Genomic DNA, 127,034 nt, shown 5'->3' on the forward strand with positions numbered 1-127,034 from the left:
TATATATAGTAAAGCGTATATATAAGGCTGGCTATCGAGCCGGCTTGGCTCGGCTCGGCTCAGCTCGAGCTGGCTCGTTATGGTAACGAGCTGGCTCGGCTCGGCTCATTACCAGACCGAGCTAAAAGTCAGGCTCGGCTCTGCTCGTTTAGCAGCTCGAGCTAGCTCGTTTGGCTCATGAGCCAGCTCGAAAAAAACCAGCCAGCTAGCTGAGCCAAAGCCTAGAGTCTGGGTTCTCCTGCGCTTGGTCTCGAGGGTCTTCCTCCATGGCTGTGGGGAGAGGGGGCCAGCCCCGGTCGCCATCACGCCGAGTAGCGTAGGGGCTGGGCAGTGCAGGGGGCAGGCCGGATCGCCGGAGGCACACAGGACGGCAAGATAGAACCAGAGCCGTGGCCGGTGGCGGCAGGGGTGCAGGGCGGCGGCGCGGCGCTATGGCGGCATGGCGGGCAAGGAGCAGGCCGGTGGCGATGGGGGTGCAGTGTAGACTGTGCAGTGCGTCGCTGTGGCGGCCTGGCGGGCAGCGAGCGGGGCTACAGGAACGGTGGCAGCAGGCCGGCGGGGGTGTGGGACTGCAGTGCGGTGCTATGTGGCGGCTTGCGCAAGAAGCGCAGGGGGAAGGGAGGGGCTGGGAGGGGGCGCTGGGTGCAGCCGCCGCCGTGCAGTGCAGGGGAAGGGAGGGGCTGGGAGTTTAGGGTTTCAACGTTTCGTTGGTTGGGCCTTTGGGGGGGCGTTGGGCAGCTGGGCCGCTTGGTGCCTGGGCCGACTTAGTAACTTGGGTTGGCTCGTTTCAGCTCGCGAGCGGCTTGTGAGCCGGCTCGAGCTGGCTCGATAAAATGCCGAGCTAAAACCTTGGCTCGGCTTGTTAATTTTTTTCAACGAGCCGATCCGAGCCGAGCCACTAATGAGCCGAGCCGAGCGAGCTAGCGAGCCACGAGCTTTTCGTCCAGCCTTACGTATATATACTCAGGTTTCTATGCGTTTTGACTTTTTCTTTGCTTTCCGACTAGAATGAACTTTCATTTTCGACTTTTTCTGTGCTTTCCAACCAGAAATTAGAAAAACAACATGTGCTGACTTTGAAAAACATAACAAATTCAAAGTTGCAAATTCAAATTTTTTGCAGGGCATGTGGTTCGAAGGGGAAAGTAACGGGTGGGAACTTGAAAGAGAAGATTCAAAGTTGTGAATTCGTCTTCAAAGTATAGAGTCGCCGTTGCAAAATGTATACATAAGTATATGTTCTGGTGCCTGACAGTGGAGTGTGTTTTTGTTTACAGGGTTTGGTGGCTGGCAAAATACATTCAACAGATACTGCAAAGTATAGCTGACAACAGATACTACAAAATTGAACTTGAAAAATAAAGACTTCATCAGGCACTAGTGAAGCTTGTTGTTGAAGATTAATTGCTCTGCCCTGCCCTGTTTAGAATTTTTGAATGAATATGAGAGACTGAACAAGTTGTTTAACTACTGAAACTTGTTGACCAGTAAATGATATGGAATGATAAGATTGAAGTGGATTGACAGTGCAGAAGTAGATTGGTACTGAAAATGTTGAATGTGAGATACAGAAATGTTGAAATATGTAAATAAAATTATTGAATATAGAAAACTAAATTGTTGAACATACTAAATTTTGAGATGCAAAAGGTTACCTTCTCAAGTTATAGTAACATTTCTAAAAATTTTGCAGAGAACTTGTTGTACTTGTAAGAAAGTAATTGAAACAGCAACTTGTGGCGCAATGGTAACAGGTCAACCTGTCATAGAGCATGAAAAAATTTAAGAAAGAACAAAATAGCAAATTATTGGGAATTGGACAGTGGTTAGTTGAAAAGAATGGTACATTTGATATATTCTGCACAACATTACCATCATAAGTTTGCATAAACCTAAGAACGAAGATACCTGAATTATATCTGTGGAAAAAAGAAAGGTAGCAGTACATAATTATGGTTGTTATTACTTTAGTTTAATAAATTTTCATATAATTACTATAATTTCAGAACAAAGATACCTGGATTTTTGTTTTGGAACTAGGACATATGAAGGTTGAAAGTCTCTAATATTGAAACGAATGCAATGAGGGTATGCCAAGATGAATAAACACTTCTAATTATATATGACAGTATTAACTAGCTGCTGGTATTCTGCTGTCATATAATCTGGAATTAGTACATCAAATCTCTTCTGAATGCAATTGGCAATGATAAGAAACCATTGATGGTTGAGAACGCAAGGAATAAAAACCTACAGCAAGAGGGATAAAATCAATAGCGATATAACAGTACAAAAACTTATGAAGTACTTAGTCGATATACAGACATGGTCAACATACTCAAGTCTGACATCAAGAAACAACTGTGTAAAAGATCCTTTAAAGTCATTGTGGATAAGAGAATTGTTCATTAAGAGTTCCTGAAAAAAGAATCACATATAGAAATAACCAATTAATCTTACTGTTCCAAACATTTCTTATGAACAGAATACAAATATAGAACTGATAATTAATCAGATTTCTTACTGTTGTTTTTTTGTTCATATAGAAATAACCAATTTCTCATTCATACAGTTCCCTGAACTGTAATCTTTCTTGCTGTTCAGAGTTGAACATTTTGCGAAAAGCAAACATTGCAAAAGGATTGAACCAGCAACCAGAACGCATTGACAAAGCTAGTGTTCTTTAATCAATCCACACATCATCAACTTGGAATATATGCTGACTCAAAATGATAAGATGACTGAATAAACTAATTCATAGCTTGTAGCAAAAAAATAAATTGAAAATTTTTTAGCAAACTTTAGCAGCAGCATACCTAGGTAGATTATTGGGAATTTCAGAAGTAAATCTTTCGTAAAAGAACTTCTCAGCAGGAGTAGATGAAATGAGTGGTGTTGGAATAGGTGATTTTGAAGTCATACGGGATGCAGAGTTTGGTTCTTGATTAATCATTTCAGTACATCGGACAAAACCAGATGAAAGATGCTGCACAAGCCTTAACTGATGATCATATTCAGCTTTAACTGCACATTCTTCATACTCCTGAGCTATAGCAGAAGTTAAAGAATCATAGCCGGGGATATTGGGATCCTTAATTTCAGAAGGAGATGGCAAGATCTTTTCATGCTCAGGAGATTTGCAATCAGCTGTGATAAGATCGAATGATGCAGAAGGATCTATAATTTGACCACAATGAGAAGGATAAATATTTGAGTTCCTTTGCATAACATGCTGCAAACGCTGATTCAGTGAAAGACCTTCTGAACTCTTCAAATGCAAACATTTGTGATCAGTTGAAGTGGAAGAAGTGGTATTCACAGAATCAAAAAAAGACATGCTCTCATGCTTCACTAGTACAGATGATTGTTTTTCAGAATGGATTGATGCCAACTGATAGAGAGATAATTCTGGAAATAAAGAAACAATTAATAGCAATAGGTCAGAATGGATTGAATATAGACAATAAGTATTGAATATAGACAATAAGCATCTAATTGAGTATCTGACAAAGCAGACATTTAAATATATACCTGTTGCAGTATCTGAAATAATTGTGGTGGTATGTTCTCCAACAATTACATTGTACAGATTTTCAATTTGTTCAGAAGGATATGGAGAATTAAAATCAGATGAGCATTCTGGAAGAGAGAGGCTTTGTAACTTTGAAACAATATCAGGAAACGTATGATCAATGTCAAAACTAGAGACATCACATAAGGATGGAGGTTTGAACACAAGTTCAGTCCAACATTTTTCATTACAAAATTTGCAGATTGGATAAGCTCTACAATCTTCATCTTCATCAGATTCTGATATAGTACCACTTTCAACAATGAAATCATCTGTGTCTGATATAGATTGATTTGCAAAGTCAACTACATCATCAGGGTTGTAAGGAACATGGCACCATTTATGCCATTTCAAGTGATTTTGGTGATCAAATGACAACACAACACTTGGACTAATATGATTGTTAAGATGACCATTCTCAGGCTTTTAGGTTCAAGTGATGACAAAGAGAAAGAGAAGATAGGCATAGCAAGGCCCGAAGGGCTGCCCCTACGGTGCATCGGTAGCATCCGGTGGTAATCGGAAGAACCGACGCCGTGACACTTTGGTGCAGAAGGGAATCGAAGCCAAGTCAGCCTTTAGGCACCGGTTGAACCGACGGTCCAAGAAAAGGGCATCGGTGCATTGGCAGTCCTTTGTACCAGAGACGATGTCAAGTGCCCAGGAGAAGTTTCTTCAGCACCGGTTCAACCGACGGTGCATCGGTGCATACCACCGGTGTAATGACGTCAGCGTCCAGGAGAAGATTCCTTCAGCACCGGTTGAACCGGTGAAGCATCGGTGCAAAGCATCGGTTCAACCGGTGGTCACTGCGTCAGCCGTCAGGAGTCCAACGGCTACTTCGTGTTATGAGTGACCGGATGAACCGACGCTACCCCGCCAAGAGGCATCGGTTCTTCCGATGGTACGCAGATTTTCAGCTAACCGTTGGAGCAACGGCTACAAGACTTGGTGGCCTATATATACGCCTCACCCCGGCCATTTGAAGTGTGCTGGAGTTGCTGGACATCCCACACACACCCAAGAACATCTCCAACCACCATAGAGCTTCATTGTACATCATATAGGCTTAAGCACACTTGTGAGAGTGCTTAGTGCTCGTAATAGGGATTAGTTCTTGCGAGAGCTCCCTTGAGAGAAGTCTTGCTGCGGCAAGCAACTTGTAATCTGTCGTGTGACCCTCCGTCTTGGTGTGGAGTGGCAACGACACTTTGTGCGGGGGAAGAGGAGGCCCCCCTCCTTGGTGGAGAAGCTCCGTAGTGGATTACGGCCGGGTGACCGAGAAAGACGGTGGTGGTGCACGAGACTTGGTGTCTTAGGGGCACTTGCCTTTGCTTGCCGGCATCGCCTTGGCGGCGTAGTGCAAGACGGTAATCGGAAGAGCCTCGGTGTCCCGTGGACGTAGGCGTTTGTGCCGAACCACGTTACATGACCGTGTCTACTCGGGAGTTTGCATCCCTCTTGCACTTACCTCTTTACTTACCGCTTTACGTTTCCGCATTTACTCTATCTTGCGTACCTTTACTTTCCTAGTTAGTTTGATTAGGATTGGCTAGGTTGCAAGTCCTTTAGGGGTAAGTAGAGAGTAGCATAGATAAACCTTAGTCATAACTAGCATGTATAGGACGTGTTAGGTTTATCTTATGCAAGTAGTTTGAGCCCTAGGTTAAAAAGCGATTAGCGACCCTATTCACCCCCTCCCCCTCTAGGGTCGGACACCCCGGTGATCCTTACAAGGGTTGCTATGTGAAGAAGAATCACATTGAAGAATGCTGGCATATTCAGAAGCATATGAAAATATGACTTGTTGAATAGCTTGAGATATTGCAATATTCATCTTGGTTGATATTTCACAAAGCCTCCTTTTGGTCTATTAGAAAAGCAACAATTATAACTAACAGTTTGAAAATTAAGACACCAAATAAACTAGAAGAAAAAGAAGGTGAAATGGCTTACTGAATCTTGCAGTTTGATGTACTGTTTTTGTGCACCAAGATAAGGTACATCATCAAGTAATGTGTTGGATTTGCAAAAAGATGATTCCATATCATGAAATGGTGTTGAACATATATCTTTGACCTGCATACATTTTAAATTGCATAAAGGTCAAATAAAAGTTAAATGAAATGATTAAAATGAAGGAAACATAGCCAAATACATACAGGCAATCTACCAAAATAAGTTGGGAAACCGCCATAACAATCAACATTTACTAGATATGATACTGCAGTAGATGACCACAAATTCAATCTAGGACAAGTAGTACCAAATTCATTTTTGAGATGACTTCAAAAATTCAAGATAACATATCTGACACAAAAAAAAAGAACCAACGTTAGTCAATATTAGTACTATCAGATAAGCAATGATGATCAGAACAAAAAAGTTAAAAACTAGGCATTTGGGGATGAATCAGATACACACCACAAGGAAAAAGGTGCAACCACCTAAGGCTGGTGATTTTCCAGAAGAAATTTTCTTCTTGTATCTCTTGACATAATCAATTAACCATTCAAAGACAAGAAGGGACCAATCATAGCTCTCAATTTCATCAACATTAAGAAGTGGAGGGAAGTATCTAGCACTGGCATGCCCATGAGTTGTAGGGCATAGAAATGTAGAAAGGGCAAACAACAAGAAAGCCCGAAGAAATGAATCAGCAGGTACATCAACAGATAGAATATCAATTAGTTCTTTGATTGTAGGAGTATCACCCAAACATTTAGTATCATTTTTGATGAAAAGAGAAGCTTGAACTGTTGGTTTGCGAAGAATCTTTTGACCTCCATAAGGAATTCCAAGAATTTTATTGACAGCTAAAGCACAAAGCTTAAATGAGCATCCATTTGAAAAAAACTATAGCATTTGATTCCAAATCAAAATGATTTACTATCCACGACACAAGAGCTTTAGGTGTATATGAGCAGTTCAGATTGAGAAGTTCACCAAAACCGATTTTCTGAACCAATTGTATCTGATCAGGATTTAACTTGCTAACAACTGACATAAATGAACTGGTAGAATGGCAAGTACTATATGTCTGCAAATACAAAAAGAGTAACAACCATGAAAATAAAAATATGAGTACATATTAGAATTAATTTTGACAAATAATCAAAATTGATTATAACAATAAATTACCTTAGATAATTTTCTCAAACCTGGCAACATTGAAAAGTCAAAGGAAGGTTCACTACTTGACCTTTTTGAACCTGATGACATACTGCAAAGAATATAAACTCTCAAATTAAAAATATTGAACACTCTGAGTTGGAATGTATGTCAAACTAACATGCTAAGTTGCATAACTATAAAACAAAATCATAATTGAAGTATAACTTTTAATTAATTTGGCACTGAACGTGTGTGTCAAACTAATAGGATAAGTTGGAATTTTCTGTTAAAACAAAATGAAGTTTATAATTGCAACTAACACTTGGAGGCCAAATTATAAAACAAACAGTACTGTAGATATGAGTTGTTACTACAGCTAAGGTAAACTACACTAGATCCATGGAGTTCACAATTTGAGTTCACAGCAACAACACACGAAACAACTTAATTGACAGCAGGAACACACAGAGCCATTGATTTGATCGCAGGATCACACAAACCAGGGGCATTTCTATACTTGCGGATCACAGTAAACGGAGAGGGATTTCAACGAAACAAACATGGAGCAGATAAAATGAAATAAGAGTCAAATCGAGAGAAAAATGGAGGAGGATAGTTGCGGATCTAGCATGATTGAAGATGGAAACAATAATTTCATTGATTTGATAGCAGAATGAAGATTGAGGCAGCGATAGATCAAACCTAGCCATGTCGCCTCTGCTGTACTACGCGCTCCACCACGGAAAAAAAGAAATGGGGAAAGTGAACTTGACATGGCTGTAGAAGTCGGCATCTTGTATTATGTGTCTGTCTTGTGGACCCAACTTAAAAAGAAAAGAAAAGCTTTCTTCTACTACAAGTAAAAAAGGGGGCACGTGAATCCTAACAGAACCCAGCCTCGCGCTGGCGGGGAAAAATCCCCCAAGAAATTGCGATTCCACTACTACTCCACGCGATTCAATAATCCAGTGTATAGGCAAGGGAGAAAAGTAAATCTACATCCCCATGGCATCATCTATTAGAGCATGGGGGAGGGATGGAGCGCCAACAACCAGGAAAGCCCCAACAAAGGTAAAGAGATTCTGCTGCACAAATAGCAACTTGATTTTCATTGATTTGTAAGAAGTTTAGATGAGATTGTTAACAAAAATTCATTGAGGTTGAGTAGAATTGGAGTAGAAACTGATCATCAGTGTAGTTTGTAAATACTGAAGGAACTGATTGATTTTAATGGAATACTGTAGGAACTGATTGAATATCATGTAAACTGTAACACCTCCTTTGATAATGATTAATTTGCGGGAATGGGAGAAGCCTGTTTCACTATTCCCATCTTTTGCTTCTGTTAATATACAAGAAATATAGAGAAGGTTGAAGGACAAAGCAGATGAACTAAAGAAAAAAGTGACAGAGGTAATAAAAGTATTAGGATTTCTTTTGCAACATGTATGCAAACAATACACAAAGATGAACTAATCTTTTATAAATGCAGGTTGCTGAAAATGCGGAGCAAAATACTTTGGAAGCAGAGAGAATACTACCAGTTACACAAAATTTTGCACAGGATGTTCAGGTGCCATTAAGATAATACAGTACTCATAATTTCCATTAGAGTACAACATAGTACCAGTTATACAAAATTCTGCACAGGAAGTTCAGGTGCCATTAAAATAATACAGTACTCATAATTTCCATTAGAGTAGAACATATATTTTGCCAACACTGTTAATTAAAGTAATGTTGGCGAAAAAAATGCAGACCGATACTTCACAAACAATAGAGAGGATGACAGTCCCAAGATCTGCAATGGGATCTTTTGCTTCAGTTAATATAGAAGATTAGGATTTCTTTTCTAATATATATACAAACACTGCAGAAAAATGAACTAAACTTTTATATTTGCAGGTTGCTGAAAGTGCAAAGCAAAAGCATACTTCAAAGACAGATAGAATGGTATCAGTTTTACAAGATTTTGCAGAAGAACTTCAGGTGCCTTTAAGATAGTATAGAAATCATAATGTTCATTGGAGTAGAACATATATTTTGTCAGCACTATTAATTAAACTAATGTTGACAAAAAAATACAGGCTGATACTTCTCGAATAAGAGGGGAGATCACAGTTACAAGATCTGCAATGGGAGAGCAAAATGAAATGGATGTAGATATCATGCAAAATTTTGGGGAGAATACATTATTCGATTCCACTACAAGAAAGGTAAAAAAAAACTTGTTTAAAAATGCATGGTTGTAATGTGTTTGGTACATCTGCGTGTGTTCATGATGATATAAATCTTTTGTGAATAAGATTTGATTGTTTTACCATATTTTTGCAAAATCAATATAAATATGTAGGAACTCATAATCAATCAGAGGACTGAAATGCAAGCAAGCAGTGTGAAGGAAACAATTGTTCTAGAAGAGTGTAACCAAGATGCAGCATCACATGACTTGGAAATGGATATAAATGTTGAGGAAGAGGACAGATCAAAAAGTATTGAAGAAGTAGAAATTGAAGATGATGTTGGCTCAGATGATGAAGCAACAATATCTAAAAATCAAGACTATATATTCCCAACTCCTGAAGAAGTGGAAAAATGTGTTGAACCTTGTGTTGGAATGAGATTCCAAAGTCTTACTGAAGCACAAAGATATCTCAGTGTACATGGTCTTCTAAATGGATATGCAATCAGGAAGGGTACAAACTATTTGAAGAAGACATACCATCTAGAATGCAATAGAAGTGGGAAGGCAAGAGTTATGGAAAGCCCACAAAGGATTAGAAGGAGGAATTATATTGTGAAAACAAATTGCAAGATGAAGGTTATAGTAAAACTGATAAATGGACAGTGGGTCTTTACAAAAGTAGACACAATGCATAATCACAATGTGGTATCTAGTCCATCTCTGACAAATTTTTTCTTAAATCATAAAAGAATGACTGATGATGAAAAGGCCTTCTCCAAGATTTTGCAAGATGCAAGAATTAAACCAATGAAGATAATGGCAATATTCAGAGAGTTGAAGGGCAGTTTCAAGAATGTTTTTTTCAAAGCAAGGAACTTGGACAACTTGAAGCAGAAAGAAATGATCAAAACAAGAAATTCAGACATTGAAGCAACAGTAAACTATTTGAAGAAAGTACAGATTGAAAGTCCTGGTTTCTATTATACCATGAGAGTAGATGAGGAAAACAGAGTGAAAAGTATATTCTGGACTGATGCTAGAGGCAAAATGGACTATGAGTTATATGGAGACTTTATATCGTTTGATACAACTTTTAGTACAAACAAATACAACATGCCTTTTGCACTAATAGTGGGGATAAATGGGCATGCAAAGAATGTTATATTTGGCTGTGCACTACTTGAAGATCAAACTGCTGAAACTTTCGAGTGGGTGTTCAAAACTTTTGTGGAAACCATGAATGGAAAGAAACCCAAGATAATCATGACTGACCAAGATGCAGCGATGAAAAAAGCAATTGCAGATTTCATGCCAGATGTGATTCATAGGTTATGCATATGGCACATAATGAAGAATATTCTTGAAAAGTGTGGATCCTTCATGAGCCAAAAGCATAGAGAAGGCATGGAAAAGAAACTGAACGAATTAGTTTATGATTCACTAAGTGTTTTAGAATTTGAGAGTGGATGGCAACAAATGCTAAATGATTATGATGCAGAAAAAAATGAACACCTACAAACAATGAACATGTTGAGAAAAATGTGGATCCCAGTATATTTCAAGGAAGTGCTGTGTCCATTCATTCATTCTACTTCAAGGAGTGAGAGCACAAATTCATACTTCAAGGATTATGTGATTCCTAAAGATACAATAGAGAATTTCATGAGGCAGTTTCAAATAATACAAGAAGCTAGTATGAACAAAGAGGATGAGAACAGATTTACAAGTTTAGTGAAAGAACCCATCTATTGCACACATCAGCGGATTGAAAGGCAAGCAGCAAAACTTTACAACAGGGACATTTTTGTGAAGTTTCAAACAGAGCTATTCAACGCAACTGCATTTTCAGTTATGGAGCTCATAAAAGATCGCCAATATGCAGTCATAAAGAACTCTTACTATCACAACCCAGAGTTTTGGAAGGACAAGTTCATTATAGAAGTTGACAAAGCAAAACAAGAGTTTAATTGTGAATGTAACAAGCTAAAAAGGGATGGTATGGTTTGCTGCCATATTCTGAGATTATTCACCCAATTAGGAATCCATAAGCTACCAGATCAATGTATCAACCGGAGATGGACAAAAAAGTACAGAGAAGAAGAGCTTGAGAAGCAGAAAAAAGAATGCACTAAAGAAATAGGGTGAAGCAAAGCTCAAAAGGCAATTAGATATGCTATGGTAAACAACAAAATAACAGCTATATGGACAGATATTTGTAACAATGGAGCTGAAAGCAAAGAACTTCTTGAGGAATTAGATAAATTCCATGAAAGAATTTTGAAAAAGAAAGCTGAATACTGACCAAGAAGTAGCTGAGGAAGAAGCAATGGAGCAGAGGTAATTGAAAGATCCAGCAGTTGGAGATGGCAAATCTGTACAGAAAGGGAACCGACTGAAACATCCTGCAGAACCTATCATAGAAGAGAAGAAAAAAATGCAAGCAAGAAAAAGAAGAAGCTGTAGATGAACGAGAAAGAGAAGAGTTACACAGTTCATTTGATATTGAATTGAAAACTAAGTATTTTATTGTAACATCACTGTTACTAAAAATACTGTAGAATCATATTATGTAATTATGTTGAAGTGAAATATTATTAAATGTTGATCTACAATTTTGAGAATGGTAATCACTGTTATTACTAGTTGATTTTGAATGGTATTACATTTGATCTGCAATTATTACTACTTGATGGTTTTGAATGGTATTCCATGTACAGTTGAACAGAGTAGTAAAGAAATGTGAACAGTGCAACAATGTATTTGTTGGTATTACAATATGTATATGTTGAAACAAATGACCAATAAAGTTGATACAATAAAATATAAATGTTGACTTGCAAGTATAAAAATGTTGATAACTTAAATATTGAAGAATTGGAGTTGAAAATCTTGTTGCGAAGTAGTTTTAAGATGATTTTCATAGACATAAACTTTTTAAAAAATGAATCCAGTTTATTTAAAAAAATGTTGTCGCACATGAACTGAATAGTTGAATGTCATGTATGCAGATGTTGAATTGGCTGCATTTAAATGTTGAAGTAAAAATACGAATTTGTGGACATAGACAAGGCATATAAGTAGGAGGTCTTGAAGCATAAGATTTATCCCAGAGCAAACATAGTCAAAGCATCTGGTAAAAAGGAAATGTTGTACGTCTTACATCACCAGCAGCAGTCACAAGGAACATAACAAGTAGTGGAAAATATTTACAAAACATAACACCGAGTTACAGTGTTGAAAATTACCACTACTGAAACTTAGAAGGGCGACAAACTATTCTTTAGAAAGAATATAAGACTTGGCAGGACATGGCTTCATGATATCTTCAGCAGCTTTGTTCAGTGAAGAGTGGAATATCTTGTATGCAACAATTTTCCAATACTGCAATACAGTAGCCTGAAACTAGAAATATAAATTTGTATGAAACATCAAATCCATGAAATTTTAGCAGTCGTGTAAACATTTGAAGTAGTGACAAACCTGCTCAAAATCTCTAACAGTGGAACCATCAAAAGTGTCCATGTAAAGAATGTAGTAGAATCCACAATTAAGACTAACAGTTCGGCGAGTTTCATTACTGTAATGAAAAAAAATCAAATGTATAAGTAACATTAGAAGTTATTGAAAAGATGACAAATTAAAGAAATTCAATTATTTAATACATACACCATAGCTTCGTAAGGATAGTTGGCAGGTGAGTATGATTTGAAATGATTGAATACTTCACTGAAAACATTTGCTTCCAAACAAAGAGTTGAAAATTTGGTTGCCTGAAATAAAAAATTGTTTTAGCAAAATAGATTGGATAGATATGAAAGGGAAAAGTTTCTAACAAATGGTAGTAATGGAAAACATACCAAGTTTTTGAGGATACGCTCAATGTCTTGTTTTGAAGTCATTTTGACAGAGTCAAAAAAGTTCAGTGTTTTGTAAAGGAGATTAACACAAATTAAAACCCAATGACGCTGGATGATCACTGGAAAGAAAATCTGAAAAATGATAATAAAATAAATTATAGACCAATACATGTAGATCCAAAAAAGGTAGATCAAATTATGTTTTAATACAATTATATAATTAGAACAATACTAACCATGTCTGCAGAGTTTATACTAAGAAGTTGATGCTCTTTCTTTAATTCGTCAATGCAGACTCTGGTTTCAAAAGTAGCAGGACTAACGAGCAAATTTTTCTATTAAAATAAAAAGAGAAAATTATGTTAAGAACACATAAAAGAAATATGTAGAATGGATAAAGAAAGAAAACAGTATACCCCAAGGAAAGGAGATAGTGCAATTTTCTTTCGATCAGACTTATCAAACAGATACTTCCTTAGAGTACCATTGAACACAGCACAATAAGCTGACACTACTCTATCACTGATGTCTCTATAGGGCTTAAGAGATTCTTGAAACTCATTATAACTCAACTAAACATCACCAACAGCTACAAAAGGACCACTGCACAAACACATATAATTTTAAGTTTGCAGTGGAAATGAAAAGTGAAAATTACATAACAAGAATAGACAATAAAATAAATGAAGAACAGAGTTTGAATAGAGCACTAACATTTTCTTGGACTTTGCATTTTTGAATGCATTGTTAGACACAAATTTCTGATAAAAACTTTCAGTTTCATCATCAACAGTAACAACTAGTGGGGGTGCTTCTTGTAGAGCAACATCTGCAGCTTTTCTCTTTTTTCAGTTTTTCAAATCTATAGTACTGGGACCAAGACTTGATTCAGCATGAAGAGTAGGAGGTGCTGAATACAATAATGAAAAAGAAATTTTTAGCAAAACACTATGAAACACTAGAATGAAATGTAAAAATATGTTGAATATATATTACCAAATGCAGAAATAGTCTCCGGAGAAGCAAAACTCATAGCATTATTGATGCCAGTTGAACAATCAGTAGGAATGACTTCTAAAATAGGAGGAGAGGTATCACCAGAAATTCCAGGAGAAATATCACCAGAATGAGAAGTATTGATGTGCATGTCATTAAACATTTCGTTTGCAGAATCAAAAGATGGGGAGCCATCTAAAAGACCAATTGAACATTCATCTCCAGATTGGCCTAATTTTCCTTGATCTTTCTCAGCAAGAGTAGCTGGTACATCAAGAAATAAAGCATGATCTTTTGCAGTTGAAGAGCATGAAATGTTTGTTGCATCTTTATTTTCAGAAGTAATAACATTATCTTCATGTTCATGATGAAAAAATAGATCTTCAATATTTTGTGAAGAGCATGGAGATTCATCATTAGCCCAGAAACAAGATGAAAAATGACGATTGCCATCTGAATTAACAAAATTAACACTGTCAACATAATGTACTTGATAATGTTTGGAGAAGAGATAGAAAAAACTTACATTGATGAGGAGAAAGTTGTTGTCCTTCATTTGTATTATCAAAGTGTTCGTTCAAATTTGGTAAGTCATCATGTCCAACATCATCTAATGGAAACGAAAAGATTCACCAAGATTCAGAATATGTATTTATGAAATTGCAAATATAATTTGAATAGAGAATATAGCAAATTTACAATACTAACCTGTTGCAAAGTTGCCATCATGACCAGCAGCATCTAATTTGAAAAAATAACAAAATAGCTTCAGAAATTATACTTGACAATTTAAAAATAAAACAGCTACTGTTATATCGATGAAGAATGCTTACCTTGATCATGGGAAAGTCTGTCAGCATCATTTGAATTGTGTAAGTCAGGGTTCATATAAGGTAAGTCACCATGTCCAATATCATCTAGTGCAAAAACAAAAAGAACTACCTTCAGAATATATAGTTTGATATTTCAAAACATGATGTAACAGAAATTTGAATTCTAACCTGTTGGAGTATCATCATAACGACCAGCAGCATCTAATTCAAAAAAGGAAACAAATAGCTTCAGAATATTATAGTTCAGAAACTGCATACAAAATTTTTACATTAACCTATTAAACATTATACTTTAAGAAATAACAAAATAAGAATATTAACCTGTAGTAGGTTGAACATTGAATCGAAAACCAGTTGAAGTTCCAACATGATCGAATGGAACACCATTTGAGCCAGAACGTTTCTGAGCTGCAATTTCTTCTAATCTGGCCTTATACACATTATTGAAATCACTTGCAAATCCATGAACATGAGTATCAAGAGCTTGGTTAAAACTTTTCTGCAAAAATTTCAAATCATCCTTCCACAAAAGCTTTTGGTTGTCAACTAAGCGTTGGACATCAGCATGAAGAGACTAAAACAGAACTAGTAAGATGAAAAAAATCAATGAATATAAGATGTAAGAACTACAATTAAAAAATAAGAAGGAAAAATATAAGCGAGAAATATAAGGAAAAGAAACTTACAACAGCAGGCATTCCATCTTCAACAGTCTGCGCTAAGCGATAGGGTGTCTGAGATATATCTCGAAACTGAAAAGGAAAATGAAAATTATTGAACATTTTAGCAGATATATCTCTAAAAGTAGATTGAAATTTTCAATAAATTAATTGTGAAACGAGGAAACCATACCGGACGCATTCCATATACATGTGGGCGAGCTTTGTTGTTTCTATCTATTTCCATAACAAAGTCAAAATCAGTTGATGATAAATGACAGATCCTTGGCTCTGCATAGCTCAAGCTATGGATATGTCTACTGTCTTGTGGCAAATCCAAGAAATCAGTATAAACAATCTGGAATTTGATAACAGAATATGATCATATAATATTGTAATGCAAGAAAGAAGTAGAAAGCATCAAAAGAAAAGATACTTACAGCCAACAGTGGTAAACATCCCTCCATATAAAAGTGTTTCTTTGCTACAGGATGTCCAAAATAGTCCCTCAAAGTATGGAAACGATGAACTTCATGCATAACAACATGCAAAATTTCATCAGCCCAGTCTAACTTTGGTATCAACTCAACTTTCAGCAGACAAGGCAAATATTCCACACATAAGGTATTAGACTTTCCAGGAATGAGAATGGCTGAAATAAGAAAAAGCATAAAGTGCCTCATGAAAGCTTGTTCACCCTGTTCTGCAGTCATCAATTCAACACACTTTCTTATAGGATATGATTTCCCTTCCTTGTATTCTGCTTTGAACTTTTCAACAAGTGCCTCATCCTCAAAATCTGAGCAGTCAACATCAACTTGAATACTTCCAGATGGGACACCAAGTACTATGACGACCATTTCCTTAGTGAAAGTAATGCTCTTTTCATTGAACAAGAATTCATATGAAGTGGCAAAAGTATTGGACATCACCCACTCGATGAATTCAACACGGACTCTGAAACTCTTGATATCAAAGACAAACCCAAAATCATGTTTATCTATAAATCCCTTCTGAACAGGCAACAGATCTTTCACAACTCTTGCAACACGTGCAGTAGACCATCTTAGCTTAATATGCTTTCCATCACCATCCTCTTCAGACTACAAAACATCAATAACATGTATTTAATAATGGAGAAAACAATATGTAATAATAAATCAGACCACAGGTCGAAAAAGCACACCATGCTTAGACAATTTGCTAATACAGAAGCTAATCATCACTCATGGCTTTGAAAAAAAAAGGCACTAGAAGTAACCAGTTAACTACAAGATTAAGCCCCAGCAGAACACTGTAGTTAATTATCATTTACATAAATGTTGATTGTCATGTACTTAAATGTTGAATTGCAGGTATTAAAATGTTGACGCATAAGAATGTATTTGTTGACTTTGTATTTGTTGAATTAAAAGTACATAAACATTGAAAACAAATGACCAACTAAGTTGATACAGTAAAATTTAAATGTAGAACTAGAAGTAGAAAATTGTTGATAACCTATATGTTATTACACATGAACTTATTAGTTGACTGTCATATACATAAATGTTGAATTGCAAGTATTCAAATGTTGATGCATAAGAATATATTTGTTGACCTTGGAAAAAGGAGAAATAAACTAAGCATATAAAACAAGTTAAACCATAACAGTTGAAGCAGAAACAAACAAAGTAACATAAAGCACCATATGTAAACAAACTAATATAAACAGTGCAACATACTCAAACATCTGGTAAAAGAAAATCGGTATTTATCTGAAGCTGTAAATGAAACTAAGAAGGCTTGGCAGGATATTCATTTGTACTGGATTTGAAACTAAAGCAATAGAATTAACCGTTTTACTAAAAAAAAATTAGACCCCTCCATAAAGTACTCATGGACAAAGTTGTACAAAAATAACTTCAAAATAAAACATCACATAGTATATTTAGTAACTAGATAAGTAGACATCATTAATTGTACTAGCATTAAGTAAAAAGTAAGAAGAAGAAGAAAACAAACCTCATCAGTAAGAACAACATTCGCAGATGGTCAAGAAATGCAAGCCCTCTTCACTCTAAAACCAGGTGTAGCTAAATCTGGACCACGATGAGAACTAGACTCCCCCAAAGCAGCATCAGATTGAAGTTTAACTCGCCGAGCCCTCTTCACCCTAAAACTAGGCGTAGCTGAATCTGGACCACGATGAGAACTAGACTCCCCCAAAGCAGTATCAGATTGAAGTTTAACTCGCCGAGCCCTCTTCACCCTAAAACCAGGCGTAGCTGAATCTGGACCACGATGAGAACTAGACTCCCCCAAAGCAGCATCAGATTGAAGTTTAACTCGCCGTTTACGAGCCATCGAGAAAAACCACAAGAGGATCCAAAAAGAACCTAACGAAAATGAGTCAAGTCAGCGCACGATGGGGGATGAACCGAATAAGAACAATAATCGAAGGAGAACCTAACGAAATCAGCAAAAGCGCCGCAACTACAACAAAATCAAAGATCCGCCAACGAGAATCCCTAACCAACGAAACCCTAACAACACACTTCGGTCGATCCAAAAATAACCTAACGAAAACGAGTCTAAAATCAACCAAAATCACGATGCGGGGGGATGAAACGAAGAAGACGAACAATCGAAGGAGCACAGACGATTTACTTACTGCAGCAAAACCGTCGCAACTACGACAAATTCATAGATCCGCCGAGGAGAATCCCCAACGAACGAAACCCTAACAGCACGCCTCGATCGCCTCCTCGACGAACACGAATCGGAGTTCGGAACGGGAACGGAGAAAACGGCGAAAGGATAAAGAGTCTGGGCACCAGACCTGGTAACAAAATCGAACGGTCGAAGTAGGCTGCACGAATCTCAAACACCGGAAGATGATTAGAAAAAAAACTTCCGGAAGATATATAGGTTCCACGGGCGGCCGCATGCCAGGCTAGGCCAGGCCCAGATACATATAGGCCGGGTGGACGCGGCCCACCAATCGTTAAGTGTCGCGTTGGCTGGGGCCCGGCCCAGCCCAACGTGACGCCTCGGCCCCTCAAATCACCCGGCAGCCGTGCTCGGCGTGTTCCTACTGCGACGACACCTCCACCGAAAACAGCAGCCGAGCACGAGCGACGGGGGCAGCATCAGCAGCAGGCGGCGGCCACCCCCGCCGGGGCAACCCAATGGGAGACGACGCCGACGCCGCCGCGGGGGTGGCGCGCGAGACGGAGGCGGAGATCGAGAAGGCCATGCGCGCCCGGGTCCCCGACTTCAAGAAGCAGGCCGAGTGAGCACACCTCCCTCCCCTTCCCCCGCCTCCTCGGGCTGGTGCGGCCGCCCGTCCTCTCCCCCCCTAGGGTTTTGCGGGGCCTCGGGTTCTGGTCCATGGACGCGGCTGCCGCTGGCGTCTGGAATTGCTGCGCTTCTCGGTTGGTCGGCCTGTGCTTGCATCGGAGGTTCCTGGACTGGGGGAGGGTTTTGAGCTTTTGGAGTAGTGGGGGCGGCGCGGGGATCCTTATTATGCCGTCGTGGTGACCGGATGGGTAGGTGGAGAAGTCGAGCAGCAAGCGCTGGTGATGAATCCTGAACCAGGATTTTCTCAGTGGGTGGTGCTGGTCTCAGCAGCAGCCGGCAACTCCTAGGGTTTTAGAGGTTTGGGAAAAATGGAAATTTGGGGGGTTTCACCTGTCAAGACAGGAGGCAACTGAATATGAACATGTTGAAACACTTAGGCGGCAGAGATCTCTTCGTGCTGATTCGTTTATAAGAATCCGATGGCGGGAGTTTGCCGGCCGTTGTGTTGTGGCGCGAAGTGGTTTTCTGTTTTTATTGTTGCGTCCAGCTCATTCTTTCCTTCTATTTTGTCGTTTCGGCTGTTAAACTTGATTACTTTGTATTTATATACAATGGCCTGCCTGTTGTAATCCCAGATAATTGCCATGATTGAGAAGTTATCCTGTTTTCCAGTAGAACCCAAGTTGGGATCTTTACCCTTTGTCTTCAATTTATGCTGATTGCTTTCATATTGCCCTGAATCCACGTTTCAGTTCTTCACGGGAGCCAATGATTTCACTGTTGAGTGTTGTCAGTGTTTCAAAAAGTGCTAGGCTCTCAGGCTCTGCCTAGGTTACGGCATTGCCTAGGCACTTGTAGTTTTGCAGATGGCTATAATTATAGTTAAGTAGCTAAAAAATGGAATATTGAAATAAAAAAATCTGACGTTCTCATGCTTTCATAACTGTTCCATGGCCATATTTATATCCATGTCCAATTAGTCAAACTTTCATAAATAGATGAAATCTTAAACTGCTCTAAGTGAAAAAAAAGCCTAGGTGCTACGCGACGCAGTGCTGCTCCGCCTGGTGCCTTGGCGCTGACTTTTGAAACAGAGGGCGTTGTTGTTTTGTTTGGGGTGATCAATTCTTGTCTTGTGCCTTTTCTTGAGGGCTTGGCTGTGATGGCTTCTGCGTGAATTGGAGCAAGAGTAAGAGGAGGCGGATATGATATTCTTCTTTCATTACTACTAACGCTCACTGATGTTTTTCTGTGGGGGAATTAATAGAATTTTTTTCTACCATCTTTGAACAATTCTTATGTATTTATATATTTTTTCTAAGAGTGTCGTATATAGAAACATGCTGTCCTTTCAAGGTATATTTAGTCTTGTGAAGTTCAATCACTAACTGAAGTAAATTATTAAATGTACCATATAAACATGCCTTTTCATAAAAGGCTGAAAGGAGCCTTTTCATGTTTTCATCACAGGATGCATGGTTTTAAAAACTTCTACCGTTTGGGTGTCTAATAGATCAGATCTGATGGTTAATATTTTTTTCAGTATGACCTGCTGGCTATAGTTTTAGTGGTTATATGGCTTAATGTTGATTTTGTAATAAGAGTCAATTTCAGAGTAGAGAGGGTTATTGGATTTGAACTTTTTCAGCTTTAACAAAGAGGAGTGTAACACTTACACAAGAGGTTTTCTTTTTCAGCTCCTTGACCCTTGAAGGCGTCAGGAGAGCACTGGAGAAGGACCTAGGTTTGGAGACATATTCACTTGATGCACACAAAAAGTTCATAAAGCAATGTGTAGACAAGGTATGTTCAGCTGTTTACAGAGGTATTCCTTTTAAAGTGTTGTGATGGTTTTTCTATACATCCAAATTTCCATACTCTTAGATGGTCTTTCTTTTTTCTAAAAAAGTGGGAAAAATATAACTGAGCATTGTGCATACTTCTTAATTCTACAGATTTACCAAATGGTTTTGTTAACAAGATGAAAATATCCTGATAAAAATTGTTGGGGCCTGTACTTAAGTATTCAATATATTCAGTTTTTGAGTCCTCAGATGGAACCAGATGAATTTGAAAGTATATAATATAGTTTACTACCCCATCTATTTGATTATTTGTCCAAACCCACTGTGTTCGTGTTCCAAGTGATTTGGTTATTTATGCCAACTGCTCACACAAAAAATGCGAAATTTATTAATCCATCCTTTTTCCTTTAAGAAATATGCATTTCAGACCATTATCTACTAACGTGCGTAGGATCGTGCTCAGCATATTATGTTCTGCACAGTAAATTCAAAATTAAGGGAAAACTGATGGATAGTGGTAGTTTTTATAAGGATGTCACTACACTTATACAGCTAATGTTATGTAATCTTAAATTCCAGGCTCTGATTTTGCATTTAAAGTTAGCACTTACGAGCTTTGAAAATTCATGTTGTCGTTTTCTCTAAAAAACTGGGACCAAGGTTCTCCGGATATATGATATATCTATATTTGATATAGTGGCAGTTCTATTTCCAGATGGAGCCTGTTACCTTTTGTTTCGGAAGATCCTGTCAATCTTTTTTTTTAATCGCTTTCTGTATCACTCACTCTCTCTTGCCCTTTTTGTTTTTGGCCAAATATTGTAACAGGTTTTTGCTGAATCTGATGATGAAAACACAAATGATAATGCATCAGAGGATGCTGATGCGAAAGATGACAATTTATCCAAAGAAGGGCCAGATGATGCTAAACCAACACCTGTTTCAAAAAAAACGTCCTCCAGTGCTGACGATCAAGTATTAAGATCCAATGAGACAGGAAATGATCACGAGGGAGAAAAGAATAAAACTTCCAGCAGTGATATTAGTGAAGACATGATAAAAGAAGCCATTGAGAAAAGGGCTACTTATTTTAGAAAGAATTCTGAGTATGTTTTCTCCACTACTTGTTGCTAATGTACGATTATCATAAGTTGATACATATCTCCATTGTTACCATGTTTTATTTATTAAACTTTTCAACTTTGCATGCTAATGCATATGAAGCATTGGGACAAGAAAATGATATTAACAGACACACCATCAACTGTACTTTCATCATGCTATATTTTTCTAATACTATTGGAAAATTATTGATCAATGTTGCACCCTCGAGTCCATGATAAGTAGAGAACTGTCAATGCTTTGTGGTCGGAGTGAGTATTTTGGTTGGAATGGTTGCTGCATATCCTGCTCAATATTTGTAGAATTAGCAAGGAGTATTGTGAGAATATACTTTGGGTATTCTGTTCTAAGAAGTTTTCCTAGACTGCGCTTACTTATTTAGTGTTGTATTTTACTCATTGGGGTTTGAAGTTTGGACACTAGATTTTGGACCATAAAAATACGGCTGCTGAAACAGAAAAGAGAATGCAATGATGTTTTTGGGTATACCCAATGCCCCTTTTTTACTACTCAATGTCCATATTACCTGCCTTTTGTGCATTTCGCTATCCAGTATGTATTCACAAAATGAAATAAATGCAGAACTCTTACTCTGCAAGGAGTTCGCCGTACTTTGGAAGAAGATCTCAAGCTTCGGAAGAAAGCTTTAGATGCCTACAAGAACTTCATTACTACAGAATTAGACAAGGTCAGTTTAATATATGCATGAGTAACATTTATTTCTTTAATTGAATGTGGTTTGAACTTTTTTATATATTTTTTAATTCGAGGATATGAAATTTGGTTCTGTTTCTTTTCTTTTCTGTGTGGCAGGTTTTGCAAGAACCTGCAAATGGGACAAAGAAAAAAAGTAAAAAGGGACCTCCCATGGATACTGACCAAAAAACAAGTAAAGGTTCAAAAAGAACCCGTGAAGACTCAGATAACTCTGAATTAAATAATAGCCAGAGTGAGATGGAAGACAGCGATGAGGATATAAGACCAAGAAAGAAAAGGGCAGAAAAGGGTAAAGTCATCAAAAAGCAGAAAAAAGTTGCAGATGAGAAGAAACTGTCAACCCTGAAGGCTAAAAAGGTTGCAAAACGAGATTCAGATAGAAATGCTGATGAACAGGGTGGCAACTCAGCAGAAGAGGATAATTCTCATTCATCTGCTGAGGAAGATAACAAGGTTTTCAGCTTGAACTTTTGTCACACTTAATTTCTTTTCATGTGAACAGGTGTGTCTTACTCATATATCTTCATGTTTTGGTGTGCAGAGAAAACGGCAACAGGCTCCAGCTTACGGGAAACATGTAGAGCATCTGAAGTCGATAATCAAGTCTTGTGGAATGACGTACTACCTCGTACTTGATTTACCATATCAAATTATGGATTTTTAGAATGATAAATTTATTAATATGTTTCCTTTAATTTAGTATTCCACCTACTGTGTATCGGAAAGCCAAACAAGCTCCTGAGCACAAACGTGAGGCATGTTTGATAAAGGAGTTAGAGGATATGCTTCAAAAGGAAGGATTGTCAAAAAATCCTTCTGAAAAAGGTGCGTTTTCTTGTTTAATAGGTTATTTAGGGAAACTTTTGTTTTATGTTTCCTTTTGTTTTTTTACTTAATTGTGTGATGTATCGGTACCAGTAACCTTTGCCTTGCTCTCAAACTTCGAATATAACAGAAGTTGTTGGTTCTGTAAGGTATTAAAATGAACCACATTAGGCTCATCCCTCTTTCTCTAACATGCCTTTTAATGTTAAATGGGCAGAAATCAAAGCAGTGAAGAAAAGAAAAGAAAGAGCAAAGGAACTTGAGGGCATAGACATGAGTAATATTATCACTAGTTCTCGTCGGAGAAGTACATCAAGTTTCATACCCCTGCCACCACCACCTAAAATAGAAGCTGATAGTGATGATGATGAAGATGATGATGCGCAAGACGATGATGAAGATGATGAGGAGAATGTAGAGGGTGCAGACAAAGGCATTAATGATGATGCGGAAGCTGGCGATGGTTCTGCTGATGGTATGATTCAATCATTTGTTTACATGATTTGCTTTCAGCGGCTTACAAGTTCTTTAATGTTGAGATAAGTGCACTTTTAAGTATGCAGTAGTTTTCTTTAAATTACTATAGTCCAGTTCTGCCCCAGCTACAATTAGGAAGGAGTTTCCCTTAGAATCGCCCTGTTGAACGCACCAAACTTGCCCAAAAAGAGTTTCAACATTTTTGCTATCTTGGAGATGATCTTACTGCTGCAATCATATTTATTTTGTGAAAGCGCATCATATCTCTGTACAAGTTTGGATCCTGAAAATGGATCGAAGAAGTAACAAACATGAAGGGCCTTCATTGCCAGCTGGGCATTTCTTTATTCTTGCCACTAGACAGATTTTTCTATGCTCCACACTAGCAGCTGGCCTGATTTTAGATGTAATCCTGTCATCTTAATCTCCTAAAAGAAAAACCTTGATGGCTGATGCTATATGCACTGCAGCACACATGTTGCCTTGCTTCAATTGGACGATATTCTTGAACCTGAGCTTTGTAGTATCTGCATACATGGTGTATGTGTGCTCTCTCTCTCAAAAAAAAAAAAAAAAAAAACTTGGTCCCTTCGGTAGACGGTATCGTGAAAAATCCTAAAAGGCTGTTTCGGTGAGGCATTTTGCGGAAACATCTAGTAGCTATTGAATCATCCTCTGTTTTGGAATGGTGGAAACTGAAAGAACTACACACTACCTTTTAGTTACTCATAATTTAGAATGCAACAGGTTGCATGCGAGCTCGCTGTGCATAGTTCCATTACACTCAAATCTGTATGTTCCGACAGTGGCCAGCGGGTTGAGAATTTCTATCATGATTGTATATGGTTATCATAGATTCATAATATATTTGATTCAGCACACACTTTTGTAGTTCATGTGCTGTTAACCTTGCTTTTTGCATCTGTTTATTGCATTTTTACATGAAAAGTTTACACTACCGCAGCAGTTAGCAGGCTAAGTGGGTGCACTTACATAGTTTAAGCATTCTACCATGTGCAATCTTTTGAATTCAACGTTATGTTTTTCCCCCACACTATTATCATATAGTTTTCTACCCATACTGGTTGCAATTCCTGCTGGTTGTCTCTTTCCTTCTCTTTCATTCAAAAGTTTCTGCTTGTTACCGCCTCTGGGCATTCAATTGTTTTTATGCCCTTGGTGTGCCAGCCATCTGAATACCAAGGAAAATAATTTCTGTATGCCTTCTTCTGAATAACACTTCTGACCACTTGCAGATGCTGCAAAGGACAGCGATTGATTCCTGCGCTAGATAAGGTGGAATCAGTTCTGACCATAGGAACATTGACTTCAGCGAGTCTGGGTTTCTTGGATGCCTGGATTTAGTCAGCTGTTCAGGAGCTGTCTTCTCATGTTTATTCATGTCTGTGTGATTGGAACATTTGCTAGCTTCACCTTCAAGGAAACATCAGGGAACAGATTGTTCTTGTAGTTGTGTACAATGTCAGATTTGCTCTCATAGCATCTTGTTCGCGGTCGTGTAGATTGCAAGCATTGCAGAACATTTTAAGTTAGTGGTAATTAAGTACTGTATTGGTTTATTAGTTCTAATATATAGATGAACTTCTGTACATGAGGGATTGAAATTTCTTTGCGGTTCATGCTTTTACTTGTTTCGAAGTTCTGATTGGCATCGCAGTGCTTCTTCAAAGCCTCTGTGAAACTGGGATGCATCGGTGAATCCCATCCCATCGGAAATTTTGGGTGGAATCTTGCTGACCTGCTGTTGGCTAATCCCTCCAGACCGTTTTCTAATATGCCAGGGAGAAGTCCATATCAAGGAGAGCCTCTGATCTGTGGGCATGCCAATTACTCCAACGCCATTAACTTTCTTTTGCATTTCCGTGAACTACAGAAATATGACTCAAACAAAGCTAAATCACCAATGCTTTAATCACGTATGCATGTAAAACCCTTTCATTTTCCTGCCCGGGAGTTAATTACCATAATTGCTTGGTAGTTGCCTCATATTTTACATGATTGACTAAGTGTTTTGTCATACTTAACCCAGTATGTGAGCAGTGCTTGACAATTAATATATTGCCATATTTTATCAAGTGATTCTCCGTTGTATCACATTGTAATCAGCTGTTGTTTTGTCATCTGCTGCAATCATATGTACTTCATTCACTTCCAAATTATAGGTTATTTTGGTCTTCCCTCTGTTCCAAATTATAGGTTGTTTTGATTTTTTTTCTAGATATATATTTTTACTAGAAAAGGACAAATGATCTACAATTTGAGATGGAGAGAACTAGATTTTTTTTTCTCATGATCAATAAGTAGAATTGTGAAGTTGATTCTCCCCCCTCACGATCAATCAGTTGTATTGTGTGAACTTGATTTCTTTCTCACGATCAATCAGGTATAATATTGTGTGACTTGCTTTCATTCTCACAATTCAAGTCATCATTCTGTTTAGCAACGTTTTGGTTCCATAAAAAAGATATTATTTGTTACAGATGAAAATTATGAACCAAGATGGAGATTGTCAATAAATACCAGTACAAAATCCATGGAAAACGTATGCAATTTTAATCTTCAGTTATACTAGCTGCTTGCTTAAGATGCAACGGGTATGCTTCCTTTTCAAATGAGCTGAGTCAAGTACAAAGATGCGTATTGTGAACTGGACTTCTACAATATCCACAAGGAAACGAAAGAGCTAATCACATTCTGAATTTAATGGAGTAGAGATAATAATTTCCAGACCCAAACAAGGGATTTCCTATCCGGCAAATAATTTTCTGGGATTTCACCCGATGTCGTGCTCGTTAATCCATGTGAGGGCAATAAGAACTAATTGGCATTTAACTTCTCTCCAAGGATTTTATTCAACAAAACAGGGTTGGCCTTGCCCTTCGATGCTTTCATCACCTGCAATCAATTGAAACAATATGATCACCGATCAGATTTTGAAGCTGCAGAGTGAAACAGATGCTAGTGTTCAAAATTGACAAACCTGGCCCGCAAAAAATCCTTGCAACTTAGTTTTCCCAGCACGGTACTGCTCAAGTTGCTTTGGATTGTCAGCAATTACTTTATCTACCATTGCCTCGATTGCTGCTGGATCTGCTATCTGCCATTTCATGTAACAAATTTTTTTGTGACATCAAACCTAACCAGAAATCAAAATAAAGAAATGGATCAAGTATATTATAGTAGAGAGCCTAGCAATGGCCCAAACTACTCTCATTAAAGTACAAGAATGTACAAACGACAAAATACAATTAGTCAAACACAAGGGCATGCCAATGTTTATCGCAGTCTTTTCGCCTGTCTATCATTAACAGGAATATGTATATATTGTTCCTGACCAAAGGAAGAGGCTGAAAGCAGCCATTGGCAATGCTGAAGGATAGTGTGTATTCACAGTATCTTTTAGATTCACAAACTACTATGTTTCCAAAATATTAACAAATGGGAGAGCAGATACCTGAACCAAATCTTTCTCCTCTATCACACCCTTAACTGTGCCACCTTTGGAAATGAGTTCAACCAGTATCTGCAAAGACAGATTTTGAGAAGCGTTGCCATCAAATATTCTACAGGCTCTAAACAAGGCATGGATCCCAAAATGAGTAGCAGGAGAAAGAAAAAACCAAAGCAGTTTAGCAAAGTTACCTCCTTGCCAATCTTCCCACTGATAGTTCCGTTCTTGATGGATGCAATAAGTTCAGAAAGCTCCAGAGGTGTTAATTTAGTTTCATCAATGGAGAGCTTTTCATTTTTTAGATAAGCAGCAATGTCACCCATGATCCAGTTGCAAGCCAGCTTTGCATCAGCACCATGCTCAAGAGTAGAATCAAAGAAATGAGCAACCTGGGAAGGTATATACTGATCAGATTACTGAAGCTAATCTGCAGAATAAAGAAAATGTCTTGTCTAGGACTAAAAACCTAGTATGTTTCTATGCATCATAAAGAAGGACCATGGACTTAGGTCCAGGAAAATATGGGACATCTACAAGCCAGATGAAATAGAATCTCTCAATTAGATAGCCAGTTAAAGAGCAGACCATAAATGGGGTCTTCTAAACTATCTTTGGACACATGCACAGGAACGGGAAAACGCAGAAGATACTTACATTGTCATCATTAGCAAGGAACAGAACATCTTGCATGCTAAGTCCCATATTCTCATACCGCCTACGTTTTGCTTCTGGAAGCTCTGGCAAGGACTTGCTGATTTCATCAATATAGTCAGTAGAGAGAACAACTTCAGGAAGATCAGGCTCAGGAAAATATCTGTAGTCGGCAAGTCCCTCCTTTTTTCGCATTGTAAAAGTTTTCTGAGGATGTAGACAAAAAATTAATTAGAAATGGTAGTAAAAGGCCAGTGAAATAAAAGGTTAAGGTTGGGCCCAGCAACCTGAGAAGATTCATCCCATAGACGGGTTTCTTGCACAATTTGATCAGCCTGACCTTCTTTATGGAGCAGAATTTGTCGGGATATCTCATAATCAATTGCCCTATTGATCTCAGAAAATGAGTTCATATTCTTTATTTCGACCTGTCAGAAGTTAAAGAGTATGATGCCATGTATAATGGTGCATAAGCAGTCAAACACAACTTAATTTATTTTTCCTTAAAATAATGTGGCATGTACTAATCTGGTGAGAACTAAGAAACCACAGAAATGCAAGTATGCATGTTCCTGGGTATAATTAGCATTACATGCCACCATGAATCATGTATATTCCTGAATATAATTAGAACACATTGTGATTTTTCTTTGCACAGTTCAAGCCATCAAGAAAAAACTAGGTAGATTTGTCAGGACAATGTAGCCACTGCTTTATTTAGCCTCCACATAACTTAGTGTTATGGCTTGTGGAGATTGGCACGAGTAGCAGATTAATAATGCCCTAGCTCGCCCTCGCTTGAGGCTCTGAGCACAAGGATTAACTTTTCTGCATAACCTTTTGGAGCCGCAGCTCTTACAATATATATAGAGTCTCTAGAGTATCCAAGACTTCCTAAATTACAGCCAAATAAAAAGGAAACTAAATCAAAACTAACTATGCCGCAGCTGGAGAGACACCTTCCTTCTTCTTGCGCTGGTACTTCTTGCCAAAGAAGGTGTCCACAACACTTCCCCCCTCCTGACCGAAAAGCTCGTCCTCGAGCTTGAAAGAACGATACTTCTCCTTGAACTCCAGCAAGGGCTCCCACGTTGCTTCTGCAGGGCCGCGTCCCTCCCACTGGACCAGCAAATCCCATGAATTGCGAGCTGGTTTGACTCGAATTACCTTGGCTGGGACTGGTAACACTCGACCATTAGCAATGGGAGGAAGAGTGGCGATTGAGGAAGGAGGATCACCATGGTACCTCTTCAAGAACACCACGTGGAAAACATCATGAATGCGCGCCTTAGGAGGAAGACGCAGTCGGTATGCCACAGAACCAATCCTCTCCAACACCTAAAATGAGCCGTAGAATCGTGGTGCCAGCTTTCCTTTAGAACCGTCCGTGATCCCTGCCGCGGAACGCTGATGTAGACGGAGCCATACCCAATCATCAACCTCAAAAATGACTTCTCGATGCGATTTGTCATGGGAAGACTTCATGTAATCCTGCGCCTGAAGGAGGCGCTCCTTGATCTCGGACAGGAAGACATCACGATGCTGAAGCTGCTTGTCCACCGCAAGCACACGGGCCAAGCCTGGCTGATACGATGCTAAGGCCGGAGGTGCACGTCCATACACAACTTGGAATGGCGTCGTGCGCAGCGCGGACTGGTAGGATGTGTTGAAGCAGAATTCCGCCCATGGTAGCCAACGAAGCCAGCTGCGCGGCCGGTCACCAGCGAGGCAGCGCAAATACACGCCGAGCACCCGATTGGCCACCTCTGATTGGCCATCAGTTTGGGGTCTGAAAGCCGAACTCAGGCGGAGTTTGACACCGGCCAACTTGAAGAGCTCCGTCCAGAGGCCACTGGTGAACACAGGGTCTCTATCACTGACAATGGACGTCGGAAAACCATGGAGCTTGACGATGTTGTCGAAGAAAGCTTGAGCCACCGTGAGGGCAGTGTAGGGATGCCCAAGAGGGACAAAGTGAACCATCTTGGAGAAACAGTCGACGACTGTCAGCACCACTGATTTGCCTCCAACTTCGGGAAACCCTTCCACAAAATCCATGGCTATATCACTCCACACCATGGACGGAACGTCGAGTGGTTGCAGCAAGCCCCCGGGATGCAGGTGCTCGGTCTTATTGCGTTGACAGACCAAACACCCACGGATGAACTCACGGACGTGCTTGGAAGCCCGAGGGTTGTAGAACGATGAGCGCAGACGGACAAGGGACTTCTGGACGCCCTCGTGTCCAACGCCATGCGCGTGTTCTAGTAACTGTGGCCAGAACGTGGATGAATCCGGAACAAAAATTTTGCCCTGATGAAGCACAAAATCGTCAACCACAGACCACACCTTGCCTGCAGTACCGGCCATGATCTCTTGGCGTTTGGACACCACCTCCGGAAGAGAAAGAGACTCCTGCCTGAAGTCGTCGAACAGCTCAAACTCCGGCCTAGAAATTGCACAAGTCGACGTGCACGGCCCTTGCTCATCACGCCGTGACAGGGCGTCGGCCGCTGCATTCAATTTGCCCGGCTTGTACTCCACCTGAAAGCTATAGCCAAACAACTTGCTTACCCATGTGTGCTGCGGGATGGTGGCAAGCCGTTGGTCCAAGAGGTGCTTGAGACTGCAGTGGTCCGTCCGGACGATGAATTCCCGCGTCCAGAGGTATGGCCTCCAATGGCGAACGGCCTGCACGAAGCCGATGAGTTCGCGCTCGTACGCAGCTAGCTTGGCGTGCTGAGGTGCGACCGAACGACTGAAGAAAGCGATCGGTCCGGTTCCCTGATGAAGCACCGCGCCAAAGCCCGTGCCGGAGGCGTCGCAGTCGACGATGAACGGCTCGTCGAAGTCCGGCAGCTGAAGGACCGGCGCCGTGGTGAGCGCATGTTTCAGCGCGTCGAAAGCCTCCGTCGCCGCCGTGGACCACAGGAACACCTCCCGTTTCAGGAGGGCTGTGAGCGGCGCCGCGATGACGCCGTAGTTGTGGATGAAGCGACGATAGTATCCCGTGAGCCCGAGGAAGCCACGTAGCGCCTTGACGGAGCGGGGGAGAGGCCATGCTTGAACTACACTGACCTTGTCAGTGTCCATCGCCACCACGCCGTCGGAGATGACATGACCCAAGTAGTGGATCCGCTGCTCCCCAAAAGAGCACTTGGAGCGCTTGAGGACGAGGCCATGCTCACGCAGAGCAAGGAAAACCGCACGAATGTGCTGCAAATGCTCCGACCATGTCCTGCTGAAGATGAGAATATCGTCAAAGAAAACAAGTACGCACCGCCGGAGAAATGGCTGCAGCACCGCGTTCATCAACGCTTGGAAGGTGGACGGCGCATTGGTGAGGCCGAACGGCATCACGACGAACTCGAAGTGCCCGTGATGCGTCCGGAACGCCGTCTTGGCGATGTCGTCGGGGTGCATGCGGACCTGATGATACCCACTGCGCAGGTCCAACTTGGTGAAAAATACTGCACCCTTGAGCTCGTCAAGCAATTCTTCAACAATGGGGATGGGAAACTTGTCACGCACTGTCTTGCAGTTCAAAGCACGATAGTCCACACAGAACCGCCACGAGCCATCTCTTTTGCGCACCAGTAGCACCGGCGATGAGAAAGCCGATGTACTCTGACGGATGATGCCTTGCGCCAACATTGCTTGGCATTGAGCTTCAATTTCATCTTTGAGCAGCTGAGCGTAACGGTATGGACGCACGGCAATCGGCGGTGTCCCCGAAAGCAGGTGAATCCTGTGGTCGAACGTGCGCTGCGGCGGAAGTCCCTTGGGTTCAGCAAACAAATCCGCAAACTCGTCCAGGAGGGCAGTCAGAAAGTCGACCGTCGCAGTTGCTGTCACCCGTGGGTTGATCTGGGTGCGGTTGCCGCTCCACTGGACACGGTGATCATGGCGCCAAAATAGCATGGTGAGATTGGTGAAATCCCAGAGAATAAGGCCAAGAGTGCGAAGCCAATCGTAGCCAAGGACGATCCCAAAGCCGCCCAGTGGAATAACAAAGAGGTCGACTGTGAACTCCTCCTTGCCGATGACGAGGAACTGGTGTTAGATCGAGGCATTGCGCCAGAGCTTCGTCGATGAACGAGTGGGTGGAACCGGAGTCGACCAGGGCCGTGGCGGGCGTGTCGCAGACGCGAGCGGTCAGGTGCAATGTCGCGCTCGTCTGAATACCGGTGATGGCCGCCAATGAAATCTTCAAGTTCTCGTCTGACTCGCTGCCGTCCTGCGAGTCCTCGTCGGCAGACATCTCCAGGAGGTAGATGCCCTTGCCGGTACAGTGTTTGAGATGGTCACGGGAGAACTTCTCAGGGCAGTTGAAACAAAGGCCATCGAGACGGCGTTGAGCCATCTCTTCTGGGGATAGACGCTTGAATCGCCCGTCGGCAGGGACCGCCGGTTTGGACGGGGCGCCGGGCAGTGCTGATGTCGAGCCCGGCGTGTTAGTCGGCGGCGGCGTCCTGGAGGACGATGTCGAGGAACGCTGAGGAAGATGTGCCGGGAGGCGACCGGTAGCAGCGGGTGCCTCCGTGGACGCGGACTGTCGGCGTTCAAACGCGCGCGCCAAGGCCATGGCCTCCTCCAGTGTCGTTGGCTTCGCGAGCTCAATGTCCGTGCTCAATGGTTGTTGGAGCCCGGCCAAGAAAATCGCGATCTGTTGCGATTCGGTGACGCCTTCGCAACGCGCCAACAGGACCAGGAACTTGTCTTGGTACTCGTCGACGGTCGTGGTGCGACGCAGGTGCGTGAGTTCGCCCAGTGGATTGCTGCGGAGCGGAGGACCGAAGCGGCGATTGATGCCGTCGACGAACTGCGTCCACGTCGGGATGCCCTGGTTTTGCTCGAGGCGGTAGTACCATTGGCTCGCAGCGTCCTGGAGGTAAAACGCCGCAGTCGAGACCTTGAGATGGTCCGGCGTGCCGTAGGCGCGGAAGAATTGCTCCCCTTTGTGGAGCCATGTAATAGGGTCGTCGGAGCCGTTGAACTTGGGGAAGCGCAGCTTGTGGGTCGGCGCCAGCGAGGGTCCAGATGCCGAGGATGCGTCGGTGTCGAAGCGGCCTTGCCGATCCAAAACCTGAGTCTGGACGTTCTTGATGGACGTCGAGAGGAGACGGAGCTCCTGACGAAAGTCCGCCATGTCGGTGTCCAGCTTCCGGCCGTTGTCGCCGACGAGCTTGACGAGCTTGTCAACCACTTCGTCGAGGATCGCCTTGGTGATGGGGGTGTCGTTGTCGTCGTCTGCAGCCATGGCGGGGTTGCGATGAGGGTTAGCGGCGCGCAGGGGAAGGTGGGGTTGTGGTGGGCGGCGGAGTGCAGATCAGGCCAAGGAGGATCCCTAGTCTGATACCAGAGTTGTTATGGCTTGTGGAGATTGGCACGAGTAGCAGATTGATAATGCCCTAGCTCGCCCTCGCTTGAGGCTCTGAGCACAAGGATTAACTTTTCTGCATAACCTTTTGGAGCCGCAGCTCTTACAATATATATAGAGTCTCTAGAGTATCCAAGACTTCCTAAATTACAGCCAAATAAAAAGGAAACTAAATCAAAACTAACTATGCCGCAGCTGGAGAGACACCTTCCTTCTTCTTGCGCTGGTACTTCTTGCCAAAGAAGGTGTCCACAACACTTAGTTTACTAATGAATCAGCAAGTCATAATACTGAACAATTGTCACGTAGCAAAACAATCAGTAAGGGAAATTCCAAAAATGTTGGCATTACCTTTGTACCAAATTCTGATTGTCCAACAGGTCGGACAGAAACATTCACATCACAACGAAGGGAACCTTCCTGCATATTACCATTACTCACTCCGAGGTACCTAACGATCCTTTGCAGTTCAGCACCATATTCAGCAGCCTCTATCCCTGTTCTCATGTCTGGCTCCGAGACAATTTCAAGCAAAGGTACACCAGCCCTGTTTAAGTCAACCTAGACAGCCAGAGTAGAAGCCACAGATTGATAACTGAAAGTAGTTGTTACCGAAGTGATGACCCAATGTGTAATTCTTTGATGACGAATTAGCTTTCTTTTCTTTTTATTATCTCTTGACATTCCTGTAAATACCAGAGCAGTGCTTAAGGTTTATTTACATGCATCAATGTATGCCCTTTCATGTATCATACTTAAAGAAATCTAATTCCTTGTTCCATTGCCAGAGGATTCAAAATTTCAAATAATTCTTCTCTGTAGGAAGAGTATAATGTCTCTATTTACTATTCAGCTTGACTACCAAGGCTGTACCCACTAGCCCATCTGAGCTACAGCCGGAAAGGCAAGGATTATTGTTTGTCTGTATTATGAATAGTGGTTGCCATCAGTTTTCTCACCATAGTGCTCGTTTGCTCTCGACAGTGAGCAATTTTGGATCTCCTCAGGTAGCAAGATTTACTCGCAAAAAGAGTTGCCCTCAAAATCAAGCAATTTTCCTGTCCTACCAAACTCCAATCCTTTTTCAGCAAGGCAATGATTCACCTTGCCTAAGATCCAAATGCTGTTCACTGATTTCAAATCTGTAACATAAATTTTATGGTTCTATGCATTAATCTAGAAGTTTAATATTTGCACTGTGGTAAATGTGAAAACTGATTTTTGCAGTTTCATAGCTGTTATGCCAGACTAATGTGATAAGCATATCAGAATATCATGAAATCTAAAAAGAGTACAGATCTCTGACAGAAAATAGAAGGCAAACCTGCGAGTAACTGCCGGATTCAGAATGAAGCAGTTTGCCAGCATCTTCTTCCATGTGAACCCTTGTGATCCCAAACTTCCTATGCCCACCACCAAATTCCACTGGAAGATCCAAATCAACATAGCCCTTCTTGGCAATGGGAATGTCAAACTGAGAAATCTGGTACCCCTTGGGGAGGTCCGGGTAGAAATACTGCTTCCGATCAAACTTGGATGTCATTGAGATCTCACAGTTGAGAGCAAGGCCCAACTTCACGGCACACTCAACGACCTTCTCATTCAGAACTGGCAGTGTCCCTGGGTGGCCCATGCAGGTGGGGCAGATAGTGGTATTGGGCTGGGAGCCATAGTTGTACGGGCAAGAACAAAATGCTTTTGTGACGGTCGAGAGTTGGACATGGGTTTCAATTCCAATGATCGCTTCAAACCCTTGTGTCTTCTGCTCTGCTGCCTCCTTGGTCACCAGTTGAATTGATTTGGCTGCTGCTTTGGCCTCAGTTGCCTGTGCACTCTCCACCCTGGTTGTGAAGCGGGCCAACCGAGGTCTTAGAACAGTAAAGAATAAGCCTGTACTTGATCTAAATGAGATCGGCGTCCTCATCCCTCGGAGGAGCGTTAGAGCCATTGTGGCCAATGCGCCTCCCGTGAATCGCAATCTATTGTGCTGGTTGCAACCTGCGTGAACAAGAACGAAAATCTCAGTGTTTCAGGATGGCAGAAGAATCATGTAAACTTCAAACATCACCGATGTTTCTACTTGTTAAACCTACCCTATCACCCCTTTCGATCAGAATAGATGGTCCGATTGCACATTTGCACTAAGCCGCTCAAGGCCAAACAAACTTCCATGGGCATTGCGTGGTACCCTTTTCGGCAGCATTGGTCATACGGGTAGAACAGTCATTTAGCTACCCACCGGAAGATATCAGCTGCACATATATGCCACTCCAGCTTTTCGCCTTTTCTCTTTCCTTCCCATTTTTGGCCCAAAGCTAAGAATTTGTGATACCCCAAAATGCCCCTCTGTGTTTTGTATGCACCCAGGTCGAACCCCTACACCTGCATCGCCGCCGCCAGGTAAGACTTTCATCTATTCAGTGCCGCCGCCAGACCGTTCCTCCATCGCCGCCCACAGGTAAGACGCACCCAGTATAGGTAACAAATAGGGACTTGGGTGTTCGATTTCGCACAGCAGGAAACGAAGGGAAGGGAATGGGCGGACGTACCCTTGTCGGCCGGCGAAGCGCCCGACGAAGAACTGGGCGGCGCCACTCGCCCTGTATGTCGGTCGCCGCTAGCTAGGAAAGGAGAGAGAGAGAGAGAGAGAGAGAAAAAAAGAGCCGCTGGATTTTTTTTCTTCATGTCGAATAGGGCCTACCCAGCTCAGCAAGCAGGAGCAGAAGGCCCAGCACGCGAGAAAGGCCTTTACTTTCTTCCTTTTTATTCCATCCCTCTTTTTGACACCTTTCTTTTAATACTTTCAGTAATTTGTTATTTATAAATATGTACTGTACCATTCAAAAAATAAGTGCATAATTTTAAAAAAAATGTTCAAGTTTCTAGGAGCAGATGTGCATGGCCAACTTGTTTTTGGGATGTTTGTCTTGTATTGTTTTAGCTCCGTGCCACCAGCCCACCACAGACATCACGCAGCATGCAAACATAGGATAACGAAGGGAGGAGCGATAAATCATCTGGAAATAAATGTTGGACATATACATATTTAACTGTACATCTACATGCATCTACAAACATATTTAACTGGAGTATCTACTCCAATTCAGATATCATTTACATTTACATAGAAGCACAGCAAACATAGACAAGCACTCATCATGTACAGTACCAGCCTGGTGAGATCTCAGGCAACAGATTCCTTATTAGCCGGGAAAAAAATACATATCCACCAAATAAATAAACACTATACACTGACCTGCTGTAACCCTGGTGCATCACAAAAGGCATCCAGTTTATCTCTTATTCTATTTAATTGACATCCGCCTCGCTCAAGAGGTGTTATCATTTGTTCAATACTCTCTTCACATAGATGCGGATCCAATAGCTTAGCTTCTTTCTGTTGTTCCTCTGTACACCTGTGCTCAGTATGATTGGATAATTAGTATGCAACATGTCGTTCCGCAGTCTGCAGATGTCACATCAGTCAGTCCTCGGAGTACTCATAAATTGCACCAGTATGATTGAAGCCACATGATACATGGATCGCTCTTGCATTCTTGCTGAACGGCACCATCATAGGTTCAAAATAGTCCACGTCGTTTCCATGTCCCTGGTCGAAAGGCAGCGTGAACATATGACTGGTGTTCAGTGGGGGATTACGTGTGTTGCGCATCATCATCATCATCATCATCATCATGAAAAGCAGTTGTAGTGACATCAAGTAACTCACCAGTTGTCCACCAGAAGAATGACCCTCTTCGAAAAAAGTACCATTAGCGCCTCCCCAACCCCAGGTGTAAATGTCACCACCTAGTTGTTTTGAGATGCTCAGAGCATTGCAACACTACGCAATGAAATATAAGTAGAAGAACCTTCTTTTAAAAGTACTCCAATTATCCAATGTATAACACGAGTACTCTTTGTATTTCATCTTAAAAAGCCAGAGCAAAAGAAAAGAAAACCAACTTCACTCCATGCTCAAGTCCCAAAAGCCTTCCATCATCCATATTGGTATCAGTTTAGGCCACTACCCAGGGTTCTGCCGGAGCCCTATTTTTTTAATTAATGCACACTCTCTTTTCGAACTAGAACTATGGATTCAGATAATACAATGCTGATCTCTTTCTTAAGATGCATAGCTAATCTGATTCAACCCGCAAATGACCTTTAGGACATGTTTGGAAAAGGTGGGATTGGGATCCAAATCTTTGGGATGTAGTTAAAATTTGATCTGAATCTGAGAGGTTCCTAGATGATTCCTCTCTTCCAAATGAGCCCCTAGTATGATCGATTCCTCTTCCAAATGAGCCCCTAGTATGTGTTAGAGGATTATGTATGCCCATATGGGCTGTGCTTGGTTTGGCCTGTCAAGGCCCATGGCGCCTGGCCGCACCATCCATCCTGGATGTGTGCGCCGGCCCTAGGTTAGGTGCATCCGGTGCTTCCTTCATGTACAAGGCAAGGATCCCTTGATTGGTGGTGTTTCCATAAACCATTAGGGTTCCTTGCCTATATATGTAACCAGCTATTGCCCCTTGGAATGCATCTACAATTCCCAGTCATATTCTCTTTCATGGTATCACGAGTCCGGGTTTTCTCCCCGATTCACCTTCCGCTGCCCTAGCGTGCCGGCCCTTGCCGCGCAGCGCCCACGCGCCGGCGTCCCGCCGTGCCGCGTCCACCCTCCCCTCCTGTGCGCCTGCGCGCCGGCTCTCTGTTGTGTCGTGCCGCGCCGCTACCCTATACCCATGGCCGGATCTCCTACCCCCTCTGCCGCCGCCGCTGAAGCAGAGGCCGCCAAGGCCGACGCCACCAAGGCTGCTGCCGCCGCTGCCGAGGCCAAGGAGCAGCGCCGGGCGGTGCGCGTGGCTGCCCTAGCCCGCGCCGCCGAGGCCGAGGCTGAAGCCGCCACGGCGGCCAAGGAGCGCGACGCCGCCGCTGCTTGCGCGCGCGACACCCTAGCGCGCGCCGAGCGCGAGCGCGACGCCGCCCTCCCCTCCGACGATGAGGACGCCGATGGGGACGCCCGCGATGTCCCCCCTCCTGATGCGCGCGATCTCCATCAAGCCCTGCTGCTCCACGAAGCCGCGGCCATCGTCAATCTTCACGCGCAGGCGGTGGCAGTCCAGAACATCAGGAGCCCGATCCCCATCGTCCTCGACGTCTCCGGCAACTACGCTCGCTGGAGGGACCAGTTCCTCCTCCTCGTCGGCAAGTTCTCTCTTCGCGACCACGTCCTCTCCGACGCTCCCCTTGCTGCTGCCCAACCCGACTGGGTGCGCATGGACTGCATCGTGAAGTCCTGGATCCTTGGCTCCGTCTCCGACGATCTCGCCGACACGATCTCCGCAGGCGCCATCTCCGCGCGCGATGCCTGGCTCGCTGTGGAAACACAGTTCCTCGGCAACCGCGAGACGCGCGCCCTCTACCTCGACGCCGAATTCCGCGGCTTCTCTCAAGGTGATCTGTCCATTACAGATTATTGCAGGCGGCTCCAGCGGATGGCCTCTGACCTTGGCGCCCTCGGCAAGGTCGTTTCGGATCGGACCCTCGTCCTCAACCTCACCCGCGGCCTCAACGAGCGCTTCGCCAACATCGGCCTCCATCTTCGGCGCAGTCAGCCCTTCCCCTCCTTCCTCGAGGCAAAGGAGGCCTTGCGCTTGGAGGAGCTCACCTTCGCGCATCAGGCTGCGATTCCGACAGCCCTCGTCGCCACGCAGACAGCCGCACCCTCTCCTGCTGGCGGCACCAGCAACTCCAAGAGCAGCGGCGGCTCTGGCTCCGGGGGCGCTCAGGCGAAGCCCTCCAAGAGCCGCCGCAGCAAGCGTGGCGGCGGCGGGAACAAGAAGGACGCCGCCACCTCCCCTGTTATTAAAACGACGTTTTCACGACGTGAAAACGACGTTTTCACGAGAAAACGTTCTTGTGAAACGGACGTTTAAACGTTAAAACGTCCGTTTAAACGTTAAAACGTCCATCGTTTCATTAAAATCTACCCTCCATTCGTTTCGTCGTTTTATCGTTTTAATAAGCTTGGCCACCTCCCAGCAGCCTGCCAGTGGCGCTAAGGGGGGGCAGCAGCCTGCGCCCTGGCCAACATACTAGAACCCGTGGTCTGGGTCCATCCAGATGTGGCCAGGCGCACGCCCTCCCCAAGCTCGTCCTCCGCAGCAGGCTCAGCAGCAACAGCAGGCCCTGCTGACCGCGCAGCAGTCGACTCCTCCACCGACCCCCACCGCGCCTGCCAGACAGTGGACTGCACCAGCACCGGGTTATTACAACCCGCTCGCCGGTCTCCCTTCCTAGGACCAGCAGTCGCTCGCCTCGACGTTCAGCACCATGACGCTCAACCCGCCACAGAACACAGTGGTATTTTGATTCAGGTGCCTCCTCTCATATGACCCCTCATGTGATAGCCCTGTCTCACTCCCTACCACCCCAGTCTTCCACTCCTTCCTCTATTGTTGTCGGTAACGGTTCTCTTCTGCCTGTCACTGCAACTGGCTCAACTGACCTACACAGATCCTTACATCTTAATAATGTTTTGGTTTCACCTCCACTTATTAAGAATCTTATTTCTATTCGTCAGTTCACTTCCGATAACAACTATTCTGTGGAGTTTGACCCTTCTGGTTGTTCTGTGAAGGATCTCCTGTCCAAGAAAGTGATCGTCAGGTGCAATAGCTCCGGGCCGCTCTACCCGCTGCACCTTCCGGCGGCTGCTTACTCCCTGGTCGCCACCTCCACCGCCTCCCTCTGGCACCGTCGCCTCGGTCATCCAGGTCGCGACGCCTTCAGCAAGCTCGCTTCCATCCTCCCGGCGTGTTCCAGCGATGGCGGGCCTTCCATTTGTCATGCGTGTCAGCTTGGGCGCCATGTTCGCCTCCCTTTTAGTGCATCGTCATCTCGTGCGGCTAATAATTTTGATCTAACACACTGTGATTTATGGACCTCTCCAGTTATCAGTGTGTCGGGTTTTAAATATTATCTTGTCATTCTCGATGATCGCTCGCACTATCTGTGGACTTTTCCTTTACGTCTCAAGTCTGACACGTATGCCACCCTCACTCACTTTTTTGCTCATGTGCAAACCCAGTTCGGCGTCACCATCAAGGCAATCCAGTGCGACAACGGCAAAGAGTTTGACAACTCCAGTGCCCGCACGTTCTTCTTGACCCACGGCGTCCACTTGCGCATGTCCTGCCCCTACACCTCCGCCCAGAATGGTAAAGCTGAACGCATTATTCACCCTACTAATAATGTTGTTCGCTCCCTTCTATTCCAGGCGTCTGCACCTCCGTCCTTCTGGGTGGAAGCTCTCTCCACAGCTACCCACCTCCTCAACCTGCTACCCACCAAAACACTCGACTCCGCAACACCGCACTTCGTCCTTTTCGGCAATACGCCTTCCTACGATCATCTGCGTGTTTTCGGATGTACGTGTTATCCCAACCTCTCCGCCACCGCCCCCCACAAGCTAGCTCCTCACTAAGCCCTGTGCGTCTTTCTGGGATATTCTGCTCATCACAAAGGCTATCGATGTCTTGATATTGCCTCGAACAAGGTCATCATCTCTCGCCATGTCATCTTCGATGAGGCCTCCTTCCCATTCGCTGAGCAGCACCCCCAGCCTGTCTCCCCGACGGCCTTTGAGTTCCTGGATAGCACTGACTCTGTGCCGGCTCCTGTTGGACTGTCACAACCCCCTGTGGTTGCAGGTACACCTCCCCGCTGTGCTGGCTCGAGCCCGTTGCTCGCCGAGCACAACCCTGCAGCTGGCTCGAGCCCGTTGCTTGCCGAGCGCAATCCTCCCCAGCCTTCTACGCCCGCCAGCGCGCCACGCGCGACATCGGCGCCCAGCGCGCCGCCACGCGCGGCCCCGACGCCCAACGCACAGCCATGCGCGGCACCTGATGCTGCGTCGCCCCGCGCGGCCTCCGGCGACTCGACTCCGTCCCATGCAGCTGGGGGCGCCTAGGTGCCCCCCTCACGGGACATTCAGCACGTCTACACCAGGCGTGCCCCCCGCGTTCCGCCCGGCTTCGCGCCCCTGCCGCGCGCCACGTCCTCGCCGCCCTTACCTAAGGGCGCTGCTCTGAGGACACCGGTGGCCAACGACCACGCCATGCGCACTCACGCGAAGAGTGGCTTCTGGATGCCACCACGGCCGCTTCTTCATGCTGCCCCACTGTCACCAGTTCCGAAGACCTACCGCAGCGCCCTTGCCGACCCAAATTGGCGGGCTGCTATGGAGGAGTTCCGTGCTTTGCAGCAGAACTCCACTTGGGAGCTGGTCCCGCGCCCGCCACAAGCCAACATCGTCACTGGTAAATGGATCTTCAAACACAAGTTTCAGGCTAATGGCTCTCTCGAGCGTTACAAGGCCAGATGGGTTCTTCGTGGTTTTTCTCAGCGCCCCGGTGTTGATTTTGATGAGACCTTCAGTCCAGTTGTGAAGCCTGCCATTGTTCGCATTGTTCTGTCGCTGGCTCTCTCTCATCACTGGCCTATCCATCAGCTCGATGTGAAGAATGCTTTTCTTCATGGGACTCTGTTTGAGACTGTGTACTGCGCTCAGCCCGCTGGTTTTGAGGATCGTGCTCACCCAGAGTTTGTCTGCCGCCTGAACAAGTCATTGTATGGACTCAAGCAGGCGCCCCGTGCCTGGTACAGCCGCTTCGCCACACACCTCCTCGGTTTGGGATTTGTTGAAGCTAAGGCCGATACTTCACTGTTCATCTACCGGCGTGGGACAGATACTGTCTACCTACTCCTTTATGCAGATGATATTGTCCTGATGGCGTCTTCTGTTGAGTTACTTTGCCGCACCATTGGAGCCCTTCAGAAAGAGTTTGCAATGAAGGACCTGGGTGAGCTTCATCACTTCTTGGGCATGAAGGTTCAGCGTTGCGGTGATGGTCTGTTTCTCTCTCAGCGCCAGTACATGATTGATATCCTCAATCGGGCAAGCATGGCTGACTGCAAGCCTGTTTCTACTCCAGTCGACTGCAACCCGAAGCTTTCTGCTGATGTTCCTGTTCAGGATGCGACTGACTTCCGGAGTCTTGCTGGAGCATTACAGTATCTGACTTTCACCAGGTCGGACATTGCATATGCTGTTCAGCAGGTCTGCTTGTACATGCATGATCCCCGAGAGCCTCATCTTGCTGCGCTCAAGCGGATCGCACTCTTCACCTTGGGCTACTTCTCCGGCCTTCTTCGTCTACTAAGCTGATTGTATACTCTGATGCTGACTGGGCTGGTTGTCCTGACACGCGCAAGTCTACCTCGGGTTTTGCTGTGTTCCTCGGTGACAATCTGGTCTCCTGGTCTTCTAAGAGGCAGCAGACTGTTTCTCGCTCCAGTGCAGAAGCCGAGTATCGCGCTGTTGCCAATGCTGTTGCAGAGGCTTCTTGGCTGCGCCAGCTTCTCCAGGAACTTCACGCTCCTCTCTGTCGAGCCGTCCTGGTCTATTGTGACAACATCATCTCCGTGTACATGTCCTCCAACCCCATCCAACATCAGCGCACCAAGCACATCGGGATCGACCTCCACTTCGTTCGCGAGCGGGTTGCCACTGGTGATGTTCGTGTTCTTCATGTGCCGACCACGTCACAGTATGCCGACATCTTCACCAAGGGCCTCCCTTCGTCGATCTTCGCTGAGTTCAGGTCCAGTCTGAACGTTTGCGGTGCTGCCGATTAGACTGCGGGGGCGTGTTAGAGGATTATGTATGCCCATATGGGTTGTGCTTGGTTTGGCCTGTCAAGGCCCATGGCGCCTGGCCGCACCATCCATCCTGGATGTGTGCGCCGGCCCTAGGTTAGGTGCATCCGGTGCTTCCTTCATGTACAAGGCAACGATCCCTTGATTGGTGGTGTTTCTATAAACCATTAGGGTTCCTTGCCTATATATGTAACCGGCTATTGCCCCTTGGAATGCATCTACAATTCCCAGCCATATTCTCTTTCAGTATGTTTGTTTAACTGAAATAGATCGAAATGTAGCACTCACCAAGAGGTAGCAAATTGCTACTCTGACTCTGTCTGAGTTATGTGTATGGGTAATTGGATATACAGAATAAATGTTTGCCCATTTCCTTGTGTAGTTTTGTGTATGAACTGATAGCTAAATCTTAGTTTCAGCGTTGCAATGACAAGCAAGGAAACTCCTGATATACCGTATCTGATACTATAGTAATGTTACAGAATTCAACTCAAAAGCATGTCACTTCAAAGTTCAAAGTATAGCTAGCCTGCCGTTCTATATTCTTGTTGCTAGAACTTTTAATACAAAGGTTTCATTGTGTCAACCTACAAGATATCAGCAAACTAAACCGTATATTGAGCCTTGATTGAGACAACAGTTGCAAAGACTCAAGAAAAAAAATTATGTTTACCAGCGTTTGCTACCAATTAAAACCAACATACTGGTGAAAAGGGGGTATAATTACGACACCTGAAATTACAGCAGTGTGCTTCCAACCACAAGAGACCTACAGGCGAATGGTCAAGGAGTCAACATGACAATATTCAACATAAGCTATCAAAAGCTTTACATGCATCAATACAAGAATTATCAAAAGCTTTACATGCATCAATACAAGAATTATCTTTAAGTGGTGTGCTATAAAGGAAAGCTTGAAATAAGTGATAAGAAGTACAAACCTTAGATACAGGAAGCTTGAATACTGAGCTTTCCAAAATTTCTGGAGCACGAACCATATCCGTACCTCTGGTGAGAGATAATTATGTAAGAATACAACTTTGACAGTGGTTATAAATTGAAATAGGTAGGATACAAATTCGAGTAGGAAAGTTCTTGAAAATGTAATAGATGAGATACCCCAGACCAAGGCAGCCATTTTCATTTGAACCCCAAGAATACAGATCACCACTTTCTGTAAAACATCACCTTAAATCTTTAAGATGGTATGAAAAGTCACAACTGGAAAATTGACAGTTTAGCATTATACAAAAAAACACTGCATCAAACCCCGATACCTGTTACAACACAAGTATGGTAACCTCCACAAGCAACTTCTTCTGAAAACGGTATCTCTTCAACAATAACTGGTCTGAATGCTTCATTTGATCTTCCAAATCCCTAATTTTTTTAGTTAAATTGTAGGAAATGAAGGGAAATAAAAAATATTTCAATAAGGGCAGTTAAAAAATGCCAATGTGGCCTGATTGGATACCACCTTCTCAGTCTTCTGCCCAAATATGAACAAAGTACCTTTTTCTGCAATTTTGACATAGGGAAATCATAAGATGGGGAAATAGTGATCTGTGCAATTGATTATTTTTTCTGTAAGCTTACCGTCAATGCAAGCAGAGTGCAACATTCCTGCAGCTACCTTTTCAATCTAACCAATGCACAGAATAAAATAGAAAGAGAAGAGAATCACTACATGACAATAAAAGAATACATTTGATTAATAGGCGCATTGAGTTTCAAAGCAAATACCTTTATACCGTCAAGGTTTTTTATCAACCTTGGAGTATATTCGCTGCACAAATGAGGATATAGATATCAATTTATCATACTTCTAACAATTTAGTGTCATACGCAAACACTGCCAGAATTGTGAGACCTTTAGCCTAAAATCCGAAAGAAGCCTTCGAGGTTTGAAACTTTCTATTGTCACCTAACGTTTTACTCAAAGTTCACACTACACCATCTAGCAACCCTGTTCAAGTCTGCCACATCAAATTCATATGCCACAAGCTTAAGATACTTAGGCCCATTCCTATTAAAAGCATAACCATGACTCTCATGTGTTCTTATGCATGCCAACTCGTAGTAGAAAATTTTCATCTCTTATGCTTATTTTTTTCAAATCTTCTAAATAGAAGACAATAAATTATTCTGTCACATAGAGTATATACATAATTAAGTGCCACAACAAAAGTTTTTACAGATTAAGTGTATGTGAGACAAATATTACCATACCTTGAGGTCAGAGAGAATCCCAGTATGCTAGATTGATAGCCATGTCCGAGCCTACCAGAACCAGCAGCTCCCCAACTTAAGACTTCACCTTCGTCTTGAGAAGCAAATGACAGACAGATTTAGACTCTTAAAGGTAGCAACATTTAAATACAATTGCTATAAAACACCGATTTCTTAGTCACCTGTAACAGCAACTGAATGCTCTGATCCCAAAGCAACCATTTTCACTCTATAGTCAGTCAAACAATCAACCTTTGTTGGGGTAGAAACTGCTTTTCCTGCCCCTACACCATGTCAAGAAAAAACAATTCCACCTCAGAAGTAAAAGCTTATGTTAATATATAACGTAATGGAACAACTGAGTACCATATTACCTAGGAAAATCTTAATAAAGCATGATTATGCTCCATGCATAATAATAATATAAAGACATGTATGAGTTGAAACCATGCTCGAGCAATATCTAAGAACTATACGAATGCCCTAACCTCATATAGAAATTTTATTAGATTTTTTGTGCGGACCAAATGACCCCACAGTCATCAATGTCAATAAGATGTTGTTTGATAGTGTCAAAGTATATACTAGAACATTCAACTATCGATAATGCATGACGAGGTGGCATTAAGAAAGTAAAGAATGGCTCGAGGGAGACGAAACAGCCGCTCGCGTCGGCCCCCGCGCGGGCGACCGAGCGGACCCTAACCCTTGCCGCCGCAGTCCCTCCGCCGCCATCTCCCGCCGCCCGAGCGGGCCGTCGGAAGCTCGCGCGGCCCGCGATGAAGGCTGTGGCGGGGCTCTCCCCCTTCTTCTCCAGCGGCGCATGGCGGGCGCGGCCGCCCGGCTCCCCCGGTGCTTCCTCGTCGGAGGCGGCCCTCCGCGGCTAGTCTGGTAGCGCCGGCGTGGTGGGTGGCCGGATCCGCGCCTGCGGCCGCCGGATCTGGACGTGGCGGGGCTTGTGGCGCTGGCGGCGGCCTTGGCTTGCCAGGTCGCGGCTCTGCCTCCTGCTCCGGCCGCGACCTTGGGCCGGCTTGGCTGCGGCCTGGGCGGGGCGGGTCGCCGTCGCGGCGATGCCTTCCGCGGCTGGCCCGCGGCGGCGGCGGCTCCCGCGGATGCCCAGGGGCGCGGTGTCGGCGGCGACCGGGCGGGCGCGGCAGGGTTGGACCCCTTATGTGCTCTCTTGTCGGTGGCGGGCGTCTTCTCGGCGGTAGAGGTTGGGGCCCTCAGATCCGGCGTGGTCCCGGCCGAATCTGGTGGCCGCACGAAAGGGACGCGCGACTGTGCGTGGGGGGACGGCCGGCACTGGGCACGGCAGCGGCTGTGGCCGACACTGGTCGGCGGCGGCGGCGGCGACTGGGGTGTGATGGCGCAGGGGGCGGCTGCGGCTGGGGCTGGCGCGGTGGGGGCGGCGGCGACTGCGGCCGGATGTCGCCGGCTCCGCCTGTTGGTGGGGCCGGGGGCGTTTTCTGCGCGCGGGCGACGGGATCTGTGATGTGGTGGCTGGTGCTCTCCCTCTCCTCCTCGACGGCGATGCTAGTCCGGCGCCGCCATGGTGGTGGGGCTGGGGATGGTTGGTGCATGCTGGTGGCGCCGAGGTGGTGCTTCGGGCTGTGCCGGGCTTTTTCCGGTGGAGGCTATGTGGAGACGTGTTGGAGCGGGCTACGGGCTTGGCCTAGAACGTGCAGCAGGCATGGTGCTGAGTCGGGTGAAAGTCTTCACTGACGCTTTTGTCGGTGGCGATGGTGGCGGCGCCCTTGTGGCGTCGTTCTCCTTGTTGGGGGCACCATTGTGTGGCACCATGTTCCTACTGCACGGGGCTTTTTTGGGTGAAAACCTTGTCCATCTTTGGACGTGCGACGGCGGCGCCATTGGCGTCGTGCCCTCGTTGGAGGCGCCGCATCTGGAGTCCCGTCTTGGCTAGGCTGTGGTGGTGGTTGGTTGGTGGTGTTGCCCGCGCGCAGCGGTAGAGGAGGTGCGCTAGGTCCGTGCTGGCAGGGAGGTGCAGAGGACCCATGGGTGCTGGAGGTCTTGGGCCGGCGCACATGGTGCAGTGGTGATCCCGGTGACGGATGGGCGGATGTTGTCGCTTTCAGAGCAGTTTCAGATATCTGAGTCCTTGGCAGATGAGTGTGAGGCGGTGGGTGAGACGAGGGCCCCACGCGGAGTGGCCAGGATCAGTGTTTTTCATCGGCGCTGCGACGGGAGTGTTCTGCTGAAGCACCTCTGGAGCAAGGGGATCGACGATCGTGTGCGCGTGCCTTGAGGGTGATAGTCCCATGGTGGAGGAGTTCGAGCTGCCGCTCAGACCTGCAGCGGGCCGCGACTTTTGGCGTGGCACAGCGTTGGTGACGATGGCGCAGTTCGCGGGTGGCTTCCTTTGGCTCCTCTCCCAGGTTGTGGCAATGTAGTGTTTTGTTGTGTGCGTTGTTTGCGTGCGTTGTTTGCGTGGTGGTGGTGTTCGCTTCGGCGCGTTATGTACGAATGCTTCTTCTTATATGATGTGGCAGTGCTCTTGCCTTTATTTCAAAAAAAAAAAGAAAGTAAAGAATGGGGATTGGGTACGGTGTAATTACCTTTTCCAAGGCCAAGCTGGCCACCTGAGTTTCTGCCCCAAATAAAGAGTTTACCATCCGCTGTTCACAAGAATCAAGCACTTGGTAATACAATTATTAAGATGCATGCTTGTGCAGCACAAAGAAATTTGGTACATTAATATAAGATGTGGTAATCACATTTCTTTAAAGTCATACTTACTCAATATCTATAAAAGGTTATTATAAAATAATGTGTTGTATGCTGCAGTGCAGCACTCAGTGACAATAACATTAAATAAATAATTCAATACCTTTTAGCAGAACATCGTACTACAACTCCATGAGCAAATGGACAATATGTATGTCATTTAAGGTGTGATTGTACAAATTTAGGCATAGGGAGTGAGCACTATTCCATATAGCCCTTGTTGTTTGAAAATGCAGCCTACTCAATATGTAATTTTGTTTTATCAAATCTACTTTCAATATCTAATACAGTAATAAGGACCATATCAACAATCTTATAATGAACGACTACAGCAACATACCCACATGTAGCTTCCCACATGATAACTGGCAATATGCTTCACATCAAGAAGTCCCCGCATTATATCAATATAATAACAACCAGAAAGGCCAAAAAGATTTATTACCTTCGTCACATACTTCTATGTTTAGGCTATTTTTTCATGTAAATGATTTTACAGTATGGATAACCTACTAATATTTATAATAGCTTCTTCTAGTTCTCCTCAATAAAAAAAGGAGCTTGTTCAGCACAAATGTAACACTCAGGACCTAGATTATTGTGTGCACCACACAAATAGGACGTAACAAAACACTCAATCATGTACCCTTAAACCCAAGAAGCTTGAACTGCCCTTTGCTCCCCTAATAGTTTATTATCATACAAGATAGCACCCTCCTTTTCTGTCTTCTATTATGACTTAAATTCACCAGATTCTGGCAAATCAAACTATGCAGATAATAGAATCTGATTATTTTGTCTTACCAGTAATTGCACAGGAATGATGGTTGCCAGCTGAAATTTCTACAACTCTCTCATGAAATCCAGAAACTTCGACAGGCTCCTACATGACAAAGAGGAGAGCTGATTTATTATTGACAAAAAAAGGAACACAGTATGTGGAATAATCGGTTAGGGTTCATAGCTTACCACGAAAACTACCTAATTCATTCAAATTATAGATAGGAAAAATAATGCTACCTGAATTTCACATAAATAAAATGTCAATAAATGTTGTGAATAAACAATTATGTCTGCTTTGTCCTTTGTTTCTTCAACCCGATGTATCTAACATCTGGTGGAAAATGTGGTTCTGACAAGGACCAGTTAGATAAATATTGCCTACTTCCAAGGATTGATGTCTGTGTCTTCGAGGTAATACCGAATTTACTTCACTGGAATACTTAGCCATATGGTAGAATGGTTTAATTACATGAATTAGGATACATAATTGCCCCCTGTCCTAGTTCATGTTTTTATGCACGCAGCTTTTAAGTTTTCTTCCCTCCAGGGCTAGAAGGATCAATGCCGAAATTCTGTTAACAGGCAATGTAAAAGAAAACGCAGGAAAATAAAAAAGGCAAGAAGCCATACCAGCGTATGTGTAACAGAGGATCCTATCCCGAGCTGCCCAAAGTCGTTCAGACCCGTGGAGAACACACGCCCGCTCTCTGCACCAAAACACAAGGGCAAATCTCTCCTGCATTACGATGCAATTCCAGCACAAATTAGAAAAGATAGTAACTTTCCAAGCATTAATGCTGATCGTTCAGTCACTAAAGCTAATTTCAGGCTGGAAGAGAGAGACATTGTTTATAACTAATTCAACTACAATGACGCCTGCTTAGAGCGAAAAGGTAAAAATCAAGCGCATAACATATCTAGTAATGTTAGTCTTGTGGGTAAATGCAATTAGTTAACTACTTGAACGAAGCCACTGAATCAGCTCAAGGATGATCTCCCGAATTACTAGACGAGTAGATGATGATGATGTTAAGAGAAGACGAGGAAGGGAGGAGATCAGGAGAGCTGGGGCGTGCCGGTGAGGAAGAGGGTGTGCGCGCCGCCGCAGGCGAGGGAGGCGGGCGGGTCGGCGGCGCGGGCGAGGAAGAAGGGGCAGGCCGTGGGGCTCCACCGCGACTCCAGCGCGCCCATCCCCAGGCGCCCGTAGTCCCCGTTCCCCCACAGCGCCGCCACCCGCTGCCGCGGCGCCTTGGAGGCGGCGGCGGCGTCCGAGGAGAGAGGCCGCAGCAGCGGCGTCCAGCGCCTCGCCGCTCGCCACATCGCGCTCGGGCTGGAATGGTGGAGCTGGCGGGGAGGGAGGGAGGGAAGGTGGAGCTCGCGGCGACGGCGAGCCCACGTGGGCGACGAGACGAGAGCGTTCTCTCTCGCTGGAAGGGCGTTTCCGGGCGAGAAGAGGCGATTTTTTCTTTTTTATATTTAAAAAAAATTAAAATTTCAAAAATATATGTCCGTTTTGGAAAATTTCAAAAATATACCTCGGTCGCCCTAGGGGGGCGACAGGGCTCAAATGTAATTTTTTTTCTTCAAATTTGCAAAGAAGTCTCTGGAGAAAAAAAAAAGAGGGGGGCATGTCGCCCACCCCAGGGGCGACAGGGGCCTGTCGCCCGTTGGGGGGGCGACAGGCTCCCTCTCCCCTATTTTAACCCCCTGGCCACCATTCGCCGCCATTCCCTTTGTCATTTGAGCCTAAAAATTCAGAAAAAAGAGAGGGATGAGGAGAAGAAAAGCGGCGAAGCTCTGCCGAATTGCGTACTCCTGATCTACAGGTAACTTCCGTATGAATCCATTGATATTGTATAACAATTTAATTTAATTAGTGGATTAGCTGTATTAGATTTGGTACTTTAGAACACTCGTTTAGTATTACAATTTCAGTGCTATTACAGACTTTTTTAAAAAATTAATTATGAATTAGAATAGAATTATGAAAGTGTCTTATTGATATTGCAGCATAAGGCAATGACTGCCTCAAATTGTGGAGGATTTTCATGGACCGAAGAAAAATCTAGTATAATACTTGATATCATGACCCATCTTGTTATCAGTAAAAAGTTGGATCCGTTAGCGGATGGTACGATAGAGATAGTGTTGTCCAAAGTAGTAGAGTTTAAAGATTTCACATTATTTCGAGGTATTACGACGCAAGATGTAAAGGGACACCTGATAGAACGTCGAAAGATATACATGAGAGTATGTGAACTAGCGAATCATCCTAATATCATTGGATTCTTACAAAGTTCTTGTAAGATATGGATGCGGCCAGAGGTGTATGAGATGCACATTAAGTTAACTCTCATTCAGTTGTAATCCCGTCCGTCATTTCGAATCCATATTTATGAAATAGTAACATTGTTTTTTAATTATATGCTAGGATTACCCCGAGGACACGGAGTTGATTAACAAAACGATACCAAATTTCCGTAAATTGGTATGTATCTTCGGTGGTGGACTTATGCCGCAAACTAGACGAAGGAGGCGGATAAGATCTTCGGGTGATAGTACTTGGCCTGCGCAAGAACAGATGCCCGAAAGTTCGTCAAGTCATGTTGCACCACCTGCAGCACAAACTTGTGTTAACTGGGATGATGACATGGATAACTTTATGCCCCCCAAACCATGGCCTCCAACACATGATGTTCCTCCCCCTGTATATGAACCTAGAATCAGAAAGGAAACAAAGGGAAAGGCAAGAGGTTCGTCAAGTCATGTTGCAGCACAAGTCATGTTGCAAGAGGTTCTGCAGCCCATCTTGCTTTTTGTTCCACAATGTCATTTGCCTGCTGCGACTGCACGGTGTCGAACCACTGCATAAAATCACAAAGAGGCGGAGGAGACTTTGTCCAACACAAGTTAGAATCATAACTCAATGTTAGGTCATATAAAAAAATAGCGTATATTGTCCTGCTACCTTGACCCGGTCTTTGCCATATCGTTTAGGTGGATCATATTCGTAGTTCTCACACATAAAGAACCTCATGCCGTACTCATCTCCTAAAACCTCAGATTGCATGAACTTGCATAACGAACCGCAGAAGCACATTGGCACATCAATTCCTTTGGGTACGGTGGCTTTACACTTGCTCCACGGAATGTAGGTTGATCTTGACGAAGACATTGGCGCTATAGTGTGGTGCGCCAAATAACAAACAATAATTTAAGCAATGCACATATCGTATACCAAATCGATGCGTGAAAATATAGGTACTGTTATAATTCTATTGTCTTATACTGCAATATTAATAAGGTACTATAATAATTCTATTCTAATATATAATTATTTTATTTGAAAAAGTCTGTAATAGTACTCAAATTGTAATACTAAACCAGTGTTCTAAAGCACCAAATCTAATTCAGCTAATCTGCTAATTAAATTAAATTGTTATACAATATCAACGAATTTATACGGAAGTTACCGGTAGATCACAAGTGCGGAATTCGGCAGAGCTTCGCCGCTTTCCTTCTTCTCACCCCTATCTTTTTTCTGTATTTTTTTGGATTTTTTGAGGTCAAATGAGAGGAGAGAATGAGGGGGAGGCCTTATATAGGCGGCCTAACCCGGTCGCCCGTGGGGGGGCGACAGGCCCCCCCTGTCGCCCGCAGGGGGGCGACCGGCCCCCCTGGCGCCTGTAGGTTAGGCCCACCGGCTGGTCGCCCCTGGGGTGGGCGACAGGCCCCTCTCTTTTTTTTTTCTCCAGGGACTTCTTTGCAAATTTGAAGAAAAAAAATTACATTTGAGCCCTATCGCCCCCATAGGGCGACCGGGGTATATTTTTGAAATTTTCCAAAACAGACATATTTTTGAAATTTTAATTTTTTTCAAATATAAAAAAGAAAAAATCCCCGAGAAGAGGAACGCGAACGGAACGAGCCCATGGTGTGTGATGGGCTTCAGTGGGCCGTAACCGGCAGTACACAAGAGTTTGAGTCCGCTCTAGTGTCGGTGCTTGTATTTTATAGTGTTTATGCTTATAGCAGTAGACAACGTGCTTGTTAATAGTAAAATGCTAGCATTGACTTCGTCAATCTCAAATCCATCGACAACGAGACGCTAACGGTGACTTTTAAAAAAATCTCACATACGACGGGTGCTCATTGGTGTAGGATTCGTATGCATGTACCTGAGTGTCCGCATCTCTAAAACTAAGCCCACTATTAAGTGGGCTCAACTAAGCAACATGCTAACATCATTCAAGTTGTTTTATTTTCATATTTTGATGGTTAATGCAATTTACACGTGAGATCCACATGTCATAGTAGCGATCTCAACACTCCAATATCACTTAAACTTACCCTTATGCCACAATTTTGGCCATCACCAATTTTTGGCTTGGCTTAGTGCTAAATGCAAATTCACTTTTAATTTCAATATCACCAGAAGTGTCGTATAACTAAAACACATAGTTTCCCCAAATGACAGCTCCTTTGTCCCCAGTGTCACATAATTAACTTACCTCTTATCACGGAAGAAAAGGAGGCCAACCAGATCATCAAGCTATTGTACTTTACTGTGCATAGAATAGAGCCTTTGACATGAATTACTAATACTCCACAGGTCTCTCCTATAATATTTCATAAGTCTTGCTCACTATTTTTTTTAATGTGAATCTTCCAGCTTTTGTTAGCAGGTGCCATGCTAAGTCATGATGCCACTGGGTAACCAGCACCCATACCCAAATCCATACCCGTGCTATTTGGGGAGGAATGGGTTACCTACCCGTTCATATATGGGTACGATAGGATAAATGGTGGGTATTACCTGTTTTATCCATACCTAGTCATAATGAAGACAATTGATTAAAATTGCATCAGCTTTGTTTATGTATGTAGGGATGCAAAATCGATGGCGCTTGACCTTAAGCAAGTACAATAAATACTCGTTGCATCTAGTGCAGTGCTGCTGGCTTCCAGGCGGAGCGCCACCCTGCTTTATTTGCTCCTAGCAATGCCGCCAATCTCCACCATTGAGGCAGTGAAACCATCGCATGCTGCCGCTGGCAACGTTATTGGCCATTAGCTTCTCCTTTAGGCCCTGTTTAGATCTTTACCCGTAAATCCCGTAAATACAAAAAAAAAACTATCACATCGAATGTTTCAACACATGCATTGAGTACTAAATGAAGTCTATTTACAAAACTTTTTGCATAGATGGGCTGTAAATCGCGAGACGAATCTAATGAGCCTACTTAATCCATATTTTGCAACAGTGATGCTACAGTAACTATCTGCTAATTATTGATTAATTATGGATTAATTAGCATCATTAGATTCGTCTCGCGATTTACAACCCATCTGTGCAAAAAGTTTTGTAAATAGACTTCATTTAATATTTCAAATTAGCAAGATTCCAACGCAAAAAAATTTTGCGCTCGAACTAAACACGGCCTTACCCACTGGTTTATCCGTACCCGTTGGGTATCATCCTTTTATTTGGATGTACTCCCTCCGTATATGATTTAAAAATCGTTTAGAATATAATTGTGCATACCAAGAAATGATTAATTAGAGGTTAGTTTTTTCTATTTGCCCATATTAAATAAGATGGCAGGTACATTATAAACATCAAATAAATCACGCAACTTCATTGGTTTGTGCACCTTCTTCCAAGGTTGGAGGGTGCTGGACAGCAAAACGACGTCCTTTGCGCAAGATGAGTCTAACACCAGAACGAATTCTAAATCGTCTACGGAGGGAGTATGAATAATTTGGGGATGGATAGTTTACGAGCATAGGGATGGGTTACCCATGAACTACCCAACGGCATCGTTGCCAAGTTGCCCATGATAGCACTACTAGAACAATCCGATGGCTCGAGGTGGCTGGTGTGAATATTTGGTACCGGGTTACAGAACAATCCGGTACCAATGGCTAAAAATCAACACCGGTTATTACCATAGCCCGAAACCAATGAAAGAGGATATTTTAGTACTGGTTGAAACAAGCATCCGGTACCAAAACCTAAGAATCAGCACCGGTACCAAAGATCGCTGGCCTCTCCCTCAGATATTTTAAGTCTGCTACCACCGGCTCCTCTCTCTCATCTCTCTTACCCTCTCATTTCTCTACCTCTCATCTCTCTTCTCTTGTCTCTGGAGCACGCCGCCGTGGGCAGCCGGACGCAGCTGAGGAAGGGGCGTAGTTCAGGAGAGAGGATTTGAGGAGTGATGTTGGCTGAGGAGGCTGCCGCTGCTGCGACCGAGGTCCCCGAGACCGAGGTCGAGTCCGAGGCCCCGGCCGCCGCCGAGGAGGCGGAGGCCAAGCCCGCCAAAGCCAAGAAAGGCGCCCGAGGAGAAGAAGCCCGCCACGGCGAGGAAGCCGGCCGCCCACCCGCCGTACGTCGAGGTGAGCAAGCGTCTCCTGGATTCGATTTCTTTTTTTTTGTTTTGTTCTATGCTCGGGGATTTGATCTGACATGTCTGGGATTTGTGATTTTTTTGGTTGTGGTGCCTGTGCAGATGATCTCGGAGGCAATCACGGCGCTCAAGGAGAGGACCGGGTCGAGCTCGGTGGCCATCAGCAAGTACGTGGAGGAGAAGCACGGCACGAAGCTGCCGCCCAACTTCCGCAAGCTGCTGGCCGGGCAGCTCAAGAAGCTCGAGGCCGCGGGGAAGCTGACCCGCGTGAAGAACTCGTTCAACCTGGCCGTCGCCGAATGGGAGCTGGCCGTGGGTGATTTTTTTTCTCTTTTTTCTTATTTTTCGAAAATAGATATGCATGTGGAATTGTATGGATTGGATCTATCTTATAAACAATTTTTTGGATGATTTGTGGAATCTATGAGTATTTGTCGATCGGTTTAATATTTTGTGAACAATTCTTTGGAGCATGTGGTTGATTGGAGTATTTTGTATCGATCGATTTAATATCTTGTGAACGATTCTTTGAAAGATACTGCTAGTGAAGGATGCGAGGGAAACGAGAGAGGATGCTAGGAATGGCCGTAGCGGTTCTGGTACCGGTTGGGTATCATGTAGGTCTTAGGCATCGGGTGATTTACTCGGTGACGATACATGTACTTTTGGTACCACTTTGGTAGCACCGGTTGAAGAACCGGGACCGAAGTCAGTTTTCAACCGGTACAGCTCCTTTTCTAGTAGTGTAGGAAGAGTTACAACATGAACAGGTGTCCATAAATGTCAGCGCAATGGAGCCAAGCTGCAGTACTTTAATGTTTTCCGAAGATACTGGTAATTTTTATTCACGTCGCATTGCACCAATCTTTTTACCGCTGTTTACTTAGCGTGCTAGTTTTATATATCAAAGTCAACAATGCAGCATGTACCTTTGTGTATCCCAACCACCCCCACGCCCCACCCCAACCCCAACCCCAACCCCAACACCACCCTAACATCATATGCAGCATGTGGCATATGCTGCGAGCCAAATGCAGAGTAAACTTCACACACCATCAAGATCAAGGCCTGTTTAGTTTTTTTAGAATTTGGTTCTCCAGCGACATCGACGAGGTGGTGGCGACGATGACGCTTTGGAATAAAATTTCTCCGGCCTTTCCATACCTCGACGACATCCGTTCCGGCGTCGACGATGGCCAAGTGAGACCTAGTTCTGCCAGATCTAAAGATTCTCTCCAGGTCTTTGCAGTTAGTGTGTCAATCAGGAGATGCAGTTGACTGGCCTTTGTTGTTGCGACTTCGACCTTTTTTCGATATTTTCTGCGACAAGATCCGATTTCTTCAACCCTCTGCTTTGGTGGTGAAGGATTGCAAGCCTGTATTGCTTGGAGTGTTTCCCCAACCGATGTTTTTTCTACGGTTGCTAGATCTCGTTGCAAGCAACGAGTGGTTTTAGCGGTCTTCAAAGCCTTGTGTGGCGATGACGTTTGCAGGTGTCCCTTTCCTTTACTGCCGCTTCAGTGTATTTTTCAAGTTTCGATGGACGACAAACAATCGGAAGAAGAAGACGATTAGAGATTTCTTCGATGTAATTTTATTTTCTTTATGTCGTCTTGTGTCAAATTATTCTCCTATTATACTGCCAGTTATTTTTTTTGATATAAATTAGATATGAGACATTTTTTTTGTCTTTCTAAAAAAATCAAGGCCTGAAAGTGCTTCCGGACGGTATCCGATAAGATGATGCACGATGCCTTCTCGAATCTGCAGTTCACTCGCTCTCAACGGCAGCACCGCCCCCGGCCTTGATGGCTTCCCGCCCGGCCTCCTCCCGGAGATAAAAAGAATTCCGGCGGCCGGCCAACCAGCTGTTTCGCCGATCCCGAGCCGCGCGTCGCGCCCGAGACCGGCGCCGACGCCGAGCACCTCACGTGACCGATCGCCTGGGATCGCGTACTTGCCTTGCACCCTCGCCTCGCGCATTCCCCGCTCGCACTCCCACTCCCCCTCCTCACTCGAGCCCACGCTCACGCACCCTCGCGGCGCGGGCACGCCGCGCTAGCTCCTCTCCTCCAATGGCCGGCGGCGGGTTGTCGGAGGCCGCCGAGCCGGGCAAGAAGGGCGCGGCCCCGCCGCGGCCGGCTCGCCGCGCGCGCGACGCGCTCGTGTTCGCGGCCGGCGTGGCGGCGGCCATGCGGGCGGTCGCGCTCCTGGACCCGGCGTCGTCCGTGCTCGCGCCCGGCCGCGGCGGCGGCCTCGTCGCGCTCCCCGTCCCGGGCCCCGCGGACGGGCCGCGCACGTTCTACGACGATCCGGAGCTGTCGTACGCCGTCGGCGGCCGCCGCGCCGCCGGGTGGGACTGGGACGCCAAGCGCGCGGCGTGGCTGCGGTCGCGCGGGCTCGGCGGCGGCCGCCGCCGGCCGGAGCGCGTGGTGATGGTGACCGGGTCGCAGCCGGAGCCGTGCCGGGCCCCCGCGGGCCGCGGGCGACCACCTCCTCCTCCGCTTCCTCAAGAACAAGGTCGACTACTGCCGCCTCCACGGCGTCGAGCTCCTCTACAACACCGCGCTGCTGGAGCCGTCCATGGTGGCGTACTGGGCCAAGCTCCCCGCCGTGCGCGCCGCCATGCTGGCGCACGCGGAGGCGGAGTGGGTCTGGTGGGTCGACGCCGACGCCGTCTTCACCGACATGGACTTCTCGCTCCCGCTGCGCAGGTACGCCGCCTACAACCTCGTCCTCTACGGCTGGCCCGTGGAGGTGTACGAGAGGCGGCGGTGGCTGGGGCTCAACGCCGGCGTGTTCCTCATCCGCAACTGCCAGTGGTCGCTCGACCTCCTCGACGCGTGGGCGCGCATGGGCCCCGCCTCGCCTGACCACGCCGCGTGGGGGAGGACGATCAAGGCCGCGCTCAGCGACCGCGACTCCGACGTGGCGTGCGACCAGTCGGCGCTCGCGTACCTGCTCCTCACGGGCCGGGAGCGGTGGGGCGGCAAGACCTACCTCGGCACCGACTTCTTCTTCCAGGGCTACTTCGCGGAGATCGTCGGCAGGCTCGGCGGCGTCGCGGCGCGGTACGAGGCGGCGGAGCGGGCGGCGGGGCCGGGGGTCCGGCGGCGGCACGCCGAGCGGGAGCACCTGGCGTACGCGGCGGCGCGGAACGCCGCCGTGAGGGCCGCCGTCCCGGGCCCCGACGGCGGCGGGCAGAGCGGGTGGCGCCGCCCGTTCGTCACGCACTTCATGGGGTGCAACCCCTGCGGCGGCAGGCGGAACCCGATGTACTCCAGGGAGCTCTGCGACGGCGGGATGCACCGCGCGCTCGGGTTCGCCGACGACCAGGTGCTCCGCGCGTACGGGTTCCGGCACGCCGCCCCGCTCAACGACACCGTGGTGCCGCTGCCCTTCGACTACCCCGCCGCGCGCAGCAGATGACCGGACCCGACGAGGACTCGCGGTGAAGGAATTGTGGGCCAATTTGGGCCTCCTGGCTCCTGCGTGTAGCTCTCCGACCTTCTTTAGTTTGCCACGTCATCTTGGTTGATCTCCATGAAAATCCAAAAATCCAACGTTGTATTCAGTGGTAAGTAACCTTGCTATCGACAGCGAAATGTTAGTGGAAACTTTGTCAATCTCGAGAATTTGCCGATTCAGTCTCCAGAAAAGCTCACAGAAATATGACTTACGTACGTATGTTTGTAGGGGTGAGTATGTGTACTTGCGTGGGTCGATACTCTGAGTGCTTTAATATAAGATTGCCAATGTTGAATCACGAAATGTAGCCAATTATACTATGTTTGGCGTCGTCGATCGCTTGAACACATCAGCAGTCCAGTTTAGTTTATCAGCAAAGCAAGCAAGCGCAAACCCCGCGCGGGTGCTGCTTCGTTTGACTCTCTGAATCGCTAATAACCCAGCCTGCAAATCTGCAGCAAATGCAAATTAAAAACGTGCGGTGACATCGGCGCGTTTTGCGTGCACCGACGACACCGGCACGCACCCAGTCCCAGGCGCAAGATGCTCCTCGTTCTGGGGGCGATGCCGAGCTACGAAATTGGGTCGGCACGTGAGCTACCGCCCGGGTGGGTGGATGCCGTGGAGCCACCGTCTTTCTCCTACACGCCACCGGATTACCGGAAAGGGGAGATCGCTCTGCTGCTCCAGGAGCGAGAGCGAGTGTATGTGTTGCTATCTCGTTGTGTGAAAGTAGCAAGCTGAGCCACAGGTACAGCTTCAGAATTTCGGTGAGTTGTGTTTCATCCCGCCAGCGAGTTTTGCTGTTGGGTGGGATGAAAACGGTCGAAAACGGTCGAAAACGATCGGCAAAGACTCCACTATTTTCACTTTCACATTTTTTTCATCGGAAACGAAAATGGTACGGTATTTTCGGAAACGAAAACAACGCCGGTATTCCGGTAATTTCGAAAACGGAAATATACGGTCAAGAACACATCGATAACTTATCGGTCGAAACCCATCAAAACGATATTTAAAAAACAATAAACATATCAACAATAGAGCATAACATTAGCTATATGACTTGACACATCTCATATATATAAGTAGTGAAGATTCGATTAAGATATAAATCCAAATATCGAATCAATCCGTAATAACTGACACATAATAGCATCCACGATAGTATGACACAAAGTTGCACACAGCATAAGTGATATAGTCATACATGATCGCTAACCAAATTCAAATAAAGACTTAAACATAGACTAGCATGCCATTAAGAATAGTGCTAGTGCAGGGCCGCAAGCTGCCTATGCCTATAGCTGAACCTCCGCGAGCTATTGGGCAGGAGAAAGCATATGTTGGACTGGGCTTCAAATACGGTAATACCGGCATTAAATTACCGGATAAATACGGTAATTTTCGAAAGCGGTCGGTAGAGGCTGGATCGTTTTCACTTTCATTTTCGGATAAAAATACTATTTTTATTTCTGTATTTTCGGTAGCTGTTTTCATTTTCGTTTACACCAGAATCTGGGTAAAATGTCCAAAACGGTTCTCGTAATCGAAAATTTTTGTTTTGGTTTTCAACCCTACTGTTGGGCTTACTAGATGCTTTAGTTTCATATTTTTTTTTTCGTGTGAGATCTCGATGGCTGACGTCGCCATACTCTGCACATTGCGCGGCACGAGCCCTGGAAAGGAAAAGACAAAAAAGAAAATACTAATGACTCGGCGGGTCTCGCCGATCTCAAGCTAGCCGCGTCACTTTCCTGAGTGAAAGGCGTCTCCTTTGTATCCAGGGGGAGAGCGCGCGCGGCCTGCCCGCAGCCGGCAGCACCGTATCAGCATCACCGCGGCCGGCGAGCCCATCGAGCTCAAGCCCCACGCGTCGCCTATAGTGACAGGCACGGAATGGCCACACCGCTCGGCGTCTCCGCGTCTCGGGCGGCGGGCAGCAAGCAGCACGGCGCCGCGGCGCCGGGGCTGGCGGGGCGCGCGCGCGACGCGGCCGTGTTCGCGTCCGGCGTGGCGGCGGCCGCGGCCGTGCTCGCGCTCCTGGGCTCCGCGTCCGTCCTCGAGCTCGCGCCCCGGATCAGCAGCCCGCGGGTGGCCGTCCCCGCCCCGGGGCCGGACGACGGGCCGCGCACGTTCTACGACGACCCGGAGCTCTCGTACGCCGCCGTGGGCGGCCGCCGCCTCGCCGGGTGGGACGCCAAGCGCGCGGCGTGGCTGCGGTCGCGCGGGCTCGCGGCGCGCGCGTCACCGGAGCGCGTGGTGATGGTGTCCGGGTCGCAGCCGGAGCCGTGCCCCGGCGAGGCGGGCGACCACTTCCTCCTGCGGTTCCTCAAGAACAAGCTCGACTACTGCCGCCTCCACGGGATCGAGCTCCTCTACAACCGGGACGCCCTGCAGCCGGCCATGACGGGCTACTGGGCCAAGATCCCCATCGTGCGCGCCGCCATGCTCGCGCACCCGGAGGCGGAGTGGGTCTGGTGGGTCGACTCCGACGCCGTCTTCACCGACATGGACTTCTCGCTCCCGCTCGCCGCCAGGTACGGCGGCCGCAACTTCGTCGCCTACGGCTGGCCGGACAAGATCGCGAGGAGGTCGTGGCTGGGCATCAACAACGGCGTGTTCCTCCTCCGCAACTGCCAGTGGTCGCTCGACCTCTTGGACGAGTGGGCGCGCATGGGGCCCGCTCACCCGGAGCACGCGCGGTGGTGCAAGGTGTTCCGGGCCGCGCTCGCCGACAAGGGCGACGACGCGTGGTGCGACGACCAGTCGGCGCTCGTCTACCTGCTGTACACCAACTGGGAGAGGCTGGGGAAGAAGGCGTTCATCGAGACCGAGTACTTCTTCCAGGCCTACTGGGTGGACGTCGTGGACCGGCTCGACGGCATCGCGGCGCGGTACGAGGCCGTGGAGCGGCGCGCGCCGCCGGGACTCCGGCGGCGGCACGCGGAGCGGGAGCACCTGCGGTACGCGGCGCCGCGGAACGCGGCCGTGAGCGGCGCCGTCCCGGGCCCGGCGGGTGGCGGGGTGGAGGGGTGGCGGCGCCCGCTCATCACGCACTTCATGGGCTGCCAGCCCTGCAGCGGCGGGCGGAACCCGATGTACTCGAGGGAGAGCTGCGACGACGGGATGCGCCGCGCGCTTGGGTTCGCCGACGACCAGGTGCTCCGCGCGTACGGGTTCCGACACGCCGCGCCGCTCAACGACACCGTGCGGCCGCTGCCGTTCGACTACCCCGGCGCCGCGCCCGCGCGCAACGGTTGACGGCGGGCTGCGAAATGGGACTGTGGGAGCTCGGCAATAAGAAATTGGGCCTCTTTGTATTTGGGTTTTGGCACTTAATTGCATCCTATTTTTGTTTTGTTTTGTTGGAGATGTTCCGATCAACTCTTTCTATCCGATCTCAATTCATTGTACAGTGTCAACGAGCAACTCCAGCATACTAACATCCTATCTCAAATTTAAATACTAGCCCTCTATTTTAAGGATATCTTCAAATCCCCTCCTCTACCGTCCAATCCGTCTCTAGGAAGCCCTCTATTATAAGTGAGAATTCATAGTTATTGCTATAGTTGAAAAAAGTGGAGATCCCAAAAAATACAAGCAACTCCATTTATCATTTCAAGGCTCTAATTTAGGGGAATATTGCTGGAGTTGCTCTTACATACCCATTTTGACCTCAAAGGACCAGCTCACAAACCTACCTTGGGACACTGTTTTTTATATTCTAATGACAAAAATTAATCTAGTAACCATGGCATGCAGAAAAGTCATACAATTTCCACGGTAATGATTATACAATATTTGTTATCATCTCCAATATTCTAGTGCTCTAAGGTCAACTACTCTATATATCGGTGATAGGTGGCAATGGATCATGGTCCATAGAGGGGTTTTCAAAAGACCTCTGTTAATGCTTTTTTTGTAGTAGTGTAGGGTTCAGATTATCCTTCTCGCCCCTCGAATTGCCACTCCCTACCACCGCCATAAGAACAGAGCAGGGTGGAAAAGAAATGGTGATCTGTGAGTGGAGACAACACAAACACCAAATCAATCCCAATCTAGAGAAAATCTAAGGGGCGCCTGGTCCCTAGGGAAAAAAAACTTTGTGGTCTATGGCGCCGGAATGGCTAACCGTCAATATATGGTGGCCGCCGCTGACTAGGAGTCGGTGGGCTGGGCGTGAATGCCGAGACCACGTGTTCGTTGGCGGCAGCAGACCTGGGAACGCCGGTGTGGCGTCCTAGATCGGGTCGGGAGAACAATGCCTTCAGAATCGCCTTAGAGGAGATGCGAAAGTCACGAACGTCTATCATGATCAATGAGTTGGGCAGTTTGTGGTTACCTAAACTATTTACCGGCCATTTGCTGCGCGACCTCTTTGTGCATTTGGGTTTTGCATCATGTTTTCTTTTGTTGGAGATGATCCGATCAACTCTATCTGATCTCAACTCATGATACATATTTTTGCCTAACATGACCAGCTCACAGACTTACCTGCCGACGTGGGACACTGTTTTTTGTATTCTAATGACAAGCTTAATCCTGGTATTAGTAACCATGGTATGCAAGAAGTATAATTATTATTGGGAATCCTGTGACTTTCCTGCAGAAATTTTGTGACTTCCCTAGGTGTTTTTCATGGTACGCAGGAAAGTCACAGAATCATAGGAAAGTCACATAATTCCTACAGTAATATCCGAAGTCACATAATTCTTGAAGGAGGTAAAATATACTGGAAAAGGACGCTATAACTTTTTTCTTACAAAAAAAAACTACTCGATATGGTAATTAAATGAAGCATAAGGAGCTAAAGATTCCCATAAATAAGAAAATTTAAAACAAAGATGAGGAATGGGTTGTTTCATTGTTTGCATGCTCATGCCGGGGGGAATCATGATTCAAGGGTAAAATTAGACTTCTCTTCTGAGCCCTCCCAAGGAAGAACTTTTTCCTTTTTTTTTGCAAGGTCCCAAGGAAGAATTCTGTTCCTCTACCGAGAGAGAAAAGTATACCATAAAAAAAAAGAGAGGGAAAAGTAGGGAAAAGAGAGAGAAAAAAAGGGAAACATGAGAAGAGTATCGGACTCGGACTATCGCTCGAGTACACGAAACCGGGTCCGGTCGCACCCGGCCGGCCGGGCATGTGAACCAGGACGGGGCCCGAGCCTAGGGTTTGGTCCAATCCCCTCCGCCGCGCGCACGTGTCCGCCACACTTCCAAAGGAATACCCCCTCCCCCCTCTCTCTTTCCCACCGCCGCCGCTACGCTTTCGGCTCCACCACCCCTTCCTCCTCGGAGCCCTCCCCTCGGCGGCGGCGGAAGAAGAGATGGCGGAGCGGCTGACCCGTATCGCGATCGTCAGCGAGGACAAGTGCAAGCCCAAGAAGTGCCGCCAGGAGTGCAAGAAGAGCTGCCCCGTCGTCAAGACCGGTAGGATCCCCCTCTCCCTTCCCCCCTCTCCGTAACTTCGGCGATTTCGAGCCTAGGTTAGATCCCGAGGGCTCGCCTCTACCGCCGGGGAGTCTGTTCGAGCGTGGCGAATCCGATGCTTGGGCAGTTGGACGGGCGCTGGTCGATTCGTTGCTGCTTGCAAGATCCGGGGAATCGGAAGACGCTTGCGTGCTGGGACGTTGATTTTTTCAGCCGTAGAAATTTGGTTAGGCACTCTTGTTTAGTGAATTAATTACAATTCCCGAACATGATGCTACTAGATGTATTGTTGTTTCATACTGTAATATATGTGAAGATCCAGTGTCCAAATACAAGAACATCTACTTCAGGGCTTTTCAGTGAATTAAATAGAGTTCTTGAACATGATGCTACTAGATGTATAGTTGTTTCATACTGTATATGTGAATATCAATGTCCAAATACAAGAACATCCATTTTGAGGGGACAGATACAATCTAGTATCGTTCTCTTCCGTATATAATTCTGTACGTTAGCTAGTTTTCTGGCCTGTCAATCAATCATGGACCATGGTTATGATGGTAAACTGTTTTGGTGTACAGGGAAGCTTTGCATTGAAGTGACTCCGGCTTCGAAACTCGCTTTCATTTCCGAGGAGCTGTGCATCGGTTGTGGTATTTGTGTTAAGGTGGGCTGTTAATGTGTCAAGCTAACTGTCTATGATGGGTCTATGTAATGGAATTCATAATTCTCACTCCTGTAATCTCTGCTGTAGAAATGTCCATTTGATGCCATTGAAATCATTAACCTCCCAAAAGATTTGGAAAAGGATACCACTCACCGATATGGACCCAACACCTTCAAGTTGCACAGGTATGATGTCTGATTGTAGCGCTGGGTTTCTTTGTAAATCTTTGTTATGTTGTCTAATCTGGCTTAAAGCTCGCCCCTTCGGATTGTTACTGATCTAGTCACCTGCAGGTTACCTGTCCCGAGGCCTGGTCAGGTTTTGGGCCTTGTTGGCACGAATGGAATTGGAAAGTCAACAGCACTTAAAGTTTTGGCTGGCAAGCTGAAACCTAATTTGGGACGCTTCAAAGTATATTTCAATACATGCTCCTACCTAATTTCTTTTCCCTGTTTGCTGTTTCCATATTAGTTATTTTCTTCGAGAAAGTCTCTTTCCTCTTATGGACCTCACAAATGATGACATTTTTTCTTGTGATATTGTGCAGAACCCACCTGATTGGCAGGAAATCCTTACATACTTCCGTGGATCTGAACTTCAGAACTACTTCACACGCATATTGGAAGATAACCTCAAGGTTCTTCTTTGACACTTTCTCTGCTTTTGCTTCGTGTAGAGTATGCTAGTATGTAGCTTGTAACAGTTAGAACATGGTTCCCTAGCTACTATCACTATGCTCAGTTTATGGCTACTAGCATATGATAAACAATGCACTGTTCCTGTCCTGTGGTCTTTCCCTTACTTTCTGTCCTGTACAATATTGACTTATGTACAATTTTTTTAACAATACTTGTGCTACATCTGAAGTTGTGTAGCATTGGATGATTGTAGAACGAAAAAGATAAACATGGTTTCTGTTCCACATTTTTACATAGCCTCATAAATTTGGGTAGTCGTACGTTTTTATTTGTAGTTGTCGCTATGCCTTAGTGAGTAGCAACATGCAAAGAATGGATAGCATGACACAACTTTTTTTCAACTGTTGAATTGTTTCAATCTGATACCTTGAATTCTCTTTTTGTTTCCATAGGCAATCATTAAACCTCAGTATGTCGACCACATTCCAAAAGCTGTTCAAGGAAATGTTGGGCAAGTACTTGAACAGAAGGATGAGAGGGATATGAAAGCTGAGCTGTGTGTTGACCTTGAATTGAACCAAGTTATTGACCGAAATGTTGGAGATCTGTCTGGTGGTGAGCTCCAGAGATTTGCAATAGCAGTTGTTGCTGTACAAAATGCAGAAATTTACATGTTTGATGAGCCATCAAGTTACCTTGATGTTAAGCAGAGGCTTAAAGCTGCACAAGTCATTAGGTCCTTGCTTAGGCCCAACAGGTAACACATTTTCTATGGTGGTTATTTGTTGAAAAGTTTTGCTAGGAATTATTTATCGAGAGCTGTCTCCCTCTGTTTCAGCTATGTCATCGTTGTTGAACATGACTTGAGTGTCTTGGATTACTTGTCCGACTTCATTTGCTGCTTATATGGAAAGCCAGGTGCTTATGGTGTGGTTACCTTGCCATTCTCGGTTCGAGAAGGCATCAATATTTTCTTGGCTGGATTTGTTCCAACAGAAAATCTTCGGTTCCGAGATGAATCTCTTACGTTTAAGGTAAGATGCGCGCATGCTACATGAGATCCTTATTCTGTGATGTAGCTTTGACCTTACATTAGTGTTGTACTTCTAGATTGCAGAGACTCAAGAAAGTGCTGAGGAGATTGAGACATACCAGCGGTATAAGTACCCTACCATGAGCAAAACACAGGGAAATTTCAAGCTAACTGTTGTTGAGGGTGAATTTACTGATTCCCAGATTGTTGTGATGCTTGGAGAAAATGGTACAGGGAAAACTACGTTTATCAGAATGCTGGTAATTCTACCCCACTTTCCCCACTTGCCTGGCACCTTTTTGAGTTTAAAGTCATCGCTAGAGTCCTGTAAACACTGGATATATAGAATAACAAAAGAGAACTTCAGGTTCTTGCTTTGCCCACTATTACGGCATTCATACTCACTTATGCACTCTGTTCTTTTTCCCTTTGCTAATTTGTATTTGTTGGTTCTGCAAATCCTGATGTAATTGCAGTTCCAGTTTGGTCGATAATTTTGATCTATGTTGGTTTTAGCTTCATTTTGCTTGTACTAGAGGGCAAAAGTTTTGTTCAGTTTGTCAATGCGGCAGATTGACCTTGCTCATCATTCCTTGATTTCTTCTGATAGTTGATGGTATGAAAATAGAAAAGAAATACATTGGCGCCAAGTGTATCCATCATTTGTCATCTTATTCTTCTTGTTTGTTATGTCTGGACAGGCTGGGTTGTTGAAGCCTGACACAGTGGAAGGAACTGATATTGAAATTCCTGAATTCAACGTGTCGTACAAGCCCCAAAAGATCAGTCCAAAATTCCAGAATACCGTGAGGCATTTGCTTCACCAGAAAATACGCGATTCTTATATGCATCCTCAGTTTGTATCTGATGTCATGAAACCACTACAAATTGAGCAACTCATGGACCAGGAGGTTATTAATTTATCAGGTGGAGAACTCCAAAGAGTTGCTATATGCCTCTGCCTTGGGAAGGTAATATTATTCTTTCTTTTTAACATGAGTGTTGCTTTATTTGCCTTTTCTTTTCTCAAGTGGTCAATACAATGGGCTGGAGATAATAAATGTTTAATGTTCTGATCGTGTGAAAAGTTTGCATGTAGGATATACTATCCTCACTTCTTTTTAAGGGCTATACTATTTTCACATTTCAACTATATAAATGCCCATGAATTTCCTGCTCTTATTTATTTGGACCTCCCAGGTCTGCTGCTTGTTAATGTTCTGTTAATGCTCGCTCCCTTAGATCAGAAACATAAGAAGTTTAGGACAGTGAGGCTCCCTGCAAGTTAATCATTTGACTAGTGATTTCTATGAAAAAAATGTGCAATTAGATAAAATGGATTATACTATGGAACATTTTTTTATGATGGCTCTAGTAGCATTAGTATTTTGATTTCAATCTATTGATCATCAAAGCATAATGTTTTTTAACTGACACAATTCCAAAAGTGGCTTATATTTATGGTCAAGAGGGAGTATTTTGGATTTTATGTGAGATACAAAAGTTGGTCACATGCGATACTATTTGCCTGAGTGACATTTACAACATAACTTTGCTGGACAGTGGGTTTTATTCATGTTTGAATTTCTACAAAGCCCAATCTTGTATTGTTTTATGTGATGGAGTTCAATAGACGGTATGTTTTCAAGTTTTTATGACTGCATACCAGTACACATTTTACTTGGGTATAGAGACTTGAGAATGCATATTGTTACTTTTCCATGTGGGTAGATATGAGGATGAGTGGGATGCAATTGGTGGGGGGAGCACATTCAAGGGTTTTTTAGCATTGCAAGTTACGATGCTGCAAGCTTAAACATGGGGACAGTGTTCATATATAACAAGCTTAATATCATCTAATCTTATTAATGATAATGCATGCTGCTGTGTCTAATAGTTTAATGGGTCTAAGCATTTAATTCCATGGTCATACATTATTGACTGCCAGCTTCTTGATACTTACACTACGGTATATATTCAGCCTGCAGATATCTATTTGATCGATGAACCAAGTGCATATCTTGATTCAGAGCAGCGTATTGTTGCCTCAAAGGTTATCAAAAGATTCATTCTTCATGCCAAGAAAACTGCATTTATTGTTGAGCATGATTTCATCATGGCAACCTACTTGGCTGACAAGGTCATTGTTTATGAGGGGCGTCCTTCTATTGACTGTACTGCCAATGCGCCACAATCTTTGGTATCTGGAATGAATAAGTTCTTGTCGGTAAGTGAAGAATACTGAATATGACCTGTTACCTAAACATGGGGCCACTTTCACATCTTTGCTGGTTCAATTGTATGTGGTCCTCATCATAGGTTAATTTTCAGTAGTATAGTAATTCGTAATCAGAAATTTGCACTAAAACTTGTACGGTTCTAGAGTCTAGATACCCTTACCTTGGTTTCGTATGGCCTTACCTATAATTTTCTGCACTTATTTTCTTTTTTATCTTTTTGGTAGCATCTTGGTGTTACTTTCAAAAGAGACCCAGCCAACTATAGGCCTTGTTTTCCTACCTCTTCCATGATTAGGATCCAGTAATTTTAGATTTGCACATGCGTGTTTGGTTTAGATCCCAAATGCGTCCAAGCTTGCCATGCCAAATTTTGTTTATTTGGTTTTGGTACTTGGCAGCCTTCCTATTTGGCAACCTTAAATAATTAGCTTTTGTCCAAAGTTGGCAAAATTCAGTGCTACCAATTTGATAACAAAAAATTACTGTGGCAAATTTAGGAGCAAACCAAACAGCCCCCAGAACTCCATTGCTGTGTAGAAATGACATTACATTGGTTTCTTCATTTTTGACTGTATTTCCTTGCACTAACTCTCTCTTTTGCCTTTCTTTTGGTAGCACCTTGACATTACCTTTAGACGAGACCCAACCAACTATAGGCCCCGTATAAACAAGCTGGACTCTACGAAGGACAGGGAGCAGAAGTCGGCTGGATCCTACTACTACCTCGACGACTAATGAGCGCGTACAGGTCGCAACCCATTTTGTACATTCTTGGCTTGCACAATTAGCCACTCTCTCATTTCTGACTTTCCCTCATTTCCGTGTTCAGAATCTTCTCGGACAGCTTTCCGGGCATGGTCTTTCCATGCTGTGGAAATGCGAGGCTAGATTGAAGCTGCCACTACATCACGGCATGAGACTAGTTGAATAATTAATTAATTGGCTGCCAAGAGTCACCGGTTAACTTATAAAGCAGAGCATGCTGTGTTGATAGTTTGGTACTGAGGTTTTTTGTTGGCTTGATCTATCTATATGACAAAGGAAGATGAGATCGGTGTTAAAAGCTGTGCTTTGTCAGGGGAGAATCGATCACCGCTAGTTTCTGTTTATTTGTATCGTTGATTTGCCATCGACTCATCGAGTAACTTCAATCCTCGATTTATAGATAGATGACATTGAAATTTTTGTGCAACAATGAGTCTCCCGTTGATTTCTTGCATTCCTCTCGAGATGCCGTGTTGGATGAAGCCCGTGAATGAAGGCATGTAATCTTATTGCTGTCTGCTACATCATTTTTCCACTTTTTTTATGGACACTTTATTTTTTTTAATTTAGAGACACATTATTTATATCCCCTAAAAAACTGGCCATCCTGAACTGTTTTTTTTGAGAAGCTATCCTGCAACTGTTTGGCCTGGCCCACAAGCAGTGACTCGTGACGTTCTCGCTGCCTCGTGGTAGCGCTGCCACTCGAACTCCCGTGTCCGACTGTCCGGTGGGTGTCCCGTCCTTCATCAGCACCCCGCACCGCAGCCGACCGGTGGGCCCCATCAGCGCCCTTCCGGCCTTCCCCTCTTCGCTTCCGGTGACAAGCGAGTGACCGATCTACCCCCACCCACCGCCTCACCCTGCACTGCGCCAGCGAGATCTCCCGCGCGCCCCCGCCTCCCCTCCGCCCCGCCATGGATCTCCGCCGCCTCGCGGTGCTCGCGGCGGCGCTCGCCGCCCTCGCCGGCGGCTGGTGGGGCCGCGGCGCGGAGGCGTCGATCCACACCTACGACCGGGAGCCCTTCCGCGAGGTGGGCAACGCCTTCCTCCTCTCCGGCGGCAGCGAGGGCATCGTCGCCGACGGGGCCGACCCGGCCGCCCCCGCCTCGTCCTTCATCAAGTGAGTGCGGAATAAGTACAGAGACAAAGGCCCCCTTCCCCGCGCCCGCCCCTTCCCCCGCGCCCTCCTCGTTTGATGATTGCAGAACGCACTGTCTGGGCGTAGTTTCTAGATGCTCGATTGTTCGTTTCGAATCTCGGGGTGTGTTAGAGCCTGCCACGGGAAATGGGAATCGCTTGCTGGCTTTGCTTTCTTGTGGCAATTAGTTCTATTCATGTTTGATGGAGTGCGCTCCGCGCCTGCCGCGCGTCTTGTGGCAATTAGTTAGGTGGAAGGTTTTGCTCCTGGGTCATGATCACCGTGTGATTCGTTGTGAAATGGGCAAATGGTTTCTGGTGCTGTTGCGAATTCGGACTTAGTACTGAGAAGGCAGCTGCAGGTGGTGATTGGACTTGCTTAGATGTGCTTGGCCTTGTTGAACCTTCAGAATGCGAGTAGCACCGCCCATGTTTATCTGAGAGTGAGATTCTGCGGTTGTTTGTGTTCAATTTTTTTGTCAAACTTGTCTCTTTTTTGTTGTGTTTTACGGTTGGCTTGGTAACTTTGTGCTGAACTCGCTCTTCTTATAGTAAGGGTAGTGGCACCACATCGAAAGCAGGTTTAGCTAGCCACCAAATTGGAGAATCTCAGGCCATTTGTATCGAACCACAGATTGCTAAAATCTATGCAAGTGACTTTACTAATTGGCTACTTCAACTGTGTGGTCTGGTGCTGAATTTGTTTACATGGCTTGGCTTACTGTCTCAGGTTTGTGAATGTTACATTCTGGAGAACCCCGGAAGCTGCTGAATCACACTCAAAAATGGCACATAGTACAGGCTTGGTACAAGCTATTCTATTTGAAGCTGCAGACAGGGATAACATTGGTGGATCTGCCTATGGGGGACAGAGGTCCATATGTTGTACCCCAGACCTTGCTAAACTAGAGGGCTGCAAGCAAGGAGAAGTAATCAGGAGGCCATCCTCTGATGATCAAGATTGGCCATATGTGCTAGACACACACTTCAGTGCCAATTACCTTTCTGTGAAGTTAGAAGAGGAGCAAGTGCACATTACAAAGACAGGCATGTACAACTTGTTCTTCATATCCTGCGACCCAAAACTTAGAGGCCTTACTATGAGTGGGAAGACTATCTGGAGGAATCCTGGTGGGTATCTACCGGGAAGAATGGCGCCTCTGATGAAATTTTATGTTCTCATGTCATTGGCTTATCTGCTGGTAATGATTGTTTGGTTTAGTCAGTACATAAGGTTTTGGAGGGATATATTGCCAATCCAGAATTGGATCACATTAGTCATTGCGCTTGGCCTGTTTGAGATGACACTATGGTACTTTGAATACTTAAACTTCAACAGCAGTGGTGTGCGGCCAGTTGGAATCACAACTTGGGTGGTCACTGTTGGAGCCATCAGAAAAACAGTTTCACGCTTACTGATCCTTTCTATCTCAATGGGATATGGTGTTGTTCGCCCAACTTTGGGAGGTCTCACTTCCAAGGTGTTGCTCCTTGGACTCACATATTTCCTGGCATCTGAGATGCTGGACATTGCGGAAAATGTTGGAACAATTAATGATATATCAGGCAAAGCAAGGCTTTTTCTGGTCCTTCCTGATGCATTTTTGGATGCTTTTCTCATACTTTGGATATTTACTTCTCTTTCACGCACTCTAGAGAAGCTACAGGTAAACTAAATTTGACGTAGTTTATTTTCTTTATGTAAATTGATACGATCTGATATTTACTTCATGGGTATCTGGCTATCTGCAAATGTTGGAATTTCCACTATTTAGATGTGGTGGGTGAGGTAACACAGTAATGATTTTCAGGGAATGTGGCTAATTTAGATCTGCTGGAGGGGATTAGTATGCTAAGTTGTTAGAAATTATTATGAAGCCTATTGAATCCTGGATACAGAGATGCATATCTGTATTTTTCCCTAAACTTTCTACTTTTCTATTTCATCAGGCAAGGAGGAGTTCTGTGAAATTGGATATATACAGAAAATTTACAAATGCGTTGGCTATTTCTGTGATAGCTTCAGTTGCCTGGATTGGTTATGAGGTATATTTATTTCTCTAATACTCCCTCTGTCCAAAAATTAGGAGCGCCTAACCCTCCTGCGCGATGACCAAGGAGGAGGGTGCATGCGTGCTATGCCATTAAATCGCCGCATCCTTTTAACTCAGGCCTCGTCTGTTTATTTACTGAGTAAATACCCCCCTAACTCCGCTCCAAACGCCGTCACTGCGCGCGAAATTTCCGTCGCTTTCTTTTCACCATCGCCCGCGAAATTCCTTGATTGTTCGTCACGGCGGCTTGAATGCTAACGGGAGGAAACGGAGTGAGTATTTAAGCCAGCAGAGCCATGGTGCTGCATTTAATGCAGAGTGAGCAATGAGGAGCCTGGAACTAGCTGCGTGCGCCTGGGACTATGTGGAAACTGTGCTCCCATCCTTAGACGTCTCCGATTCTTGGAATTTTTTTTGGTTAGGCGCTCCTAATTTTTGGACGGAGGGAGTACCTCCACAGTGAACATTTTATCAATAAAAGAGCAATGTTGCCTATTTCTAAGGAAAATATCACCATCGACATCACGTCCCTGCTACATTCGCTGTTGTACCCCATGTTGACACAACACCTCCTACTCAATCTTGACAATTCTAACTTTTAGCAGACTGACTTAGGTTTCAATTCTGAATTTTTTTTCCTAAACTAGTGATTGTGCTTCAAAGAAGTCTCCATCGTCCACTATGGCAAATATGCTATGGTAGTTGTCAGATAATGTTAAATCTTATGCCACGCTGGATCAAACTATTACGAGAAAGAACAATTTTGCTAATATTGGATAGTTAAGAAATTTGTCCTTGGCTGTAACAATCATTTTGCTCATCTTTTTTTTTTTATGAAATCTGCATTAGCTGAGGATCCTGTTTTCAATTAAGATCTATATTAAGAGCTGATGATCCTATTTTTAATTGAGATCTACGTTGGTGAGCTTTCACTCAAAATCAATATACACTTGTCGCTATCACCACAAAAGGCATGAAACGGATTGATGAATGGCATGCATTTTTTGTCGAATGAACGTGTCAGTGCCATTCATATGCTAATAGATTTGGCTGAAATTATTCCGATCCATGAGCATCTGTCTGAGATTAAAATATTTTTCTGCATATGTATAATGCTCTGCAGTTTTTATGAAGAAGATGACATGAATTTCCTTGTTGATTAATAACAATTTAAGCTGTCTTGATTCATGCGAAATTTCTGTCAGAGATTTCAGTTTTGGAACCTTATAGTTTGAATAACCTGTTTTGTTACCATGACTTCATTTTCAAGGTCTATTTCAAAGCAACAGATCCCTTCAGCGAGAGGTGGCAGAGTGCCTGGATCATAACTGCCTTCTGGGATGTTCTTGCACTTGTTTTGCTTGTTGTGATCTGTTATCTGTGGGCACCCTCCCAAAGCTCGCAAAGGTAACTCTCTTCCATTTCCAATGCAATGCATAATCAAGAAGTTTGCTTGTTGCTTCTTGTACTCAGTACTTGCCAATTGGTCATCCATGAAGTGGCAAAATTTTACCATCTTCATCAATAGAAAATACTCAAATAGCAGTTCAATAATCAAGCATGCCCTTTTTCCAGATATGCATATTCTGGTGAAGCTGCTGACGACGATGATGAGGAAGCTCAATCCCTGACAAAGGGAGATGGTGAAGTTGGGATGGTGAAGATTGACAAGGACAGGAGTGTTGGTGTTAGCAATGCTTTCAGTTTGGAAGATGAGGCTGAGGAGGACAAGCGGGAATAGCATTTTCTTGTTCCTTATGGCTTATGCCCAGGCCCCAGAAGACAAGTGATTCATTGGAGCAACAATGTTCCAAGATACTTCTTTTCTTTGCTAATTTTTGGTGGTTCAATGCCCTTCTGTTACAAGATTACATAAGGCTGTTGTAGAAGTGCACGGGTTTATCCACCCCCGTGAGGGTAATGGTTCGGGTTTTATGTAGACTTCAGATAGGCTGAGATGGTGCAGATTATTTATAACAATGTACATAACTGTTTTGTTTGCTGGTTGCATATTGTCTGATGCATGATCACATCCTATATGAAACTGGTTAGCTGAGCCTTGACAGACTGGTTCCCCTGATTGAGTGGAAGGATGTGAGTTTTCGTTCAAGAATCACAAAATTGGATCCTTAACTACTTTATCAATGAGAAAGGAAAGTTTTGAATATAAGTTTATAAATTTGCACATAACAAGTTGAGTTTGTGAAAGTTGTTTTTATAGGAGTTGCCAGTCCGCAAGGTGCAAACATTACTCCCCTGTACCATTACAAAACGAGCTCTCAGGTCAAACCTCGTTGTCTAATATATACATTTGAAAATGCCGATCAGCCTGTAAACCCTAATATCAACTTGCCTCCAGCATTGTTGTCATGCCTAACACTGATGGCAAGTCCCTGACATCTTTTCATGTACTTCTCCTAAAAAAAATCTAATCTTTATGATACATTACAAGTATAGAACTCCCATGAACATGAACCCAGCAGTTTTGAGCAGACCAAAGGGGTTCAATTCATTCAACGGCGAGAGGTTGATCATTCTTCGCATTCAACTCGGTAGACTTCTGCTCGACCCATACAGCTGCGTCCATGTACCCAAGCTCGTATAACTTGTCGAGAATTTCATCTTCCGCCGGTTCCAGAGCCCAGTTAAACAGCTGCAGTTGGTTTGAGATAATAAGAGCAAAAAATATATGCAACTGAAGAATGTACATGCTGGGAAAATTTTAGTAACCTGTCTTGGGCTAGCCCTGTTCTCCGGATTGCAGTCTGGACTAATCCCAATACCTTGCAAACCCAGTCTGTTGGCTGGGAAAGCACATATTCGGACCTGCAATGACAGGTATAATGCCACCAATGAACATCACAACGTGAACATACAGCATGGTACATATCACCATGTTTTTTTTTTGAAATGAAACAATGTTCCCTAGATAGCAAGTAGTAGACAAGTGCTGTTTTATGCCTCCTTTTGTATGTAGTTTTACTTTCTAAGATTTAGCAGAAACATAACATGGATCCGTATATAAACATAATATTCAGTGGTCAAAATAGAAATATTTTTACTGTTAAAAAGAATCAAACAAATTCCGCCTATGCTGACTGAAAGACTCTCTCTCTCCGGAGTCGTCTCAACATAGCCGGTCCCAAGCCCGGGTAAAGGAGGAGGGTTGCGTTAGGTTTTGGCAAACCAGCATAAAAAATGCCACTCTAATGGATTTGAAACCCACAAGAAACTCGTTGGGGCGTAACCCTCTTAGCGACGCGCTACATCGGAACCCGGGTGTGGTGATAAATGGGCAAGGGCCGGGTCGCCATCCCCCCAAGGGCGCGTCGTATCATGACCTGGGTACGATGATAAGTGAGCAAGGGTCGGGTCGTCACCTGAATGGCGCGCTACATCTACGCCCGGGTGTAGTGAAAAATGAGTAAGGGTCTTCGCACTTCCCTCGACGGGTGCGAAGAGTAAGGAAGCTAGCCGAGCCAACTAGGATTCGTATAGGTAGCTGGAACGTAGGGTCCCTAACGGGTAAGTTGCGAGAGTTAGTTGATGTAGCAATTAGGAAGCGTGTAAATATTCTATGCGTTCAGGAGACTAAATGGAAGGGCCAGAAGGCGAAGGAGGTTGAGGATACTGGCTTCAAGCTTTGGTACACGAGAGCAACTCCGGGTAGGAATGGTGTAGGCATCTTGATTGATAGGAGCCTTAAGGATGGAGTCGTAGAGGTTAGAAGGCAAGGCGACCGGATTATCCTAATCCGGTTGGTAGTTGGAGATTCGGTTTTGAATGTGATCAGTGCCTATGCCCCTCAGGCAGGCCTTAGTGAGAGCACCAAGATGCAGTTCTGGGAAGATCTAGATAGCATGGTTAGTACCGTGCCTACCAGCGAGAAACTCTTCATAGGGGGAGATCTCAACGGCCATGTGGGTGCGACTAATGTAGGGTTCGAGCGAGTGCACGGGGGTTTTGGGTATGGTAGCAGGAGTCAAGAGGGGAGGATGTGTTGAACTTCGCGTTAGCCTACGACTTGTTGATAGCGAATACCGTGTTTAAGAAGAGGGAATCCCATCTTGTGACGTTTCGTAGTGGACAACACTCAAGCCAGATCGACTTTATCCTTACTAGGAGGGAGGATAGACGTGATTGCTTAGATTGTAAAGTGATACCTGGAGAGTGTGTTGTCCCTCAACACAAGCTTGTGGTGGCGGACTTTCGTCTTCGGGTACGTGTCCACCGGGACAAATGTGCCAAGATTGCGAGAACAAAGTGGTGGAAGCTTAGAGGGGAAGCGGCACAAGCGTTTAAGGAAATGATGCTAGGTGAGGGGCCTTGGGAAGAAGGAGAAGACGCAAATGACATGTGGCTAAAGATGGCAACATGTGTTCGGAAGGTGGCCTCAGAGGTGTTTGGCGTGAGTAGTGGAGGCAAACAGGAGGGGAAAGACACCTGGTGGTGGAACGACGAGGTGCAAAGGGCTATTAAGGAGAAGAAGGAGTGTTTCAAGCGCCTCTACCTTGACAAGAGTGCAGCCAACATCGAGGGCTATAAATTAGCGAAGAGGGTTGCAAAGCGAGCTGTGAGTGTAGCAAAGGGTAAGGCGTATGATGACCTGTATCAGCGGCTAGGCACGAAAGAAGGGGAGAATGACATTTATAGGATGGCTAGGATCCGCGAGCGGAAGACAAGGGACATCAACCAAATCAAATGCATTAAGGATGGGACAGATCGACTGCTAGTGAAGGATGAGGAGATCATGGATAGATGGAGAGAGTACTTCGACAAGTTGTTTAATGGGGAGAGTGAGAGCCCTACCCTTGACTTAGATGACTCTTTTGACGATACAAACAGACGTTTTGTGAGGAGAATTCAGGAGGTAGAGATCGGGGAGGCTTTGAAGAGAATGAAGAGAGGTAAAGCGATGGGCCCTGATGATATTCCCATTGAGGTGTGGAGATGACTAGGAGATAGAGCAATAGTATGGTTAACTAAGCTTTTTAATCTCATTTTTTGGTCAAACAAGATGCCGGAAGAATGGAGGAGAAGTATATTAGTACCTATCTTCAAAAACAAGGGCGATGTTCAAAGTTGTACTAACTACCGTGGGATTAAGCTGATGAGCCATACGATGAAGCTTTGTGAGAGGGTTATCGAGCATCGCCTAAGAAGAGTGACAAGTGTGACCCAAAATCAATTTGGGTTCATGCCTGGAAGGTCAACCATGGAGGCGATTTTCTTAATACGACAATTGATGGAGAGATATAGGGAGCAGAAGAAGGACTTGCACATGGTCTTTATTGACCTTGAGAAGGCATATGACAAAGTACCGAGAAATGTCATGTGGTGGGCTTTGAAGAAGCACAAAGTCCCAACTAAGTACATTACCTTCATTAAGGATATGTACAAGGATGCGACGACGTTTGTCCGGACATGTGATGGCAACACCACTGACTTTCCTATTAACATAGGCCTACACCAGGGGTCAGCATTGAGCCCTTATTTATTTGCTTTAGTGATGGATGAGGTCACAAGAGATATACAAGGTGAGATCCCTTGGTGTATGCTCTTTGCTGATGATGTGGTGCTAGTTGACGAGAGTAGGGCAGGGGTTAATAGGAAGTTAGAGCTGTGGAGACGCACGTTAGAGTCGAAAGAGTTCAGACTTAGTAGGACCAAGACCGAGTACATGATGTGCGATTTCAGTGCGACTAGGCATGAGGGGGGAGACGTTAGTCTAGATGGGCAAGTGGTGGTCCAGAAGGATACTTTTCAGTATTTAGGATCGGTGCTACAAAAGGATGGCGACATTGATGAAGATGTTAGTCATAGAATTTCAGCTGGCTGGTTGAAATGGCGGCAAGCTTCTGGCATCCTTTGTGACAAGAGAGTGCCACAAAAGCTAAAAGGCAAATTCTATAGGACAGCAATTCGTCCGGCGATGTTATACGGTGCTGAATGTTGGCCTACAAAAAGGCGACATGTGCAGCAACTGAGTGTAGCAGAGATGCGGATGTTGCGCTGGTTTTGCGGGCACATAAGGAGGGATAGAGTCCGGAACGAAGTTATTCGGGATAGAGTCGGGGTGGCACCAATTGAGGAAAAACTTACTCAGCATCGGCTGATATGGTTTGGACATGTCCAACGAAGGCCTCCTGAGGCGCCGGTGCGTAATGGGGTTCTTGAGCGGGTCGATAATGTAAAGAGGGGTAGAGGTAGACCTAAACTGACGTAGGATGAGTTGGTTAAGAGAGACCTTAAGGATTGGAATATCTCTAAAGAGATAGCTTTGGATAGGAGTGCTTGGAGACTAGCTATCAATGTGCCTGAGCCTTGAACTTTTTTCTTTCGGGTTTCATCTCTAGCCTACCCCAACTTGCTTGGGAAAAAAGGCTATGTTGTTGTTGTTGTTGTTGTTAAAAAGAATCAAACAAAAACTGCATACATACTGTTTCGGAAGCAGAAGTGGGTGGCATAAACAATGTAAGGCCCCCATCAATGCATAGGCGGTTACGGAAGTATGTTGCCGGCCTGGGAGCTAGGTATCTGAAATAAGAACAAAACAACCATTTAACTCCGTAAGCAACAGTGTTAGGAAAGAACAGCATAGCTAAATCTTACCCAGGAATAAAAGAGGATGTAATGACAGCATTAATGACATCTTCTTTGGAGTCAAATTGGTCAACTAGTAAGCCCCTAGGCCTCCAGGATAGCTGAGTAATAGCAACTGCATGAGAAGAATATGAATATTCTTAAAATGGCACAATCAAGTTACTCACTGAAAACAAAAATGCCAGACTAATGCATAGCCAATATGTAGAGTCAAACACTAGCATGGTGTGAAGCTTACCACGAATCCTTCCATTGCATCTGATGTGCAAATCATCTGGTAGAAACTTGTCAAGGACATCCCTGAGCACAGCCTACATAAGTGAATTAGATTACAAGGCATAAGGAAAAATCCAATCAAATTTAGTCAGCTAATAGATAACGGCTTAGGTACTGAATGCCATATGTTTGTGATGTTCAACTATTTTGCCATGGAAAGTTGAGGATATGCCAGTTTAAAATCATGAATGATTACAGTAAGTGCTGATAATACAAATATTGTAAGAAACTACAATTTCAGTTACACACTTGGTAAACATGAATGAAAAATCTGCCACACTCAGTATAATTAAAATTAGGCTTTCCTCTGGGGAAAAACAAATGGAGAGGAAACACACATACCCCAAGACGAAATGCAGTCCCCTTACTCCGGCAGTTGTCAGCTAGATCTTTAGTCACCTGCAAAGCATCTTGCATTGTGTTTCTAGATGCAATCACTGCACAGATTATGGCACCAGCTGATGAGCCAGCTAACGGAGTTCTCTCCTAATATATGTTATGGAGAAACAAACCATTGTAAGAAGTGCTGCACGATAGCCAACAGAACAAACGAAAGAGAATGATTTATTACACATAAGCTGTGAACCTCATCATAGATATATGAGCACCCATGCACAATTGTAACAAACCATACTAGCACACACAAACAGAGTGGAATGATATCAAGAGCTCCCACAAGCTGGTAAGCTGAAGAGCCAAGGCAAATTCGACAGTTATTCATTACTATCCTAAGTTTTTTTTTTGTTACAGGTTATTATAAATCTACCAATCCAGAACATGGGTACATATCGCAGTTCATTCAACCCATGAAAAGCTAGGTTGGCATCCACAATTCTACATGGAGGGTAGGAAGAATTGAGATGGGAGGCGGGAGCAGCCGGGCAGGAGAGCGTACAGTGATGTATCCTTTGTCCATGAGGCACTGCGCGACGCCGAGGTGGTAGGGGAAGAGCAGCCCAGCCGCGGAGAAGCTGAACCCGGGGCTGGTGAGCTCCCGCCGCCGCCGCTCGGCCTCCACGTCCTCGGGCCGCTGCTCCCACACCACCCCGTCCCTCGCCTCCACCTCCTCCACCGCCGCCGCCCCGCCGCCCCCGCGAACGGCCCCGGTCCCGCGCAGCAGCAGCGCCGCCAGCCCCAGGAACAGCTCCCCCGTCCTCACCGCCAGCGACCTCCGCTCCTCGACCGCGGGATCCGGAGGCGCCTCCGCCGGGAACGGCAGAGGCTCGGGGTCGCGCCGCGCGGCGGCGCGCGCGAACGGGAGGCGGAGCCGGGACGGCCGCGCCGCGGCGGGGGCGGGGGCGGGAGTTGGCCGCGGCTGGGGCTGGGGCGGGAGATGGGAGGAGGAGTAGGCGGAGGAAGGGAGGAAGTGGATGAGGGAGGCCATGAGGGCTCCTCCTCGCCGGCCGCCGCCGCCGCCGCCGACGACGACACGCGTGCCCGCGCGACGAAGCATACGGGGCGATGCGGTGCTTGCTTGATCGGATTCGCCTCTGTCGTTTTGCGCGTGGAGAAATCGAGGTGGAAAAATAATTAAAAAAATGAGAGAGATATTTGAGGGAATTCATTTGACCCGTCACCCCGCGTGCCCACGGCCCACGGGCCGTATGTTCTATGAGCCCAAGCCCAAAATAAAAAATGCAGTATGTTTAAAGAGAACAAAGAGCATGATGCCAAGGCAGGTTTGATATATTCAACTATTCAAGCTAGTAAAACATTGAGATAGAAAAAGCTCATGGTATTTTATTGCTTTCTCTCTTATATTTATCCATTATATCAAGAAGCTGCAAAGTTATGGCGATCGCGACCTCCACCAGCACAACACGCTGATATAGATTACTGGAGCTCTAAGTTCACTATGTAATCAAGCTCTCTCTTTTTACCTTGCTCAACCTTTAGCAGCTCCTGCTGCTTGTAACGCGCCCAAGCGAAACATTTCATCACCGGCTTGACGGTACAAGTGAAACCCATTCAGGTGGGGAATCTCCCCCTCCTCCGGCCCGTGTTTGCTAAAAAAATATTTATCCATTATAGTATGGGAAAGTATGTGAAACATTCTAAAAGCATGATACTGTATTTCCTCTCTCCTAAAAATTGTTTAAAAAAGGAGGGCACGTGGTCAAAGCATGACCCCTCTGTCATTCAAAAAGTTAAGTGTGCAACCTCTCAAATTTCGTGTTTTTTTTAAAAGCATGGTACTTGTGTGTCTGTCGCGCTCTGCCTATCGGCCATTGCGAGTATCAAACACTACTTGGCCTCCTTTCCCACTCTCCCATGCAGGAAGTTGTTGGCGCCAACCTAGGGCTAATACACCAATGCGCTTGATCGCGCGGTGAGCAACGGCACAGATGCGGCGCCGATGCTCAAGGCGGTCAGACCGGTCAGGATGACCGGTCAGACCGATCGCCGGGGTGAGACGGCGAGATCCGACGAACGCTCGTCCGGGAGGGACCCCGTCAGGGCAAGCGCGCGTAGGGTTGTTTTAGGATCGGCAGGCCACCTAGAACGCCTTCAGACGTCGCGGAGACGAAGGAAGAACAGCAGATTGGGGTTGGAAGAGCTAGGGTTTAGAGACAAAAGTAAAGGCAATAAACATAAAGAAAAGTAATGTATTGATATGTTTTGATCGATTGGATTTCCTAATCGGCCGTGACCCTTTATATTTATAGGGTGTGGTGGACTTATCTTATCCCGTAAGAAATCCTGTTTACAGATCTAAATCTATAAAAAACCCTAGTTGTACTCGGACTCTACCTGTACCGGTCAGACCGGTCGGACCTACCGGTCAGACCGGTCGGTCCCTGCCGGACAGGCCACAGTGCCTCGATCGGTCAGACCGCTCGGTCAGACCGGTTGGTGCCAATTTTGGCTGTCAATATATGCCCCCCCTATTTTTTTGGTAAAGCTTGCTTGCCAAAAAATATTCTTCTGAGCCAAAATTGTATAAGGGCGATGATTAACACTACATCGGCCATTTTTTGTACTAAAGGCGATAAACAATTATCAGCCATGTTTTGCTCAAGTCGATGTTGAAACAACTTGTTTGGGCCGCCACACCTTCTTCATTGTCGCTGACGTCTTTGGCACAACCTCCACTTGTTGTTCCATTGCCTCCTTCTTGCGCATACGTTGCAGCCTTCGCTTTTGAGTATGTGACAAGCCTGAGGGACATCACCTCGGCTATAAATACTTTGAATCTTGCTCCTTGCTCTTCTCATTCTCTTTGCTGCAATCAACATCTTGCTTGACCGGATTATTGCTAGCAACAATCGGTCTTTGTAGTAATGCATGATTTGGATATATAGGAGGGTATTGAATATAATATAATTGCATATGCATCCTACTATAATTCATAGGTGTATAAAAGTAAGGATACCAGCAATACCATAGAGCAATCGGTCCACTAGATGAAGTATAATTATCTTGACTCGATTGCTCTTGATGTCTTGACAATGATCCCGTATCCTTGACTTCGCTTGGTGGCCCCTTATGTCTCTGAGCACTCCCTTCCTTCTCATATTTGGCCAAGAGTTCCTTAAAACTCGGCACTGTCTTGATTTTGGAGGAGTTCCCAGATTTACTGGGCGCACCGGTCAGACCGGTCCCATGACCGGTCAGACCGGTCGAACCAGTCAGACCGCCGCTATGGCCGGTCAGACCGGTCGACTTGTTGTCGGCCTTCTTCTTCTTGTCTTGCCCCCCGAGCGTTGAAGCCTCTGTTGCAACTCGAGGACTCTTGCTCTGCAGCACCTTTTTCTCATGCCTTTCCTCACCAACCACCACATTTTTCCCTTTAGTCGATTCGGCTTGATGCGGCCGAATCAATACTTTTGGATTTGACAACTCAAGTGTATGAACGGGAAAATGATTTTGGTCAATTTGCATCGCAGGAACAACCAATCGTCCTTCATTTATAGCCGATTGTATTTGTCTACGAAGAACATTGCAATCATTAGTGGCATGAGAAAAAGTATTGTGTAACTTACAATATGCACGCCGCTTCAATTCCTTCGTTGATGGAATAGTGTGAGAGAACTTAATCTTCCCAAGCTTTGCCAATTCATCAAAAATTCTATCACACTTTGTCACATCAAAAGTGAATTTAATCTCATCTTGCCGATTTTTAGAAATCGGCTTTAAAGAAGTACAGGTGCTGGGCTTATCACTAGATGACCATACAAATTCAGCAGCATATACTTCATTACCCTCATCGTCTGAAGATTCTCTTGTAGCATATGCATACTAAGACGATCGGGTTTAAATTTTGCATCTTTACTTCGGCTTTCTTGAGCCAAAGCCCTTTGCAACACTTGATTAACGATTAGAAACTCATATCCTTCTAATTTTTCTTTAATATGAGATCTCAAACCATTAAGAGCTAATTCGGCAAGATCCTTTTCAGAAATAACAAAATTATAACATCTGTTTTTTTATCTCTAAATCTTCTAACAAATTCAGCAATAAATTCATCATATTTTTGCTTAACCGACGTTAAATGACATAGCCTCAATTCATTATCACCATTGAAAAAATGCTTATGAAATTTACTCTCTAATTGAGACCAAGTTTGCACAGAATTAGGAGCTAATGCCGAAAACCATAAAAAAACAGTGCCAGATAAAGACAAAGGGAACATTCTAATTTTCAAATGATCAAGACTCCCATAAATTCCCATTTGTGCATTAAACCGACTAACATGCTCCCATGTAGTTCTACTATCCTCTCCAGTGAATTTAATAAATTCAGGCACCTTGAAATTCTGAGGATATGATATGAAATCAAAACTCTCAGGATATGGTTTTTGACAAACAAGAGTTTTATCCTTAAGTTCTATGTCGAAAGACTCTTTAAACATAACAGCCAAATCTTTCTTATGTTTCTCAAGTATTTGATTAAAATAAGAATCATTTGGCCTCTGAACATTGGCACTAGAACTATTCGGCATTTGTGGTGCATGATTCGGCTGTGTATATGGTGTTTGCCTTGAATAACCATGGTTTGGCATTGCACCATATGAATAGCCCGAACTTTGGGGAGGCATAGTATACGGATTATAAGTCATAGTGGTGTATGGAGGAAAACCATAACCAGTAAACCCATTTGATCGGCTAAAATCAGCCTGAACAGGAGGCATACTAGTAATAGGTTCAGGAGACGACTGATACGCCACCAGAGCACCAGGACCGGTCTGACCGGTTGGAACTGGTCCACCTAGACCGGTCTGATCAGTTTGTGCAACCGGTCTGACCGTTCCATTCGCGTACTGCTCTGGAGGTTTCTGACCATCATAAAAATTCATCGGCATGCCGTACTGTGGTGCAAGTATCGCCGATGATTCATGAGGCATAGAGTGATTTTGAAAAGTACCAGCAACACTACACATAGGAGCACTACTATCATTGGCCAAGGGTTGCTTTCCTAAAGACTTATCAATCATATTTTGAACAGTAGCAAGCACCTTTTCTTGACCATCAACCATTAATTGAGTAAATTGCTCCAAAATATCAGGCGATGCTGAAGTACTTACATTATTATTTGCTTTGGCTTGTTCTTCTTCATCCGAAAGAATGACCACCTCCTTATCCTTGAAGACTTCACCCTTCCGGTTCCTGGAGAAGTGAGACAAGAACCACTGATGCTTTTCTTCGATTTCTTTCTCTTTGTGCCGTGTGTTCTCCTCTTCGCACTCCTTGATGAAGGCTTCATAAGCTTGACGATCTTCAGCCGACAGTTGATCAGGAGTCGGCCTAACGATGTGGCTGGCATCAACATCACTACTTGACAGCTTCACCATGGTAGTATGTGGAGTAGATTAGATCGGTTTAAATAACCAAGATCTTTCTTCCCCAGCGGAGTCGCCAAAATATGTTGGCGCCAATCTAGGGCCAACACATGAATGCGCTTGATCGCGCGGTGAGTGACGGCACAGATGCGGCGCCAATGCTCAAGGCGGTCAAACCGGTCAGGATGACCGGTCAGACCGGTCGCCGGGGTGAGATGGCGAGATCCGACGAACGCTCACCCGGGAGGGACCCCGTCAGGGCAAGCGCGCGTAGGGTTGTTCTAGGATCGGCAGGTCACCTAGAATGCCTTCAGACGTCGCGGAGACGAAGGAAGAACAACATATTGGGGTTGGAAGAGTTAGGGTTTAGAGGCAAATGTAAAGGCAATAAACATAAAGAAAAGTAATGTATTGATATGTTTTGATCGATTGGATTTCCTAATCGGCCATGACCCTTTATATTTATAGGGTGGGGTGGACTTATCCCACAAGAAATCCTATTTACAGATCTAAATCTATAAAAAAACCCTAGTTGTACTCGGACTCTACCTGGACCGGTCGGACCTACCGGTCAGACCGGTCGGTCCCTGCCGGACAGGCCACAGTGCCTCGACCGATCAGACCGCTCGGTCAGACCGGTCAGACCGGTTGGTGCCAATTTTGGTTGTCAACAGAAGTATCCCTTCTCACTTTACACAGCAACTCTATGGTGGAGCAGAAGAGGAAATTCATGAGAAACGGATAGACATGGGAGACTAAGAAGAGGAAACATGAGGTGTTGATTGATGTAGGAATAATAACAATAAATTTATTTTATCATGTCTCTATTAGTGTGTACAATAATGGTGGCAAATTCACTCAATAGGCGGTAGCAAATTAAGTGTGTCTTGCATACCGATTTAAATAAATATATGGTAAAAACCTCAAGTTTACGATGAATGGGATATTATTACAACTTCAATAAAAAAAATAATGTAGATATCTATATCAACTTACTTAGAAACTCAATATTCCAACATATGGATATTATGTATCAGCTAGAACGAATATCTACTAGCAATTTTATGTAGTTTTTGTAGCAATTAATAGTTTAGTTCATTATTAATAAATTTACTTATAGCTTGCTAGAACATTACATGCAAATTATTACTCCAAACACCTCCAAAATATGCGGAATATGGACCTCATAATTTTGACCTTATTATTATAGGAATGTATAGTGCAATCCGATCCAGATCAGGCACCACAAAGGATAGTTATGATCATTTAAAAACTTCTAATGGATTACTGGCAATTTCATACGCATTTGTTCCAGCCACTTGTGGTGGAGTTTTATGTTTCTTAGCCTATGTTGAGAGTTTGGGAGCAAACCACATCAATAAACCCTCATCCATGGGCTAGCGTACTCGTGCAATGCGCCAGCAACGCGACCAGTAGAACATTAGAGTTATGCTAATAAAATACATCGACATTTGGTAAGGAGAAAGAGTCAACAAACTATGGGCCTAGATATGGGTCTAAACTTACTAGTTTAGGCCTTTTTGGGCTGAAGGTGTTTTCCAAGTTTAATGGGCCCCTACTTCAGCGCCCTATATACTTGTAGAAACACTATGCCCTAAGTTCTCTTGGTCTCTTCGTAGCGCCATCATCCAGCCGCCGCCGCCGCCGCCATTGTCTCCGCATCCGACTTCTCCCTCTCTAGGCATGTCCAGAAGGTTCGATCGAATCCACCGTCCTACTATTCTCTATTCCCTTACTTTGATTTTTTAAATAAGTTTTTTTCCTCATCGGGAGTCTAGGTCACTAGCCTAGACACTGCTAGGGTATTTATTTTTTCCGCTCCGGTCGTCCTTAGTCGCATCAACGACCATGTCGACATGTGCTCCAGAGATGAAGCAAGGCAAGCATGTGTTTGAGATTGTCGGCTATAGTAAGCATAGGGGGATGGGCCAAGCGCATGAGAACTTCATTAGGTCAAGAATTTTCTCCATCGGTGGCCACAACTGGTCCATCCGCTTTTACCCTGATGGGTACCTCATCAAAGCAGACGAAGATCACATCTCAGTTTATCTGGAGCTCATGGACAAAGCTAAGGTGCGGGCATCATGCGATCTTAGGCTGGTTGACCAGAGCACTGGATTGTCAGCTTCGGTGCACAAAACAGATCCAAGGATGTTTATTTCAAGTGGCCACAAGTTTGCTCCACAGACTTGCCTATTCAAGAAACGGAGTGAGCTGGAGCCTTCTGTGTACATTCAAGATGATCGACTTATCATAGTGTGTTGTCACTGTTTTCAAAGAGGCAAGGGTGTTTGAGACCAAATCATGTCCCAAAATTCAGGTGCCACCGTCGGACATCAGAAAGCATCTTGGCAAGTTGTTGGAAACCGAGAGGGGGGCTGATCTCACAATCAGTGTTGGAGGAAAAACTTTTGTAGCACACAAGTTTGTGCTCGCTATGAGGTCACCTGTATTCGGGGCACAACTCTATGGGCCAATGAAGGAGGCAAGGGAACAATGCATAGCTATCGAAGGAATGCAACCTTCTGTCTTCAAGGCTCTGCTCCATTTCATTTATACTAATTCATTGCCTGAGATGGATGATCTTGAGGCAGGTGATCGTAGTGAATTGATTCGACACATGCTTGTAGCTGCGGATAGATATGCGATGGATAGGCTAAATCTGATGTGCCAAAGCATACTATGTGATGATCTCAATGTGGAAAATGTGGCAACTATATTGGCTTTAGCTGATCAACATCATTGTGATATGCTTAAGGATGCCTGCATTGAGTTCATGTCCTCTTGTGCAATGGGCGATGTCGTGGAAACAAAGGGGTTTGCGGATCTCAAAAGGAGCTGCCCGTCAATCTTGGTGGATGCATTTGTCAAAATTAGTAAACATAAACACAAATGAGAAGCTTGTTGTGAGTATATTCAGCTATGAGCTATGGTAACTTTACCTGCTATTTATAAGGATGGCTTTGCACTCTCCCAAGGTCAGCTCATGATAAGCTGAAAATTGTAATGGTTACTAGATTCTGTGTTTGAATTGGTGAACAACTTGTTGAACTTATCTAGTCATGTACTTCGTACCTACATTATTTGCATGTCTGGAATCCTAATATTCCCCTTGGATTATATATATTGCTACTTGAATAATGGTTAGCAAAGGCTTCACTATTTTTTTTAAACGAAAAAACTTATTGTTCCTTCGCAAAAGAAAAAAACATTGTTGTCCGGTACACATTGACTTGGAAACCTATGATTGCTGGGGAAGAAACTACAATTTACAACAGGGCATCATGAAACATAGCAATGTCATATTATTTAGTAGTTGTTTATCATCTATAATCTTACACGTAATTTGTGTCCCTAGTAGTGGGTGTGTCGTGTACCTTTGGGAATAAATCCATGATTCAATCTTGAGATATGTTGAATTTGGGCATTCCCTAGTAGTGGGTGTGCTGTGTACCTTTGGGAATCAATCCATGATTCAATCTTGAGATATGTTGAATTTGGACATTTGCAAAAAATTATCTATTAGGATTAATTTTAATATACAGGGTAGTCATACTTGCAAAAACTTTTGCACTATCACAATGGTCATTGCATTCCCATGAAAACATATGGATCATATATGGCAATGTCCGTATACCATATACGACCTTACCCATGAATGTTTAAAAGCTAAAAATGTCCTCCAGCAATCGGTTTAATTAGATGGGATTCACATTTGAGAAATTAAATCAAACCTAATGAAATCCAGGGGCAACTTTGAGGAATATGAACATTTATCACCAGCAGTCGGTGTCTTTGGGTTGGGTCTTGTTCATAACCAATTAGTGATAGCAAAAAGAAGATACACGTCCAGTATGGAAATATCGAAGTGAATTTCCTCACAATTTGTTCATATTAACTACAGATTTGGGGTTAGTATAGAAGTTTGATGCAAACTTTGCTAATTCCATAGGTAGAAAAAAGGGTTGTGTAGGTGAAGCATGGATTTTTTTTTTCACATGACTTGTGACCACATGGTCTATCCAGACCATTCATCTTGAAATCAACGGTGAGATGAATCACAGGTAGGTGAGGGAATTATGGTTAGGTGAGAAATTCAACGGTTGGATGGATATCATGTGAAATGAATGAATGAATGGTTGAGATAAGTCATGTATTCACAAGTAGAAAAAGGATAGTGGAGGTGCAGAAAGTGGTAAAATTGAATTAGTTGCACTGTTTATGGATTGGCAGAGCTAAACAGGGCTGGAGTCATTCGACCACAATCTGTTTTGTTGGCATGCAAAATATGTTTGTCAGTATCTGACTGAGTATCAATATTTGGTGTTGTCCGACTTTATTTTGTTACTTCTAACTGGAGGCCCCAAGTCCAGGTACTAACATTGGCGTTCAAGTCGAGCAACCATGAAGGATTCCGACCTTGCTTGGTTTGATGACTTCATGGTGACCAGCATACCCTGAACTGTATATGCAACAACTTATACCATTGTTCGGTCCCATAAAAAAACTAACGGTCCTGATCACTTGCTATGACTTGCAATAGATGAGTATTGAAAATCAGCTATGAATTGCTTAAAGGAGCAAGCACATGGAGATTTTTCCTAAGCCAACCATGATATGTGTGTTATTCTAGTCGAAGTGCTTGCTTAGCTGGTAGAAGATGATGTTTTCTTTGAGGAAAACTACAACAACTTTTAGATTGCCTGAACTATGTTTCAAAAACAAACGAAGGATGCTTGCATAGCTTTAGTTAGTTACAAAAATAGAGAGCAGCTGGTATATATCTGATGACGAGCAGGAGGAGAAAAGAGAGATTACATCATAAAGGAAAATAGAAGCAGATTAGGCTATACTATAGGAAAGAAATTGCCCCACTCCAGTAGCTACCCCTTTGACGGATTGTTGCATCTGTAGGACTGGAGAAGGTCATATCAGCATCTTCTTGAGACTTGAATGTTTGATTCGTCTATATGCCTGAACACTTTTGCATCTCCACACTTTCATAAGATCTACAAAACACAGGCCAGCACCGTACTCTTGATTCTCAAATTCTGCCCCTGAAAAAGGCTGGCTGTCCCTGTCTAGAGGGTTTTAACACCATCACCAACAGCTTGATGAAAGGAGCTTAGGTCAAGATTACTGCATGACAAAAAACTATTGCTTCGATGGTAGGAAATAAAAAATAACACAACCCTAGGGGTGACCTCCCCAGAGGTTTAACACAAAAGATAGAAGTTTTCTCTTCTGCAGTGTTGAGAAAAGGTCATGAACCCTAGGTATCCAGGGCTTGCCATTGACGACAAGGGCGTGCCTTCGGACACGTATCGCACTACAACCGTCAGTGGATCATGCATTTCCTGTTTAACAACACAACGAGTGGCTGTTTTTTATTCGTACTCTGTGATAGTGGGGAGTCGAACTCCCGACCTGCAGAGTGCACAACTCGCCCTACCACTACGCTATGCGCATATTCTCTTGATGTCAGGAAATGAAAGGATGAAAACAATCTTCCTCTTCACAGAAAGGACATTGGCCCGATGGTCTCACATTGCAATATCAAAGACGAGCATTATTACGTAGCCTTTGCTTATGAAGCAGAGAAAGAAAGAACTTGCAATTTTTATACCTAAAAAAAAGAACTGGCATCTTTTACAATAGGGAAAGCCATCTTCCATATCACTGAAAGCCAGGACATAGTGATAGTATTGTGGTAGGAGTTTTTCCATTGTACCTACTCCATGTAAGGGCTATTGAACCTGAAGCCAGCCTTTTTTTAATAAGACCGCTACCAGGCTTAGTGAGGAGATGAGAGATTGCAGTTCTTGTGTTGATGACTATACCCTAAATACCGAAGCGTTGGGTTTCATAGTGTGGCTAAAAAGAGCAGGGAAGGCTTCTGATAGGATTTGTTATTTTTACCAAAGATCGAACCAAAAGCAGTCATTTTACCATCTCCAATCAAGACTTTACTTTTTGCTTGAAAGGAGGGTAGTTCATTGCGGATTTCTTTGCATACAGAAGTGATGTTTGAAATGTCATCTCCCAACAATAACGTTGCCAAGCCAGTCGATCCAAGGGACTCCAGAAGAAGCACAATGAAATTTATTATACAACAATTTTTTAAGAGGGTTTGTTTTTTTCTTAGTTAATTTGGAACGCCAAGGCCACTTGTGTTGGAATTGATCTTGGCTTTAGTCAAAGAGGACCTAGTCCTGAGAGCACTAATTGCCCATAAGAATTGGGCCATATTGGACCAAGTCTAGCCCATGATCAGTGGCCCATCCAACAGCTAAATGGGTCAGGTCCCAGGCCACCACAAGCTATAAATAGGGCAGTCACCCCTTTACTGGGGATTAGAAGAGAGAATCTCTGCCCTAACCTCCCTGATTAGAGGAGCTCGCGAGTGGCACTGAAGACCTAGGCCTCTGCGGTGCATCTCTTTGCCAGGCCTGCATCGAGCAGGCACGCGGTCGTCAGCGCCCCTAAGGGGATCTACAGATCCAAATGTAAGTTCCAAGTTTAGTTAATTTCTAATTATTTGCAGTTTATAGGTGTTCATGTAATTAGACTAACTGATCCTAAGATTAAGTGATGTTGCAAATCCAACAACTTGATCTTTTCGGAAGCATACATCTTCCCATGCCCACTTTACATTGTCCTTCTTTACATGTGTCCTCTCCGGTCCATAGGAAAGCTCTTTGCTTTTGGACAAGAGAGTCAGGTTCCTTTGAACAAAGAGTGAGTTCATAGGCCAAAACTGATTGTGAAGAAAGAACGGTAGCGACCAAGGTTGTTCTTCACATTTTGTTTAGAATAGGGCCTTGCCAACCTAAATTTTCCACATTTGTCGTGGTCGGCTATCATCTGTTGGAAATCAGTTATTCTTCGTAGTCTAAAAATTTGTCCGGGTTGGCTATCATCTGTTGGAAATCAGCTATTCTCTTCATCTGGATGTGCAGAGGCAAGCCAAGGTAAGATTGAGGGAAAGTAGACACAGGTAACTGAAACATAAGGCCAAGGAAGCTGTAATTTCAGGTTCATTGCAGATCATCAAGGAAGTAGCTCCTTTTTTCTTAAAAAAAATTGATGTGTAAATCAGCTCTAGAAAAGATTTGAAGAGTTCATTAAGAGGAAGCGATTTCAGCTTCCCGGTCGAGAAAACCCTCACAAACCCTAGCTTTTGTAGCCAGCGAGAAGGATTTTTCTAACCTCAGCCTGAAATTCAATCCTACCATGAGTCAAATCTAGGACCTGAGGAGTGCTATTGAAGTCATCTAACCAAGTCAGCTAAGGCCCTTTCGTATTTCGGAGGGAAGTTCTTGCCTCAAGAACAAGCTTAAAGGCTTCCCGCTCAATCGAATAAAAAACTTTTCAAAAATTGGGTTTGACCAGGATTGCTAGAAATCTTGGGCTTGAAAAATATATCCAACTGCATAGAGGAAATTTTGTTAAAACGATTCTTCCTTTCATAAGCACCGGATTTGCTCTACTCTAAACCTCCTTAAGGGAAAGACACATCAGCTAATAGAAAAGTTAGAGAGCACACGTTGACTTGAATGGATTCTTAATTCCCATTTGCTAGTTAAACCGTACTCCATCCGTCCCAAAATGTTGATCGTTTTAACTTTTCTATGATGATAAATTATATCTAGATGCATACACTAGTGGAGAATGAATCTTTTGTCCCAATTCTTAACTACTTTTGGTCCCGATTTTCGAAATGGGATCGGGAGTCCGGGACAAAAGGTCCTGACCCTTTAGTCCCGGGTCCAATGACCAGGACTAAAGCCCCTGCGCAAGGTAAAAAAATATTCTGCACACCTAGGAATCGAGCTCGAGATGTCTCCCTTCGCATGTAGTATTCTTAGCTAACTACCTACACAACACATGTGACTTTGAATGTGATGCCATTGTTTTAAATTAATCCGTGAAGGACCTTAGTCCTGGTTGGAGCTACCAACCGGGACTAAAGGTCCTTTTGGTTTGGGTTGGAGCCACCAACCGGGATTAAAGGGTCATCTTTTAGTCCCGGTTGGTGTTACCACTCGGGACCAAATGTTCAGGAACTTTGGTCCCAGGGACTAAAGCTCCTCGCCGTACCATATCCGTTGGACCCTGGACTAAAGTCTTTATTGGTCTCGGGTCTAATGGTGATCGGGACTAATGTGCAGGACGAAAGACTATTTCTGTAGTTGTGATAGCAAAATCTATGAACCTAGAAAGCCAAAACCAAAACTATCTAAATTTTGGAACGGAGGGAGTAACTTTTAATGGACTGTGGATTCCATTTTGGAGTTGGCTGCAACGGTGTGCCATGTTTCCTCCACGACTTTACACAAACGGATACACACACATGTAAGTTGTGGTCTCATTCCTTTCTCTATTATCTCCTATCTGAAATGTCTATTGATATTTTGGCTGTCACGGTCGGATTCTACCAGCTTCGTCAAGGATCAGATGTATGTAGGCTACTGAAAACGTCTTTCATACGGTTTGCTGCAACAGCGATTGAATACTTGAATAGAACCGGTGCTCCTGTATTGTAGTTATGGATCTCAAACACAGGCAGGATATATCTAACACGGTTGCAAGCAATATTTGTGAAGATACAGTGTCTGCAGCAGAAAAGACTGAATGAGTCTTCGTATGCGTTGATTCTTTTCAGTATCACGAGGATTTGCGGCTACCGTGACAAATTTGTTTTTGCCCTTTCTTCCCCGAGTGAGGTTAGGGGCAGCATGTTGCTCTCACGCGCACAGGAATAAAGAAATGGCAAGTGGGTGAGTGCATTTTTTGTTTGGATCTAAAGGCCGAACACACAACAAAGAGAATCTTGCTATTTAAAAATATTAAATCTTACTATTACTAATTAGAGACTTTTTGGAGACTCTACGTGAAGCCACATATAATTCTAGGTGGACAGTCTGAAAAATAAAAAAAATTCTATAAACTCTCACAAAAATAGGAAACATCCACCGCCAATCCAATAACTTTAATCGTAATAGTCATTGGATCTGCTATTTTTCTTAATTAATTATTTTTTCTAATTAATTACCCACATCTGCCATTATAAAAAATCTGAAGTAATTAACCCCTAATCTTTGTGTAAATTATCCACCTACGCCATTATAAAAATGCAAATAACCCCTAAAAATTTGCATATAAATTACAATTATATTATTGTTAAAAGTTAAAGGAATCTATAAATCTTAACCTAAATTATATAATTGTAACACAATATTAAAGTGCATCAATATAAAATTCTAAATTACTATTTTTATCATTATTAATATATTATTTATATGAAAATACTGCTAGCAATATGTCACCATATTCCTATATGATGGAAAAGATAATAATACCAATTCATAAACGAATGGTTCAATTAAACATATATTAAACACGCATGGAGATATGATGCAAAATAAAATATATTGTAACTAGAAAATAATAAATATGTATTTTAGTGTATGTGTTAGAATATTTAATAGATGAATGAGAGCATGAGACAGATAATAATAATTATTACTCTCTCTATTCTCTATTGATAGTCTTATTTCACTTTGACACAAGGACCAAGAAAAAACAACCTTGCTTATCATCTAATAAATATAACACAAGGCTTTTTGTTAGTCCTCCAATGTCTTTGCTAGAAACTCCTCGTTACTGGTGCTATTTATTGTCATGGTGCTTATCAATAATAAATAGGACTATCATTTGTGAATATTTGAATTTTGAAAATAGGACTATCAAAAGAGAATGGAGGGAGTATTAGCTATAAGCTTTATTTTCATATTAATTCTAATTAACCTGTGTGGGACAGTGGGAGCACGAGTTGATAGGCTAGTAAAACCTAATTACAAAACTAATTGCAGAACCATTAGAGTAAACTGGGAGACGAATCTGATAAGGTATATTAATCAATGATTAGCATATGTTTACTATAGTCTCACAATAGGAAATCAAGGATTAATTAGGCTAGGTAGATTTATCTCGCAAATCAACCTCATCAGTGAAAAAGTTTTCATATGCGTTGATTCTTTTCAGTATCGCGAGAATTTGCAGCTACCGTGATTATATTAAGAACGGGATCCTTACAAGTTTTTCCCTTTCTTCCCCGAGTGCGGGTCGGGGCAGCACGTTGCTCTCACGTGCACAAGAATAAGGAATTCGTAACATTTTTTTGTTTTGATTTAAAGGCTGAACACACATCAAATAGAATCTTATCTTTAAAAGTAATAAATAAAATCTAATTACAAAACTAATTGCAGAATCTCTAGGTTAAATGCGAGACAAATCTAATAAAATATATTAATTTGTAATTAGTGGATGTTTACTGTAGAAAATTATAGATTAATTAGTTTCGGTAGATTCATCTCACAAATTAGCATCATATGTGAAAAGTTTTATAATAAATTTATTTAATACTTCTAAATAATAAAATTTTATTTGATTTGATGGGATACGGTTAAACTTTAGCCCGCAGTAGCAAGGGAAAAAAAACTACTGCCAGATGCCCGTGTCAACGTCATCACTGTCCACTGCAGCGTGCAGGACGCCGCCCCCACACAGTTTCACAGCTCGCTGTAATAGTTATTACCTCCAGCAGCTAGTGCCGTGGCGCTCCCGTTGCCGTGTATGAGGGGGTGTAGTTGGTGAAAAAGTTTGAATTTGGCTACTGGACCACATTTTGTTATTATTTGATAATTAATATCTAATTATGAATTAATTAGCATCATTAGATTCATCTCGTAGGAATCAGTTAGACTATATAATTAGTTATTTTTTTCAACTGCATTTAATACTCTATGTATGTGTCCGAAAATTCGATGTGATGAATACTGCACAAACATTTTTTGGGAACTAAACGCAGCCTCAGATCCGCACCAGCCGCCACGCTCATCCACAGCCAAATTTATGAATTTTTTTATTTTAATCATTTTTAATCTAATATTTTATAAATAACCCGTACCGATTTAAATTTTCGAAAACTAGCCTTTTTGGTCGCGCCAAGTTACGTGGCGTGACTCCCTGAAAGGTCACGCCACATGTTTTGGCGTGACCAAGCTGCCACGCTGGCACATACGCGATGCGGCGGATGACGTGGCAAGGCGGAGTCGCGCCACATGCTTTGGCGCGACTGAGTCGCGCCATGCGCCGTAGCGCGACTCAGCCGATTTTGACTCGGCCCACCGAGAAACCCTAGTCCAATTCCTCACTTCCCTATCATCTATCTTGTGTCCAGGAGCACCCGGGGACCCGGCCGACCGCCGCCCGCGACCCACCCAGCCGCTCGCCACCTGCGGCCGCCGGAGCACTGCAGCAAGCTCCCCTACCCGCGGCCGGCGTTGCCGCCCGCCCTGCAGCCGCCCCCACCCGCGGCCTGGCGACCGGCCCCCGGCGCCGTGCACCCGCGCGCCCCCTGCGGACCGGCCGCTGGGGCCCTGCACGGCCCGCCCCTACCGCTGCCATTGCGGAGCACCAGCCGCCACCGGCCGCCGCCATTGCCGCCTCCGCCAGGGCCATTCGTGCTGCCGGATCCAGATCCGCCCCTGGTTCCCTCGATTACAGAGGTGAGTAAGAGGATTCTAGTTATTCCATCTCAAATTTCCAGTGCTCATGCTTGCTTATACCTACTACTTGCTAATAAATTATCAGAATGTTGGTAGTTGCTACTATGGCTAAACCTTATTTTTCTCAATTTTCCATCTCAATTTTCCAGTGCTCATTTTTCCCTCAATGAGTCTAGCCTACTATGCCTAAACCTATTTTTTCCCTGGGCCATTGCTATGCTTTGGAACTTTGAAAGGGCTAGGGTTGAGTCATGAGTGTGAACCTTTGAAACATTCATGAACCATGACCACAACATGCAGCTACATTCATGAACCAATGTTCATAGTACAAGTCTGATGAAACAAAGGGATTGCTTATTATATATTACTTTTTGTATGTAGATGGCACACCATCCGCGCTACCCTCTCCTGGAGATGCATTACGATGAGCGACACCGTGGCAAGATACAAGAAGAGTGTACGCAGGTGAACTTGTGTTCGTTTTTATTTTTGTCAAGTCAGTAATTTGATTTTAGTTGATTATAAAGTTCATTGATATTTTTGTAGGTTTTGAAGCCTCTGTAAGGATCACCGGGGTGTCCGACCCTAGAGGGGGAGGGGGTGAATAGGGTCGCTAATTCGCTTTCTAACCTAGGGCTCAAACTACTTGCATAAGATAAACCTAACACGTCCTATATATGCTAGTTATGACTAAGGTTTATCTATACTACTCTCTACTTACCCCAAAAGACTTGCAACCTATAGCCAATCCTAATCAAACTAACTAGAAAAGTGAAGGCACACAAGATAGAGTAAATGCGGAAACGTAATACGGTAAGTAAAGAGGGAAGTGAGAGAATATGTAAACTCCCATGAAGACACCAAGACACACGATTTAACATGGTTCGGTTAGGACACCAAGTCCCTCCATACGTCCACGGCCACTTGTCCAACAAGAATAAGTGTGATGCCGAGTCTCTTCGCTTGATCACCGTCTTGCGTTCGCCACCAAGGCTTTCGGCAAGCAAAGGCTAAGTGGCGCCAAGTCACCAAGACAAGGCCACCGCCACCATCTCTCTCAAAGCGTCACCAACGGCATCGTCTTCACTATTGGAGCTTCTCACCAAGAGGGGTCTCCTTCCCCGCACAAAGTGTCATTGCCGCTCCACACCAAGTCGGAGGGTCACACGACGATTACAATGATTGCTTGCCGCAGCAAGACTTCTCTCAAGGGAGCTCTCGCAAGAACTAATCCCTATTACAAGCACTAAGCCTACTCTCGCAAGAGTGCTTAAGCTTATATGATGTACAATGAAACTCTATGGTGGTTGGAGGTGTTCTTCAAGTGTAGTGGACTTCTCTATCTCTTCAGCAACTCCAGCACACACACACCAAATGAGGCGTGGGGTGGGATATATATAGCCCAACCCTCCAAAACTAGCCGTTAAGAAAAGCTGACAGATTTCCTTAGCACCGGTTAATCCGACGCTCAGGAAAATCGTCATCGCCGGTTTAACCGGTGAGTGCATTTTCCTAGCAACTAGCTGTTACTGCTCCAACGGCTACTTGATCAATTGCACTGACACTCTTGAATTCATCGTCGGTTTAACCGGTGTATGTAAGCTCAGAAAACCCCCAAAAACGGAGTCTCTGGACAACTGCACCGACGCTTGTCTTCAGGCATCGTCGGTTCAACCGACGCTAAACCCTAGCCTCAGCTTCTGGGTCCATTGCACCGACGCTATCATTTTTCCCATCGTCGGTTCATCCGGTGCACTCTGCTGACTGAGTCTTCTCTGAACTCATTGTACCGGTGTATGTAATTTGCCTCACGTCGGTTTAACCGGTGAGTGCAAATTACCTCTGTCTTGGTCCTTTCGACCTGATTTCTTTGGGGTTTTGTATCTTTTCATCCCTTGGACCTATAAGCCTGATAATGATCATCTTAACACATATATTAGTCCAAGTGTTGTGTGTGTCATCAATCACCAAAACATTATATTGAAATATGGCATGAGAGGCCATTTTCGCTACAGCCTCTACGCCCCCGCCTTCACAAGCCTCTGCGGTGAGACGATAGGTACGCACCGTACCTAAAACGGGCTGGATTCCTCGCGTTGGCGTGGCTAGTCAAGGAGGGCCTCCCCGGTATGGACAATGCAGCTTTAACAGCTCTGGTGGACCGGTGGAGGCCTGAGACACACACATTCCACCTTCCCAGCGGTGAGATGTCAATTACACTCCAAGATGTGGCAATGCTATTTGGGCTTCGTATAGATGGTAGAGCCGTAACTGGTAGCATCTATCCAGATGGATGGAGAGAAAGAGTGGAGCTGTTGTTTGGAGTGCACCCACCCGAACCACCGGAAGACACGAAGGATAAGAGGCCTACGGGAGTGACCTCAGCTTGGTTGACACAACATTTTGGTACACCACCTGGAGCAGATGCTAATGGCGGGACGGTTGCTAGGTTCGCTCGGGCATGGCTATGGCATTTGATCGCCGGATTTCTATTTCTTGATTCGAGTGGGAACACAATCTCATGGATGTGGCTAGAACTAATTGGTCAAGGCTGGGACAACATTGCCACTTTCAGCTGGGGGAATGCAACACTTGGGTGGTTGTACCGTCAGCTGTGTGATGCTTGTAGGCGGAGCAAAGATAATGCAAATCTTGGTGGTTGTGCTTACCTATTGCAACTGTGAATGTGGGAGCGCCTTCCTGTTGGCCGGCCGGAGCGTTATGCTCATGGAGTAAGTATTTTATTTGTTCATTACTTTTGCATTGTTGTTGTTAGGTTTGGGTAATCTTCAAAATTTGCTAATGTCATTATTTATTGTTATCTCTAAGGTTACGCCATTATACGAGGGAGAGGCTGTGGCTACAGTGGGTTGGTTATGGAACAATATTGGTACCGTTCACGGTAATCCAGGAAGGCAGTACATAGACTACAACAATGCCCTTGATTGCCTAAATGCTGCACACGTAAGTCTATAACCACCTCCTCTACCGCAATTCATGTAATATATAGTCCTCAATTTGTTGTAATCATATTGAACATGTCGTATTAGGTTGAATGGCAACCATACAATCGTATGGAGGTAGAAAACATGAATCTTAGTCCGCAATGCATGAGGGATAATGAATACTGGCGCTCAGTTTGCCCTCTTATTTGCTATTACATTGTTGAGTACCACCTTCCAAATCGGGTGATGCGCCAATTTGGAATACTTCAGTCTTGTCCGCTTGAGTATATTAATACTAGCCATGAGTTGCACAGGTATGGTTATTTATTTTCTGCAATCTCATTCTATGGAAAATATTTGCATGTTTTGCAATTACATTAATTCTTGCATACATTATATGTAGAACTGATCGACGGAAGCAGCGGGGTGCCAAAAATTGGGAAGAAAAGCACCTTGCATATGTGAATGCTTGGAATGGTCGAGGCAACAACATTGTTTATGGTGGCCCTGTTCACCGTGAGGCCCAGTTCAATATATATTTGGACTGGTTGAAGCAGAACACACGGCTAAAGCTCAAGGCTGCATTGGACGATACCCACATCGAGGATCTACCTTCGGACCCCGAAGATGTCTTTGCCGAATATGATGCTCACACGAGAATGGGTACGCAGCCCGAGCGAGGACCCTTTGAAGACTACATTGTAAGTTGTAGTGCACAACACCTGAAAATATTGCAATGTTCTACATCATTATGACCTAACTTGTTAAGTAGTTTGTAGAATTTTTATGGCATAATAACTTGTGCGACCTATGCATTTGCAGGGGCAGCAACTTAGTCGTTTTGATAACGAGGCGGGACAAGTGTTCAGGGTGCCAATAGGATCTCCGGCTGAGGCCACCGTGCTGAGGGGATTCTTACAGGTAGAATATGTACAATTCCCTCTAATATGTCTAATGAATTTAGTTTTCAGTTCTCAATGATTAGTGTCTAACGAATTCTGTGCTGAAATGCAATGTAGAGGTTCAGACGGGGTTGCCGAAAAATGGCATTCAAACTGAACTGCATAGTGGGACAAGGACAACCAGCGGTCGATGATGGTGAACCTTCCGGGTCACGCCATCGCGGTACAAGGAGCACGAGTATAACTACTTCATTGGGCACCTCATCTACAGGTGGGACATTAGCAATTTTATTCCCATTTCTACTACTTTATGCTTGTTTTTACTTACATATATGTTAAACAATTCTCTCTAATAGGAGGACGTCGCGGCCGATCCGGTGCTCGTAGGAGGGGCAAGGAGAGACCCCCTCAAGACATCGTCAGTGAGATGTCTGAGGAGACATCAAGCTCAGATGGTGAAGATCCTGACTATGGCCACGATGAGATTGGCTTCTCACAGATTCCGGACGCTCCAGGGCCCACGCAAGATACTCCACCACCAAAGAGGCGGACAAGGGCAAGGGCACGGGATCACACTGATGTCGGGAGCGCTAACGTCCTGCCAACTAAGCCGGGCCATCCTCGTCATCCCAAGAAACCTTTCACCCCACATCCGTCCCGTGACTAGCATGGTACTAGGTTTGTTTGAACAAGGCTTGGTAGCCTCCACAAGCATGTTGGGTACGAGTGAAGTATGAGTAGATGTAGATGGAACTATGTAACTTAGATGGAAATATGTTGGCTAACATCGCTGTACTGTTGAATCAAATGTTGCCTAAATTTAGTTTGTCACTGGACCTCTTGTATTAGTGTGGTTGATATCTTTTGCTTGTGACCTCCGATATGAACAACTTTGGTGAGGATGCTTCTATTTTGCTATCGCGGCTGGATGCTTGGGTTGTCGACCACTGAATTTTGCAAAAAAAATTTCACTGCGCATAGCTTCTCAAACAGCTGTTCTTCTATTTTTTGTTGTTGTATAGAAATATTTCACTAAATGTTTGTTCATCGAGGAGTCGCGCCATTTTAGTTGGCGTGACCAGTTGGTACATAATATGCCCACGGCAGATCTGGTTACTGGATGCGTGCGGCGTGACTCTTCACTGAGTCGCACCGAGTAGCGTGGCGGGAACTATTTCTTCACTTTATTATGTACAACTATTTTCTTACCACGGCCGAACTATTTCTCGACACTCTATTTCTTTGGTTTTTGGGCAAATTCTTTGGGCCCTCCTTGTGCTTCTCCATTCGGTGACCCTCTTTATGGCAGATGCTACACCGAACCTTCGAACTTTCTTGGTTGAAATCACCATAACCATAGATATCATCACCGTAACCACTAATTTGATCCATCTCATTATGGAGCCATTTTTTCTTCCTCCTTCCAACCTTATCTTTGAGCAATCTACAATCTGGAATGTACTCATCACCATTATACTTGGGTGTAAGGATCACCGGGGTGTCCGACCCTAGAGGGGGAGGTGGTGAATAGGGTCGCTAATTCGCTTTCTAACCTAGGGCTCAATCTATTTGCATAAGGTAAACCTAACACGTCCTACACATGCTAGTTTTGACTAAGGTTTATCTATGCTACTCTCTACTTACCCCTAAAAGACTTGCAACCTATAGCCAAACCTAATCAAACTAACTAGGAAAGTAAAGACACGCAAGATAGAGTAAATGCAGAAACATAATATGGTAAGTAAAGAGGTAAGGGAGAGAATATGCAAACTCCCGTGAAGACACCAAGACACACGATTTAACATGGTTCGGTTAGGACACCAAGTCCCTCCCTACGTCCATGGCCACTTGTACAACAAGAACAAGTGTGATGCCGAGTCTCTTCGCTTGATCACCGTCTTGCGTTCGCCACCAAGGCTTCCGGCAAGCAAAGGCTAAGTGGCGCTAAGTCACCAAGACAAGGCCACCGTCACCGTCTCTCTCGAAGCGTCACCAATGGCACCGTCTTCACTATCGGAGCTTCTCACCAAGAGGGGTCTCCTTCCCCGCACAAAGTGTCGTTGCCGCTCCACACCAAGTCGGAGGGCCACACGACGAGTACACAAGATGTTTGCCGCAGCAAGGCTTTCACTCAAGCTTACTCTCTCAAGAGCTAAGCCTAACCAAGCACTAAGCACTCTCACAAGTGTGCTTAAGCCTATATGATGTACAATGAAGCTCTATGGTGGTTGGAGGTGTTCTTCAAGTGTAGTAGACTTCTCTATCTCTTCAGCAACTCCAGCACACACCAAATGAGGCGTGGGGTGGGATATATATAGCCCAACCCCTCAAACTAGCCGCTGGAGGAAAGCTGACAGAAAAAGCTCGTAACGGCGGTTAATCCGACGCTCCTCCAATAGCCATTGTCGGTTCAACCGGTGAATGTAATCTGCCCACTTGAGAAACTAGCCGTTAGTTGTACGGGCAATTAACCGACGTATCGTCAGTTTAACCGGTGAATGTAACTGTCCCATGATTCCAGAAAAACTAACTCTCTAGACAATTACACTGATGTTCACTTTGCCTTCATCGCCGATTTAACCGGTGCTTGTAAAACTCCTGCTGCTTCTTCGGCCTCCAAGTCCATTACACCGGTGAGTGTAAAACACCCAACGCCGGTTAATCTGGTGCCAAACCCTAGCATGCAACTTCTGTGTTCATTGCACCGATGAGTGCAATTTGCTCATCATCGATTTAACCGGTGATAGCAAATTGTCTTTGTTTTGATCTTTTCGACTTGGATTTCTTCACGGTCTCTTCAATTCTTGTCATTCGGGCCTAGCTACGCCTATCTTCTCTTTGTCATCACTTGAACCTAAAAGCCTGAGAATGATCATCTTAACAATCATATTAGTCCAAGTGTTGTGTGTGTCATCAATCGCCAAAACATTATATTGGAATATGACATGAGAGGCCATTTTCGCTACATCGGGCCAATGTGCCGGATCAAGAATCGGTTCAAATCTAGATTCCCATGTCTTCAAGACAATATTCTTAGAATATAACAGTGACATGTGTGCTGGTGATAGGTGGGACACACCTCTAATGCGGCATGCTGCAATCATATGCGAGCATGGTACATGCAACAGCTGTGGAACACAACAGGTGCAAGTGACGCTTGTGAGGTCCACTTTGTACATGCGGCCACCAGTCATCTCTCCTCCTACAGTCAATGCGGTTGCTGTCCTAACAGAATACACATATGTTGTCGGATCAAATAGCTCAGCTGACATGCTTGCAGCTGCCTTACCTGCTTTGGTTAGGAGCTTCTTGGCACTTTTCCCCCATACATCTTCGTTGGGCCTAGAAGCTATTTGTTGCCTTGCTTTCTCCCATCTATGCACAAAGTATGAATTGACCTTGTAGAAGGTGTACTCCACAATGGCAGAAACGGGCATAGCACGTACCCCTTTAAGAACCTTATTCAACACTTCTGAGATATTTGTGTTACATACACCATATCTAGAACCATCATCATAGGCAAGAGCCCACTTAAACTTATTTTCCATTTGGTCCTCCAACCACATTGTTGCCGGTTCGTTCATCATACCCTTTAGTTTTGCAAGCCTAGTTTCAAATGTCTTCTCCGCCTTTGATGCACATATTAACTTTAGCTGCTTTATGACCTTTTTACTCTTCTGTCTTTGCCATATATTAGTGGCAAAATGTCTCATACACCACCTATGCACGACTGGTTGGTACCCTTCCATGTGGTCCTCAACTGCATTAAGAATTCCTTGATGCCGATCCGAAATAATGCACACCTTACGGTCCGGTCCAACAACATCTCTACGGACCAAATGCAAGAACCATGACCAGCTGTCGTTGTTTTCACCCTCAACCAACGGAAATGCCAGGGGGGATCAAACGATCCTCGCCGTCCATGCCTGTTGCAATCAACAAAGCCCCTCGGTACTTCCCGATAAGAAACGTGCCATCAACACTTACAACAGGTTTGCAATGCCTGAATGCCTGTACACATTGCGGGAAGCACCAATATGCATGTTTCATTACAGGCTTCATGGAACCCTTGGGCATCTCTTGCCTGCCAGTGGTATGAGAGCACCACTTTGTCCCCGGGTTGAAGTGTGCAATTGCACTTAATATTATTGGAACCCTTCCATAAGCTTCCTTCCAATCGCCCCATAACATTGCTATAGCATGCTGCTTGGCCCTCCAAGCCTTTCTATATTTTACCCGATAATTTGTAAAACCATGAATAGCTTCAATAATAGCTTCCACAGAAACATCTGGGTCAGCATGAACCATTGCGGCAATGCGTCGCCCAATGTAACGTGCGGTACATTGGGAGTGCTCTTGAGAAACCTCAGATGTCCCACATGTGTGAGGTTGTTTAATATTACTGATCCTCCATTTCACCCTATCATCAGCGACAGGACGTGCCCAAACCTTCCAAGGACACCCCTGCTGGCAACGAACCGTGTACCTCAATTTAGCCGACGAATGCACCACGTCGTACAGTCTATGGTGCCGCACAGAGTAGTCCCTCAAGAAAAATTTAAGATCCTCAAGGCTATCAAATATCATTCCCTTCTCTATCAACTGCTCACCACTATCGTGCTCAATACATGCATGACGCAGGCCCGAATCACAAAAACCCCTTTTGGTATAGAATGAAAAATAGAGACTGTTGTGGGGTTCTAGGGGTACCCACAGCCGGGTGGCGGAACGCACCCGCCTATTCCCAGTGAGGGAGTACTCGGGGAAGTACTAGGCGACGGGGCTGGATCTATGCTGAGACAAGGACTCAAGAACACACGATTTAGAGTGGTTCGGGCCGTCGGAGCGTAATACCCTACGTCCACTGGGAGATGTATTGTTCTTGGTGGTGTGTATGAACCTATCCTCTGCTGGCCTTGGCTCTTGCCCAGCCTGAGGTTTTCTAGCGGCGCCCCCCCTTTTATAGATCAAGGGGGAGCGGATACATAGGACGTTGATGCCCCGACAGGTGGGCCCAACGTGACTGTGGCTACAGTGGTAGCGAATCTTTCCTCCGATATGCACACTGCTGCTCTTCTGACTCAGGGGGGTCTTCTCTTGTCCCGTCAGCTAGGTGCCCGTTGGAGTAGCGTAGCTTGCGGCGTGGCCTGCTGAGGCTATTATGTAGCGTCATAAAGGGCGAAGCCGAGCCGTCGTATCCACCTGTTACGGCAGACTGGCAGACGCGGCGTGGGCGGCGCCAGTGCCCCCACTACCTTGGTAATACGTGATCAATAGTGTCCCCTGGCTAGTCAAACGCCTCGGCTTCTGCTATATCAATGCGGACGTCCACCTACCGCAATGAATGCGAAGGTAGGTGGACCTCAATATGGAGACCAAGGGCCTCATACACGTGTCGGCCCCGGACCATCCTGAGGCGGGGCGTCGAAACCTTCCCTTGGAGAGGGGTCCGATTGCTATGCGGGGGGTCCGGGACCCTATGAGGGGTCCGGGACCCTGCGGGGGTCCGGGACCCTGCGGGGGTCCGGTCTCCTTGGGAGGTCCGGAGCCCTGGCTGCTTGCGCACGAGTTCCTGCCTCTTCCGGGACACATGGTGTCTCCGGACCTTTCCCAACTGTGGAACGGTCCGGGCCGCTGCTGGGAGAACAGGACTCCGGACCGCAGGGGTCCGGCTGTTTGGATGTAGTTAAGGATAACTACAAGATCCTTGCCTGGACACAGCAAGAGGGGGTACCCCAGTCCTGGGGTACCGACAATGGCCCCCGGGCCCACCTCGGGTGAGGTACGAACCCGCAGGTGGGGGCACCATCGTGATGTGTTCCTACGCAAGTTGATTGCGTTGGTGTGCTCATGGAGAGAGCGGGCATCCCGGACCCCTGAGTCCGGTATGCCTGTTGCCAGGTTAAGGTACTAGAGTGCTCTCCATTGGGCGACGAAGGTGTAGGCTTAGGGTACGGAACCAAGCTAAGCGGCTACACAGACTTCGGATCGCTCAGGGAGTAAGCACAACTTCCCGGACCCGGCTCTTGGTTGCTGACAATCCGATGAAGTATGTTACCGGACCTCACAGTAAGGTGCAAGAAACCAAGCCTTATACTAGAAGAGAGCCCGGGACCTCTAAAGACAGCAGTCCTGGATACTAGAGTACTTGTAACAGGGTAGTGAAGTACGTAAACTTAGGGTACATTACCAGGCTAAGCCACGCGGAGCTTCTCTACCCCAGGATACAAATACCACTTCTCCAGAGCAGGTCCTTAGGGGTCCGGACTGCCTTCCAGCTAGAAGGGGTGTCTTCACCTGACCACAAGCCAGCAACTTAACTTGAATTGTTAGCAACAAGGGAAACTCCGTTCAAGAGGAAAGAATAGTTAAACCAAGGCAAATAAATGTAACCCAGGGCGGAGCCTAGGTAAAACTGAGAAAGAAAATCTCCTTTATTATTGTGGTTGTCACGGTATACATTAGAGGTCGGGATTACGAGGTCGGACCTCCACCGCTCCGGACCGTTTTTTGCCTGTTTGTGTGATAGGGCCAGAGGTCGGGTTTACAAGGTCGGACCTTGACCGCTCTGGACACACACGTAGGCGCCACGTTATTACAAAGGAGGAATTCTCTTAGTCTTTTCTTAGGAGTAACCTACGGCTGCATGCTATACAGCGTGTTCTTCTTCGGAGGTGAAGGCGCCCTGGACGTGCCTGAACCGCATCATCCAGCATCACCTCGGGAGCTCGGGGGACCCCTCCTTGCCTAAGAGCTGTCACATGCTTACATGGCATGAGACAAATTCTTTGGCTTTGAATGGAAGAGGCCCCCTCCCCCTGCCGTCGCCGTTGCCGATGGAAACCAGAGCCCTTGCGCAGCAGATGGACCGGTGCGACGCGTGGAGAAGTGCGGTCGTTCGCCGGCTTGTCCTTGGTGCTAGCGCCAGGGGCCCCCGCGCGAGACGGCGGGGTCCTGTCTGCAGCAGCACCGAGCTACGCTGAGGTGGATCTCCGGTGCTGGCGATGGCAGGACGTCACGGTCAACTTCCTCCGGGATGGCCGTCGGCTCCAGGCTCCATGTTGAGAGAAAGCCTTGAGCCGACGCCATGCCACCGCAGAGGAGGCGTGGCCGTTGCTTGAGAGAAAACCTTGAGTCGACATAGAAGCGGCAGCGCGCAGCGGCGCCTCCGCTGTGCGCTGCTATGCCGGCTCTGAGGTGTCGCAGTGGCGACGCACAGCAGGCGCCGCTGCCGTGCGCCGCCGCACCGAGGGTGTTGGAGCGCCGGTGCCATGGCATGTGGAGTGAGTGTGGCCCTGCCTTCCTTCATCTTCTCGCTCGTCGTTGCAGAGGATGAACACGGCCCAGAAGCCCGAAGATCCAGCCAACGCCTGTCGTCCCCACGGACGGCGCCAAAATGTTGTGGGGTTCTAGGGGTACCCACAGCCGGGTGGCGGAACGCACCCGCCTATTCCCAGTGAGGGAGTACTCGGGGAAGTACTAGGCGACGGGGCTGGATCTATGCTGAGACAAGGACTCAAGAACACACGATTTAGAGTGGTTCGGGCCGTCGGAGCGTAATACCCTACGTCCACTGGGAGATGTATTGTTCTTGGTGGTGTGTATGAATCTATCCTCTGCTGGCCTTGGCTCTTGCCCAGCCTGAGGTTTTCTAGCGGCGCCCCCCTTTTATAGATCAAGGGGGAGCGGATACATAGGACGTTGATGCCCCGACAGGTGGGCCCAACGTGACTGTGGCTACAGTGGTAGCGAATCTTTCCTCCGATATGCACACTGCTGCTCTTCTGACTCAGGGGGGTCTTCTCTTGTCCCGTCAGCTAGGTGCCCGTTGGAGTAGCGTAGCTTGCGGCGTGGCCTGCTGAGGCTATTATGTAGCGTCATAAAGGGCGAAGCCGAGCCGTCGTATCCACCTGTTACGGCAGACTGGCAGACGCGGCGTGGGCGGCGCCAGTGCCCCCACTACCTTGGTAATACGCGATCAATAGTGTCCCCTGGCTAGTCAAACGCCTCGGCTTCTGCTATATCAATGCGGACGTCCACCTACCGCAATGAATGCGAAGGTAGGTGGACCTCAATATGGAGACCAAGGGCCTCAATATGGAGACCAAGGGCCTCATACACGTGTCGGCCCCGGACCATCCTGAGGCGGGGCGTCGAAACCTTCCCTTGGAGAGGGGTCCGATTGCTATGCGGGGGGTCCGGGACCCTATGAGGGGTCCGGGACCCTGCGGGGGTCCGGGACCCTACGGGGGTCCGGTCTCCTTGGGAGGTCCGGAGCCCTGGCTGCTTGCGCACGAGTTCCTGCCTCTTCCGGGACACATGGTGTCTCCGGACCTTTCCCAACTGTGGAACGGTCCGGGCCGCTGCTGGGAGAACAGGACTCCGGACCGCAGGGGTCCGGCTGTTTGGATGTAGTTAAGGATAACTACAAGATCCTTGCCTGGACATAGCAAGAGGGGGTACCCCAGTCCTGGGGCACCGACAGAGACCTCTGGAACATCAGCATGCACAACCTTCAACTGCCTCAACTCAACTGTAGTCAATTGGGGTATACGTCTTCCAAATATTGTTGATCTATGTTCTCAAACTGTCTCTTCTGCCATTTCATCTCCCATTGGTGTTCGTGCCACGAATGGAGTTGCTTCGGTTCTTCTTGGAACGAATGCAGATGCTTGGGACACCCTAACCGACGGCAGCCCATGTGTTTGTTGCTAAATATGTGTCCCATCTATTTCTGGAAGTACCATATCATTGTCTTCTGCACCACCCTCATTTTCTTCCGAGCCCTGGGATATGTCATCATCATCGACCTCCTCATTGTCAAAGTTGTCTTCATCGAAATTATTGTTTACACGGCATGTGTCAAACCCAATTTCAACACCACTGTCATCATCATCATCTGAGTCATGAGAAAGATCATCACCATAACTTTTATCTTCCTCCTCGGGTGCATCGGAATCATGATCCGGTGAAATGGCTTCTTGAGTTACATGTTCAATGGGGTAATCATTACCATCTTTAGCAGGGGCATCTATACTACGATTGCACACATCAACCACTATCTCTGCACAACCCACTTGCGAACCTCTGACCAACTCTTTGTAAAACAACCAATCATTCACACAACCAATTGACATCATCACATAGTGTGACCTTTCCTTTCCAGCATCAAACCTACCACAAAGCCTTAACTCCATACACTTATTTTCTACTTTGAATAATGAATTTACTCGACACATTATATCATCGAATGAAGGTGCCACATCAAATCTTGCTACTTCTTGCCTCATTCTTGCAAACTCTCCATTTTCTTTAATCGTCCCACCCGAAAATAAACGAACTAAACGATCCATCTACACATATACATATACACAAAATGAAGAAGATAATATAACTATATATGGCATTACTTCATTATAAGTACAACACACTTCATTACTTCATACATGATTAAGATAATATAACTATATATAGCATAACATAACTATATATAGCATAACATAAGAATTTTTACCAAAATACACATAAAATAGATTTGCTACTATGACGATTATTCACACTTTATAGCTCTTTGTAATAAAAAAATCTAAACAACACTATCACCTCCAAATTGATACATGCAGCAATTATTACACGATACAAAAGTGTCACCATCGTTCAATTGCACGATACACCACAACTAATCCTACCTGATTCGTACTCAATCCCCCATTTCAACTCAAACCCTACCTAAACTCTAGCCAACTCAAACCCTAACAAAACCAAGAAATGGAGGAAAACCAATCGGATAGAGTGGAGGAGCTACCTTCAGGGATCGATTTCCCTTCGTTTCCCCTTTGAATTGGGTGGAAGATCGAGTGGATCTAGAGGGAGATAGCGACGGGCGGTGCCATGGAGCTCTGGTCGAGTGGGGAGTGAAGAAAAAAAAGGGAGGTGGAGGAAGAGGCCGTCCAGCGGGTGGACCTATATTCAGCTGAGTTGCGCCACGACGCATGGCGCGACTCAGTCGCGCCAAAGTATGTGGCGCGACTCCGCCTTGCCACGTCATCCGCCGCATCGCGCGTGTGCCAGCAGGGCAGCTTGGTCACGCCAAAGCATGTGGCGTGATCTTTCAGAGAGTCACGCCACGTAACTTGGCACGACCAAAAGGGCTAGTTTTCGAAAATTTAGATCGGTACGGATTATTTATAAAATATTAGATTAAAAAGGATTAAAATAAAAAAAATTCCAAATATATTCCTCCATCGTCGCCGTGACCCGCTCGTGACTCGTCGCCGTGGCCTCGCCTCACGACGAGCCAAGCTAACCGAACCGACGGCCCCGATCGGGCGGGTGGGGCGGCAGGATGGGCACACGCCCTTCCTCTCGTCTCCAGCTCCGACAGCAACAGAGCTCGAGATGGGAACGAGCTCCACTGGCATGGGAGGTGCCCTCCGACAAGGGGACAGGAGAGGAGACGCCGCCGACGCAACATTGAAACCGGCACCGACGCTGCTGCCCAGGGGCATTCCACTGCTCTCCCTACTTTCTCGCTCTAGAGATCGGGACCCTGTTCCCGGCCGTAAACAAGGGAGCCCTCAACAAAAAGAAAAAAAAGACCATGTATTTTTTTAGAGGGAGCTTTGACCATGCCTGGAACGTGCAACGCGATCCCAGTCGAATTATGTGACAATTGAAAGACTTTTTCCTAGTAGTACTCCAAGCGTCACGAGTCACGACTCGTTAAAATCGGCCCAAAAACAAATCTCCACCGAGGAAAAGCTGTTAAAATCGGCCCAAAATCAGATCTCCACTGAGGAAAAGCCCCAGACCTCCCGCAGTTTTTTCTTTTCTTTTAAAGGAAAAACCTCTCACCGCAATTAGGTTGTGTGCACTCGTCATACTCTAAATACCTCCTCTAAAAGAAATATTCTATTCTGGTCATCGATATTCTCTCCTCTATATGTAACGAACATGGCACCATTTATGCCATTTCGAGTTATTTTGGTGATCGAATAATAACACAACACTTGGACTAATATGATTGTTAAGATGATCATTCTCAGGCTTTTAGGTTCAAGTGATGACAAAGAGAAAGAGAAAATAGGCGTAGCAAGGCCCGAAGGGCAGGCCCTACGCGGGTCTCAGGGCAGCGCCCTAAAAGCTCTTCGGATCAGGAGCACCGGAAGAACCGACGCCAAGGGCATCGGTGCATCCGACGCTTGACGGAAGAACCGGCGCTATGAAGTTTGGTGCAGAAGGAAATCGAAGCCAAGTCAGCCTATAGGCACCGGTTGAACCGACGGGTCAAAAAGGGCATCGGTGCATTGGGCGTCCTATGTTCCAGAGACGATGCAAGTCGCGCAAGAGACAAGTCTTCAGCACCGGTTGAACCGGTGAGGCATCGGTGCATACCATCGGTGTAATGACGTCAGCACCCAGGAGAAGATTCTTAAGCACCGGATGAACTGGTGATGCATCGGTACAAAGCATCGGTTCAACCGGTGGTCTCTGCGTCAGCTGTCAGGACTTCAACGGCTACTTCGGGCTATGAGTGACCGGATGAACCGACGCTACCCCGCCAAGAGGCATCGGTTCTTCCGGTGATACACAGAATTTCAGCTGACCGTTGGAGCAACGGCTACAAGACTTGGTGGCCTATATATACGCCTCACCCCGGCCATTTGAAGATTGCTGGAGTCCCAAGACACCTCATACACATCCAAGAACATCTCCAAGCCATACAAGAGCTCATAGATCATATCCTTAGCTTATAGCATTAGCTTTGTAAAGTGTGAGTGCTAGATTAGCTCTTAGTGAGTGTGATTGCAAGGCCTTGAGCCTTTGTGCTGTGGTTCTCTAGTGAACCAAAACAAGAGCTTGGTGCGCCGGCACCTTGGAGCGTGAAGCTCGCCGGCAACGTCATCGACCCTCCGACTTGGTGTGGAGTGGCGACGGCACTTTGTGCGGGGGAAGTGGAGACCCCCATCCTTTGTGGAGAAGCTCCTTAGTGGAACCCGGGGCCAAGGTGACCGTGATTGTATTCACGGAAGAGACTTGGTGGCCGAGTAGCAATACTCTTAGTGAGTGCTACAACAACGTGGATGTAGGTGTGCCTTTGTGGCTAACCGAACCACGGGATAAACACCCGCGTCAAGAGTTTGCTATCTCCTATCCCTCTCTTTAAGCTTCCGCATTTCATACTAGCAATTTGTGTGCCTTTACTTTCATAGAATAGTTTCTTGATAGGAAAGGCTATAGGTTGCTAAACTCTTTTGGGATAGGGGATTTCACACTAGAACAACCTAGTTGCACATCTAGATAGCATGTTTTAGTTTAAGTTTTGTGCAAACTAGTTGGAGCCATAGGTCTAAGTTTTTTATTAGTGCCTAATTCACCCCCTCCCCCTCTTAGGCTAGAACACCCGATAACTTTCAATTGGTATCAGAGCTGGGACTCACTTGTCTCACAAACAAAGCCAATTCTATTGGCAAATTTGTGTTTACCGGCTTATTAGATCGGTAGGCTTCACCGCCTAGTGAGTTAGCTCTCTTAGGGGAAGGGATGGATTCTCTAGGACCTCCTCCACGTTTCGATGGCACGGGCTTCCAACGATGGAAGATTCTAATGCAATCACACCTCCAAGCAAAGGGCCTAAATATTTGGAGAGTTACTAGTGAAGGAACTAAAAGCAATAATCAACAAGAGAGACAAAATGATGCTATAGCCAAGTGTGCTATTTTAAGCTCTCTTGGTGAAAATGTGTTCAACCGTGTGTTTACTTGTGAAAATGCTAATGTTTTATGGAAAACTATTAGTGAGAACCATGAAGGCACAAAAGATGTTGCAAATGAAAAATATCATGTTCTCATTGATAAACTTAATAGTTTCAAGCAACTTGATCATGAAAATGCCGAAACTATGTACTCACGGTTGAATATTCTTGTGAATGAAATTAATTCTTTAAATGTGAAGAAAATTGAAGATTTGGAACTCATTCGCAAGATCCTTCACTCACTTCGAAGGCCGGACTATGATTTGGTGACAACAATTCTATATGAGAAAGATCTCACAACAATGACACCAAACAAAGTCCTCAACAAGGTGATAGCCCATGAGCTACGTCATGATATCAAGCCAAGAGCGCCACCTTCTTCTCCAACACATAGTGCACTTGCATGCAAGCAAGTCAAGAAGTTGAAGAAGATGGCCATCAAAGGTAGCTCAAGTGAAGAGAAAGAAGAGGAGGCATGCCAAAACTCCTCAAGTGATGATCAAGAGCCAATGAACCCCTACCTTTACAAGCAAGTAAAAAAGATGAACAAATGCTTGAAGGAAATTAACATCATGGGGTTTGTGATCTTCCTCAAAGATGGGCCTCATCATCAACTTATGAAGGTTGAGAAGAAGTTCAAAGAGAACAAGCAAAAGAAGGAGAAGAAGCCCAAGCATGAATCATTTGCCATATTTGGTGAATGGGTTAGTGGTGGTGAAGAATCAAGTGCTAGCTCAAGCGATGAATCAAGCAAGAGATTCACCACCCGCACCAACTTCGGATCATCATCAAACACTTGCCTTATGGCCAAAGGTATGGATAGCGATGTAAGTGATGATGACTCCGATTCTCCTTTAATTGATGAACTTCTTGACCTTGTTCTTGAGCATCAAAAAGTCATTAAGAGACAATCAAAAGAAATTAAAAACCTTAGTGCTCTCAAGGATCTAAATGCTTCTCTTGCTACAAACTTTGAAAATTTGATGTGCAAATTCAATTTGCTTAGCAAGGAGCATGAAGAGCTCAAATTAAAATTTGAGAGCATTAATGATACAAATGACTCTTTGGAAATGAAGCAAACTATCTCTTATGCAATTCCCATCTCTAGAGTAGATGCTTCAACTTCTTGTATTGAATTAATTGATGATTCTTGCTCTTACCCTTGCAATGAAAGATGCAATGAGAATGTTGTTGTAGAATCATGTGATGATCTCATTGCCAAGGAGAATGATGAGCTCAAGCAAGAAGTGGAAAGGCTCATGAAGGACTTGTATAGATTGAAGGGCAAAGGCATGGAGAGCAATGTCCAACCTTCTCAAGATAACCGTGAGAACATGGTGAAGAAGCTTGAGAAGGGGTCCACCGTGACTTGCTCTAAGTGCCACAAAGAAGGCCACAAGTCCAACAAGTGTCCTCAACCATCTTCTTTTCTTTCGGGCAGAGGTGAAAGCAGCGCAACAGAGGATAGAACTAAGACATTCTCAAATTCCTATGAAAGCCGACATCACTGAAAGGTGCAAGCTGCTAAACCAGAAGAAGGCAACTCTGGATGCCAAAGCCGATATCTCAGCGAGCACAAGGCAACTCAACCTCCTGAAGAAAGAACTGGCAGAACTCGAAGAAAAAGTCCGCACTACACAGAGACTGATCCAAGAGGAGGAAACCTCGATTGCAAAAAGCAAGAAGCCCAAGAAATGACCGAACAGATACGAGCAGAGTTTGCAGAGATAAGCACCTTGAGTCAACAGATAGTAACATGCGATGACAAGGACGACGAAGCGATCATCGCAAGAGCTGACGCCGTACGCGTAGAAGCCATCCATGCCATAGAAGGGTTCCTGAACTAGTAGAACTATTCAGAAAACATTTAATGTTGCCTGTTAAACCTGAAATTTGTACTCATTAAAACATCTTAAGTCGATGGTTACACATCGGCTGCCTTGCTTCTCGTATAATTTTTTCTTGCTGGCCAACTCAACGTGTTGACCTCTCTCTCTTTTTTTTTACTAGCCAACTCAACGTGTTGGCCTATTTCATCATTTTTTTTACTGGCCAACTCAACGTGTTGGCCTATTTCATTTTTTTACTGGCCAACTCAACGTGTTGGCATTTTATAATGCAGCCAGATGGATCTCATCGGCTCTCGTTAGTCGCCTTCCCACATGCTCGGAAAATATTTCTTGAGGTGTTGGCCATTGACGGCTACAGGAAACTTGACACCATCTAATTCTTCAAGCATGTATGCATTCCCAGGCAAAACCTGATCAACTTTGTACGGTCCATGCCAAGTAGGAGACCACTTACCATACTTCCTGTCTTTAGTTCCCAATGGTAGCACTGCCTCCCAAACTAGGTCTCCAACCTGGAATTCTTTCAGCTTGACCTTTTTGTTGTATGCACGAGCAACTTTAGCCTTGTTTTCCTTGATCTTCTCCAGTGACCAAAGTCTTAGTTCTGTAAGATTCTCCACATCATCGCTCATCAAGGCTGCATACTGTTCAGCCGATAGATCATTCTGAAACTCAATACGCCTTGATCCAGCCGTGATCTCCCAAGGCAACACGGCGTCTTGACCGTAGACCAGATGATATGGTGACGTCTTGATAGATCCATGACATGAAATACGATATGCCCACAAAGCCTCTGACAACACCTCATGCCAGCGCCTAGGATGTTCATCGATCTTCCTCTTGATCAACTTGATAAGGCTCTGGTTGGATGCTTCAGCCTGTCCATTAGCCTGGGCATAATATGGAGATGATCTGATCAGCTTGAACCCCCGTGTCATCAGCGAACTTTCTAAATTCCTCCGATATAAAGACCGATCCTCCATCGGTCGTAATGGTATGAGGAATCCCAAACCTATGAATGATGTGCTCTTTATTGAAACTGATCACATCTTTTGATGCCACCGACCTCATGGGTACCGCCTCCACCCATTTTGTGAAATAATCCATGACAGCTAAAACCCATTGGTGACCTTTGCTAGATAGCGGGTTAATCTGGCCAATCATATCCATGGCCCAACCCCTGAACAGCCATGGCTTAATGATAGGATTCATCACTGATGCCGGCACCATCTGAATTTTGCCGAATCTCTGACATGCCTGACATCCCTTGTAATATTTAATGCAATCCTCAAGCATGGTAGGCCAGTAATATCCCGATCATCTAATCAGCCATTTCATCTTATGAGCCGATTGATGAGTACCGCAGGCTCCTTCATGAACCTCATGCAAGAGCCGATTCGACTCTAAAGGCCCCAAACATTTAAGCAGCAGTCCTTCCAAAGTCCTATAGAATATGTTATCCCCTATCAGAACATACTTCATGGCCTTGAGTCTTATCCTTCTGGGTGCTCCCCGAGCCGAATCCTTCAAATAATTGAAGATATCGGCTCTCCAGTCTCCAAGTTCTAGAAACTGAACCTCTACATCGACCCCATCGGCTGTCTCCTTGTATCCAGAAGCCATCTGTGCCAAATCATTGGCTTCACTGTTCAAAGTCCTTCGTATCCAGTGGAAATTAATGTACCTGAATCGTGACATCAACTCATGGCACTGCATCCATATTGGAAAAAGTGCCTCGCTCTCACATTTATATTCTTCCGTGAGTTGAGAAATCACCAATTTTGAATCCCCAAATATTTCCACTGCTTCTGCACCAGCTTCCAGGAGTAATTCCATCCCCTTGTGAACGGCCTCATACTCTACTAAATTATTGGTGCATGGAGTAGCCATCCTGATGGAAAAAGAATATGTCGCCCCACGAGCGATACCAATAGAATTCCAACGCCGCACCCATCATCACAAGCCGATCCGTCAAAGAACATGGCCCAGGCACGTACAAAAAGCGCAGATACGTCAGTGTTGACTCTGTCTGCAGTGAGATCCGCCAGTGCCTGCCCCTTGACCGCCTTTGCAGGTTGATATCGGATATCGAATTCTGACAGTGCAAACATCCATTTTCCCAGTCGGCCTTTCAGAATAGGATCCGACAACATATGCTTGATGACATCCGATTTACATATAACGATCGTCTCTGCCGAGAGCAAAATATGTCGAAGCTTTATACATGTAAAGAATAAACAAAGGCAAAGCTTTTCGATCTCAGGATACCTGGTCTCGGCGTCCAGCATGCGCCTACTGAGGTAGAAGACAACCCTCTTCTGGTCGTCATGTTTCTGAATCAGAACCGAGGCGATGGAAGTGTCACCCACGGATAAGTACACGTAGAACGGCTTGTCCTGTCGAGGTGGAACCAATACTGGAGGCTTCGACAAATATTCTTTGATTTCATCAAAAGCCCGCTGCTGTTCTGTCCCCCAGTGAAACTCATCCTCGCACTTGATCTTCACCAGACCCATGAACGATTCAATACGCCCAGACAGATTGGAGATAAATCATCTGACAAAATTGATTTTGCCGATGAGCTTCTGTAACTCCTTCGTAGCAGGCGGCTTCGTTGTTTTTACCGCCTCCTGACTCTTCAAGCCGATCTCGATTCCCCGCTCATGCACCAGGAATCCTAAGAACTGACCGGCTGACACGCCAAAGGCACATTTCTTTGGGTTCATTTTGAGCCCAAACTTCCGAGTTCGTTCCAAAACTTTACGCAAATCTTCCAGATGCCTCCCCAGCTGACATGGACTTGACCACGACATCATCAATGTAGATTTCTACCAGCTTACCGATAAGATCATGAAAAATATAATTCATGGCGCGTTGATATGTCGCACCGGCATTTTTCAATCCAAATGTCATAACCAAGTACTCGAACAAGCCAACTGCGCCAGGTACTCTCAATGCGGTCTTGCTTATGTCTTCTAGGGCCATGAAGATCTGGTTGTAACTGGCGTTACCATCCATAAAGCTCAACATTTTGTGACCGGCAGCGGCATTGATCAATGTTTCTGCCACGGGCATCGGATATTCGTCATTTGGCGTCGCTTTGTTGAGGTCTCTGAAATCAACGCAGACTCTCCATCGGCCATCCTTTGTCTGTACAGGGACCACGCTAGAGATCCATTCTGCGTACCTGCATGGCTTGATGAACCCTGCGTCCAACATCTTTTGCAGCTCTTTCTTGACCTCCTCCAGGACTTCAGCCTTCATCTGCCTTGCTCGCTGTTGAAACGGCCGAAATCCTTTCTTAAGCGGGAGCCGATATTCGACGATGCTTCTATCCAGACCAGGCATTTCAGTATAATCCCACGCGAAACAATCCCGGTATTCCCTTAACAGTGCTATCATCGGCTCACACAGACTCGGGACTAGCGTCTTGCTGATAAATGTTGGTCGCGGCTTATCCCTGGGACCGATATTAACTTCCTCCAAATCGTCAGCTGATGTAAACCCGTACCCCAACTTGCCGTCGCCTGTAAGATCGGCAGTGGACGCAGGCGACTTGTCATCATCTGCCACATCGACAGCAAACACGGGGAGATGACAAAAGAAAATTTTCGGCCGACCGCACGGGCCGGCCATTTCTATATTACCCCTCGAAACTGAATGCTCATTAAACAACCAATTGCCAGAGCAGGCTAAAGTCTGTCCACAATGTAACAGTTTCGACTCTAAACAAGAATTGTCTATTTTTGGGGGCCGGTAGCTGGGACCGACCTCTCTAAACCTGCTAGGCTCCATAGCGTGCCAGGACGTATTTATTCTATGAGGCCCGTGGATAAGACCAGCCTCAATCCGTTTTTTTGTCGCTTCGATCCGGTCACAGTCTTCCAGCGAGATCCCTGGAATCGGCTCTTGCCCTTCCGCATCCCAGGCGTTCATGTCTGCGAGCGAAACCTCGCTGGAGTCATCTGCAAGGACCACCTCCACTTCGTCGCCATCCCATTGAACTAAACACTGGTGCATCGTGGAGGGGACACAACAATTGGCGTGAATCCAATCCCTCCCAAGCAGCACAGTGTACGTACTCTTACTGTTGACGATGAAGAACGAGGTTGGGACGGTCTTGCGGCCAACTGTCAACTCCACATTGAGGACGCCCTGTGCCTCCGACGGCTGGCCGTTGAAATCATTGAGCTTCACGTTGGTCTTGATAAGATCAGAAAAAAAAGAACCCGTGAGAGACTGGGAGAAGAAACGGACCCTTAGAGGATCCGACACTGAGATCATCCCAAGCTGCGTTAGGTATCGGCTCACGTGCTCGATAGAGCTAGCCCCTTCTTGTGGCAGTACCGCCCTAATTAATCCGGCTCAAGTGCGCTAACCATCATCTTAAAGACAATCCCGGCTAACACGCACTTCAAACGGAGTAATTCGGCAGTGCTGTCGGGTAAAGTCCCGAAGAATCCACCTGAGCGCCGATCGAACCCAAAGCTTACATGTAACCCACACGAAGGTGAGTCCAGAGAGTACAACATTTCACAAATATATTACATTCCAGAGTCTTAACTTAATTATTACAAACCAAGTTCGAAATCATTGAAAGGTACTTGAAATTCGAAAAGAAAGTAGTTCAGAGTTCACTGCAGCGGAAATAGAACGAGTTCTAAACGACGATACATGATGTCATGATGAAGCCCGTACATGACATCACTCGGCATTGCCATCGTTGGCCGGAGTCGTATCCCACTCCACCGACCAACCAGGGGGTAAGGTACACGGCCAAGTCAAGCTAGCAATCATGTCCTCAAAAGTATTACCTGAAATAAAAATTTAGCCACAAGCAAGGCTGAGTATGCTAATACTCCGCAAGGCTTACCCGACTAGGATATAACTAACCCTCTAACTAGACATGCAAGGCTTTTGGCTTGAGGGGTTTGTCTTTGCCGAAAAGCAGTAAGTCCTTATTTTCCGATTTTAGCTTTCAAGTTCTATTAGGCTTAACCATTCTACATTAGCACCTATCCTAAAGCATACATGGTGGAAAGCAATTATTTTTCATCATTCGACCATATTTCTCATCATCATTGTTCCACTTCTTACTCTATGTGGCAAAAGGGTTAAGCAGTCTCAATATCCGTGAGAGACGGACGATTCGAATCGAATTTGTTAACCTGGCCAGGCAGACCTAAACACACGCATGGGGAATGCAATCACCCACGCGACTTTTCCCCTTTTTCCCCGGGCATGAAACAGGCCCACCGTCCTAGGGTGCCCTGCACCCGTGCGTGACCATAGACCAGACAGTGGGGAGTATGTTCCACGGCCAGTTCCATCAGGTACTTAAGCTTACCGATTACCATATTCTCGGCATGTGGTTAGTACGTTCAAACGCTTAACCACCACTACCACACACCGCGGCCTTATCCATTTTTACTAAACAGACGGGGTATCACAAGTACACAACCCCGCCCGTAAACCTTATATTGCAGTGTGTAGTAATCATTCAACTCCTATAAGCTCGCGAGTGACAGGAAATCACTCGACTTCTACCGAACCATTAGCATAGCCAACTAGCGACCTACACATACTAGTGTTCAAGCATAGGTACCTAGAATCATGCAACTAAGGTTCCAAACAATTCCTGCAACTTAAATGCACAATAAACAGGAATACAAATAGTTGCATAATTTAAAATAGGTAGGTCATGCTCCGGGGCTTGCCTTCCTGAGCGGAGCTAGCCTTGGGCTCTTCTGAACTCGGGTTCAGGTCTTCAGTGGCTTCGGTTAGATTCACTTGAGCTTCACGCTGCTCACTCTCAGACTCTGGCACCAACTCGTACGTACCGTCAGGGAGAGTAGTCGAATCTATATGAAATGCATACGCGTGAGTTACTTTAGTGATAACGATGTATTCCATTCTTCATTTTTGAGTTGTAATCCAACGCAACTCAAGATGATTTATAAAATATTCTGTTACATTATTTGGGCAACCATTTATAGAGTAATAATCATTATACTGACTTCACAAGGTAACTCGGATGGGTTTTCTCTTTTATCCTTATGCAGCAAAAGAAAGATTTTTCTTATTTATCACTAGGTTAAGCATGTCCTTATTATAAATAAAGTTACACAGAGATTCTGGGTTTGAAATTTTTATGTAAGATACATATCTAAATAACTTGCCTACTGTGAAATTTTCAGCCCATTTCATTTAGCCTATTAACCACGAAAAATAAAACAAACAGCTACTGCTGGAAACAAAAATGAATTTTACAGGCCAAAATATGCATGTAATGGTACTGAAATTTTAACTGAGGGTTGTATACCTAAAGATAAGCCTACCATAAATTTTTCACATTCAAACAAGCATTGTACAGGGCATGAAAAATAGTACAATGTATTGCTGCATGGATCAAAACTAATTTCTACAGACTGTTCTAACAAGTTACAGAGCCTCATATTTTACTAGAACGGTTACTTACTCAAGGTTAACCCCTAGAAAAATTATTAGAATTTTTCATGCACAGAAACTATTTTTAATGATTTAGTGTATCTATCCTCACCAAAAATCATTTGGTCCAGATTGACTTAACTACAAATTCTCAAACTTTTTATGTATGCTCTTGGAACTAAAATACAAGTACTGTAAAAGTTTGAACCCATGAAACATATCATAACACCCTGGGTAAATAAAACTATCCCTCCTAGGCATACAACAAGAGTTAAATAAAATGATAGCTAGGCATGTAAACTGTCCAAGAAATTTTTACACAAGCTTATACATCTAACATGTAACCTACCGACCAAAAATGGCTAATATCTCATGCTTGTAAATTGATATCTAATATAAAGTACATTTTCTTTGTATTTTAAATGAAATAGAAACTATTGAGCAAATAAAAAGTGCATGTAGAAAAAGTTGTAGATCTCTTTGCAAAGATTCCAGAACAATTGAGTTTGCATTTTTCTGATTTTTCTACGATTTTTAAACGAATTTACTATTTTGCTGTTTTTCAAAACAAAAAGAAAAAGGAAATGTAATCTTGCATTTAGGCCCCTGGAACTTTGTTTCCTTCTAACCCGTGGTCCCTGGGCGGCCTTGGAACAGAGGAGGGCACGGCGGTGCTTTTCCCGGCGAGGAGGGTCACCGGGGGTGGGGGCCCGTAGGGGGAGAGCAAGAGGACGTCGGCGCGAACCTAATGGCGGTCTCGGGTTGGGCCGGGATGGCCTGTAGCGGCGGCGCCGCGAAAGGGGGCGGCGGCGGTGGGTCTGTGCCGCGGCGGCGGCTCGCCGGCGGCGCAGGGATGGGGCGTCCGGGCTTGGGGGCTTCGGTGGGAGGTGAGGAAGGGGGCTGTGAGCTCGAATTGGGTTGAGGAGGGGCGGAGGCGGAGCTCCACGGGAGCAGGCGGCCGGTGGCAGCTCGGTGCCGCGGCGGCGGCTCCACGGCGATGGAGGAGGGACGAGGCCGGGCCGCGCGGCTCCAGTAGGGCGGTGTGGTGGTGGTTTGGAGCTCGGTGGAGGCGGGAATGGGGCGGAGGGGCGAAGGGGCGAGCTTGAGCTCGGTGCGCACAGGGGGGGGGGTGTTCTGGCCGTTTAAAGCGACCAAGGGATGAGAGGAAGGAGGTTTGGGGGCCAACGGCGCGCGGCATTGATGGCCGGCCGCGGTCAGCGGCTCGGCAGCGGCAGTGCGGGGCAGCGGGCGGGGCAGGCAGCGGCGAGGCCGGTTTGGGCGCCACGGCGACGATGGCGGCGCGTCGCCGAGCGCTTGGCGCGGCGCGCGCGTCAACGGGCAGGGCGCGGCAGCGAGCGGCATCCGGGAGCGTGCGCACTCGAGTGGGGCAGGGGTCAGCGGCGAGGCCTGGCGGCAGCGCGCAGCAGTAGGCGCAGCGAGCGCGCCACAGTGGTGCAGCAGCACGAGCGAGTGCTCTCGAGCACCCAGCGTGCGCGGCGTCAACGCAGAGAGAGGAAAGGGGGAGAGAGAAAGAGAGTAGAGAGAGAAAGAGTGAGTCCAAGTGTTGACTTGATCCAAATTCAAAATTTTCCATGGGAACCCGAAAAATTTTGGACATAAAAGTTGTTCAAAATTCAATTTCCTACAACTTTCCTTTCAGGCAAAACTTCGTTTGAGCAACGATGTGGAAGTTTAAAATTTGAATTCAAGTTTAAATGAAAACCACTGTTTCTCGGGGCTAACTCAAAATTTCATGTTGTAACTTGAAAAACTTTGAACACGAAAGTCGTTTATCTTGTCAAACTCTACAACTTTCGTGTTGGGCAAAAGTTCATTTGAGCAAAGGTGCGAGAGTTGACTTTTTGGTGTATTTAAACGGAATGTGGACTTTTAATTAAACACCAAACTAGGGTTAACGGTGTCATTTGAAGTTAATTGTATGTTTAAAACAATGCTAAACACCGGAGGTGTCACAGCCTACCCCCCTTAAAAGAATCTCGTCCCGAGATTCAGATAAGCAAACTAAGCAAGGAAAAAGATGTACCTCCAGTGGAATTCAGAAAACCGGGGAAGTTTTGATTTAGGTAGCTTTCAGTTTCCCAGGTAGCTTCCTCTTCGGTATGGTGACTCCATTGAATCTTGTACATTCTAACTGCTTTTCTTCGAGTGACCCTTTCCTTTTGATCAAGAACCTTGATAGGATACTCAACATAAGAGAGATCAGGTTCTACTAATATCTCTGTTTGTTCAATGATCTCGGTGGGGACTCGAACACATTTCTTGAGTTGAGAAACATGGAAAACATCATGTACTGCTGCCAGTCGGGGAGGAAGTCGTAGTCTATAGGCCACGGGTCCACAACTCTCAGTGATTTCATAAGGGCCAACATATCGTGGAGCTAATTTTCCCTTTACTCCGAATCTTTGTACACCCTTGGTTGGCGAGACTCGAAGATAGACATGATTACCTACTTCAAATTGCAAAGGGTCTCTCCTTTTATCAAAATAACTCTTTTGCCTAGACTGGGCGGCCTTGAGATTCTCTTGTATTACCCTTACTTTCTCTTCTGCCTCTGTTACGAGATCGGGTCCGAATACCATTCGTTCTCCGACTTGCGACCAGCTCAAAGGGGTACGACACCGTCGACCATATAAGGCCTCAAATGGCGCCATTTTCAAACTCTCTTGATAACTATTGTTATATGAGAACTCCGCTAGAGCTAGACATTTGTCCCAACTCTTGTCATAATGAATGACGCAAGCTCTCAACATGTCTTCCAGGATTTGGTTCACCCTCTCAGTTTGTCCATCAGTTTGTGGGTGATAAGCTGAGCTTCGAATTAATTTTGTCCCAAGAGATGCTTGCAACTGTTCCCAAAAGCATGCAACGAACTGTGTCCCACGATCAGAAATGATTGTCTTGGGTACCCCATGCAAGCAAACAATACGATCGAGATAGATCTCAGCATACTTCTTGGCAGTGTAAGTAGTATGTACCGGAATGAAATGTGCCGTCTTGGTGAGTCTATCCACGATAACCCAAATGGAATCATGCCTCTGGGATGTGTTGGGTAATCCAACAATGAAGTCCATACTTATGTCTTCCCATTTCCATGACGGGATAGGTAGAGGTTGAAGCAAACCGGCTACTCTCAAGTGGCTGGCTTTTACTCTCTGGCAGGTGTCACATTCCGAGACATATTTAGCAATTTCCCTTTTCATCCTAGTCCACCAGAAATTCTGCCTAAGATCTTGATACATCTTGGTACTGCCCGGGTGAATAGAAAATTTGGAAAGATGTGCCTCGTCGAGAATTTGCTTTCGAAGATCATGATTTTTCGGAACAACTAAACGACTTTCAAACCATAGGACTCCCTTATGGTCCTGACGAAAACACTTATACTTCCTTTCTCCTTGAGAGAGTTTCTGTTTAATGATCCCCACACCTTTATCATGTAACTGGGCCATAATGATTTGATCATGAAGAGTTGGTTCAATTGCGAGGTGATTTAATGTGCCTTGGGGAATCATTTCCAACTGGAGCTTCCTCATCTCATGACAGAGGGTTTCAGAATAGGATTCCATGGATAGGCAATGGCAATGAGCTTTGTGACTTAATGCATCTGCTACAACATTAGCCTTGCCTGGGTGATAGTGCACCTCAAGATCATAATCCTTGATTAATTCTAGCCACCGTCTTTGTCTCATATTTAGGTCAGCTTGAGTGAAGATATATTTGAGACTTTTGTGATTGGTGTAGATATTGCAATGAGTACCCATAAGATAATGCCTCCATATCTTTAGAGCATGAATGACCGCTGCTAATTCAAGGTCGTGAGTAGGATAATTCTGCTCATGGGGTCGAAGAGCTCGTGACGCATAAGCAATAACTCTATTGTCTTGCATGAGCACACAACCAAGACCCGTACCCGACGCGTCACAATACACGTCAAAGGACTTGGTGTTATCAGGTTGAGCTAAGACAGGTGCGGTAGTCAACTGCTCCCTTAGGGTGTGGAAAGCCTTTTCACATTTTTCATCCCACACAAACTTTACTCCTTTCTTCAATAATTCAGTCATTGGCTTAGCAATTCTGGAGAAATCTGGAATGAATCAGCGATAATATCCGGCTAAACCAAGAAAACTGCGGATCTGATGGACGGAACTAGGAGGTTTCCAGTCCATCACCTCCTGTACTTTGCTAGGATCCACGGCTATGCCTTCGCTGGAAATAGTGTGGCCCAAGAATTTCACACTATCTAGCCAGAATTCACATTTGGAGAATTTAGCATAGAGCTGATGGTCCCGAAGACGTTGAAGAACAATGCGCAGGTGCTTAGCATGGTCTTCCTCATTCTTGGAATAAATAAGGATGTCATCAATGAAAACTACGACGAACTTGTCGAGCTCAGGCATGAATACCGAGTTCATGAGATACATGAAGTAGGCAGGTGCATTTGTGAGACCAAAAGACATGACTAAATACTCATAGAGTCCATACCGTGTGGAGAAGGCGGTTTTAGGAATATCACATGGACGAATTTTAATCTGATGATAGCCAGAGCGAAGATCAATCTTTGAGAAAATTCTAGCTCCAGCCAGTGATCGAAAAGAACATCAATGCGGGGAAGGGGATATTTGTTTTTGATTGTCACCGCATTGAGAGGTCGGTAGTCCACACACAACCTCAAACTATCATCCTTTTTCTTTACAAAGGGGGCTGGACAACCCCAAGGTGATGCACTGGGGCGAATGAAACCTTTGTCCAGAAGCTCTTGAAGTTGGATTTTTAACTCGGCTAACTCCTTGGGTGGCATTCTATATGGCCTCTTCGATACAGGGGCAGTGCCTGGCTGTAGTTCAATAACAAACTCAATCTCTCTATCTAGTGGCATTCCTGGCAAATCATCCGGGAATACATCGGTGTACTCGCATACCACAGGAATTTCTTCTAGGTTGGATGTGCTCATGGCAAATGCACAAGAATTGACACACTCTCGAAAGGGTAAATAGAGAGTAGTGGCTCCGTATTTTGGTGAATTTAATTCAACAGCTCTGGCGGGAATATCTATTATAACCCCATGCTGAGTCATCCAATTCATTCCCAAGATGATATCTATACCCTGAAGTGGTAGGAGTATAAGATCGGTGTTGATGATTAGGCTACCCAACTTGATTGGCACAAGCCGTATTATTTGATTCGAAGCAATTTTACCCCCTGGGGTTGATATCATGTATGACCCTTTTGTGTGAGTAAAATCCAAACCCATTTTTGCACCAAATTTTGCACCAATGAAACTATGCGATGCACCAGAATCAAATAACATAACTGCAGGCTTGTTGTGGATAGAAAATGTACCCGTCATCACTGGTGCGCCCTCTGGAAGTTCTGCAAGAGTGGTGAAATTGATGCGCCCTTGCTTGACCTGAACTGTTTGCCTTCTGCCCTTGTTCTTGTTGTTCTGATTAAAGCTTTGGCCCTGGTTTTGTCGCTTGGGTTGTGGGCACTCACGGGCGAAATGAGTTGAGCTCCCACAATTGAAACAACGATTTCCCTCACTTGGACGGGCTGGCGGTGGAGCAGTTGGCCTTGGGCCAGTTAACTGAGGAAC

General features: G+C 45.1%; 8 protein-coding genes and 3 pseudogenes across 14 annotated transcripts; 8 read left to right on the plus strand and 3 right to left on the minus strand.

Annotated features, from left to right (window-relative positions):
- The first annotated feature begins 7,690 nt into the window (after positions 1-7,690).
- On the plus strand, positions 7,691-11,015 carry LOC120685018 (protein FAR1-RELATED SEQUENCE 5-like). Its single transcript, XM_039966869.1, has 5 exons — positions 7,691-7,756; positions 8,178-8,258; positions 8,591-8,674; positions 8,773-8,901; positions 9,039-11,015. The coding sequence occupies exons 1-5, from the start codon at positions 7,691-7,693 to the stop codon at positions 11,013-11,015; spliced, it is 2,337 nt and encodes a 778-aa protein (XP_039822803.1).
- Positions 11,016-18,284: 7,269 nt separating this feature from the next.
- LOC120685568 (protein starmaker) lies at positions 18,285-25,083 on the plus strand. Its single transcript, XM_039967567.1, has 9 exons — positions 18,285-18,489; positions 20,195-20,300; positions 21,131-21,408; positions 22,007-22,112; positions 22,238-22,594; positions 22,683-22,759; positions 22,842-22,966; positions 23,184-23,441; positions 24,700-25,083. The coding sequence occupies exons 1-9, from the start codon at positions 18,386-18,388 to the stop codon at positions 24,720-24,722; spliced, it is 1,434 nt and encodes a 477-aa protein (XP_039823501.1). The 5' UTR covers positions 18,285-18,385; the 3' UTR covers positions 24,723-25,083.
- Positions 25,084-26,009: 926 nt separating this feature from the next.
- Positions 26,010-35,628, minus strand: LOC120685331 (glutamyl-tRNA(Gln) amidotransferase subunit B, chloroplastic/mitochondrial-like). Of its 2 annotated transcripts, none has more exons than XM_039967188.1 (9): positions 35,496-35,628; positions 34,271-34,944; positions 33,298-33,507; positions 27,854-27,994; positions 27,570-27,773; positions 27,107-27,304; positions 26,919-26,987; positions 26,445-26,561; positions 26,010-26,359 (listed from the first exon to the last, which is right to left on the minus strand). In XM_039967188.1, exons 2-9 carry the CDS (start codon positions 34,892-34,894, stop codon positions 26,282-26,284), a joined length of 1,641 nt encoding a protein of 546 aa, XP_039823122.1. In that variant the 5' UTR covers positions 34,895-34,944; positions 35,496-35,628; the 3' UTR covers positions 26,010-26,281. The 2 variants fall into 2 exon arrangements, with proteins under 2 accessions (XP_039823122.1, XP_039823123.1); XM_039967189.1 differs by lacking the exon at positions 35,496-35,628 and adding an exon at positions 35,040-35,193.
- Positions 35,629-35,991: 363 nt separating this feature from the next.
- Positions 35,992-49,827, minus strand: LOC120685750 (ultraviolet-B receptor UVR8-like). Of its 3 annotated transcripts, none has more exons than XM_039967833.1 (15): positions 49,503-49,811; positions 49,057-49,133; positions 48,448-48,526; positions 47,475-47,534; positions 45,084-45,185; positions 44,902-44,995; positions 44,416-44,458; positions 44,269-44,314; positions 44,150-44,190; positions 43,950-44,052; positions 43,792-43,846; positions 43,614-43,680; positions 43,405-43,441; positions 36,677-36,756; positions 35,992-36,556 (listed from the first exon to the last, which is right to left on the minus strand). In XM_039967833.1, the coding sequence occupies exons 1-15, from the start codon at positions 49,744-49,746 to the stop codon at positions 36,431-36,433; spliced, it is 1,254 nt and encodes a 417-aa protein (XP_039823767.1). In that variant the 5' UTR covers positions 49,747-49,811; the 3' UTR covers positions 35,992-36,430. The 3 variants fall into 3 exon arrangements, 2 of the variants coding, with proteins under 2 accessions (XP_039823767.1, XP_039823768.1); XR_005679725.1 differs by having other exon boundaries at positions 36,386-36,556; positions 43,792-43,860; positions 49,503-49,827; XM_039967834.1 differs by lacking the exons at positions 44,269-44,314; positions 44,416-44,458 and having other exon boundaries at positions 43,950-44,041; positions 44,185-44,190; positions 49,503-49,812.
- Positions 49,828-54,421: 4,594 nt separating this feature from the next.
- LOC120685752 lies at positions 54,422-55,283 on the plus strand (annotated as a pseudogene).
- Positions 55,284-56,635: 1,352 nt separating this feature from the next.
- On the plus strand, positions 56,636-58,530 carry LOC120685749 (annotated as a pseudogene).
- Positions 58,531-60,007: 1,477 nt separating this feature from the next.
- On the plus strand, positions 60,008-61,670 carry LOC120686290 (probable glycosyltransferase 6). Its single transcript, XM_039968490.1, has one exon. The coding sequence runs from the start codon at positions 60,204-60,206 to the stop codon at positions 61,566-61,568; it is 1,365 nt and encodes a 454-aa protein (XP_039824424.1). The 5' UTR covers positions 60,008-60,203; the 3' UTR covers positions 61,569-61,670.
- Positions 61,671-63,452: 1,782 nt separating this feature from the next.
- Positions 63,453-69,601, plus strand: LOC120685426 (ABC transporter E family member 2-like). 4 transcript variants are annotated; one of them, XM_039967350.1, is made up of 13 exons: positions 63,516-63,736; positions 64,318-64,403; positions 64,491-64,588; positions 64,697-64,814; positions 64,951-65,040; positions 65,494-65,798; positions 65,880-66,075; positions 66,152-66,334; positions 66,776-67,045; positions 68,056-68,301; positions 68,930-69,062; positions 69,144-69,179; positions 69,220-69,601. In XM_039967350.1, exons 1-11 carry the CDS (start codon positions 63,634-63,636, stop codon positions 69,047-69,049), a joined length of 1,815 nt encoding a protein of 604 aa, XP_039823284.1. In that variant the 5' UTR covers positions 63,516-63,633; the 3' UTR covers positions 69,050-69,062; positions 69,144-69,179; positions 69,220-69,601. The 4 variants fall into 4 exon arrangements, with proteins under 4 accessions (XP_039823283.1, XP_039823284.1, XP_039823285.1 ...); XM_039967349.1 differs by having other exon boundaries at positions 63,453-63,736; positions 69,144-69,601; XM_039967351.1 differs by having other exon boundaries at positions 68,930-69,056; positions 69,144-69,601.
- A 246-nt stretch (positions 69,602-69,847) lies between these two features.
- LOC120685428 (transmembrane protein 87B-like) lies at positions 69,848-74,338 on the plus strand. The gene is made up of 5 exons (XM_039967353.1): positions 69,848-70,202; positions 70,950-71,886; positions 72,170-72,265; positions 73,544-73,680; positions 73,849-74,338. Exons 1-5 carry the CDS (start codon positions 69,997-69,999, stop codon positions 74,012-74,014), a joined length of 1,542 nt encoding a protein of 513 aa, XP_039823287.1. The 5' UTR covers positions 69,848-69,996; the 3' UTR covers positions 74,015-74,338.
- Positions 74,339-74,467: 129 nt separating this feature from the next.
- LOC120685429 (patatin-like phospholipase domain-containing protein 4) lies at positions 74,468-80,649 on the minus strand. The gene is made up of 7 exons (XM_039967354.1): positions 80,048-80,649; positions 79,495-79,638; positions 79,115-79,187; positions 78,886-78,991; positions 78,714-78,810; positions 75,004-75,099; positions 74,468-74,926 (listed from the first exon to the last, which is right to left on the minus strand). Exons 1-7 carry the CDS (start codon positions 80,603-80,605, stop codon positions 74,783-74,785), a joined length of 1,218 nt encoding a protein of 405 aa, XP_039823288.1. The 5' UTR covers positions 80,606-80,649; the 3' UTR covers positions 74,468-74,782.
- A 6,151-nt stretch (positions 80,650-86,800) lies between these two features.
- On the plus strand, positions 86,801-87,848 carry LOC120685019 (annotated as a pseudogene).
- Positions 87,849-127,034: the final 39,186 nt, after the last annotated feature.

Source organism: Panicum virgatum, chromosome 8N (genome assembly GCF_016808335.1).
Source record: "Panicum virgatum strain AP13 chromosome 8N, P.virgatum_v5, whole genome shotgun sequence".
Classification (NCBI taxonomy): domain Eukaryota; kingdom Viridiplantae; phylum Streptophyta; class Magnoliopsida; order Poales; family Poaceae; genus Panicum; species Panicum virgatum.

What these genes read in the sequence shown, in the direction of transcription:
- LOC120685568 (XM_039967567.1), top strand. Translation starts at nt 18,386, where the DNA reads ATGGGAGACGACGCCGACGCCGCCGCGGGGGTGGCGCGCGAGACGGAG. An exon ending in TTACTACAGAATTAGACAAG is followed by an intron (nt 22,113 to 22,237) that starts GTCAGTTTAATA and finishes TCTGTGTGGCAG; the next exon opens with GTTTTGCAAGAACCTGCAAA. An exon ending in AAAAAATCCTTCTGAAAAAG is followed by an intron (nt 22,967 to 23,183) that starts GTGCGTTTTCTT and finishes TTAAATGGGCAG; the next exon opens with AAATCAAAGCAGTGAAGAAA.
- LOC120686290 (XM_039968490.1), top strand. Translation starts at nt 60,204, where the DNA reads ATGGCCACACCGCTCGGCGTCTCCGCGTCTCGGGCGGCGGGCAGCAAG.
- LOC120685428 (XM_039967353.1), top strand. Translation starts at nt 69,997, where the DNA reads ATGGATCTCCGCCGCCTCGCGGTGCTCGCGGCGGCGCTCGCCGCCCTC. An exon ending in CCCGCCTCGTCCTTCATCAA is followed by an intron (nt 70,203 to 70,949) that starts GTGAGTGCGGAA and finishes TTACTGTCTCAG; the next exon opens with GTTTGTGAATGTTACATTCT. An exon ending in TTGCCTGGATTGGTTATGAG is followed by an intron (nt 72,266 to 73,543) that starts GTATATTTATTT and finishes TTCATTTTCAAG; the next exon opens with GTCTATTTCAAAGCAACAGA.
- LOC120685429 (XM_039967354.1), bottom strand. Translation starts at nt 80,605, where the DNA reads ATGCTTCGTCGCGCGGGCACGCGTGTCGTCGTCGGCGGCGGCGGCGGC. An exon ending in TGGACAAAGGATACATCACT is followed by an intron (nt 79,639 to 80,047) that starts GTACGCTCTCCT and finishes AACATATATTAG; the next exon opens with GAGAGAACTCCGTTAGCTGG. An exon ending in ACATCCTCTTTTATTCCTGG is followed by an intron (nt 78,811 to 78,885) that starts GTAAGATTTAGC and finishes TTCTTATTTCAG; the next exon opens with ATACCTAGCTCCCAGGCCGG.
- LOC120685331 (XM_039967188.1), bottom strand. Translation starts at nt 34,894, where the DNA reads ATGGCTCTAACGCTCCTCCGAGGGATGAGGACGCCGATCTCATTTAGA. An exon ending in TCCTTGCTAATGATGACAAT is followed by an intron (nt 27,305 to 27,569) that starts GTAAGTATCTTC and finishes ATACCTTCCCAG; the next exon opens with GTTGCTCATTTCTTTGATTC. An exon ending in AGGAGAAAGATTTGGTTCAG is followed by an intron (nt 26,562 to 26,918) that starts GTATCTGCTCTC and finishes ATGAAATGGCAG; the next exon opens with ATAGCAGATCCAGCAGCAAT.
- LOC120685426 (XM_039967349.1), top strand. Translation starts at nt 63,634, where the DNA reads ATGGCGGAGCGGCTGACCCGTATCGCGATCGTCAGCGAGGACAAGTGC. An exon ending in CTAATTTGGGACGCTTCAAA is followed by an intron (nt 64,815 to 64,950) that starts GTATATTTCAAT and finishes GATATTGTGCAG; the next exon opens with AACCCACCTGATTGGCAGGA. An exon ending in CTACGTTTATCAGAATGCTG is followed by an intron (nt 66,335 to 66,775) that starts GTAATTCTACCC and finishes ATGTCTGGACAG; the next exon opens with GCTGGGTTGTTGAAGCCTGA.
- LOC120685750 (XM_039967833.1), bottom strand. Translation starts at nt 49,746, where the DNA reads ATGTGGCGAGCGGCGAGGCGCTGGACGCCGCTGCTGCGGCCTCTCTCC. An exon ending in GCACTCTGCTTGCATTGACG is followed by an intron (nt 44,191 to 44,268) that starts GTAAGCTTACAG and finishes TCAAAATTGCAG; the next exon opens with AAAAAGGTACTTTGTTCATA. An exon ending in TCAAGCTTCCTGTATCTAAG is followed by an intron (nt 43,442 to 43,613) that starts GTTTGTACTTCT and finishes ATTCGCCTGTAG; the next exon opens with GTCTCTTGTGGTTGGAAGCA.
- LOC120685018 (XM_039966869.1), top strand. Translation starts at nt 7,691, where the DNA reads ATGGCATCATCTATTAGAGCATGGGGGAGGGATGGAGCGCCAACAACC. An exon ending in CCAGGAAAGCCCCAACAAAG is followed by an intron (nt 7,757 to 8,177) that starts GTAAAGAGATTC and finishes TTATAAATGCAG; the next exon opens with GTTGCTGAAAATGCGGAGCA. An exon ending in ATTTTGCAGAAGAACTTCAG is followed by an intron (nt 8,675 to 8,772) that starts GTGCCTTTAAGA and finishes AAAAAAATACAG; the next exon opens with GCTGATACTTCTCGAATAAG.